The sequence below is a fragment of the Coregonus lavaretus genome (genome assembly GCF_964263955.1).
Source record: "Coregonus lavaretus genome assembly, chromosome: 31".
In the NCBI taxonomy this organism is placed as follows: domain Eukaryota; kingdom Metazoa; phylum Chordata; class Actinopteri; order Salmoniformes; family Salmonidae; genus Coregonus; species Coregonus lavaretus.
This window is the reverse complement of record NC_140018.1, coordinates 36,589,990-36,716,257: the sequence shown is the minus strand read 5'-3', so window position 1 is coordinate 36,716,257 and position 126,268 is coordinate 36,589,990. Positions and strand designations below refer to the sequence as shown.

Below are 126,268 nucleotides of genomic sequence, written 5' to 3'. Positions count from 1 at the left end.
AATATGGGGAAAAATGTACAAAATTATTTTTATATCTTCAACATAGAAATGCTACCAAAAGTAATTTACTGAAACTGGTTAAAAATGACGGAGTCGCTCATGATTCACCAAATTATATTTTGAAGGAGGAAGCAAAGTACTTTAAGCATATGTTTTAGTTTCAGTTCTTATTCATTCTAATCAGACAGTTTTTTTTTTTTTACATGGGACGATACATTGAAGATAATACAGTGGGGGAAAAAGAATTTAGTCAGCCACCAATTGTGCAAGTTCTCCCACTTAAAAAGATGAGAGAGGCCTGTAATTTTCATCATAGGTACACGTCAACTATGACAGACAAATTGAGAATTTTTTTTCCAGAAAATCACATTGTAGGATTTTTAATGAATTTATTTGCAAATTATGGTGGAAAATAAGTATTTGGTCACCTACAAACAAGCAAGATTTCTGGCTCTCACAGACCTGTAACTTCTTCTTTAAGAGGCTCCTCTGTCCTCCACTCGTTACCTGTATTAATGGCACCTGTTTGAACTTGTTATCAGTATAAAATACACCTGTCCACAACCTCAAACAGTCACACTCCAAACTCCACTATGGCCAAGACCAAAGAGCTGTCAAAGGACACCAGAAACAAAAGTGTACACCTTCCCCAGGCTGGGAAGACTGAATCCGCAATAGGTACGCAGCTTGGTTTGAAGAAATCAACTGTGGGAGCAATTATTAAGAAATGGAAGACATACAAGACCACTGATAATCTCCCTCGATCTGGGCCTCCACGCAAGATCTCACCCCGTGGGGTCAAAATGATCACAAGAACGGTGAGCAAAAATCCCAGAACCACACGGGGGGACCTAGTGAATGACCTGCAGAGAGCTGGGACCAAAGTAACAAAGCCTACCATCAGTAACACACTACGCCGCCAGGGACTCAAATCCTGCAGTGCCAGACGTGTCCCCCTGCTTAAGCCAGTACATGTCCAGGCCCGTCTGAAGTTTGCTAGAGTGCATTTGGATGATCCAGAAGAGGATTGGGAGAATGTCATATGGTCAGATGAAACCAAAATAGAACTTTTTGGTAAAAACTCAACTCGTTGTGTTTGGAGGACAAAGAATGCTGAGTTTCATCCAAAGAACACCATACCTACTGTGAAGCATGGGGGTGGAAACATCATGCTTTGGGGCTGCTTTTCTGCAAAGGGACCAGGACGACTGATCCGTGTAAAGGAAAGAATGAATGGGGCCATGTATCGTGAGATTTTGAGTGAAAACCTCCTTCCATCAACAAAGGCATTGAAGATGAAACGTGGCTGGGTCTTTCAGCATGACAATGATCCCAAACACACCGCCCGGGCAACGAAGGAGTGGCTTCGTAAGAAGCATTTCAAGGTCCTGGAGTGGCCTAGCCAGTCTCCAGATCTCAACCCCATAGAAAATCTTTGGAGGGAGTTGAAAGTCTGTGTGCCCAGCGACAGCCCCAAAACATCACTGCTCTAGAGGAGATCTGCATGGAGGAAGGGGCCAAAATACCAGCAACAGTGTGTGAAAACCTTGTGAAGACTTACAGAAAACGTTTGACCTATATCATTGCCAACAAAGGGTATATAACAAAGTATTGAGAAACTTTTGTTATTGACCAAATACTTATTTTCCACCATCATTTGCAAATAAATTCGTTAAAAATCCTACAATGTGATTTTCTGGAATTTTCTTTCTCATTTTGTCTGTCATAGTTGACGTGTACCTATGATGAAAATTACAGGCCTCTCTCATCTTTTTAAGTGGGAGAACTTGCACTATTGGTGACTGACTAAATACTTTTTCCCCCCACTGTATAAGGCAAGTACAGGAAACAATAGAACACTATGAAAAAGCTGGGAAACCAGGCCTGCTATTCATAGCAGACTTTGAAAAGGCATTTGATAAAGTACGACTGGAGTTTATATATAAATGCCTGGAGCATTTCAATTTTGGAGAATCTCTTATAAAATGGGTTAAAATCATGTATAGTAACCCTAGGTGTAAAATAGTAAATAATGGCTATTTCTCAGAAAGTTTTAAACTGTCAAGAGGAGTAAAACAAGGTTGTCCACTATCGGCATATCTATTTATTATGGCCATCGAAATGTTAGCTATTAAAATCAGATCTAACAATAATATCAAGGGATTAGAAATCCAGGGCTTAAAAACAAAGGTGTCATTGTACTCTGATGATTCATGTTTTCTTTTAAATCCACAACTTGAATCCCTCCACAGCCTCAGAGGATCTAGATACATTTTCTAACCTCTCTGGATTACAACCAAATTATGATACATTTACTATATTACGTATTGGATCACTAAAAAAAATTAAATTTTACATTACCATGTAGTTTACCAATAAAATTGTCTGATGGTGATGTGGATATACTCGGAATACATATCCCAAATGAAATAAATGATCTCACTCCAATACATTTCAATAGAAAGTTAGCAAAAATATAAGATCTTGCTACCATGGAAAGGTAAATACTTGTCTTTTTGTGGAAAAATCACCCTGATTAACTTTTTAGTATTATCCTAGTTTACCTATTTGCTTATGGTCTTGCCTACGCCTAGCGAACAGTTTTTTAAATTATATGAGAAAAAAATATTCAATTTTATTTGGAACGGCAAGCCAGACAAAATTAAACAGGCCTATTTATATAATGAATATGAATTCGGAGGACAGAAATTATTAAATATTAAAGCATTAGACCTATCACTAAAAGTTTCAGTCATACAAAAGTTATACTTAAATCCGAACTGGTTCTCTAGCAAATTAGTAAAATTGTCTCACCCCATGTTCAAGAATGGCCTTTTCCCCTTTATTCAGATTACAATCTCTCACTTTCAGTTATTTGAAAAGGAAATAATCTCCCAAATATCACTATTTCTAAAACAAGCCATAGAAAGTTGGTTGCAATTTCAATTTAATCCTCCAGAAACGACAGAACAAATAATGCAACAAATATTGTGGTTAAACTCAAATATACTAATTGATCAAAAGTTGCAACTTCCTTGATGCTTTGTGGAACTTCCTGAGTAATTGATAATTTAATTCTCCCCGAAATCTTCTTGTAAGATCTTCTTCTGTGCTGACTGAACACGTTTGTCAAAGTGGAAATTGAGTCCTCGCATGTAGCTGTGGATGCCCCAAAAGTCAGTCCATGTTTCAGTGCAGGAAGCATGGTCGGCAAAGCGGATAGAAGCCCAGAGAATCATTGCAGGATATCAAGTGGGGTCCATTTGTTCTCATTTGAGCCAGAGCGGGCGATTTCAGTTTGCAAAAACTGTCGAGCGACACTAAGTGAAGCTGGTGGTTGAAACAATGAACATATGGCACTTCTGTTTACTCTGTCCTGCAATATTTTCTGCATGCCTCCCTTTTTACCTGACATGACACTAGCGCCGTCATAACATTGACTAAGTATATTTTCTGTGCCAAGGCCAACTTTTGTTAGCTCAGTAAGAACAAGGTTTGTAAGTGATAAAGCGCCACAGTATTTTGTAGTTGCCATTGGCAGCAACCGATCATACACGTTATTGTTTTCATCCAGGTAACGAGTGACAATGGATATATTTTCACAGTAGGATCCTTGGTCCCATCTACCTTCAGTGTGTACCAAGAGTCTCGAATTTCTATAACTATTTCCTCAGTGACAATCTCACTCATGAGCGCTATGATTTCATTTTTAATGTTGAGTGACGTGTTTGTCGCATTGTGGGGTATGGTGCTAAACACCTTGGCAAGTTCCTTTTCTTTTCAGAGAGTATATTCCATCATAGACAGAACAGGTCCACTGCCACCCTCCCCTTGACTATCCTGTTGCTGGTTTGAAACAGGGTCCACAATCGGCAACAAATACATGCGATTTCTTGCCAGCAGCCCATCATTAACAAATGTTGACACCGATGTTCCCATAGCACTTCAAAGTAGTTTTTCTTTCCACAGTGCAGTGCATTTCAAATGCTCTTTACTTGATGCGTGCCTAGCAAATCCTCTGGTAATATCAATAGTATTCTTCCAGTTAGAATACCCAGCTTGGGTGAAGGCCTTGTCTGCGTTAGCATTGGACCCAACACAGAACTTCCGACATGGGAAACAAAATGCAGCAAACGTGTATTCCAGCCACTCACTTCCTATGAACCAGTTTATATTCTAGGCTAACCTGGGCTGGCTCCTCTGTTCCAAGATCATCAGGAACAGTCATAGGTGGAGGCGGCTGTGGAGCCATTATCCTGGCAGCGCTTTGGAAAGTGGGTGGGCTCTGCACGCGGAGCTAGCTGGAGCTCGGCAGCATCGTCACTGCTGGCCTTGGCGGCGGCCTCGGTGGTTTGATGCGGCAGCTTCTCATCGCTCTCCTTCTCCTTTGTTTGGGTACTTTGGCGAAGCCAATTTCTGATATCTATCGTGGCAGATTAGCTGGTTTGAACTAGCTAAATAGGCTAATGCTAATAACACTAATGCTTTTTACAGCTAGCTAGCTAAGAGTGAAGCAGCTTCAACTGTAAACTAATAAATCAGAATCAAATATTACAGGCGGAGACGTATCGTGTTATGCACTTAGCCTAACACAGAGATGAGAAGCGTTTTTTCCCGCTATTTATGGAAACCCAAAGGAGTCATACCTAACCACCCAGTGGCTTTCCATAGCCCCTCTACATACAGTGGCGCGCCCTGTCCATTGTGCTGACAGCGCAGCGGAGATACAGATGTTTTTGCGCCAACTTGTCATTCAATCATTTTAACGTTTTAGCTATTTTTATATAGGAACATAAAACTAAAACTGAGGGGGCTAAAGTTTGAACTGAGGGGGTTAAGCCCACTTTAGCCCCCTCATGGAGCCGGGCCCATATGGTGCACAGGGACCTGTTTTGCTGTGCTTGTAGTAATGTGGAGCTTACAAGCATTATGCCAGGCTTTTTTGGGGCACTGCATTTTTGTTTGCATTTCCAGGTCTTGTGCTTGAGGAGGGGACAATGCAATTAACTCATATAAATGCCTTAGGGGAGAGTGTGGTAAGTTGAGGCATTTTTTACATTCAGCATCACTCCATCAAGGGATATATAGTATTATTTTTTAACAAAGATATCTACATATATTTCAGGATGTTGTGTATCCCTAGAAATCATCAGAATTCATGTAAACATTGCAGTTTTGAAAACATAGCTTGTCCAAAAAAAGTGGTTTCTTGGCACAATTTACCCCGGGTATGGAGTAAGTTGAGCAGCGGGACAGGGTAAATTAAAGCCACCTACAAATTTCTGTACTGAATAAAATATTACCACTACCTTTTTAAAACCATGTCTATCTTGATTTCCCAACCACATTTACACAATCACAATCGCTTTTATGTCTTTTAGGCATTTAAAGCATATTTTAACACAGGCTTAACACCTAACAAACACTTTGTACTTTTTCTTAACACAGGCCATGCCCTGTTGTTACTTCATATCGCAGCGACAATGCCTTGCATAACACCTGGGGAGAAAACACTTCAATTTGCTCAACTTGCCATTGGCTCAACCATTTGCTCAACTTATCCCAAGGCAAACATTTTGACTATAATAATAATAATATGCCATTTAGCAGACGCTTTTATCCAAAGCGACTTACAGTCATGCGTGCATACATTTTTGTGTATGGGTGGTCCCGGGGATCGAACCCACTACCTTGGCGTTATAAGCGTCGTGCTCTACCAGCTGAGCTACAGAGGACCACAAATAAATGTTGGACTATATTAGACCACACTACAAGGATACACTTTCATGCTAGTTTTAGAACCTCATATTGAAATGTATAGAGACCCTACCTGATGTAGAAAACAATCTTAAAAGTATCTACTCTACTACTAGATACAAGCATGCATGAAACCTCTAACACAATACATTTATTTGACTTGGTGAAAATACACTGCTCAAAAAAATTAAGGGAACACTTAAACAACAAAATGTAACTCCAAGTCAATCACACTTCTGTGAAATCAAACTGTCCACTTAGGAAGCAACACTGATTGACAATACATTTCACATGCTGTTGTGCAAATGGAATAGACAACAGGTGGAAATATAGGCAATTAGCAAGACACCCCCAATAAAGAAGTGGTTCTGCAGGTGGTGACCACAGACCACTTCTCAGTTCCTATGCTTCCTGGCTGATGTTTTGGTCACTTTTGAATGCTGGCAGTGCTTTCACTCTAGTGGTAGCATGAGACGGAGTCTACAACCCACACAAGTGGCTCTGGTAGTGCAGCTCATCCAGGATGGCACATCAATGCGAGCTGTGGCAAGAAGGTTTGCTGTGTCTGTCAGCGTAGTGTCCAGAGCATGGAGGCGCTACCAGGAGACAGGCCAGTACATCAGGAGACGTGGAGGAGGCCGTAGGAGGGCAACAACCCAGCAGCAGGACCGCTACCTCCGCCTTTGTGCAATGAGGAGCAGGAGGAGCACTGCCAGAGCCCTGCAAAATGACCTCCAGCAGGCCACAAATGTGCATGTGTCTGCTCAAACGGTCAGAAACAGACTCCATGAGGGTGGTATGAGGGCCCGACATCCACAGGTGGGGGTTGTGCTTACAGCCCAACACCGTGCAGGACGTTTGGCATTTGCCAGAGAACACCAAGATTGGCAAATTCGTCACTGGCGCTCTGTGCTCTTCACAGATGAAAGCAGGTTCACACTGAGCACATGTGATAGACGTAACAGAGTCTGGAGACGCCGTGGAGAACGTTCTGCTGCCTGCAACATCCTCCAGCATGACCGGTTTGGCGGTGGTTCAGTCATGGTGTGGGGTGGCATTTCTTTGGGGGGCCGCACAGCCCTCCATGTGCTCGCCAGAGGTAGCCTGACTGCCATTAGGTACCGAGATGAGATCCTCAGACCCCTTGTGAGACCATATGCTGGTGCGGTTGGCCCTGGGTTCCTCATAATGCAAGACAATGCTAGACCTCATGTGGCTGGAGTGTGTCAGCAGTTCCTGCAAGAGGAAGGCATTGATGCTATGGACCGCCCGTTCCCCAGACCTGAATCCAATTGAGCACATCTGGGACATCATGTCTCGCTCCATCCACCAACGCCACGTTGCACCACAGACTGTCCAGGAGTTGGCGGATGCTTTAGTCCAGGTCTGGGAGGAGATCCCTCAGGAGACCATCCGCCACCTCATCAGGAGCATTCCCCGGCGTTGTAGGGAGGTCATACAGGCACATGGAGGCCACACACACTACTGAGCCTCATTTTGACTTGTTTTAAGGACATTACATCAAAGTTGGATCAGCCTGTAGTGTGGTTTTCCACTAATTTGGAGGGTGACTCCAAATCCAGACCTCCATGGGTTGATAAATTTGATTTCCATTGATCATTTTTGTTTGATTTTGTTGTCAGCACATTCAACTATGTAAAGAAAAAAGTATTTAATAAGATTTCATTCATTCAGATCTAGGATGTGTTATTTTAGTGTTCCCTTTATTTTTTTGAGCAGTGTATTTTTTTTGGACAGAACTTGCTTACCACTTTTTCCATGTGGTTTCTTCCTTCACATAGTCTATGAATTGATGACCAGTTCCTAAATATTTGGTCAAAGTATTAATTTTGTGTATGGTTTCCTAGAAACATTTTTTGCAGGTCAGTGTGGAGACATGCTCACTGTGGGGTAGGGACAATGGGGATGTTCTGCTGCCTGCACCTGGCTCTGGTTCCATCCCACTGGGCACACAATTAAATTACGCTGAACCAACGGGGAATAGATGTTGAATTGACGTCTGTGCCCAGTGGGATCTCACTGCCCTGCTCTCCCTTACAGCAATTGGGGGCTGGAATCTCTGATTCTGATGCTGTGTCTGTTTCACTGCTGTCACACAGAGCACTGACGGAAGGGATAACTCCCTAACAAAAATGCTAAACCTGTCTTACAAACACAGTCTTGCACTACATTGCTGATTGTGATTTAATGTGTTTTTCACAATGATGTTTGATTCTGATTACAAGAGTATGATTTTGTCATATAACACAGGGCAGAAGAGTGAAGAACAGAAGGTACATGGTCTACTCAGATGGGCGTAGTATAGGATTCTTTATAAAGGCATCATGAGTTGAAGGTCCAATTGTACAGAGATTTTGCCATAGCCCATGCCAAAAGTTCTAAATAAATAGTTGATGGATTTGTAGAGGGGATGATGCAGATCAATTACAATTGAGTAGACAATTTTGACCTACAACTGAACAGCAATGGCTGGTATTGTAATACAGTCGTGGTAAAAAGTTTTGAGAATGACACAAGTATTGGTCTTCACAAGGTTCGCTGCTTCAGTGTTATGAGATATTTTTGTCAGATGTTTCTATGGTATACTGAAGTATAATTACAAGCATTCCATAAGTGTCAACGGCTTTTATTGACATTTACATTAAGTTTATGCAAAGAGTCAATATTTGCAGTGTTGACCCTTCTTTTTCAAGACCTCTGCAATCCGCCCTGGCATGCTGTCAATTAACATCTGGGCCACATCCTGACTGATGGCAGCCCATTCTTGCATAATCAATGCTTGGAGTTTTGTCAGAATGTGTGGGTTTTTGTTTGTCCACCTGCCTCTTGAGGATCGACCACAAGTTCTCAATGGGATTAAGGTCTGGGGAGTTTCCTGGCCATGGACCCAAAATTTAGATGTTTTTGTTTTGTTCCCCGAGCCACTTAGTTATCACTTTTGCCTTAAGACAAGGTGCTCCATCATTCTGGAAAAGGCATTGGTCGTCACCAAAATGTTCTTGGATGGTTGGGAGAAGTTGCTCTCGGAGGATGTGTTGGTACCATCCTTTATTCATTGCTGTGTTCTTAGGCAAAATTGTGAGTGAGCCCACTCCCTTGGCTGAGAAGCAACCCCACACATTAATGGCCTCAGGATGCTTTACTGTTGGCATGACTGATGGTAGCGCTCACCTTGTCTTCTCCGGACAAGGTGTTTTCCGGATGCCCCAAACAATCGGAAACGGGATTCATCAGGAAAATTACTTTACCCCAGTCCTCAGCAGTCCAATCCCTGTACCTTTTGAAGAATATCAGTCTGTCCCTGATGTTTTTCCTGGAGAGAAGTGGCTTCTTTGCTGCCCTTCTTGACACCAGGCCATCCTCCAAAAGTCTTCGCCTCACTGTGCGTGCAGATACACTCACATCTGCCTGCTGCCATTCCTGAGCAAGCTCTGCACTGGTGGTGCCCCGATCCCGCAGCTGAATCTACTTTAGGAGACGGTCCTGGCGCTTGCTGGACTTTCTTGGGCGCCCTGACGCCTTCTTCACAACAATTGAACCTCTCTCCTTGAAGTTCTTGATGATCCGATAAATGGTTGATTTAGGTGCAATCTTACTAGCAGCAATATCCTTGCCTGTGAAGCCCTTTTTGTGCAAAGCAATGATGACGGCACGTGTTTCCTTCCAGGTAACCATGGTTAACAGAGGAAGAACAATGATTTCAAGTACCACCCTCCTTTTAAAGCTTCCAGTCTGTTATTCTAACTCAATCAGCATGACAGAGTGATCTCCAGCCTTGTCCTCGTCAACACTGTGTGTTAACGAGAGAATCACTGACATGATGGCAGCTGGTCCTTTTGTGGCAGGGCTGAAATGCAGTGGAAATGTTTATTTTTATTTTTTATTCCTGGGTGTAATAACATTGCCTTTCAACTAGATACGCCAAGATAATTTTTCCTATAGGGTCCGGTAACCCTGGCCCGACTTTTGTGCAGATAGCGCCGTTTCTCCCCCTCAGATAGCCCCAGAAAATATATGTTTGACATTATCAGTTAGACGTTTGTTGACGGAAGTAAAGTGAGTTTCAGCTAGAATGTTTGTTGACGGAAGTTAAGGGAGGTCCCGCTTTCCCAAAATTCAAAATGACTCATGTTATTGTTTTGACCGTTAAACTATGTATACACTCCCCTCCATATGTATTTGGACAGTGAAGCAACGTTTTTCTATTTTAGATTCTAGATAGAATGTTTCATATTAGGCAACAGTACATAATGTAAGATTTTTGGGGGGGTATTTTCATACATATCTGTTTTAACATTTAGAAATCAAAAGCATTTTATGTATCTATTCCCCCCATTTGAAAAAGCCATAAGTATTCTGACAAATCAAATCAAATCAAATTGTATTGGCCACATGCGCCGAATACAACAGGTGCAGACATTACAGTGAAATACTTACTTACAGCCCTTAACCAACAGTGCATTTATTTTTAATAAAAAAGTAAAATAAAACAACAACAAAAAAGTGTTGAGAAAAAAAGAGCAGAAGTAAAATAAAATAACAGTAGAGAGGCTATATATACAGGGGGGTACCGGTGCAGAGTCAATGTGCGGGGGCACCGGCTAGTTGAGGTAGTTGAAGTAATATGTACATGTGGGTAGAGTTAAAGTGACTATGCATAAATCATTAACAGAGTAGCAGCAGTGTAAAAAGATGGGGTGGGGGGTGGGGGTGGGGGGCAGTGCAAATAGTCCGGGTAGCCATGATTAGCTGTTCAGGAGTCTTATGGCTTGGGGGTAGAAGCTGTGGGAAGTCTTTTGGACCTAGACTTGGCACTCCGGTACCGCTTGCCGTGCGGTAGCAGAGAGAACAGTCTATGACTTGGGTGTCTGGAGTCTTTGACAATTGTTTGGGCTTTCCTCTGACACTGCCTAGGATATAGGTCCTGGATGGCAGGAAGCTTGGCCCCAGTGATGTACTGGGCCGTACGCACAACCCTCTGTAGTGCCTTGCGGTCGGAGGCCGAGCAGTTGCCATACCAGGCGGTGATGCAACCAGTCAGGATGCTCTCGATGGTGCAGCTGTATAATATTTTGAGGATCTGAGGACCCATGCCAAATCTTTTCAGTATCCTGAGGGGGAATAGGCTTGTTAAAGTGAATACTTGTTAAAGTAGTCAAAAGTTTTGTATTTGGTCCCATATTCCTTGCACGCACTGACTACATAAATTATGGGTTATGTTTTGCCAAGTAGGAACTGAATGGTGAATAATGTCTTGTGCCATTTTAGAGTAATTTATTTAATTGTAATTGTAATTTATTTATATATCTGAACACTTCTACATTCATGTGAATCCTACCATGATTATGGATAATCATGAATTAATTGTGAATAATGATGAGTGAGAAGGTTACAGAGGCACTAAGATCATATTCCCCCAAAAATGCTATTCTCCCCTGTTATTGGTGATTTATCTACATATCTTTTTTTTTCTTCCTTTTTTTTTTTTTTTTAGCAGACTTACAGGAGCAATTAGGGTTAAGTGCCTTGCTTAAGGGCACATCGACAGATTTTTCACCTAGTCGGCTCGGGGATAAGAACCAGCGACCTTTCGGTTACTGGCACAACGCTCTTACCCACTAAGCTACCTGCCGCCCTATCATGCCATTATCAGGATTAATTTAGAAGCATTCAGAAAGTGAGTACATTCTTTCCTTGCTTCATATGAAACATTTTATATCAAATCCAAAATGCTGGAGTAAAGATTAACATTTTAAATATTAGCCTCACTGTCCAAATACATATGGAGGGAGTGTAGACGAAGAGCTCCAGAAACTGCTTCTCCAAAAGAAATCCCTAATCACAAACTGCTGAGTTGGCCCGCATATGAGCCCAGCTTCATCCCTGCAACTCAAGATAACATATTTAAACAGTGGACACAGAGAGGCATCACATCACTTTATACAATTATAAGGAATGGGGATCTAGAGAGCTTCCATTACCTAAGTAAAAAAAAAAATACATGGCTTGGATAAACATGATTTACAGGAACCTGCAAGTTTGACACTACTTTTTAAAATAAATACAAGTGATTGACCCTCGAGCACCTCAGAAATTGAACCAAGTATTCACTAATGCATACAACTTGGGTATCCTCAAAGAAACACTCTACAAACTGGATTAAAAATAAATGGGAGGAGGAACTTAACATTGAAATAACTGATGAAACATGGTTGAACATATTTACGACACAATTAAGCTCTACTAACTCAAGGTCTTGGAGAGAATTCTGTTGGAAGAATGTTATACGTTTCTTCATAACACCTAAACTGAAATCATAACAGACTGGCTCCCAACAGCCTTGTTGGAGAGAATGTGGGTGTGGTGAGTGATTTAGAAGGAGTCAGGCGCAGGTGGGTAAATCACAGAATGCATCAAACACTCCAGTGCGGAAATGCGTCGCACTGGAAAACAACACACAGGTGAATATCCCGGCGATACAAAATACAAAGAGCTCCACCGAGCTGATCTAACCTCCACAATAAACAATCACATACAAAGACAAGGGGGCAGAGGGAACACTTATACAGGTACTGATGAGGGGATGTGAACCAGGTGTGTGTAATAAACAAGACAAAACAAATGGAATGATGAGATGAAGAGCGGCAGTGGCTAGAAAGCCGGTGACGACGAATGCCGAAACCTGCCCCCCCCCCCCTTGATGCGCAGCTCCAGCAGCGTGCCAACACCGGCCTCGGGGACGGCCAGGAGGATGCGGAGCAGGGCGAGCCGGATGGCAACGGTGGAAATCCCGCAACAGGGAGGGATCGAGGATATCCCTCGCCGGGACCCAGCACCGCTCCTCTGGACCGTACCCCCCCCCCCCCCCACTCCATGAGGTACTGAAGGCCCCCCACCTGACCCTAGAATCCAGGATGGAACGGACGGAGTACGCCGGGGCCCCCTCGATGTCCAGAGGGGGTGGAGGGACCTCCCGCACCTCAGATTCCTGGGGCGGACCAGCCACCACCGGCCTGAGGGAGTAGTAACCTATAGGTAACCTTGTTTATTCTCCTCAGGACTTTGAACGGCCCCACAAACCACGGGCTCAGCTTCCAGCAGGGCAGGGGCAGATTCCAGGTCGAGAGCCAGACCCGATCACCCGGTACAAAGACCGGGGCCTCACTGCGGTGGCAGTCAGCGTTGGCCTTCTGGCGATGTACAGCGTGCTGGAGGTGGATGTGAGCAGCTTTCCACATCTCCTTCATGCGCCGAAACCAGTCATCCACCGCAGAGGCTTCGGTCTGGCTCTGATGCCACGGTGCCAGAACCGGCTGATAACGTAAAACACATAGAAATGGCGATAGGTTAGTGGAGGAGGGGCGGAGAGAGATCTGGGCATATTCGGCCCATGGCAAGAACACCGACCACTCCCCCGGCCGGTCCTGGCAGTAGGACCGCAGGAACCTACCCACATCCTGATTCACCCATTCCACCTGCCCTTTAGACTCGGGGTGAAACCCAGAGGTCAGGCTGTCCGAGACCCCCAGACGTTCCATGAACGCCTTCCAGACCCTGGATGTAAACTGGGAACCCTGGTCAGACACTATGTCCTCTGGCACCCCGTAGTGCCGGAAGACATGCGTAAACAGGGCCTCCGCAGTCTGCAGGGCCATGGGGAGACCTGGCAGAGGAAGGAGGCGGCAGGCTTTCGAAAAGCGGTCCACAACGACCAGGATGGTGGTGTTACCCTGAGAGAGGGGAAGATCAGTGAGAAAGTCAATACACAAGTGGGACCATGGCCGTTGTGGAACTGGTAAGGGATGTATCTTACCTGCTGGGAGGTGGCTAGGTGCCTTACTCTGGGCGCACACCAAGCAGGAGGAGACATACACCCTCACATCCTTTGCCAAGGTAGGCCACCAGTACTGTCCGGTCAGGCAGCGCACTGTACGGCCGATACCTGGGTGACCAGAGGAGGGGGACGTGTGTGCCCAATAGATCAGACGGTCACGGACAAGAGACGGCACGTACCGCAGCCCAGCTGGGCAGTGAGGTGGAGATGGCTCTGTGCATAATGTCCGCTCTATGTCTGTGTCCACCGCCCATACCACCGGCGCCACATTGCAGGAGGTTGGGTGTATAGGGGTGTTATCCATGGGCCTCTCCTCTGTGTAGTACAGCCATGATAGTGCGTCTGCCTTCATGTTCTTTGTACCCGGTATGTAGGACAGTGTAAAATCAAACCGGGTGAAGAACAGGGCCCACCTGGCCTGGCGAGGGTTCAGCCTCCTCGCTGCCCGGATGTACTCCAGGTTACGGTGGTCAGTCCAGACGAGGAAAGGGTGTTTCGCCCCCTCGAGCCAGTGCCTCCACGCGGTCAGGGCTCTGACAACAGCCAACAGCTCCCGATCACCAACGTTGTAGTTCTGATCCACCGGGCTGAGCTTCTTGGAGAAGAAGGCACAGGGGCAGAGCTTGGGTGGCGTGCCCGAGCGTTGAGATAGGACAGAGCTATCCCTACCTCGGACACATCCACCTCCACTACGAACGGTACTGATGGATCGGGATGGACCAGTACCGGGTCTGAGTTGAACAGAGCCCACAGGTTACTGAAAGCCCTGTCAGCCTCAGCAGACCAGCGGCGCCGGGACGGCCCACCCTTCAACAGAGAGGTGATGGGAGCTGCGACCTTGCCAAAGCCCCGGATAAACCTCCAATAGTAGTTGGCAAAGCCAATAAAGCGCTGCACCTCCTTTACCGTGGTTGGAGTCGGGCCAATTACGCACGGCTGAAATGCGATCTCCCTCCATCTCCACACCGGAGGTGGTGATGCGGTATCCGAGGAAGGAGACGGACTTTTGGAAGAACAATCACTTTTCTGCCTTGGCATAAAGGTCATGTTCCAACAGTCGGCCCAGCACTTTGTAAACCAGAGACACATGCTAGGCGCGTGTAGCTGAATACACCAGAATGTCATCGATGTAGACCACTACACCGCGACCAAGCATGTCCCGAAACACCTTGTTCACAAAGGACTGGAAGACTGATGGAGCATTCATCAAACCGTACGGCATCACCAGGTATTCGTAATGCCCTGTGGTTGTGCTGAATGCTGTCTTCCACTCGTCCCCCTCTCGGACACACACCAGGTTGTACGCACTCCAGAGATATAATTTTGTGAAGAAGCGCGCCCCATGCATTGACTCGAAACAGATGGAATGAGGGGTAGAGGACAACTATAACGAATTGTCCCCTTGTTAAGTGCTCGGTAATCAATGCAAGGGCGCAGACCTCTGTCTTTCTTCTCCACAAAAAAGAAACTTGAGGAGGTGGGCCAAGTGGAGGGACGTATGAACCCCTGGCACAGGGACTCGGAGATGTACGCTACCGTTCAAAAGTTTGGGGTCACTTAGAAATTTCATTTTTTTCAAAAGAAAAACTATTTTGTCCATTAAAATAACATCAAATTGATCACAAATAGAGTGTAGACATTGTTAATGTTGTAAATGGCTATTGTAGCTGGAAACGGCTGATTTTTAATGGAATATCTACATAGGCGTACAGAGGCCCATTATCAGCAACCATCAATCCTGTGTTCCAATGGCACGTTGTATTTACTAATCCAAGTTTCATTTTAAAAGTTTCCCTTTTGCAATTATGTTAGCACAGCTGAAAACTGTTGTGCTGATTAAATAAGCAATAAAACTGGCCTTCTTGAGACTAGTTGAGCATCTAGCGCATCAGCAATTGTGGATTCGATTACAGGCTCAAAATGGCCAGAAACAAATAACTTTCTTCTGAAACTCGACAGTCTATTCTTTTTCTGAGAAATGAAGGCTATTCCATGCGAGAAATTGGCAAGAAACTGAAGATCTCGTACAACGCTGTGTACTACTCCCTTCACAGAACGGGGGGGGGGGGTTATGACCCCTCGCACCAAATGGTTTGGAGCAACTAACTCCTGGTTGTTCCATAGTATTGGCGATCTGAACGTTTCTGTGTTTCAGGGACAGATTGCCGCCCAAAACTCTAAATGACCAAAGGTGGACACTGGAACAGTATATGTCAACATCCAAATGTTGGAAGTGATGAGAGGGGGAATTTGGAAAATGAATGTATATTTTGTGATGTCATTAAAACTTTTATAAAAACATTATAACGAAAACATTGTAACTTGAGGAGCTTTCATACTGTGCATTTCAAGTTTGCATCCATTACAACGTGTAGGAAATATCCAGGAGAAAGATAATATTTTTATAACGATAGTAAGATGATTTTGGTTCTTTAACGAAATCATAGTGTTCAGAATACTTTGCCCAGTAACTAGCCACGCCCACGGGAGCTCAGAAAGAGTTTCCGCATGACGTAAACATCCTCTTTACCAGAGTGTATAAAAGATTGAGTTAAGAATTAACAAAGACGGACCTCAAGCTGCAGCGAGGTCCATATTGGTCTCGACCCTGAAAATCAACACGAGGTGAAGACGACAAAGTTGCCTCCACTAACAATCAATGTTACGGCTGAGAAGTGGTTCTAAGTACTGTATCTAAGGAGGTGAATTTAAGTGGGACCATCCTGTTACTCTCTTCAAACCATCGTCTACTACACTGGATCATCGACACTGCTGATTAGCCGTCCTCAGAAGACCACTTCCAGAACGTGAATGTAAACAGACAACTAAGAAGAAGGACATTGTGACCTCTTGTGGACAATCAGGGCCTTAAATCTAAGGCCTATCCAAAAGAGAAGGCCCAATTGACCCCTTTCCACAAAGGCCTGGGTCCAACAGAGATACACGATGAAGACCTTCAACACATAAATACATGCATTACTTCTTACCAAACGGGCGGCAGTTCAGGGCAAGGTATTAGGATTACTGTGAGCGTAGTTCCATGTGTATCCAAGTGTTCTCTCTCTCTCTCTTTAACTCGCCATCTGTTGTAACAAGTGTCATATTGTGTTAGTCCGCTAGGGACCCGTTTTCATTGTATTAAGTTCTAATCCCTAACCTATACGTGTATGTGTTTGTATCTTGTGTTAGCATTTTAATTAGTTAGTAAATAAATACTTAAATCAATTTGTGTAGTACGGAATGATCAGTAAGACCCGGGTTCGTGCATACTTAAAGAGTCTACGACTTTCAGAATGAGACTGATATGAGGTAAATGATTAATAAATTACTGTTAAATGATAAGAGATATCTTTAGAGTTAATTTGGGAAACGGTAACTCGTTAAACAACTTTTCCCGTGGTGCCCCAAATTCTTAATGAGTTAATTGTTACATGATTAATTTAATCTAGTAACAATTAAACCTAGTAGGTAATTATTCAATAGATAATAGTCATCACAATAATGAAAGTCACGTCATGACAACTGTCAACTGTGGGACCTTATATAGACAGGTGTGTGCCTTTCCAAATCGTGTTCAATCAATTGAATTTACCACAGGTGGACTTCAATGAAGTTGTAGAAACATCTCAGGGATGATCAATGGGAACAGCCCCCGTGCGAGGAGTCTATTATAGAACTAGGCCTTACTATTGAATTCAGTCTATAGGAATTGTGGCGCAAGATACGTTATACACCAATAGCGCTGTAGGCAGGATTGTTGTTGAGAGTGGTGTGTGTGTGGTCCCTTTTCATCCATATACTAGTAGGGAGAGATTGACTCCGGTGTTGTATATCTGACAAAAAGTCAGTGTGTAGGGGATTTACTGAATGCTTCGAGTTAGGACATATGAGCCAGCCAATGTACAGTGGGGACAACAAGTATTTGATAGACTACCGATTTTGCAGGTTTTCCTACTTACAAAGCACGTAGAGGTCTGTACTTTTTATCATAGGTACATTTCAACTGTGAGAGGCGGAATCTAAAACAAAAATCCAGAAAATCACATTGTATGATTTTTAAGTAATTCATTTGCATTTTATTGCATGACATAAGTATTTGATACATCAGAAAAGCAGAACTTAATATTTGGTACAGAAACCTTTGTTTGCAATTACAGAGATCATATATTTCCTGTAGGTCTTGACCAGGTTTGCACACACTGCAGTAGGGATTTTGGCCCACTCCTCCATACAGACCTTCTCCAGATCCTTCAGGTTTCGGGGCTGTCGCTGGGCAATACGGACTTTCAGCTCCCTCCAAAGATTTTCTATTGGGTTCCAGTCTGGAGACTGGCTAGGCCACTCCAGGACCTTGAGATGCTTCTTACGGAGCCACTCCTTAGTTGCCCTGGCTGTGTGTTTCAGGTCGTTGTCATGCTGGAAGAACAAGCCACGACCCATCTTCAATGCTCTTACTGAGGGAAGGAGGTTGTTGGCCAAAATCTTGCGATACATGGCCCTATCCATCCTCCCCACAATACGGTGGAGTCGTCCTGTCCCCTTTGCAGAAAAGCATCCCAAAGAATGATGTTTCCACCTCCATGCTTCACGGTTGGGATGGTGTTCTTGGGGTTGTACTCATCCTTCTTCTTCCTCCAAACACGGCGAGTGGAGTTTAGACCAAAAAGCTATATTTTTGTCTCATCAGACCACATGACCTTCTCCCATTCCTCCTCTGGATCATCCAGATGGTCATTGGCAAACTTCAGACGGGCCTGGACATGCGCTGGCTTGAGCAGGGGGACCTTGCGTGCGCTGCAGGATTTTAATCCATGACGGCGTAGTGTGTTACTAATGGTTTTCTTTGAGACTGTGGTCCCAGCTCTCTTCAGGTCATTGACCAGGTCCTGCCGTGTAGTTCTGGGTTGATCCCTCACCTTCCTCATGATCATTGATGCCCCACAAGGTGAGATCTTGCATGGAGCCCCAGACCGAGGGTGATTGACCGTCATCTTGAACTTCTTCCATTTTCTAATAATTGCGCCAACAGATGTTGCCTTCTCACCAAGCTGCTTGCCTATTGTCCTGTAGCCCATCCCAGCCTTGTGCAGGTCTACAATTTTATCCCTGATGTCCTTACACAGCTCTCTGGTCTTGGCCATTGTGGAGAGGTTGGAGTCTGTTTGATTGAGTGTGTGGACAGGTGTCTTTTATACAGGTAACAAGTTCAAACAGGTGCAGTTAATTCAGGTAATGAGTGGAGAACAGGAGGGCTTCTTAAAGAGAAACTAACAGGTCTGTGAGAGCCGGAATTCTTACTGGTTGGTAGGTGATCAAATACTTATGTCATGCAATAAAATGCAAATTAATTACTTAAAAATCATACAATGTGATTTTCTGGATTTTTGTTTTAGATTCCGTCTCTCACAGTTGAAGTGTACCTATGATAAAAATGACAGACCTCTACATGCTTTGTAAGTAGGAAAACCTGCAAAATCGGCAGTGTATCAAATACTTGTTCTCCCCACTGTATGTATCAAGAGAAATAGACAAAGTTGGGCCAAACGTGGTGCTATTTCTGTCTCTCGCGTTTAAGGAGCAAGTAGACTCGGTCAGTATTAATTTCTTGAGCTAGGACATATGGGCCGGTCAATGAAAGACATTTGGGAAGATATAGTTGTTTGCCGAAGCAAAGTATTATCTCTCTGTCTATCGCGCTTCAGTAGCGTGAGTAAGACCAACAGAAAAAACATTTATTTTATGTTTCCGCATGTTCCAGTAAAACATTGCTAGCAAAATAATCGCCAAAAGGGTTAACGTAAGACGTAATTAATAAACCCCTTCCCTTGTTAAAGGGGACCCTGTGTGTGCATGGAAATTAGATTCCCTGTACAAGTAGGGTAACTTTGCACTAGATGCTAAGCTAACGAAGGGAGAGCAGCCATTTTTGTTTTTCCCTTTGTTCTAACGGAAGTTCCGCCCCTCGGGACTCCCGTTTGATTTCAGCTTTCTGCGATCAGCGACCTCTAGTGGTGAAGAATTGCCTGTAATTGTTTTTGAAACAATTCTCTTAACCCACTGTTACAACGGGTTACACTGTATGATATCCATCCAATCTCAACTGGTTGGATATCATTGTCTCATTCGATTTAACCGGGAAGGTGAATCGCCAAAAAAAAACATTTTTCAGGGTTGGTCATTTGGATAAGGTCCAAATGTATTTGTTCAACCCAATGAGACATTTTAAACTTTCTCCACATTAACCTAGATACAGCAATGCTTTTCAGATTAATTCAAGTTTAATTCCCAGATAGTGATCAATCATACCTGTATAGGCTATCATTGATTAATCAATTGAATTTGCTTTTGCAAGCTCATTGGGCCAACTCCAACAGTACTGGTCCAGTATTGACGGAAGTCCCGCCTTCACAGGATTCCCATGTGGTTTCAGCCCTTAGGAAAAAGGACCCTGGTGGTGAATGTATACTCACATTTGAACTACTGGTTACACATAGGATATCCAGCAAATCTCAAATGATTGGATATCATTGTCACATTCAATTTAATAAGTTAAATTGCCGAACATACCTTTTCAGGTTGATAATTTGGATAAGATCCAGATTGATTTGGTTCAACAAAGGAGACAATTTAAACTTTTCCATATTCACCAAGATACAACAATGCTATCAGGTTAATTAAAGTTTAATTCCCAGATAGCCTATACAGGTATGATTAATCAATAACATTGATTAATCAATTAAAATTGCTTTTGCAAGTTCGTTGAAAGCCAACTCCCACATTACTGATCCAGTATTGATGATTCATTGACTTCTATAAACCGAATAAAATTGTTTTTCCAGCTTCCAACGACTCAAAACCCAAAATTGTACATAAGTTAAAAAAACTAATAATCATCAAAATGAGCAAGCTATCAGAGGGGGTGCCATCCATTCCCCCGCTAATAAGTGAACCCTCACCCACAGAAAGATTGATCGCTGACCTCAGCAGCGATGCAAATCCAAACTATGCCGAAGGGTTGAGAATGTTAGATCACAATGCCATAAGCGAAAAAACTGCAGAAATTGCGACCGACGCCCTCCAAAATAGGCCGGCCGGCACAGGCCTTGTATAGGTGTAGAGAACCAGGAAGCTAATGACAAAAGCAAGATACTGCTAGCCGAGGAGCTGCATTTGAGAGCATCTGGCAAAAACGTATGACGACAAACGAGAACAAACTCTTGAACAAAATCGTCTGCTACAGGAACAACTCCATTTAGCCAAGACTAAATATGACGAAGTCCACGCAAAACTAGATCAATTTGACAACCAACTTTAAACCAGGGATGAGCAACATGATACCATGCAAGCAGTGTTGAATGACACCACTCAAAGCAATAAGGTTCTAGTCCAAAAGCTGCAAACCACAGATGATCAGTTAAAGAACACAATGTCCAAGTTGGATGAATAAACAGCGGATCTCATTGAAGTCACTGATCAAATGAATGATGAGAAAACCCAGGTGAGGAAGGTGGAAAAATTGAACTCTAACTAAGCTGAGGAAATCTCATCACTGAATCTCTCGCTACAGACTCAAACCTCTCCCTGCAAACCATGACAGATAAGTATGAGGCCGAATGGAGCAAGTGCGACACTCACATGTCTAAAATAAGTACTCTAAGCGCTCAAGTGGACTCTGCTATGCAGCAGAATACCACCCTTAGGTACCATCTGGAAGAACTCCGAACCAGTCACACGCTGCAGCATGACTACCCAGCCAAACAACCAAGCTCGCAACTAGAGTTTGGTACACAAAGGAGTGAAGAAGAAAGAAGGTTTCAGCCTTTACCTTTCTCAGGTGTCCCTCAGTCTTTTCCTCTTGGCCGTTTGGCACAGAGTAATATGGCGCCTCCTCGCCAACCAGACCAAGGCTCGGTTTCTCTTCTTGGCCTTTCGGCCAATTCTTAACCACAGAATGATGCAAAACCTCCCCGCACACTAGGCACGGAACGCCTTGATAAGATCATCAAGACCTTCTGCACCTTTGACCCCGCCCCAGGGAAGCCGAACGACACTGAGACGTTCCTAGCAGACCAAGAGGACGCGTTGGATGGCTACCCGAACGCTACGGATACTGACCGGCTTTACCTGTTGAAGCGAACGTGGAATAGATACGTGACTAGGTTCATCCGCCTACAACAAGATTCCGTGCAAAATGACTACACAAAACACTGCCGCAGCTTTAACAATAGAAGAATTCAGTGGTTCTGTGACTCGCAAACACGACAGCACGCTGGCTAACACTGTCAAACAAGCGCGAAGCGAACACCCACAAGCATACTATCATAGGCTCCGTTCAGCTTACTTTGGCCTACTCACTGAAATAGGATTGGAAGAGCTACTACCATTCAAACAAATGTTTCTGTCAAACATGTATCCCACCTTAATTAACTACTTGGGCCCTACAGCCGACATAGGTTTGCCAATCTCAGAACTTAGAGAACTTGCAAGCAAAGCCTTTGAGGCATCAAAAGTGAGCCGCTCTAAGAGCCCTGACGTCTCGGTTTTCAATATTGAGCAGGAGCACTCACTCCAGTTAAAGGGTGTGGAATCAAGGATAAGTGATGACATGAGTGATGACACACAAAAATGGTACCTACAATGAAACAACCAAACCAATAACCTTAGCGGTAAAACTAACTATACCGAACGTTCCCAACCAAACCGGTATCGTAACGATCAACATGGCCGCCACATGGCCACCCACATGGTACAAGAGTAGTAAGGGTGACAAAGGGTTCAATGAACACCGAAGCATACACCAAGGTAAGCAGCATTGCAATGGTTGATTCCTTTCCCATTCCGATAGAGGACCCACTGGGTCACGAAGGTGGGTTATCTGTCTTGGAAATCGACACGGATAACCCACGGCTCCGTTCTTCCAACCCAACCCACTTTGTTGGGGATATGCCCAGAAAAAACAACTGGAACAGGCCATACCTCAAAGCAGTCTTAGAGGACTGTTTGACATGTGATGGACTGATAGGTTAGACTATTTCCCTCATATCTCAAACTTTGCTGGATGAACTCAAAAGGGCAGTGGACCCTGTGTACGTGACTAGCATTGACACCAAACAGATGCTGATTGGGATAGATTTAATTGACCGTTTGGTACCGCTGATGGTTGGAAAACCAACCAAGTCTGGTCACAAATAACTATCCCATCTCCGTTGACCCCACCGCCTTCGTCGAAGAATACATGCAATACATTATGCAACGACGAGGGTTTGGCGTCATCAACTGACGTATCCCCGGTGAACTTGGTCATGAGTCCGCCATTTGTGGCAAATGATCGGGTGACAAGTTCAACTTGGAATTTAACCGAACATGGGGTTTTCCTGTGTGGCTTGGGTGAATCACCAGCCGACACATACCGCCCTCCACTGATAGGTGGCGTTTGCCTATACGGCACAATGATTGAGAATGCCACGCTGGCAACCTGGTCGGAAAAATCTGCAATCAGTTTGGAAATGTTCAACGACATTTCGAAAGCGGCTCACTGCCACACCCTTGTTCCGAAAACATTCAGACATTCAGACTTCCTTGAAAGACTGCTTTGTGCAGCACCCTGCCTGGTCTACCCCAACAAAGACAAGGCGTTCATTTTGGAAGTAGGTTACTCAGAGCACTGCTTTAGTGCTGGGTTGTACCAAAAATACGACCAAGACAGACGTGTGGTTGCTTACGCGAGCAAAACACTTAACCCTGCTGAACACAAGTACTCAGACCGTGAAAAAGCGTTCCTGTCGACAGTCTGGCCGGTCAAGCACTTCACCTGTTATGTCGGCGGACAAAAGGTGATCATAGAAACATGTCACCAGCCGATGACTTTTCTGAAAAGCCAAAGAATCCGTGAGGGTGCTGTATACAACAGCAGGATAGCGGCTTGGCTCATGATGCTGCAGAGCCATGATGTGGTTGTCAACTATGAAAAACCTGCCTTTGGGTGGGGCTTTGGCGGTGTGTCAACGCTCCGTTTGACGTAGCTCTGCCGTCGAAAATATCACTACTTCGAAGAGAACATGTGTCTTTACATGCCGATGGCATTTGTGGATAGCTGTTCTTACCGTCAGCTAGACCACTTGCAAGCTGGTGTGGGATTAGTATGGCCCAACGACATTCCGTGCAAACTGCTTCAATTTCAGCTAGGCAACAAGACCAGCCAGTTCGCAGAAGTAGCTGGCATACTTATCACACTGCGGTAAAACATGACTTGTCAGAACTGGCAATCTGCACCGACTCAAACTATGCCAGACTCACCTTCTTATCCCACTTGCCGTTTTGGAAACAAAAGCACATGACTACTTCAAGTGGCAAAGAAGTGAAAAACTAAGAGCTCATTCTAGCCTGCGATGACCTCATAACCAAACACGACATACAGGTGTATTGGAAGAAAGTCAAGGCACACTCCAAATCACCTGGTCGTGACAAACTTGGCAATGACCATGATGACAGCATGGCGAAATCTGGGCAAATTCACGGCACCCCTTGGGTGTTCGATGCTCGGGACGCAATGATCACCGAGGCGCCCATGGTGTCTGCGGTAACGCGTAGCCATATAGCACCGCGGGAATCATCGTCGCACGAACATAATGTGTTGCTAACTCATTCATTCTGGAATAGTGACCTGGTAGCAATGTAACACCAAGATGAGTCCCTCGCCACTTTGATGGCTTTCTTGTCTGATCCTGTCAATCACCCAGAATCCAAGCTGGCTTTGAAAGCCTCACACGACTTGCGTTCGCTGTATGCAACTAAACAGCACCTCACACTTGTAGATAACCTACTGGTTTATGTTTCAGAAACCAATGCCACACAAAGGTGGGTGGTTCCTAAAACACAGAGGGGGATAATGATAGCTCATGCCCACGATGAGCCATGTGGGGGCCATAGAAGGGTCAAGGCTACATTTGAAACATTGCGACAGGTGGCCCAACTCTTTACCAGAGTGTATAAAATATTGATTTAAGAATTAACAAAGATGGACCTCAACCTGCAGCGAGGTTCATATTGGTCCCGACCCTGAAAAGCAACTCGAGGTGAAGACGACAAAGTTGCCTCCACTAACAATCAATGTTACGGCTGAGTAGCTGTTCTAAGTACTGTGTCTAAGAAGGTGAATTTAAGTGGGATCATCCTGTTACTCTCTTCAAACCATCATCTACTACACTGCTCTCATCACCCCACAGGGGATCATCGACACGGCTTAGCCGTCCTCAGAAGACCACTTCCAGAACGTGAATGTAAACTTTTGGACAATCAGAGCCTTACATCTAAGTCCCATCCGAAAGAGAAGGCCCAATTGACCCCTTTCCACGAAGGCCTGGGTCCAACAGAGATACACGACATAGACCTTCAACACATAAATACATGCATTACTTCTTACCAAACAGGCGGCAGTTCGGGGCAAGGTATTAGGAATACTGTGAGCGTAGTTCCATGTGTATCCAAGTGTTCTCTCTCTCTCTCTCTCTTTAACTCGCCATCTGTTATAACAAGTGTCATATTGTGTTAGTCCGCTAGGGACCCGTTTTCATTGTATTAAGTTCTAACCCCTAACCTATACGTGTATGTGTTTGTATCTTGTGTTAGCATTTTAATTAGTTAGTAAATAAATACTTAAATCAATTTGTGTAGTACGGAATGATCAGTAAGACCCGGGTTCGTGCAGACTTTCAGAATGAGACTGATATGAGGTAAATGATTAATAAATGACTGTTTAATGATAAGAGATATCTAGATATCTTTAGAGTTAATTCGGGAAACGTTAACTCGTTAAACAACTTTTCCAGTGTTGCACAAAATTCCTAATTAGTTAATTATTACATGATTAATTTAATCTAGTAACAATTAAACCTAGTAGGTAATTATTCAATAAATGTACATTTACATTTACGTCATTTAGCAGACGCTCTTACCCAGAGCGACGTACAAATTGGTGCATTCACCATATAGCCAGTGGGATAACCACTTTACAATATGTATATATTTTTTTTAATTGTTTTTCTTTCTTTGTGGTGGGGTAAGGGGGGTAGAAGGATTACTTTATCCTATCCCAGGTATTCCTTAAAGAGGTGAGTTTCAAGTGTCTCCGGAAGGTGGTGAGTGACTCCGCTGTCCTGGCGTCGTGAGGGAGCTTGTTCCACCATTGGGGTGCCAGAGCAGCGAACAGTTTTGACTGGGCTGAGCGGGAACTGTGCTTCCACAGAGGTAGGGGGGCCAGCAGACCAGAGGTGGATGAACGCAATGCCCTCGTTTGGGTGTAGGGACTGATGAGAGCCTGAAGGTACGGAGGTGCCGTTCCCCTCACAGCTCCGTAGGCAAGCACCATGGTCTTGTAGCAGATGCGAGCTTCAACTGGAAGCCAGTGGAGTGTGCGGAGGAGCGTGGTGACGTGAGAGAACTTGGGAAGGTTGAACACCAGACGGGCTGCGGCATTCTGGATGAGTTGTAGGGGTTTAATGGCACAGGCAGGGAGCCCAGCCAACAGCGAGTTGCAGTTATCCAGACGGGAGATGACAAGTGCCTGGATTAGGACCTGTGCCGCTTCCTGTGTAAGGCAGGGTGGTACTCTCCGAATGTTGTAGAGCATGAACCTACAGGATCGGGTCACCGCCTTGATGTTAGCGGAGAACGACAGGGTGTTGTCCAGGGTCACGCCAAGGCTCTTTGCACTCTGGAGGACACAACGGAGTTGTCAACCGTGATGGCAAGATCATGGAACGGGCAGTCCTTCCCCGGGAGGAAGAGCAGCTCCGTCTTGCCGAGGTTCAGCATCCACACTGATATGTCTGCCAGACATGCAGAGATGCGATTCGCCACCTGGTTATCAGAAGGGGGAAAGGAGAAGATTAGTTGTGTGTCGTCTGCGTAGCAATGATAGGAGTGGCCATGTGAGGATATAACAGAGCCAAGTGACTTGGTGTATAGCGAGAATAGGAGAGGGCCTAGAACTGAGCCCTGGGGGACACCAGTGGTGAGGGGGGGGGGGGATTCAGCAGGGAGGAGAAGGTGGCAAAGAGCTTCCTAGGGTTAGAGGCAGATGCTTGGAATTTAGAGTGGTAGAAAGTGGCTTGAGCAGCAGAAACAGAGGAAGAAAATGTAGAGAGGAGGGAGTGAAAAGATGCCAGGTCTGCAGGGAGTCTAGTTTTCCTCCATTTCCCTTCGGCGCCCGGAGCCCTGTTCTGTGAGCTCGCAATGAGTCGTCAAGCCACGGAGCAGGAGGGGAGGACCGAGCCGGCCTGGAGGATAGGGGACATAGAGAGTCAAAGGATGCAGAAAGGGAGGAGAGGAGGGTTGAAGATGCAGAATCAGGAGATTGGAGGGAGAAGGATTGAGCAGAGGGAAGAGATGATAGGATGGAAGAGGAGAGAGTAGCGGGAGAGAGAGAGCGAAGGTTGCGACGGCGCATTACCATCTGAGTAGGGGCAGAGTGAGTAGTGTTGGAGTAGAGCGAGAGAGAAAAGGATACAATGTAGTGGTCGTAGACATGGAGGGGAGTTGCAGTGAGATTAGTAGAAGAACAGCATCTAGTAAAGATGAGGTCAAGCGCCTTGTGAGTAAGGGGGGACAGTGAGAGGGTGAGGTCAAAAGAGGAGAGGAGTGGAAAGAAGGAGGCAGAGAGAAATGAGTCAAAGGTAGATGTAGAGAGGTTAAAGTCACCCAGAACTGTGAGGGGTGAGCCATACTCAGGAAAGGAACTTATCAAGGCGTCAAGCTCATTGATGAACTCTCCAAGGGAACCTGGAGGGCGATAAATGACAAGGATGTTAAGCTTGAATGGGCTAGTGACTGTGACAGCATGGAATTCAAATGAGGAGATAGACAGATGGGTCAGGGGAAAAAGAGAGAATGTCCACTTGGGAGAGATGAGGATTCCTGTGCCACCACCCCGCTGACCAGATGCTCTCGGGTTATGCGAGAACACATGGTCAGACGAGGAGAGAGCAGTAGGAGTAGCTGTGTTTTTAGTGGTAATCCATGTTTCCGTCAGCGCCAAGAAGTCGAGGGACTGGAGGGTATCATAGGCTGAGATTAACTCTGCCTTGTTGGCCGCAGAACGGCAGTTCCAGAGGCTGCCGGAGACCTGGAACTCCACGTGGGTCGTGCGTGCAGGGACACCAGGTTAGAGAGGCAGCAGCCACGCGGTGTGAGGCGTTTGTATAGCCTGTGCGGAGAGGAGAGAGGCATAGTTGACATGCTACAGAAAATGGCTACAATAATGCAAAGGAGATCGGAAAGAAATGAACTACACATCTGGGAAAGCGAGAGAGCGGGGCCTCCCTCACTTACGTTTCACTGAAACACCCAAATATAACTCTCCCAACTTCCACCTCAGAAACTATAATTGTTGTAAACTACAGCGGTTCAATGTTTTCTAGGAATAGACTAACTTAGTTTATTCAGCTAGCTAACTTGGTACAGTATTCTTCAGTGAAAACCGTCCAGGGCACCTAGTCCTATGACACCACAGCCAACTAGCATGCCAGCCTCCAACAACACGGTTTAGCACCAATATTCGGCCACAACAAACCACCAGTGTGTCAACTCGCCAAGCAGATCATTCGTGTCCGTGTCTAACATTGTGGGTTAGTCCCGACAGCTTGAGCGAGTCCGTCGTCAACTTATTCAGCCAGTTAGTTAGCTAGAATAGTTAGCATACTAGCTAGCCATTGCTTTCTGCCAACGAAAAAAACCCTCCACCCACGGCACGAACACACAGAGAGAGCCAAGCTAACGTTAACTTGTCACCCATGTCCCGAATTCCCTTGAACGACTCTGGCTACCAGTATGTATAAACAAAACACAAATGTAGGTTATAACTTACCCCTAGCAGCTACTGTTAGCTAGCCAAGTGCAAAGCTAGCCACTGAATCGACTCAGCCAGTTCGCGTCTGTTCGCTAGGTCGTTCCAGCTATTGTTTAGTTAGCTATCCAGGTAGCAACAAGCTAGCTACATTTCGAGCACAGTAGCTACTTACTACCTAACATTAACGCTTCAGACAATGAGGTAGAAAAACAGCTGAATGGTAGGCATTATTGTATGTAATTATTGTGGGCAGCTAGCTGGCGTAATTACAGGCACTCTTAAGCGTGAAACAACTATCCACAGTTGCTAATAGTTACCAGTAGCTACCTGCTAGCTAGTCCAGGTAGTGGATTAGCTGGCCTCGTGCTTCACCGGGCTCAGTTGAATACAATACTTACCTACAATAATTACATACAATAACCCACGATAACTACCTACAATACCTAACTACAATATAACTACATAGTTTAAGCTTTGCTCGACACCATATAAGCCATATAAGCCAAGCTTACCTCCCGCCAGAGAGAGACACAACCTCACCCGACGACGACGACGATAGTCATCACAATAATATCTAATAACTGTCAACTGTGGGACCTTATATAGACAAGTGTGTGCCTTTCCAAATCGTGTCCAATCAATTGAATTTACCACAGGTGGACTTCAATCAAGTTGTAGAAACATCTCAGGGATGATCAATTGAAACAGGATGCAGCTGAGCTATATATTTGAGTCTCATAGCAAAGGGTCTGAATACTTACGTAAATAAGGTATTTCTGTTTTATAAAATCAAATAAATCCCTGATCACGCTTGTAGGCGATGTCATGGCAACATTAGCTAACTAAGCTCATGCGCAGAAACACGTCATTGAGTCTAATGGTCATGTCGCTCTGAACTGCACATTTGCAGTCCGTCAAATCAAAAGGCACTTCTTCGATATAAAGTCGTTTTTTATGAAAATGAAAACGTGTCAGTTTGTCACTTTCACAAGTTTGTAGTAATGACATGTTCAGCTACTTTAGACATTAGCTCAAATCTAGGTGGTGCCTTTAGATTTTGAGAAACTAAAAGAAGATTTTTGTAACTTCTCCCATTGACTTTCGAAACCCCAAACCTGGTCTGTTGTGTGCCACGTCATCGATTGTATCACCAACTGACAGATTGCTAAAACATATGATGTGGTTAGCTGATACTTAAAATACCTATCCAAGTGTTGTAAGATCTGGCATGCGTCAGCAACGCCTGGCAGAGGAATGCACCCTTAATTATTATCTGTGTAATTATGGAGCCATTTTAAAGTGGTCCATTTTCTTCTTCTTTTGTGTTTGAAAAAAGCATAAAGATAATATTGGTGATTTACTGCCACCTGCAGTCCTGAACAAAATATTTTGTGTCATTCATGTAGTGTCCACTAGATGCCGGTGATATAGCTTAAAGCCATTTACAAACCATAGGCAACTGAATTGAAAGAAGGCGGCAATGCTCGCCATACTCTGGCTCAACATAAACAATGTAAAATAGGCTACTAAAATCATTCCAATCCCACATAAAAGGCAAATGCAGTTTAGCGGTAGTAGAGAGCATGTTTAAGGACCATGCGGACGCCTGGGGTTTATTGGATTGGAAAGTGCGACTTTCTCGCAAAGCGGTGCAGAGTTGGAGGATGAATGCAGATGGCTATGTAACTGCTGTTTGACTTGACAGGAAACTAAACTAGAGTTTTTAATCCCAGTGCTGAGCTAGTGCATAGCAGCTAATTGCTGTATGACTTGTTTGTAGAATGTTAAGTCCCCTATTGACTGAGGTGAATGAAGCTACAGCAGCCAAGGTGATAATAGCTGGAGTCAATTTGGCTTGTTTTTGCTGTTTACCAAATAGCATTTTAGAGTTTTTAAATTGTGTAGAAATGCAGTAAATGAGCTGCAGCTTTTTTTATAATTGGAGGGGGAAAAAGGAGGGGGCCACCCAGATAGCATATGAATACGTCATAATCCATGGCAAAATATGTGGAATTGCAGGAAATTAGCTTTAAAACTGAAACATTTTCTCTCATCCTCATGACAAAATGTGTAGAATAGCATGATAAAACTGCAAAAGGTTCTCTCTGCCCCATGGTAAAATGTGTTGAATTGCAGGAAGCTAGCTGTTTTCTTTTATGGGGGGTTGTGGGGCCCTCTGGACGTAGGTGCCCCGGGGCCCCAATTCTGGCCCCGATCAAAAGGCTACATGAAGACACATTGGAAAACATAGGATGACATTCAGCAGAAAATATACAAGGTGTGTATTTCGTCTCTGTTGATAGTGTTGATAGAGTGATTTTCCTTCTCTTTTAGTATACTATACACGTGTTATCATATAGTGACTAGCGTCACTCCACCCTTACGGGTGGTAAATCATTTAAAATTAATAATTTGATTGCAACTCCCCTCGTCAAAATTATATGAGTCGGCCATGAATAGAGTGCATTTAATGTCCTTCAGACATTGTGTGTAAATTTGGATAAAACACAAAATGTAACAGTTGGATCTACGCTCTTAACCACGTTAGAAATTCCAATAGGAGTGCGTTTTCATTAAAATCATGGCATTTCACGTCATGTTTGTCCAACTTCTAGGAAGATTTTAACGCACTGAACCCCACGATTTCCCCAAGTTTTCACCATCATTGTAATGCCCTAGTTATTTTGTTCCTTTAGAAAGTAATTTCTGGTTTTTCCACCTCTCCATAAAAAAAATGCTAGAAGCCATGCCATGACTGAGAGTTCTCGTGGGTGTGCTTTGATGAGTTTAAAGTAGGTGTGTAATACTGCATTCATGACATGTCCGAACTAGGACATTTTGAATTTTCCGACTTGGAAACTCGTTGTAGAAAGTTGTTACCTGAGTTTCCCACATTGACAGTATCAGAATCAACCAATAGGAAGCTCTACGCAAATAACTTACTTTAATTTTAACTCGTAGGTTCCAAGTTTCTGACTTGTCATGAATGCAGCATCATGAATGCCACATTAAGCTAATGGCCTACCTTTGTGTGTTCTGCATTTCCTCCTTTCTAGAATATCTTTAATGACAGTTGTGTTTATGATGCTAACGTTAGCTCACAAATGTGAAGATGTTTGAGTTGAAAAAGAAACCCAACAAGCCATTTATAGAGAACAAGTCTCTTTCTTACATCCTAACATTGGTGATGATGTATTGTAGGCTAGCTATGTCTCGTTCACAAGTCCTGTTGCGCTGCATGCTAATGACTCAATTGGGTAGAAACCAGGGGTTGGAACCAAAATTATTTTCTAATCGTTTAGTTCTGAACAGAACCATAATTTTTTTCATTCCGTTACACCGTTACGACCAGCAAAATTAAGTTCTGAACCGGTAAAATAAAATAAAAACCAGTTTATATCGTTGCTTTCTGTTCCTTTGAAAATTTAGCTCAACATTAAATTACTCCACCAATCAGTGCGGATATAGCAGCTTGCTGTGGAGCGGGTAAGCGATTTAATCTGTATAGGAAAGTCGTTAAGAGCAAATTGTATTTTAGAGTAACAGCATGGTTTAATCATAATGAAAGACAAACACAAACACTGTGCTGCCAGTCACAGTGTAGGGTGCGAGATGCAACTTAAATTAAGGGTGAGGAGAGAGGATGGAGGAAGAGGGACTTTACAAAATTACAATTGGTTCAGAACAGGGCAGCACGGCTGACCCTTAAAGGTACATGTGGCGCTAACATTAATGATATGCATGTCAATCTCTCATGGCTCAAAGTGGAGGAGAGATTGACTTCATCACTACTTGTTTTTGTAAGAAGTGTTGACAAACTGAATGCACTGAGCTGTCTGTTTAAACTACTAGCACACAGCTCGGACACCCATGCATACCCCACAAGACATGCCACCAGAGGTCTCTTCACAACACTCAAGTCCAAAACAGACTATGGGAGGCGCACAGTACTATATACTCTATTCCACATCAGGTAACGGATGCAAGCAGTAGAATCAGATGTAAAAAACAGATAAAAATACACCTTATGAAACAGCGGGACTATGAAGAGACACACACAAAGGTACAGACACGCATATGCACACAAGCGCTGTCACGCGTGCTGTAGGTGGGTGTAGTGGTGGAATCAAACGCAGGACACCGAAGTATAGTCCAACAGACTTTAGTAACTCTCCAACAAGGAAAAATACGAGAACACTTGCCCGAAGGCGATAATACGCACGAAGGCGAACAAAACAAATGTGCACTACACAGGTGCGTAAACACTCCACGCAGTGGAGGGAAGCTCAACCGAGCGAAATAGCGAAAATCAGCCCTACACACGACAGACCAAAAACAATAACACACAACACCTGACAAACACAACGAGAACTAAATAGGACACTAATGACACTAAATGAAAACAGGTGTGACAACAATCAGACAAAAGCAAATGAACATGAAACATACAACGGTGACAGCTAGTATTCCGGAGACAACGAACGCCGAAGCCTGCCCGAACAAGGGAGAGAGGCAGCCTCGGCCGAAACCGTGACAGTACCCCCCCCTTGACGCGCGGCTCCAGACGTGCGCCAACTCCGGCCTCGGGGACGACCCGGAGGACGCGGAGCAGGGTGCGTCGGGTGCCCCCGATGGAATTCCGTCAGGAGAGACGGGTCCAAAATGTCTCTCCTCGGCACCCAGCACCGCTCCTCCGGACCGTACCCCTCCCACTCCACTAGATACTGGAGACCCCCCATCCGACGTCTCGAATCCAAGATGGACCTCACGGAGTACGCCGGTGCCCCCTCGATGTCCAATGGGGGCGGAGGAGTCTCCCTGATCTCACTTTCTTGGAGTGGGCCAGCTACCACCGGCCTGAGAAGGGACACATGGAACGAGGGGTTAATACTCTTATATTCAACAGGTAGCTGTAATTTATAACACACCTCGTTCAACCTTCCCAGGACTTTAAATGGCCCTACAAACCGCCGACCCAGTTTCCGACAGGGCAGGCGGAGGGGCAGGTTCCTGGTAGAGAGCCAGACTCGATCACCAGGTGCGTACACCGGTCCCTCACTGCGGTGGAGATCGGCGCTCGCCTTATGACGTCGGAGGGCCCGCTGCAGGTGGACGTGTGCAGCGTTCCATGTCTCCTCCGAGCGCCTCGCCCACTCATCCACCGCAGGAGCCTCGATCTGGCTCTGCTGCCAGGGTGCCAGAACCGGCTGGTAACCTAACACACATTGGAAAGGGGTTAGGTTAGTGGAGGAATGGCGTAGGGAATTCTGGGCCATTTCGGCCCAGGGAACGTACCTTGCCCACTCCTCCGGCCGGTCCTGGCAGTATGTTCTAAGAAACCTGCCCACATCCTGGTTTACACGTTCCACCTGCCCATTACTCTCCGGGTGGTAACCCGAGGTGAGGCTCACCGAGACCCCCAACCGCTCCATAAAGGCCCTCCAGACTCTGGAGGTAAATTGGGGACCTCGATCAGACACAATATCCTCGGGTACCCCGTAGTGCCGGAACACATGGGTGAATAGGGCTTCGGCAGTTTGCAGGGCGGTAGGAAGGCCCGGCATGGGGAGTAAACGACAGGCCTTAGAAAACCGGTCCACAACGACCAGTATAGTGGTATTCCCCTGTGAAGGAGGAAGGTCAGTAAGGAAATCCACCGAGAGGTGGGACCATGGTCGTTGTGGCACGGGCAGGGGTAGTAACTTACCCCTAGGCAGATGTCTAGGCGCCTTACACTGGGCGCACACCGAGCAGGAGGAAACATATACCCTCACATCCCTTGCCAACGTGGGCCACCAGTACTTGGCACTAAGACAGTGCACTGTCCGGCCGATACCCGGATGTCCAGAGGAGGGTGACGTGTGAGCCCAATAGATCAATCGATCCCGAACCTCGAGCGGAACGTACTTCCGACCCTCCGGGCACTGTGGTGGACTAGGGTCGGTGCGTAACGCCCGCTCGAGCTCAGCATCGACCTCCCACACTACCGGTGCCACCAGACACGACTCCGGCAGTATGGGAGTGGGCTCCACGGACCTCTCCTCCGTGTCATGCCGCCGAGACAGCGCATCTGCCTTACCGTTCTGGGACCCAGGGATGTACGTGATCTTAAACGTAAACCGGGTCAAAAACATATTCCATCCAGCCTGCCGAGGGTTTAGCCTCCTCGCTGCCCGGATGTACTCCAGGTTACGGTGGTCCGTCAAAATGAGGAAAGGGTGTTGAGCCCCCTCAAGCCAGTGCCTCCACACCTTTAGGGCCTGTACCACGGCTAACAGCTCCCTGTCCCCTACGTCATAGTTTCGCTCCGCCGGACTGAGCTTCTTGGAATAAAAAGCACAGGGGCGGAGTTTAGGTGGCGCGCCTGATCGTTGTGAAAGCACGGCTCCTATACCGGCCTCAGACGCGTCCACCTCTACCTGAAATGGTAAAGAGGGATCCGGATGCGCCAGCACTGGAGCCGAGGTAAACAGGTCCTTCAGCCTCCCAAATGCCCTGTCCGCCTCGGCTGACCACTGCAGACGCACCGGGCCCCCCTTCAAGAGAGACGTGATGGGAGCTGCCACCTGTCCAAAACCCCGGATAAACCTCCGGTAGTAATTCGCAAACCCCAAAAACTGCTGCACCTCCTTCACAGTGGTTGGTGTTTGCCAATTACGCACGGCTGACACCCGGTCTACCTCCATCTTCACCCCTGACGCAGACAACTGATACCCCAAAAAGGAGACCGACTCCTGGAAAAACAGACACTTCTCTGCCTTAACATACAGGTCGTGCTCCACCAGCCTCCGCAACACTCTGCGCACCAGGGCCACATGCTCGACACGGGTAGGCGAGTACACGAGAATGTCATCTATGTACACCATGACCCCCTGCCCCTGCATGTCCCTGAAGATCTCATCCACGAATGATTGGAAAACTGACGGAGCGTTCATCAACCCGTATGGCATGACAAGATACTCGTAATGGCCCGAGGTGGTACTAAAGGCTGTCTTCCATTCATCGCCCTCCCTGATGCGCACCAAGTTGTACGCGCTCCTGAGATCTAATTTAGTGAAGAAACGCGCCCCATGCAAGGACTCAGTCATGGTCGCAATCAGCGGGAGTGGATAACTGTACTTCACCGTGATCTGATTGATACCACGGTAATCGATGCACGGGCGCAAACCACCATCCTTCTTCTTCACAAAAAAGAAACTCGAGGACGCAGGGGAAGTGGAAGGCCGTATGTATCCTTGTCGCAGAGATTCGTCTATGTAAGTCTCCATAGCTTTCTTCTCCTCCTGAGACAGAGGATACACATGGCTCCGTGGGAGCGCAGCTCCTGCCTGGAGGTCTATCGCACAATCTCCCTGCCTATGGGGCGGCAACTGCGTTGCCCTCGACTTACTAAACGCAATTGCCAAATCCCCATACTCAGGGGGAACGTGCAATGCGGGCACCTGGTTTGGACTCTCCACCGAGGTAGCCCCTACGGAAACGCCTAAACATCTACCCACACACTGGGCAGACCACTCCATCAGAGCCCTCTCCTGCCACGAAATAGATGGGTTATGGGTACTCAACCAGGGCATGCCCAGCACCACCGGATACGCAGGAGAGTCAATCAGAAATAGCTGAATCATCTCCTGATGACCCCCCTGCGCACACATCCTAAGTGGCGCAGTGACCTCCCTGATCAAGCCTGCACCCAACGGACGGCTATCTAGGGCATGAACGGGGAAAGGGACATCAACAGGAAGAAGGGGAATCCCTAAAGCTAAACAAAATTTCTTATCAATAAAATTCCCAGCCGCGCCTGAATCTACCAGCGCCTTATGCTGGGAATGAGGTGCTACCTGTGGAAAACTCACAGGCAAACAGAAATGTGCAATAGAGTGCTCTGGGTGAGTGGGGCGCCTACTCACCTGGAAGGAATCCCCAGTGCGGGACCCGTCGTCCTCTCCCCGAGGAGGCCATCCCCAGCACCTAGCCGCGGTGTGTCCTCCCCGACCACAGTTGGTGCAGGGGATGGACCCCCTAGTAAGCCGACCCCTCCTCTCTCTAGCGCCAGCACCCCCGAGCTCCATGGGACACGGCTCGGAGGCGCTGGAGGGTGAAATGGACGGACCCCCCTCGGAACGTCCGCGGGTAGCTAGTAGGTTATCCAGCCTGATGGACATGTCGACCAACTGGTCGAACGAGAGGCTGGTGTCCCTACAAGCCAGCTCCTGACGGACGTCCTCTCGTAGACTACATCTGTAGTGATCGACGAGAGCCCGATCATTCCACCCTGCATCTGCCGCTAGAGTACGGAATTCGAGGGCGAACTCTTGCGCACTCCTCCTCCCCTGCCGGAGGAAGACCAGACGCTCCCCCGCCGCTTTCCCCTCCGGGGGATGGTCAAACACCGCCCTGAAGCGGCGGGAGAACTCGTCGTACGTGATGGTGTCCGCGTCGATCCTCCTCCACTCCGCGTTGGCCCATTCCAATGCCTTCCTGGAAAGGCAGGAGATCAGGGCGGACACGCTCTCATGTCCCGAGGGCGCCGGGTGCACGGTGGCCAGGTACAGCTCCACCTGGAGAAGGAATCCCTGACACCCGGCCGCGGTTCCATCGTAGGCCCTCGGGAGCGAGAGTCGGACTCCTCGGGGTTCCGGTGCTGGAATGGGCGGACTGGCCGATGGTGCTGGCAGGGAGGGTGGCGGTGGAGGCGTTCCCCAGCCTTGAATGGTGGTGATCACCTCCTGCAGTGCGGTCCCCATCTGCAGGATCTGGTCCCGTTGTTCCCGAACCTGGTTCTCCAGCGTCGTCTGGGCTGCTGCGGCTCCTGCTGATTCCATTTAAAGGTGTGTTATACTGTCACGCGTGCTGTAGGTGGGTGTAGTGGTGGAATCAAACGCAGGACACTGAAGTATAGTCCAACAGACTTTAGTAACTCTCCAACAAGGAAAAATACGAGAACACTTGCCCGAAGGCGATAATACGCACGAAGGCGAACAAAACAAATGCGCACTACACAGGTGCGCTCGGTTGAGGGAAGCTCAACCGAGCGAAATAGCGAAAATCAGCCCTACACACGACAGACCAAAAACAATAACACACAACACCTGACAAACACAACGAGAACTAAATAGGACACTAATGACACTAAATGAAAACAGGTGTGACAACAATCAGACAAAAGCAAATGAACATGAAACATACAACGGTGGCAGCTAGTATTCCGGAGACAACGAACGCCGAAGCCTGCCCGAACAAGGGAGAGAGGCAGCCTCGGCCGAAACCGTGACAAGCGCTAGCATACGCACTCTACACACACGTACATTGTAATATTGTTGTATGATGGTATTATACATTTTGTATTGTAGATATGTAGTGGTGTAATAATGTTATATGATGTACTGTTTTATCTTTTGTGCCTTAATGTGTTTTGACCCCAGGAAGACTAACTACTGCCTTGGCAGCAGCTAATGGGGAAACCTAATAAATACAAATACAAATGATCTCTCGGGAAATATGGGTGTTTGGAAAATGCTCCAGAGGTGAAAATATTAGCGGCATGTCCAGAGACCGAAAAACTGAACAGATAAATATGTGTCATTCCACGAATAGAGTGCCTTTTGGCTAGTTTAATTAAGTCAAAAATAATAATTTCACTTATTTTTAACATTCTGTCATAAAGAGCACATGTTCAACTTTATATCAAACATGTTTTCCCATCTCAAGAGGTTAAATTAAGAAAAATTACTATAAAAGTGACAATTAAAGTGTGGATGATTTAATCTTAAAATCAGCCATTACTCCCCTTGTGAAGGGGAATGGACGCATGTTGTGTAACAGGTAGGGGCAATTGAATGCAAGCTTAACAAAAAACTTACTTGTCAGACCTGATTTCAAAATACTATTTCAAATATCTCAATTACTTTCAGAAACATTTGAAGTAAGTATTCAGATATCTTTTTATTTGAAAAGACATGAGTAGTTGAACATGTTAATGTATTTGGAAATACACTTGGAAAGGATTTGAAAAATTAAAATACACTGACTCAAATACACTCTCATGCGTTTACCCAGGTATTTGAAAATCCTGTTAAATACAATTTGGTCGACTATTTGCTTTTACAAATAACCATTCAAATACTCAAATAAAAGTACTTTTTCTATACCAGATACTCTTTATACATATGTATTTGAACCCAGGAACTATCTATGGGTAACAGGGTTGACATGTTATGCTCGACACACTCAGTTTTCCACCACAAAACACCAGAAAATTACCAAAAAGAGCAGCTCACCTGCTTTTACACTACGATTTGACTATTAGATGTTTAATGTTTCCTTTGAAAAGAAATATATTTAAAAAGGAATAGTTTTACCATATTAAAACGAGAGTTCCGTTCACATTACAGGGTTGACCTTAAAGAGCAACTGCCCCTAAAAACCAACTTCTCATTTTGTGGCATCGATATAAGTCAGAAACATTCATTCTACTGTCAAAATTGACCACAACGTGTAAATAGGAAAATGTTGGTAATAATGTCAGTCTCGCCCAAAACAGAGTTTGGTGAGACTTGTGGTCGTGACTGCATCACAACGTAAATCAAGGTTGGGTTTGTTTCAATCCTGCCCACATGCTCACAGGTGGCAGCACACAAGTAATCATCAATTTGTGCAGCTGCAAGAGACCCATTCGTAATGCCCATGGTACATTTGGGTTGACTTCGGATATCCCTATGTTGCTAGTTAGGGACAATTGGTAAATTACACTAGCTCCAAATTTCAATGACTTAAAAACCTCAAACCAACTATAAATTGTAGAAATTCAAATATTGAAAGCATTTAATGAGAAAACTAAAAGGTGTGCAACATGAAAATATAGTCTCATTTACATTGTGTAATTTATTGACAGTCCCTAACTAGCCCCGGAGAAAGGCTATCCAAAGTCAAACCAATTTTGCCACGGTTGCACACCAGCTGACTGAAGCTTATTGGCTAAATAATTTGGCTAACTCTTCCCACCTGCGAACACACACAAGAGACAACAACATCAAACCACACCCCAAAACCAACACATATTTGAATTTACTCATGGCTGCTAGCATTTCTTAATAAACCAAATCAGGAAGTGCAGTCGCCCTTTAAAAGAAAACGAACTTCTCTGGGTGACAACGGCCTATGTGGCCTCGATAGTAGTCAGACACATCTATTGTCGTGCCATAATTGACTTAAAAGTGTGAGTAGGATAATTTTTGTCATTAAGTCAGTATCTTCAAAGAATTGTGTGGATTAAGTATTTCCGTATCGTTATATTAAAACCTTTTGCCCAGCTCTGCTCTTAAATGGAGCATTAGTGATGTCGGACTGCCAGATGGTGAAGTGTGATTCATCACTCCAGAGAACACATTCCCACTGCTCCAGTGTCCAATGGCGGCAAGCTTTAAACCACTCCAGCTGACGCCTGGCATTGTGCATGGTAATCTTAGGCTTGAGTGTGGCTGCTCGGCCATGGAAACCCATTTCCTGAAGCTCCAGACGAACAGTTATTGTGCTGACGTTGCTTCCAGAGGCAGTTTGGAACTCGGTAGTGAGTGTTGCAACTGAGGACAGACGATTTTTACGCGCTACGCGCTTCAGCACTCGCTGGTCCTGTTCTGTGAGCTTGTGTGGCCTACCACTTTGCGGCTGAGCCATTGTTGCTCCTAGACGTGTCCACTTCACAATAACAGCACACACAGTTGACTAGGGCAGGTCTAGCAGGGCAGAAATGTGACGAACTGACTTGTTGGAAAGGTGGCATCCTATGACGGTGCCATGTTGAAAGTCACTGAGCTCTTCACTAAGGCCATTCTACTGCCAATGTTTGTCTATGGAGATTGCATGGCTTTGTGCTCGATTGTATACATCTGTCAGCAACGGGTGTGGCTGAAATAGCCGAATCCACTAATTTGAAGGGGTGTCCACAAACTTTGGTTATTTATATATATATATATATATATATACAGTACCAGTCAAAAGTTTGGACACACCTACTCATTCCAGGGTTTTCTTTATTTTTACTATTTTCTACATTGTAGAATAATTGTGAAGACATCAAAACTATGAAATAACACACATGGAATCATGTAGTAACCAAAACAGTGTTAAACAAATCAAAATATATTTTAGATTTTAGATTCTTCAAAGTAGCCACCCTTTGCCTTGATGACAGCTTTGCACACTCTTGGCATTCTCTCAACCAGCTCAATGAGGAAGGCTTTTCCAACAGTCTTGAAGGAGTTCCCACATATGCTGAGCACTTGTTGGCTGCTTTTCCTTCACTCTGCGGTCCAACTCATCCCAAACCATCGTGAGGTTGGTTGATTGTGGAGGCCAGGTCATCTGATGCAGTACTCCATCAATCTCCCTCTTTGTCAAATAGCCCTAACACAGCCTGGAGGTGTTTTTTGGGTCATTGTACTGTTGAAAAACAAATTATAGTTCCACTAAGCGCAGACCAGATGGGATGGCGTATCGCTGCAGAATGCTGTGGTAGCCATGCTGGTTAAGTGTGCCTTGAATTCTAAATAAATCACAGACAGTGTCACCAGCAAAGCACCCCTACACCATCACACCTCCTCCTCCATGCTTCACAGTGGGAACCACACATGCGGAGATCATCCGGTCACCTACTCTACATCTCACAAAGACACGGTGGTTGGAACCAGAAATCTCAAATTTGGACTCATCAGACCAAAGGACAGATTTCCACCGGTCTAATGTCCATTGCTCGTGTTTCTTGGCCCAAGCAAGTCTCTTCTTCTAATTGGTGTCCTTTAGTAGTGGTTTCTTTGCAGCAATTCGACCATGAAGGCCTGATTCACGTAGTCTCCTCTGAAGAGTTGATGTTGAGATGTCTGTTACTTGAACTCTGTAGAATTTATTTGGGTTGCAATCTGAGGTGCAGTTAATTGCCGATTTCTGAGGCTGATAACTCTAATGAATTTATCCTCTGCAGCAGAGGTAGCTCTGGGTCTTCCTTTCCTGTGGCGGTCCTCATGAGAGCCAGTTTCATCATAGCGCTTGATGGTTTTTGCGACTGAACTTGAAGAAACTTTCAAAGCTCTTGAAATTTTCCGGATTGACTGACCTTCATGTCTTAAAGTAATGATGGATTGTCATTTCTCTTTGCTTATTTGAGCTGTTCTTGCCATAATATGGACTTTTACCAAATAGTTTCATGTTTCATGTCTTCACTGTTATTCTACAATGTAGAAAATAGTAAAACACTTGAATGAGTAGGTGTGTCCAAACTTTTGACTGTTACTGTGTATATATATACAGTGGGGAGAACAAGTATTTGATACACTGCCGATTTTGCAGGTTTTCCTACTTACAAAGCATGTAGAGGTCTGTAATTTTTATCATAGGTACACTTCAACTGTGAGAAACGGAATCTAAAACAAAAATCCAGAAAATCACATTGTATGATTTTTAAGTAATTAATTTGCATTTTATTGCATGACATAAGTATTTGATCACCTACCAACCAGTAAGAATTCCGCATCTCACAGACCTGTTAGTTTTTCTTTATGAAGCCCTCCTGTTCTCCACTCATTACCTGTATTAACGGCACCTGTTTGAACTCATTACCTGTATAAAAGACACCTGTCCACACACTCAATCAAACAGACTCCAACCTCTCCACAATGGCCAAGACCAGAGAGCTGTGTAAGGACATCAGGGATAAAATTGTAGACCTGCACAAGGCTGGGATGGGCTACAGGACAATAGGTAAGCAGCTTGGTGAGAAGGCAACAACTGTTGGCGCAATTATTAGAAAATGGAAGAAGTTCAAGATGATGGTCAATCACCCTCGGTCTGGGGCTCCATGCAAGATCTCACCTCGTGGGGCATCAATGATCATGAGGAAGGTGAGGGATCAGCCCAGAACTACACGGCAGGACCTGGTCAATGACCTGAAGAGAGCTGGGACCACAGTCTCAAAGAAAACCATTAGTAACACACTACGCCGTCATGGATTAAAATCCTGCAGCGCACGCAAGGTCCCCCTGCTCAAGCCAGCTAATGTCCAGGCCCGTCTGAAATTTGCCAATGACCATCTGGATGATCCAGAGGAGGAATGGGAGAAGGTCATGTGGTCTGATGAGACAAAAATAGAGCTTTTTGGTCTAAACTCCACTCGCCGTGTTTGGAGGAAGAAGAAGGATGAGTACAACCCCAAGAACACCATCCCAACCATAAAGCATGGAGGTGGAAACATCATTCTTTGGGGATGCTTTTCTGCAAAGGGGACAGGACGACTGCACCGTATTGAGGGGAGGATGGATGGGGCCATGTATTGCGAGATCTTGGCCAACAACCTCCTGCCCTCAGTAAGAGCATTGAAGATGGGTCGTGGCTGGGTCTTCCAGCATGACAACGACCCGAAACACACAGCCAGGGCAACTAAGGAGTGGCTCCGTAAGAAGCATCTCAAGGTCGTGGAGTGGCCTAGCCAGTCTCCAGACCTGAACCCAATAGAACATCTTTGGAGGGAGCTGAAAGTCCGTATTGCCCAGCGACAGCCCCGAAACCTGAAGGATCTGGAGAAGGTCTGTATGGAGGAGTGGGCCAAAATCCCTGCTGCAGTGTGTGCAAACCTGGTCAAGACCTACAGGAAACGTATGATCTCTGTAATTGCAAACAAAGGTTTCTGTACCAAATATTAAGTTCTGCTTTTCTGATGTATCAAATACTTATGTCATGCAATAAAATGCAAATTAATTACTTAAAAATCATACAATGTAATTTTTTGGATTTTTGTTTTAGATTCCGTCTCTCACAGTTGAAGTGTACCTATGATACAAATTACAGACCTCTACATGCTTTGTAAGTAGGAAAACCTGCAAAATCGGCAGTGTATCAAATACTTGTTCTCCCCACTGTATATATGTTATATATACAATAATACTTATGATTAGATGCATGCAGATCACAATTGAGAAGGGTTTGACTTTAAGTTGCTCGTCTGTGGGAAAAAAACTGGAAAGAAGAAAATCAGGTGTGTCTACTGCCAGGCAGGGAAGTTGCTTATACTATCAACATGTTGGAAAATACAAAACAGTTTTGCGGCCCTATCTACGCTGCATGGTTTTTACCATTTATGAGACATTATGTCTTACTGACTGTTATCATGTGGCACTTTATAGTAGTTACTTTGCTCAAATAATTCAACACATTTGTCAACTTGCTAATACATAATAGTATTCTATCATGTGCAGTGTTACAGTACGTGCTTTGGTCAAAGGTAGTGCACTATAGTGTAGGGTGTAGGGTATCAAGAGAGATATCTCTTGAACCTCGAGGTCTGCTCTGAGTCTGACAGAGATCGAGCAGGTATTCTTGAGAATAAGGGCGAGCAAACAATATCATAGATTCTTTCAAGAGTTTGCTCCACTTCTGTTTGCTTTAGGTCTTGATCTGATTTTTCCCTCCACTTTTCTTATTTTTCTTCTCCTTTCCTCTTTTTCCTCTCTTGTTACTCCAGCTGGTCTGCATGGAGAGCAGAGGGTGATCCAGATGCTGGTGTCCAACCTGAGGTCCTCTCCTGCACCGCTGCCTTACTGGGACTCTGGACCACTTCAACCATCTCTACCATCACAGGTTTCTCCAGGTGCACAGGCTTGCCACGGCCACACCATCCCGCCGCTATTCCATCCCAGCGGCTCACGTGGAGAACATCTCGCCACCTGCTAATAGGCCTCCACCACCTGCAGCAATGGCTCTGGATGCAGCTGAGACACAGGGTGAGTCCTTGTCCCCTCCTAATTAATTTAATTATAATTATTTAGCCAGGATAGTCCACTCAGGAAAATACTTGCTACTGTTTACCAGGGAGTCCTCCTCCGTCTCCTCTGGTGACTCCAGCCCACTATGAGAGGATCGAGCTGGCAGAGCTCAGGAACTGGGTCGGCCCAGAAGGGGAAGAGGAAGGCCTGGGAGCTACTCAGTACTGCACGCTCTCACCAAGAGGTCTCTTGAGGATAGAAGTTGAGGACTTTTAGTACTGCACATAATATTGATAAATATAAAGTAGATGATGACATAGATGATGATATGTATATTTAGATATATCATTTCAATAAAAAGTAATTAATTTGCAACTATCAAACTGTCTACTGGTCATTCATTACAGTATGAACTATAAAATGATTGTGACAAACACAACACAGCTCACCTAATGGTAGTTTTTACAAACAGTACAGCACCACCCTCACCCAAGAGGCCTATGATACATGAGTCTACAATCTTATGATATTATAAATAGTATTGGAATATTTAGTAATCATTGTAAAACAGTGTGGATTTGTTATTTGCATATGTTTGAGGTCCCAAAGAAGGCTATGATAACTGGGGAATACCAAAATAAACCGAAGGCAGACCCAGGTAAAACCAGGGTCATATTCATTAGGGTCGACCGTAGCCAAATATTTTGCAAAGGAAAACAAGAGTTTCTTATTGGAGAAGTTCACATTCCTTCCCTGTTTCAGTATGCTTTCTTATGTTTGGTACATAATGAACACTACCCAGGGTTATTAGTCTGGGCCATATGTATCAAGATTCTCAGAGTATCAGTGCTGATTTAGGATCTGTTTAGCCTTTTAGATCACAATGAATAATATTACATGGACAGGGGGACCTGATCCTAGATCAGGCGTCTGCTAAATGGCATATTATTTATTTATTTATTATCAGCACTCCTACTCTGAGACCCTTGATACATACAGCCTCTCTTGTATTTGGGGTTAAACATTTCACTGTTCCTGATCATTCACAAGGGGGCAGCCTCCACTACGAATTGAAAGTGTCTGTCTGTACATGAGATATGGGCTTCATTTCCATAGTCTAAAGTGTCTTCATCTCTTAATCTCATGTACACTGAATCTGACATGAAAAAACTGGACAGGTGGAAGCAAATGTCTAGTAGAACTCTACCGTAATGATTTTACCTAGTCTGTGTTTTCACATCAGTGCAGATGAAGGAGATGAGGAGAGAAGAAGGAAGCCATTTTGGAAAATGGCCGATAGGGAGCAATCTATTATGACTTCTGTCTGACAAAGATTAGTTCTGATATATTTGGCTTCAAAACTTTCTAGTTTCAATTAGTTTAATGCTCTTCCAGTATTATCTGTACATCTACGTTTTTAACATTTTGTGTTTGAAAATGAAGAAATTCCAATCAACATTTTGGTCAATAGACCCTTCATTCATTAAACCCTGAAGAAGATCTGAGGGCGTATTCATTACGCCGATTCTGTTGCAAAATGTTTCTTAAACGGAAGCAAACAGAACAAAACGGGGAGGAACATACATGAATTTGTTCAATAGAAACTTTAGTTTTCATTGCAAATGCAACTGTTTGGACTAATGATTACACCCCTGTTGACTGAAATGTTGGTTGGCGTTTACTCCTTTTCAAATGTAAAATGTGCAAAACATTATGATGGTCACCTATGCTGCATCTATATCAATATCGTCTTAGTCAAAACACCACCAACATCACAACCCTGGATGGTCATGAAATTGTTGTACTTACCAAAGAGATGGGATATAATGTTTCACTCACCGTTCTGTATTTTACACCCATATATTTTCTCTGTCATGAATATGCATTTAAGTACAGTGGCTTGGGAAAGTATTCACCCCCTTTGGCATTTTTCCTATTTTGTTGCTTTACAACCTGGAATTAAAATTGATTTTTGGGGGGTTTGTATCATTTGATTTACACAACATGCCTACCACTTAGAAGATGCGAAATATTTTTTATTGTGAAACAAACAAGAAATAAGACAAAAAAACAGAACACTTGAGCGTGCATAACTATTCACACCCCCAAAGTCAATACTTTGTAGAGCCACCTTTTGCAGCAATTACAGCTGCAAGTCTCTTGGGGAATGTCTCTATAAGCTTGGCACATCTAGCCACTGGGATTTTTGCCCATTCTTCAAGGCAAAACTGCTCTAGCTCCTTCAAGTTGGATGGGTTCCGCTGGTGTACAGCAATCTTTAAGTCATACCACAGATTCTCAATTGGATTGAGGTCTGGGCTTTGACTAGGCCATTCCAATACATTTAAATGTTTCCCCTTAAACCACTCGAGTGTTGCTTTAGCAGTATGCTTAGGGTCATTGTCCTGCTGGAAGGTGAACCTCCGTCCCAGTCTCAAATCTCTGGAAGAGTGAAAAAGGTTTCCCTCAAGAATTTCCCTGTATTTAGCGCCATCCATGATTCCTTCAATTCTGACCACATGCCTTTTGGCGTACACCAAATATGTTTTCTTTAAGCAATGGCTTTTATAGCCTTGTATACCTCAAGTGTTTTATCAATATATTTTATTTTTAGGGGTTTTTAACCATGATTTGAATAAATGTAAGGACGTGTTGTAATGTTTTTGTGATGGATAAAATTGTAATGTTAAAAAGGTTTAGAATGTGATCCCTTTTTTAAACTTATAGCCTTGTATACCTCACGTGTTTTATCCCCATAATGTGAAATTGGCTTTCAGCTTCACAATTTTCAAACACAATTAACATGTCACGCCCTGACTCTGGGGACTCGTATTTGTTGAGTCAGGGTGTGTATTTTCTGTGTGGTTATGTTCTATGTTGTATTTTCTAGGTTTAGATCTAGATCGTCTAGATCTATGTTGGCCGGTGTGGTTCCCAATCAGAGGCAGCAGTCGCTCGTTGTCTCTGATTGGGGACCATACTTAGGTAGCCTATTGGCACTAGTGAGTTGTGGGATCTTGTTCCGTGTAGGTATGTTTTGTGTTCTACCTTGGACTTCACGTTTCGTTTGTTTATTGTTTTGTCGGTTGTTTATTCTGTTCAAATAAACATGTACGCATATCACGCTGCGCCTTGGTCTGACCCGTCGATGAACGAACGTGACATAACATTTCATGACAGGTATAACAACCTACAGTATATCCATGCATAGCCTACAACACAGAGTTACAAAAAGGCAGGATGAAAACGTTATGGCAAATATAAGCAATTATTACCATATGATGATGATATTCTACATTTACATTTTAGTCATTTAGCAGACGCTCTTATCCAGAGCGACATACAGTTAGTGAGTGCATACATTTTCATACTGTTACTACATTTCCAATATTCTATTGGTGATATGGGAGAGAAAAAACCTACTCTTTCCATGACATAGACAGACCAGGTGAATCCAGGTGAAAGCTATTATCCCTTATTGATGTCACTTGTTAAATCCACTTTAATCAGTGTAGATGAAGGGGAGGAGACAGGTTAAAGAAGGATATTGAAGCCTTGAGACAGTTGATACATGGATTGTGTATGTGTGCCATTCAGAGGGTGAATGGGCAAGACAAAATATTTAAGTGCCTTTGAACGGGGTATGGTAGTAAGTGCCAGGCACACCGGTTTGTGTCAAGAACTGCAACGCTGCTGGGTTTTTCACGCTCAACAGGTTCCCGTGTGATATGAGGTTTTTATAGTGTTATGGGAAACCGTGTGTATCAAGAGTGGTCCACTACCCAAAGGACATCCAGCCAACTTGACACAACTGTGGGAAGCATTGGAGTCAGCATCCCTGTGGAACGCTTTCGACACCTTGTAGAATCCATGCCCCGACAAACTGAGGCTGTTCTGAGGGCAAAAGGGGGACAACTCAATATTAGGAAGGTGTTCCTAATGTTTCGTACACTTAGTGTACACTTTTTTCTATTCAGATTAGATTTTCTGTTCAGAGTAATTTAGCCTATCACTCCTATTTAGCATATTAAATTACCATTGTAATTGCGCAAACATTGATGTCAGACATGCACCTACCCCAATGCTCTGTTGCTGATGACTGGGATGAATGCAGGAGCAGATTTCAGGAACAGGACAAGACACCCTCTTTTTGACTAATGACTGATATAAGGGCATGTACGTGATAGGCCTATCTGGCTTATATGAATATGATGGTCTAATGTTTCTTGACAGTGTCATAAAGTTTATTTTCTTAGTTCAACTAAAGTGTCACAGGATGGTCATAATGCTTTGTGACAGTGTCATAAAGTGTATTTTCTTAGTCCAAGTAAAGTGACACAGGATGGCCATTATGCTTCATGAAGGTTATTTAAAATATGATGAAAATTAACTTGACTGTAAATAATGAATTACAACAACAACAAAGGATTTAAGAAACAAACTATCAAACAAAAGGAAACTTCTTGGCAAGGAAAAAAATTATTTGAAAAATGTAGGTTTTGACACTCTTATGCAGGTGTCATAACTAGCCATAGAATAACATAATATATGTCACAACAGGTGTAAATATATGGATCATGACCATATTATGACAGGTTATGACAAGTTATGTCAGCTGTTATGACATATTATGACATGTTATGACCGTGTCATAATTTGTTATAACACTGGGTGTCAAGTAGTGTCATAAACAACACTGAAATTAATATTTTCAGCAATCTTAGCCTATATTTGTGTAGTCCAAACCTCAGACTTTCAGTAGACCAAGTATTATTTTGTATTTTAAAATGCTAATATGAGACAATACTTCTCTGTGAGTATGCTAATTAATGATTGGCATAAATAAAAATATGTAGGCCTAGTAGAACACATGGCCTGAGGTGCCCATTTGAAACCATTGTGTTTTTTGGGAGAAACACATGGATGTGAAACCATATGGCAGTCTCAATATTTGTCCATCGTTTGTCCACAGTAATAATTCATTATTTTTACAAAAAGGTATTTACCACGGTACACCTTAGTTTTGGAAAAAATTGGGGAATAAAAGTTAGTGTGTACAATTAAGTTAATTATGTTATATCATGTAAAATCATTCCAATATGTAGATCAACAGACAGTTTATCTAAACGGAATTTAATACAATCAATATAGGTATTACAAATATAATGCAAAACAATAGAGGCAATTGAACATATAAACATATGTATTCATATACATTGAGTGTATTAAACATTAGGAACAACTCCCTGATCTTGAGCTGCACCCCTGTTTGCCCTCAGAACAGCCTCAATTCGTCCGGGCATGGACTCTACAAGGTGTCGAAAGCATTCCACATGTTGACTCCAATGCTTCCCACAGTTGTGTCAAGTTGGCTGGATGTTCTTTGGGTGGTGGACTATTCTTGATACACACAGGAAACTGTTGAGTGTGAAAAAGCTAGCAGCGTTGCAGTTCTTGCCCATGTCTCATTTGTCTCAAGGCTTAAAAATCCTTCTTTAACTTGTCTCCTCCCCTTCATCTACACTGATTGAAGTGGATTTGACAAGTGACATCAATAAGGGATCATAGCTTTCACCTGGATTCACCTGGTCAGTCTATGTCATGGAAATGTGGAAATGTTTTGTACACTCAGTATATATTCAAAGTTTAAAAAAACTCCATAAAAGACTTTAGCAAAATGGCAGTTTTTTAAATGGTAACTTCTTGATTTAAAAATGTAAATTGGTAACAAAAACTATTAGATAAATGACAAGGTTATACAAATAAACAAACATAAAAACATGGTTCAATTCACTTTTTCATGAAACATATGCTTAACCTTTTCAGTAGGTTACTGGAAAGTGACAAACAAGTTTGAAATAATTTATGAACATAATACGATTTCGAACCGATTCTGAATGTAAATTGTCTCAAGAATACATTTTCTGAACCCATGTTCATTTGAAAAACGGGACTACTGTCTCTTAAATGGAGGACCGTTGTAACAGTTCGCCACCACAAGATGACGCATGTGATCTCAGTAGACTATAGCCCACACACGTTAGAAACAGACTTTATTGTGATATCCTTCTTGATTCATAAATGGTTAAAGAAATACACAAAAGTTTTACAATTAACTTAAAAGATATAATAATACAATACAAAATAATGTTAAATAGTCTACTCTTATGTACCAGTGTGCGCGCTTGTCTTGGAACCGATGGCACAGTGGTGTGGAGGGAGGTTGCGATGGTAAAGCATAGTGCAATTTGAGATGAGTGACAGATTCGCATGAAGAAATTTTCAAATAAAATATTCAATTCACCCGGTCCTTTGTTGTATCTAAAACAAAGGATGGTTCCAATACCAAGACATGTTCAAGAAATGGAACAATGTATCGGTCAATCACGGACAAAAGGTAAGACAGGGCACGCCACCCAATAACCCATGGCAAACATGTAAAAATGCATTGTGTTTGTCACCGACAAGTGAACATTGAAGTTGTCAGCTATAGGAGAGGCTGCAATTTATCGAGACTTAATTGAACATGGGAAATAATCTTAAAAACAAATTTAGAAAAGCATGTCACTATATGGACTAGATGGAAAATGGTCTATATAGGACTAAAAACAGCTTGCAAAGAAATTGCGCTAGGCCTCCCTTACGAAAAAAGATTGCAGTCAGAGTGCAATAGTATAACAATAGTTAGAATGCAGTATAGCTGCAGTATTCTGCAAATACTTCCTCCAAAATAACACATTTTTTACTGCAGTAATTTTGCAGTGTAACTGCAGTTACAGTGCAGTATAACTGCATTTCAACTGCAGAACACTGCAGTTATTCTGCAATCACTGCGTCCAAAATACCACAGTCAACGGCAGTTACTGCACTTTTACTGCAGTTTCAAAACTGCTATCTTTTTTTGTAAGGGCTATAACCGCCTACACTACACCACAACTGTCTTAGCTTCAGTAGAAGTGGGTGGGTAAAATCACTGGGGAAGCCAATGTGTTGTGATAATTGCATTGTTTGCTCTTTAACCTGTTAGTTTATATGCCTTGCGACCTTGATATATAGGCCTAAGGCCGAGACAAGAAGACACAGTGGCAGAATAAACTCAACCACACCTTTTTTTCATCACAAAACCGGAAAGCAAACTCTTTCTGGTGAAGTCAACAAAGCATATTGCATGTAACAAACAGTTACATGACCTACAGCATGGTCAAGCAAGTTAATGTTTCCGACATTTTCGGACTACTAAACAACTACTGATTTAGAACCACAGAGAGTTACCGCAAGTCACAATGAAAACAGGAGCTGCCTCCATTATTCCAGCACCATTTCATCATAATCAAATCACCTATGCTTAGTCTAATACAGTGACAACTAAAAGATGGCAAAAACAATTTAGTCCAATCAACTTAAGCTAAATATGATCTGGCTGTGTTCTAATTTCTGTGTGTGCGTGTGTGGAAGTAGAAAAACATGTTGACTTAAAAAATGCCAATGCCATCCTCCTCTCTTTCATGTTGACAAACCGGTCTATGACTCTGTCATACAGTACATGCTTTTATTTATTTTTTGACCTAGGCTACCTGGCTAAAACGCTTGCTCGCTAGCCTAACTTCCTTTCATGGGCAACAATGTACCAGACCAGCCAGTTAACATTAGCCTACTACATCTACATATTGAACTTACATCATTGGCTAGTACAGAGAATTAAGTAAAACCACAAGTCTAAATCACTATCTCCATCCATGGCTAATTTAGGAAAGGGCCAATTTTAGCTAGCTAGCCATCGGAGGACAACAACACAACAATTCAAGTTTTTTTCTGTCAATGACGTTTTGGCTCTCGATGTGACGTGATTGGAGTGAAGCCAAATCCAAACTGGCTTCCCTTGACACTTTTTTTTTGGTGCACCAGGACCATTCACAGTTTAGCTCACACAGTTTAGCTCAACTCTGATTGGCTATTATTTTATACTTTTTTTTATCAAGGGAGGCCAAATGCTCGCTGGCTTCCCTTGCATTCAAAAATATGGGTGGCAACAATGTCATACTCTTTTTGACCAGACAGCATCAGATAGATAGCCTACACATACAGAGACAGAGGGGCGCTGTTTCACTCGCTCGGATGCTTTCTCCAGTGAGATACATTCAGCCTCTTGCAAATTTAAGGAAAATTATGAAACACAGAGACAAAAGATAAATTATAGTATATATTTTTCTTGGTCCATTTTTGGGGGAAGCCTGGCTTCCCTTAGCATCCATTAATATGATTAAATCACATACCTTTACATAGTCCAACAATGTTTGTCAAAGTGCTTAGAGTGAAGAGCATTTGATAGTTTGCGCCATAACAAATTAGTTGGATGGGCATTTGATTTCCATAGGCGGGCCCGTTTTTTCACAGGACCTCCTATGTGTGCACACGCTTGCATGCATTTTTTAAATGGGTGTAATAATAAAGATCATAGGCAGTTCATGAGTTTCATGTTTGGGGAAGCTTACATTTTATCCTACCAGTTATACCGATCTGCGTGCAAATTATGAATATTTATATATGCACATTTTCATAGAACAGTTTCATTTCAATAATAACGTTTTTGTTTCTTAAACTCATTATCACGTGGTTAATCATAAAAATCTGAAGTAAAATGATACAAATCTAAAAGTTAAAATTCAACTATGGCTAGAGCACTAGCCTCTGCCATATGGACACATTGATAAACTGTGATGCATTGGCGGCTAAAGAAATTAGAACATAGAACTCAGAGATAGCCTATAGGCCGATGCAGCAGTAGGCCTATAACTTCCATCATCAACTAAGTAAAATACATAGGCCTAAAGCCGACAAAATAAAAACTGTAGAAAATATCCTGATGAAAATTCTGGTTCTTTCAAACACATTCATCTCTCTTCTCCGCCTGTCTGCCTCCCTTTCTATCTGTCTTGACTTGAGCTATTGCTAGTGAAGTTCAACTTTGTATCACATTATCACAGGGTCCGGCCAGAAGCAGTCACTTGCAACATTGTATCAACTAGCCTATTTCGGGCCCTCAAAGTTTATTGCGCCAGTGAGCTCGGGACAGAAAGCTGTTTTGTATGATGTTTCCACTGGATACAGTATATGGGATCATCAGATCATGATATTTTGCTCTTTCACACCCAGGCTTGGTGATTATTGAGGCAGGGCGTGTTGGAAAGATTTTTCAAATACTATCATTCCCAATGGATGTTAAAACAACTGACTTTGTTGACTTGTGTGAAGGGAAGAAAAAATGAGTGGTGTACGTGGTTAGTTAAGAAATAACTGGAGACGCACCATATCTTCGCCACACCCCCCTCCCCTTCTTGATGCAACATTTTAAATTATACTCAAGACATTATTTTCACACATATTTTAGACGCTTTTCACTGACAGCCGCAACTCAATCAGCTAGAGCTATTGCCATGCGCACTACCTAAATTGCGGGCTTCCCAAACACACTTCTTATTTGAAACAATCCACAGCTATTTTTTAAAAAGAATGGTGAAGTATTTTGAATTATTTTATTTAGACAGGAGTAATTATATAATTTTGGCTAAACTTAATTTACTTTATGGCAATCCAGCATCCTAACAGTGCACTGTGTACCCACCATCCTTTCCAATTCACAAGAGGCTGAAACCAGAGATCTGTATATAATGACAAGATGCTCATGGCTCCGCCCTAACAATGGGAGTCATTGTCCCAAAGGCGGGAAGGCAGGCAACGGCTTAGGTCTGCATATTATTCCCATAGAAACGCATTGGGCTTATACTAGACAGATTTTGGTGAGAGTGAGCCCTCTTGCTTCGCCTCTTCCTCTCTGCTGAAACTGCAGTATGTCGCCAGAGAAAGCATCCGAGCGAGCGAAACAGCGCCCCTCTATATGTAGCCCATGTATCTGATGCTGTCTGGACAGAAATAGTATGACATGCCATACTCTTTTGGTCCAGACAGCATCAGATACATGGTCTCCACATACTTAGACAGAGGGGTGCTGTTTTGCTCGGATGCTTTAACCTTTTGACACGTACCAACACACGGGTGTGATCATTCTACAGTGGTCCCTGCAGCGTACGCTCAAACCGGTGTGATTAGAATGCTTATTTCGAACGTCCAGTTTCAATTGACTCAACAGTCAGCGTTTGTGCTGGCAACACTTTTTTTCACATAAACATTTTGCACAAACACAGTCCTTACAACATTACGTCCTGAATGTGACCAGTTTATTTTTGGATGCAATGTTCAGACATTCACAGAAGTGGCGATAGCATAACACAATCATCCAAACCGGAAAATGTAGACTACATTAGCTCTAGTGCTAACTGAGGAAAGATTGACCAAACACAAGTGGTCATATTTATCTAACTCTCGGCTGACAGAAACCATAATATGAATTAGCTAATAGAAATGGCAATGTACAATTCATCACATCGCGGATTAGCTCACCATTGATCAAAATAATTGAGTAAAACACTTTCTAAAAATTGTTTTTTTCGGGTGAACCAAAGATAAGAATAAGAGCACCTCCTCCCAGCTGCCCACTGCACTGAGGCTAGGAAACACTATCACCACCAATAAATCTACAATAATCGAGAATTTCAACAAGCATTTTGCTACGGCTGGCCATGAGTTCCACCTGCGTTACCCCGGCCACCAGCTCTGCACCCTCCGCTGCAACTTGCCCAGGCCATGAGTTCCACCTGCGTTACCCTGGCCCTTCATTGGACACTGTGTTAACAAACCTCCAAACGAGCTTCACTGCCATACAACACTCCTTCAGTAGCCTCCAACTGCTCTTAAACACTAGTAAAACTAAATGCATGCTCTTCAATCGAACGCTGCTGGTACCCGCCCACCCGACTAGAATCACTACTCTCGACGGGTCTGACCTAGAGTATGTGGACAACTACAAATACCTAGGTGTCTGGTTAGACTGTAAACTCTCCTTCCAGACTCACATTAAGAATCTCCAATCCAAAGTTAAATCCAGAATCGGCTTCCTATTTCGCAACAAAGCCTCCTTCACTCATGCTGCCAAACATGCCCTCGTAAAACTAACTATCCTACCGATCCTTGACTTTGGCGATGTCATTTATAAAATAGCCTCCAACACTCTACTCAGCAAATTGGATGTAGTCTATCACAGTGCCATCCATTTTGTCTCCAAAGCCCCATACACTACCCACCACTGTGACCTGTACGCTCTTGTTGGCTGGTCCTCATTACATGTTCGTCGTCAAACCCACTGGCTCCAGGCCATCTATAAATCACTGCTAGGCAAATCCCCGCCTTATCTTAGCTCATTGGTCACCATAGCAACACCCACCCGTAGTATGCGCTCCAGCAGGTATATCTCACTGGTCATCCCCAAAGCCAACATCTCCTTTGGCCGCCATTCCTTCCAGTTCTCTGCTGCCAATGACTGGAACGAATTGCAAAAATCTCTGAAGCTGGAGACTGAATCTTATCTCCCTTACTAACTTTAAGCATCAGTTGTCAGAGCCCCTTACCGATCACTGCACCTGTACACAGCCCATCTGAAATTAACCCACCCATCCCTATATTGTTATTTATTTTGCTAATTTGCACCCCAGTATCTCTATTTGCACATAATCTCTTGCACATCTATCATTCCAGTGTTAATACTAATTGTAATTATTTTGCACTATAGCCTATTTATTGCCTTACCTCCATAACTTGCTACATTTGCACACACTGTATATATATTTTCTGTTGAATTTTTTGACTTTATGTTTTGTTTTACCCCATATGTAACTCTGTGTTGTTGTTTTTATTCGCACTGCTTTGCTTTATCTTGGCCAGGTCACAGTTGTAAATGAGAACTTGTTCTAAACTGGCTTACCTGGTTAAATAAAAGGTGAAATAAAATTAAAAAGAAGAGGAGACGAGATGAGTTTGGTCTGTATGCAGTATGCATGTGGAACGGGGTGTGTCATCTACCATCATTCACTTCCCTTCATTAACTTCCGGAAGTTTACTCAAAAGATGAGTGAACCATCCCTCACCCCATTTTGTTATAACATCTTTGGTCTGAGATGTTTACATGACACCCAGAATGCATTGTATAATGTCAACAAACATGGCGCCACACATAGCTGGCAAATAGCTTAGCATTAGCTCATCATAATCAGTACAACCTTCAAAAAACTATTTTACACCCATCATATTTGTCCACTACAATCCATGCAAGAATCGAAATACATGATTTGTCACCAGTACTTGAAAACATAAATAAAACAGTAAATACATTATGCTCCATACATACATACGGTATTCTACAGTAGAAACTACGACTTTGTCACGCCCTGGCTCTGGGGAGTCTTTATGTTTATTGTTTAGTTTTCTATGTTGTTGTTTCTAGATCTTGTATATCTATGTTGGCCAGGGTGGTTCCCAATCAGAGACAGCTGTAGCTCATTGTCTCTGATTGGGGACCATACTTAGGCAGCCTTTTGGCACTAGTTTATTGTGGGATTTTGTTCCATAAGGTTTGTTTTGGATTAACCTAGGACTTCACGTATCGTTTGGTTTATTGTTTTGTTCGTGTGTGTACATAATAAAAGATGTACGCTTATCACGCTGCGCCTTGGTCCGTCACTTCTTGTAATGATCGTGACAGACTTCTATGTGAATTAATGAGGAGGAGGAACACACCTCAATTTAAACTGCTATTAGAAAATAAAACTTGTTATAAAATAATTTTAAATTGACATGTTGAAATATAGCCTATAGATAATTAGCAGGCAGTGCAGGTTAACTGGTTTGAAGGCAGCGCCGGTTAACTGTCAAGTTGCGTAACAATCACATTTTGGAACTGTGAGCGTATTCTGACATCAAGCATATAAACATTTAAAAAAACTCATGCTGGAGCAACTGTTAGAGATATTTGGAACTCATGCGTGAAAAGGTTAACTGAGATTGAAGCGTCTTTCTGTCGGCGTGGTCTCGGTCAAATAAATGATCAATATTTCAATATTTTATTTGGACAGGCAAGGAGGTAGGGTGGGCCAGGCCCCCGAAGGGCCGCCCATAACGCCAGCCCTGGTTTATGTAAGTATGTAATGCAAAAACACAATAAGATACTGAAAAAACTGTTGGTCACTAAATCCGGCGAGAATTAGGACCATGGAAAAACAGCTAGCTGGAGCTTGTCTGAGCGGTTGACTGGATATGCCCTCACCGCTATATACTTAATGCTGATTGGTTTTGGTTCTGCCCACTATAGTGCTGTCCAGTCAGAACATGATGTTGAGGCCCATACTGGACACTTGGTCACCACCCGACAAACAGACACTGACACAGCTGATTCCAGTAGAAGTTCTTCATATTGCAGTGGTTCTAAAAGGGGAGGAACGATACAATCATTAGGATCCACGTATACGAGACAAAGAAATAAATACACATGCAATACAATAAGCCAAGGAGAAAACTGTGACGTAATATAAACATGAATGAATGCAACGGTACACATCATTAAGAATCTACAGCCATAGAGAAAGAGGAGGCCTAAGGTAATGGCGCTTTATGGCTCTTTTTATGGCCTGACAGATCTTATCTGAAGGCTACTGCACATGTGCCAGTGCTCAGAAAGGACTAGAACATTCTGGAAACTCGTAGAATCTGTATAATGGCATCAGCTACTACAACAGTTTCATATGGGGCTATACATATTGCAGCTATTAACATACATTTAATATAAACATTGCTAATACACATAATGAGCAGACTAGTTGCACTCAAACACACTTGTGGCAATGAATAACAATATTCCAGAGCTAGCATTTAGCTAAGAGCTAGCAAACGTCACTGCAAACGTCTTATTTATGAAGATACATTACATGGTAAAGTAACCAACACTCACTTAGATTACACCCATTATATAGCATTTCCAACACTCACTTATCAATGGACGCACAACACCTCAGTTAGGAAACAGCATGTCTATAGTCTGTCAGCAACACAACACTTGCTTCTTCTCAAGACAGCAGATGCCATGCACTAACGTGAAGCGATAGGAGGCTGAGCCCTGGAGTGCGTCCAAGTGCCCTGATTGGTTGGAATGACTGGAAGCTTGAAGGGTGATTGACAGGGCTGCAGGCCAATCAGGTTGAAAGGGATGGCCTTTTTTACAGCAGACCCTGGATTTCTGGTGGAAATCCACACATCTTTAAAGGCCTCAGTGGGGGGTTTAGTCCTGAAGGGCCTAGTCCTACCTGGCAGGACAGGCAGGTAAGAGAGGCAGAGCAGTGAAGGGACCAGACGAGGTGGGGTCCAGTCCTAGTGTGAATCTGGCCGAACTAGAGGGGCAGTTGATTACTAAGGTCTCTTTAGAGGACCATGGAGTTCAGGAGGATGCCGGCTCAAGGGCACAAAATGGCCTTAGGGGCCGCCCGTGAGGGCGGTGCAAAGGGACACAGAAGCAGTCTTTGGCCGCCCCATGGAACGCCACAAGGGTGGAGGACGATCCTCTAACTCAGCTGGTACAGAGCCGCTGGAGGCTGGCCACAGATGAAGGAGGTGGCTTGCCTACTGCAGCGGAGAAATGTGACATGCCGGCCACAACTGTTGTTGGCAGCTCACTGGCTGCTGCTGGGGTTGGTGACTCTCTCACCACTGCTGAAGGCAATGGCTTCCATGGTGGACAGGTGGTGACAACTGGACGAGGCTCATCAGGGATCTGAAAGCGGGACAGGCTGGGCCCCAGAGACGTGCGAGTGCCGGAGGGTCTTCCATTGGAGGTGGCGGGCGGCCCCCCAGAACTGGAGACAGCAGGTCAGGGGGCTGAGAGCCTAGCAGGGCAGGAAACTCGGGCTCTGACAGGGCAGGGGACTTGGCACCTACTACTAAGACTGAGGACTGCAAGCCAGGTATGGCGGGAGGCTGCAAACCTAGCTGAGCAGGGAACTTGTAGCCTAGCGTTAGGACAGGCGACTGGGTGCTAGCAAAGGCTGGGGACTGCGAACTGGCTAGGGGCAGGGACTGCAGACCTAGACGAGCAGCTCACTCTGAGCCTAGCTGAACAGGAGACCCAGGGCCTGGAACTAGTGCAGGAGGTTTGGTGTGTAACACTAAAGGAGCTGACTGCTGACCAACTGAGGCTGGGGGCTGCTGACCAAATGAGGGCAGAGCCTGCAGACCTAGTAAATTTTTTTTACAAATAGGCCTACCTAACGCAACAATGTTGTAATGTTCGTAAGAGGGGATATGCATCTTTCAAAGGATTTGCCATGGATATTTGCTAAATTAAGAACTGCAACAGGTGCGTCTTTCTCATCAATATCACTGTTCAGCGTTTACTCCTGTATCAACAGGGTGTTATTCCCTTTATAATGGGAGTTGAGACATACAGTTTACAGCATTAGAAAGCTAAAATTCACACTATAGCAGTAAGCAACAACTAAAAAAACAACGAAATAGACGAGATGCATCTGTTATTCCAAAACTGCAGCTTGTGGTTGGAACACATATTTCCCTACTTTAAACAACCAGTCCATTTTGAATTTGTGATAAAATTGTCGTGATTTGGCAAGGAATGTAGCTTGTCTACAGTTTTGTTTGTGTGTCCTATCAGTTAGAAACGTTTCTATAGACAGTCATTTCTGTAGGCCTAATGGGAGCTTTTCTTCGCAGCAAGCGTGTGTGTAGAGGGAGCGGTTGGTATGAAATTAAGTGAGAGACGGAGGGAAAAGAGAATGCAGGAAGAAGAACTGAGATCACTTGGCTAGGTTACTTTTTTGTTGTGAGACGCTAATGCATATAACAAGTGGAAGGAACACTAGAGTCAACATGAATTTACTTTTGTCTTCGGGACAAAATTTCACCTTCCCGTTTGGGCAGATTCCAGATGCCTAAGCCTACTGTATGACTGTGGTAGAACTTCATTGCCCCCTAGTGGTCATACCACACAATCAGATTTCACGTGGAAGTTTATGAAATTTTCTTATAGTTTTAGTGGAAAACCAATAAAAAATATGGCAGTTTAAACATTAAGGACATTTTTATTTTGTCACATCCCTACAGGACAGTCATTTTGCCCAGCCTATTGTGTTCTAGCATTGCATGCTTATATGGACAAAAACTAGCCTTAACCTGACCTAGACCCCAAAAGAGTAGTAAGTGAAAAATATGTAAGGAAACCTCAAGAATGTTTCAATGCCTGTGTTTTTGTATGTTGATTGTATTTGTCTGTATGCTGAACTAAAGGTCTATTTATATTGGAGCATGCAGGACAAAGTACCCTCGCTTATATGTTAATTAGACTTTGGAGCAGTCTGACTTCAAGTTGGAAGCCTCTTTAAACAATTACCCCAGTGAATCTTGAATCCTTATCTCCGACCTGCTAGCACACTACGATTGTGTGCAACACTGGGGTCATTTATTGTATGGGTATCAATTACTCGTTGGCCTGTACAGTGACAATTCTGAGGTGTCGGGAGCTGGTTCTTCCATTCTGACAAGGATCTGTTTAAATTTAGTTCGAGAATTCCCTACAGAGATACAGCACCGCAGATATTGAGATGAGCTCAACGCAAGACTTTCCTCTCACACCGTCACACAGAGTATCTGCACATGCGTACGGGACCAACACAGAGCAGAAATGTAGTCTCACGCTTCAACGCTCGTATATGCTGACCACACCGCTCGCGTTACGTGCGTGAGTGTTGCAAAATACATGTACACATACATGTTATTCAATCATTGCATCCAAACTGCTTGCGCTCGTCAACGAGCGTCTGCGTAGCCAGTCGCTAAAATAGAACTAGGTTCTATTTGTGACGCGTGATGCGCTGCATGTCCCGCCTCTCCCATCTCCTCATTGGTTTTTAGGAGCATATACCCACGTGGTTGATTGAAAGATTAACTGAGGTCCACCCTACAGTCCAGTTGGTGGTAATGCACCTTAAAGTTGGTTGCCAACCACAATATAAAGTCCATAGAAGAAGAAGACTGAAGGAGGAGAGATTACTAGAAACTAACTCGGTTTACCCTTTTATCTGTGGATTAATTGTCTGAGTAGAGGACCTTGAGCATTTCAGGTAAAATTAACAACCCAATGTTTATATCCCAGAACAAATTCGCTAGCAATAGCAAGCTAGCTAGCTAAATTGCCATGAATGTTGAATGGTTTTTGACCTGTCCCCAAATTAATATAGTTGGTTCAGAGTTCGTTTTGATATTTGGACCAGTGTGTCCTGATCGCATCTGGTGTGGATGGACAAAATCAACATGCGCGCGATGGCGCACGCGGGCGCACGCGCGCGTCCGGTCTAGTCAGCATGTTAGTTGTTGTGGAAATTGAGCACCACTATGTTTACTTTGTGCATGCAACGTCTACCTTTAAACAAACTTGTTTTAAATGACTGGAGCATTCATAAAGCCTCCATAAGTACTACATAGATGCTTCTTACATCTTTCAAGCAAATTCATACATGAATGGTGATATAAAGGTCCTCACATCTTGTGCTTTGACAAATGCTTTGGGCGGATGGGTGGGCGTAACCCTCAAGTCTCCTGGGTAGGGTTGTTGAGTGAGTGTTTTCTAAGTTAGGGCCATATTATAATTGAGCAATATAGGCTATAACCTACTTATGATTACTGATTATAACAAACAATAAAGAAAATGTAAATGAATTAAATTAAATGGGTGTCAATTTGCGTAAACCGTTTTGCATGTCCCTCCATTCCAAGCTCTACGCGACCCTCTCTTTTTTCATGACAAAAGAGTAGAAGTCTATTTGTTATCTAAAAACAACCACAGTAGCATATAGCCTATGTTTTGAGAAATCCAAATGAATTAGGCTACTGTTTTTCTTTCGTCCTCATAAATATGAGGTAGTGTATAAAATTAGAAAACACAAGGCTAATTATAAATGTATTAGGCTCACTAGAAAATATTTGTAAGAATATAGATCACTCTTACACTGTCTGTCAATAATCCGTCTTTCCTCGGTGACAAATCCTGACAAACCTATGGCTTGTCCCGCACACAGGTCCGCTTATGTTACAGTGTCATTATAAAATATTCAGCGGTGGAAAATCTGCTTATATCCGCCCGGTGAATAATCTACCACCAACTGCCTGATAAACAGAATGACTTTGTAAATATGCCGGTAATGGTAGTCGACTTGCGTGCTTGAACTCAGTCCATTTATTTTCGTCTGTATCTGCAGTGCGCGTGTGACTTTGACAGTTGTATTAGTTCACACTACAATACAATCAAGTAGACACGACATTCGATCATAACGACGGATTAATTTGTTGGTTATCTCCACCCACAGCAGCAGGTCTGAGAACAGAGAAGGACGAGGATGACAATGGCTCTACCGTCGCTCATAGGTTAGTGAAGGATCTTTCGGGCTATACATTTGTAGAACAATGCTTGGCTAGATGTATCCGCAGCATAAGGAAGGATTGCAACAGTTGGGTATAGCCAATTATCAGACTCTCAATGCTGTCGATATTGTCACCATTTGGAAATGGCATTCCATTGTCCTCTATCGCAATAAGTTCGCCTATAGGCTACTTCACATTTTACTTCTTGTTTAAGTGAACTAGAAAACAGGATGCATTATTGGGTAGGCCTATATCAAATAGTCTATGTATTAGGCCTATATTTTAAAATCAAACTATGTTCCGGTTCAACCCAGTTTAAAAACCTTAGCATTCATTCGGCTTATTTGTTAGGTTCCCGAATGAATGAACAAATATGAAAATGAAACAAGACAACACAATTTAGCCTATTTCTAAACAAACGCGACCATAGAAAAAACATCTTAATGACTTACATTTCGCCACTAAAATGACGAGAATTCGTGAAGAAACAAGGCGCTATTCTTAGTTGTCCTATGCCGGTTGTTGGTGTATTGCTTGGCTTTGTGAGCAATTTGCGTCTTTATTGCCGGGGCAGAGAAGGCGCATCTCACACATGCTACCCTCTGACGTCACTGATGTGTCATTCAGATATTTGTAGACTTTGTGTTCTCATTTTGTATTCAAATGTTTTATATTTCTAAAACACATAGCAGCATATGTCGTTTAATGAAAAACATTAAATCAACAAATCAGATCAACGGAAAAATTATTGTTCTAGTTCACACCACTTTCTGGAAAGGATTTGTCAATGAGGGTTTTTCCGATATCTTTTGAAAATATTTTGGGCGTTAGCCATGTTTATCTTTTAAATCCTTTGCATAAGTATCCCGATTTGTTTATTATGTAGGCCTACGTGGATTTGAATTGTTTATGCCTACAATTTAATAATTTATTCAAAGATAATTTGTTTAAATTATAGTCTTAAACCCCATTACAGGAAATAGTTAGGCCACATTTGATTGCATTTCAAATAAATAACTCTTATTAGATCGAAAAGTGCTTTTAAAACCATTTTATTTCATCTAGATAGCCAGGGTTGCTTTGTTGGTATGCTCAAACAAAGACATCCACATGTCCAATTATGGGCATTTTACAATCCTTATACTTTACATTTTCGTTTATTATAAATGTCTCTTAACGAAGTAAATAACGAAGTAATTTTCTTACACGAAATCAAGTAAAAATGTGCATACAATTGATTTCAATGTTTCCCTAGTAGACAAAAGGAAAGTACACCGTGATTGAAATAAACTCATTATTAGCTGGTTTGTCCAAAACACATTAAATGAATAAATAAACAAAAAACATTTACCTTTTTGCTTGTAAAATGCTGTTAGACTCCCCAACACACATTTCCTTTCCAACAGCATGGCCTGGCCTGACCCATGGCTATGCCAACAATGTTTAGTCTTTCCTAGCAGTGGATATAAAAAAGTGAGGGGTTGCTGGCTGGAATGCATGAGTTAAAACGTCGACATAAACTCCCCACACTAAAAGAAAGGAGAAAATAAGAGACGAACTGAATGAGTACTTTGAACTCTATTGACAGAAATGCAGGGTAGAGAGGAGGCAAACTTCCTTTCGGGAGCTTGGTTGGTGAGGTGTGGGGGTTGGGCGGGGTTGGCTAGGGTGAAGGAGTCCACCAAATCTGTGGTTGGTATGTTAATATTGAAAAAGCTCTGGAATCTCGATATGGGAATGTTTATGTCCGTGAAAGTGGCATTAAGGTGTATTATGAGGATCTGATCATGTTTGATCAGTTGGTTTGGTCTTAGGCTAATCAATTATTGAGGTTACGTTCTTATTTTCCAGTTGACTTAATTAGTTTACTCTCTTATTAATCACTGCATGTGTTTATGTTCATAAGTCTTTATTAAGAGGTTAGAATCAGAATCAACTTTATTCGCTAATAACATTTAAATGTAGCCTACTAGGAATTTGACCTGGTGAAATGGTGCTGACAACAATAAGAATATACATACAGAATATAGACAAAATCATTTACACATATTCTACAGATTACATTTCGACTTTTTTATACAGCATCATAACTTTTATAATTTTGGCCTTAGCAGGGAATGTGAAACATACAGAATCAGAATGTTGTTATTGTTGCCTTCAAATGATAGCCTAAAATTCATTCCGAGTAGTCCTATTAGCCTACGCTTGTGGGTGATTACTGACGCATTTCCCATGAGGATTTACCCCAGTGTTTCACCCAAAAGGCTCAAACTTTTCTGTTTACATCTACACGGGCCCGCACCCGTGTCTCACGGTGCCATGACCTCCTTCCTCTAACTTGGAACCATTGCAAGGCCATGGGTACTTTTCAGCTTTCATTTACATAACAATGGCCAACTGTGAACTTCACCACTTCGCAAATCAACAGTCTTGAATGATGCAGATGTTGTTGATTCTGATCGCCACAAATCTTTAGTGTCACACTCCTGATGGAAACACAATAACACTAGAGCTTACATTATTATAAAACACTGGCCGCCCACTGGTGTTGGGGTAAGTCTCATTGGAAAAGCTCCAAACATAGCTCTGTTTGGTCAGAAAACCCCTTCTCAGGATATGAGTGAGTCGATAACATCTGACACCGGTGGCCGGCCCTGTGACCCAAACCATAATTTCTGTGGCCACTGTGGAGGCCTCCTCACCGCATCTTCAAAAAGAGAATTTGCGCGGGGGTTGGGCTGGGCTGGCCTTTGTTGGGGGTATGGGTTAAACTCATGAATTCCGGAGGGTGGGCTCTTTGGGGTTGCTTTGCTGCTGGGTGGGGGGATGGGTTGTTGTTGATTAATTCCTTCCCAGCGCGTTTTTCCACTTTGACAGTTTTGCGACTGAATATTGACAAAGAGCTGATCAATTGATAGAGTCCGCTTGAGAAACATCAGACTCATGTTTCCAACCATATTCTCGTAGGCATAACCTACTGTCCGGTGTCTATGCGAATAGCCGCGGGAAGTAGTTTGGAGGTGGGTCCCTGCGATTTTTTGCAGAATTTATTTGCACTTTCTGAAGAGGTCTATATTGGTCAGCTAATACAGGATTCGTAAAGGCCCAGTGCACCCCTTTTGTGATAAAAAAAAAAAAAACGACATGTATTTGAGTGTTTACCAGCATTTGTAAATTGAGTCTGATAATTATCTGTACAAAACGGTTAATCTGATAATACTTGTGGAATATACAAATACTTGCTTGATATATGTTTTCCAGTTTCTTTAAATACTTTGCAAATGCAACTTATTTCTATGTGAAAACTGAACTGGTCTATTCATTCCTTTTCCGTTTTAGTAGACGCTCGTATCCAGAGCAATTTACAGTAATGAGTGCATACATTTTGATACTTTTTCGTACTGGTCCCCCGTGGGAATCGAACCCACATGGGAATCATCACATCACATCATCAATGTGCATTGTTTTTCTTCATGGTGATGGAAAGTCTACAGGTACAAACCTAGATGAGCCTACAATACAGTAATGCATATTTACATGTAAGGATGGCAAATTAATACTGCACAAAAAGTGATTGTTTTCCATGTTATTTGATTAAGAAAAATATTGAATTTGATGTGGATGGTTTTGTCTTTGCCCATAATCCAGCACCCCTACCTCCTGGAGGTATGTCTGTGCATATGTTGTCCATTGTTTGATTTTTTTCTGAATGTTAAGTTCTGAAGGATCACACATTCTACCCACTCCTCCATTTTATCAATGGAAATCTTTGCAGTGTATCAGGCCTTTATAACCATATGTATACCACTTAAGGTTAACCAAATAAATCATAGGCCTATACGTGACTTTCAATGTATCTTCCATTTTGTATTATAGATTTGCAATTGAAGTCATAGCCTAAAACTAGGCCTCCTTCACTTGTTTGCATGTTTGTGTTGTACTACTTACCCTCATTCCATATTGCCGGACTGTGTCCTGGTTTCCCCCATTGGAGCATAATAGCTTATGCAAGAGAATGAGGAATAGGGGGCTGGTCATGTGAACATATAATATAATATGCCATTTAGCAGACGCTTTTATCCAAAGCGACTTACAGTCATGCGTGCATACATTTTTGTGTATGGGTGGTGCCGGGGATCGAACCCACTACCTTGGCGTTACAAGCGCCGTGCTCTACCAGCTGAGCTACAGAGGACCACATGCACTCAATGTAGGCCTACATAAGTTAAATGCATATGGAACATTCTATTTACTCAAAAGCTTCATGAATAAAATCTTTAGGTTATTATTTGGCGATATATTTAACGAATGAATTGAACATTTGTGTACATGCAGCAATGAATATATGTCCAACAAACAAACGTAATCTATCAATCCAAATAAACACCTCAATTCCCAATCTCAAAACGATTAGGCCTATTTTACCACATGTAGCCCACTGAATCGAGCTCAGAAACGTAGGAAAAATTTAATAATGTAGTCCTATAAAATAAGCAGAACAACAGGTGTAATATTTACTGCACCAGATGTTTGTTTGCGTTAATTTATATTTCCAATTTAGTGCATTTAGCTGATGTTATTCAAATATTACATTTTAGAAATGGTTGATTTGGCTATTAGAATTTGTATAGAGGAGTTGAAAACAAGGCTGACCATTGCAAAGTAGACTACCTACTGCCTTTCACACGCCTCTCGACCGAAGTTGTTACATTTTTAGCAATATAACGGGCATGTAGCCTAGTCCTTCCTTTTATAAAAGTGTGTTATTGTGAGGACACGACTGACCACTGGGACCTTCTAATCGGTTCCGAGTCCGTTTCCCTCGCTGCACTCTTTCCTCGCTGCACTCCCCTCCCTCGATCCGTAGTGAAATTAGCAGCAAGAAAGCATGTCATTGACAAAGTCACGTGTCTAGTACGGGCAGAGGCACAGCCAGCAAGCGAGCGGATGAGAAAAGGAACGAGAGAGAGTGCAAGCGCTCGAAGTTGAGTGAGTGTGGAAGGGATTGAAGTAGAGAGACATGATAAAATATCAAGAGGGAAAGCACGCACTACCATGCGAGCTAAATTTGTGACCGCTGGAATAGAGGATGTCAGATTAATGGTGACTATCATAACCCGTTTTCGCAGAGGAAGCTTTTCGATTGGGACTTTGGAAGAGAGGGTCCGCGGGGAAACATGGCCGAAGGTTATTCTGCAATTATTTTCTATTTTTTTGCGCTTACTTTTTCTTCTGATGATATTGAGGGGATCTGCGAAGGACTATTGGTATAGATCCTATATGTTATGTACCGCCCACGATTATTTCCATGTGAAAATATACCTTGGGATCTTGTTGGAGCTGTTTGTCAACGGTAAAGAGCGTATTCTGCCCAACAGAGGTTTGCATGGGGAACCATGTGTGTAGCCTACACCTGCCCTTTGAGTTTCATACAATGCTGGTTAAGCGTGGTAGATGCACGCAAATATGCTCCAGAAGTAAAAAAAAAAAAAACTGTGAGCATCCATTTGCAAAGGCAAACCGATCAATTGCAAATCGCTGTGCGCTATGTAGAAGCCCCAGAAGTAGCCTATGTTACACCGCTTTGCGTTATGTTCGAATCACTCTACCATGCGCCAGTTCACGCTTAGGTGATCTCGGAAATCGTTTTGCAGGGAGAATTCGAGCAAAGATGAACATCACACATCGTCCAGTGATGGGGATTCCCCATCGCTTAGGCTATGGAGTTTATCAACCAACGGTGCTCCATAAAAGTTGTGTATAGGCAACTACTAGGCCTACTATACGCGCGCACGGCTATAGGGTAAATAGCCTACCTAGGCCACTTCTACACCTCAATGTCAATACATACTGTATTTAGCTAACTACTTTCATTTGCCTTTTAGGAGGGGCGGTTAAAGGTGAGGACACGACTGCTTTAACCGCCAAGTCGGCGGAGCAGGAAGAGCGAATTCTGCCCCAGCCTCTGTCGGGAGCAGGCCACTGCAAGTGGTTCAATGTTCGAATGGGGTTCGGATTTATATCAATGACCAGCAGCGAGGGGAGCCCCGTAGATCTCCCTCTGGACGTATTTGTCCACCAAGTAAGTTCCCCCGAACGAGAACAAGCTTCCACGTTGATGTTGTGCTGCTATGGGCTTGGGTTGTGGGCATTGGGCATCTCCCTCATTGGCGCAATCTTCCACCCCATAGACTACGTTATAGCCTACTCCACCTTGTTAATGAGAAGCAATATTTCAGTAGGCTAGGTCAAACAGCATGGGCCCATCGTTTCTAAAAGAGTAATGACTGGCTTTTAATTCTACAACATCGTTGTATTAACCTGTGTCCATGCTTGGCAATAACATCACGTGTTATTGCGAAATAGTGTCACTTTCTTAGGCCAGTGTTGGTTGCAACATTTGTGTCACTTAATGATGGTGATATTGTAACAGTTTGTTCAAGTGTGTTACTTTGTATCATCATGACGTTTCCCTAGGATGTATATGGCACACAAAACATGCTGTGGGTTTCCTTAAAGTGACACGATCCCCCCCTCACTTCCCCTTGAACTGCGCGGAGGGAGAACACTAGTAGGACACAGTTTGTAGTTTTTCTAGTGCCTCATCATGGACAGGGAGATTATGTTTGATGGCCCACCAAATCGGAAAACGTGCTAAAAGACTTTGAGTAACTAGCCTACTAGAAATATAAATAAATAGAATGGAACAGAAAGAAACATCATACTCAGTCTAGAAACGATGTGTTTGTTTTTGTTGACAGTAAGTGCAAAACACTGTCATTTGAGTGCTCGTACAATTGCTTCGTTGAAAGTTATAACATGGATAGTTTGGGTGTGTAGATTTTCATTCGAGTTCATATTCATACCTATATTTTAAACGTATTCTGTTGCCGTTAAATAGCCTTTTTACGGTCCAATAAAGTCGTTTTTAAAGACTCAAGAGGATGAACGAGAGGTGATGAGGAGTAGTCATTTTCACCATCTTATTTTCCCACCCTGTTTGGCGGTGGAGGTGCTTTTATTGTGGTCTCACGGAAAGTTATTTTATTGAACTGGGAGAGAACATTCTGGTTCAAAGATGTAAGCGCCTAGCACCGCCCCAACCGAAGTCTTGAAAACATCTGTCAAACACGAGTGAGTAACAAGGCAGTTTACAGTGATGAAATGCGCTGCTTAAAGCTGCAGCTGTAGCTGCTACTGTTGAGGTCTAGTGGTGAATGTGGGTGAACATGTTTTCTTTTTGTTGGGTTTTCTACACCCATTTACATTTGAGTCATTTAGCAGACGCTCTTATCCAGAGCGACTTACAGGAGCAATTAGGGTTAAGTGCCTTGCTCAAGGGCACATCGACAGATTGTTCACCTAGTCGGCTCGGACCAACGATCTTTCGGTTACTGGCCCAACACTCTTAACCGCTAGGCTACCTGCTGAAACACCATTGTGATCTCCTTGCCTGGCTACCCATCCACATTGCTCCGGCCAACTGACGTTTCTTCTCCACGATGAGTCTGGATTAGCCTCCCTCCCCATCATCACTAACTTTTTCATGTGGACACAATATATGCTATGAAAAATTAACTCCCAAGTCTTAAGATGTATTTCAGTATTTGCATACTAGTTAAGTTCTTGGTTCAATGATCAATTATTTATATTGGCCCCCTAATCATATTCAAATGATTATAGCGCCATGCCGGCATATAGTATTTTATTTTAATGTACTGTGTGTTCGTGTGTCCTGTTCTGGTGGTGTTTTAGCAGAAACAATTATGTTAAGAAACAACTGATAAACATAACTTGCAGCACAGGAGAAGATTATACACCCTGTTGTTCATGCAGTGTACTATATTTTCCTTTGCAGAGGAAATCCAAATGAGCAGAATAGGTCGAAAATCCTAATCAATCATAGTCATTAGTGGATGTGTGAGATGTACATACTTTAGCCTTGCAAGCTTCCTCCCTGCCAAAGATGTCTGCTTAGAGAGAGAGCCTTGCTGAAGTCAAATAAACATTGTCTGGCGTCTGAGTTTCTTAGCCTGGGCCTGAGCACAGAATTAAATAGAATACCATTGGCCTATTAATAGGACTATGCATTATAGGCTCTTGTATCTCTATGGTACAGATTCCTATTAAGACATTTCTTAAACATTTTCATGATCTCAATGTAGAGGAATACACACATTCATAAAATAATAATAATAATTGTTATAATGTTGATTAACCCCTTCATAATTCTATTGAGCCATTTCTTATAAACGTTCATGATTTTAGAAGAATAGGCTACTTATTTTCATAAGATAGTAATAACAATCATTATGTTTATAATTATGTTAAATCCTGCAGAATTCTATTGTCTTTTGTTAGAAATCTGCATGATCTCAAAGTAATAGCAATCATTATAACGCTGATAATGATAATAATCCATTAATTTCTTATAAACGTGTATGATCTCAATTTAGAGGAATACACACATTCATAAGATATAATTCTAGGAGTCTTATAAACGTTCATGATACAATTTTAGAGGAATACACATGTGCACATTCATAATGTAGGAATAACTACAGTAATAATGTTGATGATGATGATAATCACTCAGTGTAGTTTTTCAAATGTAAATCATGCCCAATTTGCTCACGAACTACCAATGAAATAGTCAATTCAGTAGAGATGTGCATCTTCTCTTTCATTTACATTTTAGTCATTTACTTTCAAGATGATTCAACACAAATCTAGATACATGGGCTCTGATACTATACACAGGAACGATACGTTTTAGTTTCAAATGATTAGGTTCGAGACTATTCGATGCACTAACATTTGTTGCATAAACACATTCATTTTCCATTCTAAATTAAAATCTGCTGCTGATGGAGGTCATGAGCTGGGCCTCTCTGAGCTGGATCGGTCTGAGCTGACTTCTGTCTGTGTGGAGATGTGTGTGTGTGTGTGTGTAAATTATGTGTATGTACTATGTAGGCACCTGAGCTGAGCTATAAGGGAGACTAGGCAATGTAGCCAGTTTTTTGTCTCCCCACTTTGGTTCTGAAATCACCATCACCCACTAATTAACTTGTCATTTTTTCAGATTAAGTGTTTGACTAGTAATGTATCAATATTTATCTTTTACAAATTAGCTATGACATAGCCAATGAATATATAGCACTACTTTGGATTTCACCCCCATCTCAAAATCGAATGGTTTTGACCATTTGGAAGTTTTTACGAAGAGATCTTCTCTTCTTCTCTTGCTTCGGCCATGCAGTGCGCCTCACAAAAGTGATTGCTCATTATGAAATGATCAACTTTACCCTGTATATCTAAAAATAACCATATACACTGATTTGTTTAAAACAAAACTACCAAAACTATTGCTGATGGTGAACCTGAACAATCAAAATAAAATCTATTATTAGCCTTGTTTAGCAGGTATAGCCAGATGAGTTGTGTCTCCGGTAGCTTACTTCTATTCCAGTAAAACACAATGTACAACATCACTCAACTAATAAAGCCTAATTTCATGCAAGCCATTCATGCAAGCTGAAGGTGCCTGAAGGTGCCTCGCAGATGTGCAAGATCCGGAACCTCACTGTGGTCAGTGTACGAAACAACTATATTACTGAAAATATTATTGATGGGACAATTCTTTCATTTGAAATGCATAAAAACCTATCTAGAGTTTAGAACGTAACCGTGTTGTAGGGTTGATTGGGGGGCCATGTATGTTTGTTTTTCACTTGCAGACATGCCTGATTTGAGATCAGTTATATGACGTAGCCTCAAAGGTTGGAGAGATGACACACACACACACTTACTTTCCTGTTATGGGGGATTTCTGTTGCTTGCTGCTTGGGATGATTGTACCACTTGTAAGTATTTTCTCCAAGGATAAAGACACATTTTGTCCCATGGAAAAATTAGCATTTTAGTGCAAGATTCAGATTGGGCTCCAGTTTGTGACAATGTGTGATAATTTACTATGCATGCAGGGATTATTGAGATAAGGAGAGGGGGAGGAGAAAGAGAGAGAAAATGAGAGGTAGATTAAAGAGGGAGGTTAGGAAAGAAGAGAGAGAACAGGGAAAGAGAGAATGGTGGAAGAGAGGTGAATGGGAGGACAGGAGTAACATGCTGACCACACCGCTCGTGCGTGCATCCGTGTGTGCATGTTGATTTTGTCCACCCACACTAGACGCGATCAGGACACGCAGGTTGAAATATCAAAATGAACTCTGAGCCAACCATATTCATTTGGGGACATGTCGAAAGCATTAAACATTTATGGCAATTTAGCTATCTAGCGTGCTGTTGCTAGCTAACTTGTCCTGGGATATAAACATTGGGTTATTATTTTACCTGAAATGCACAATGTCCTCTACTCCGACAATTAATTTATTTATTTTGGGCTCCCGAGTGGCGCAGTGGTCTAAGGCACTGCATCTCAGTGCTTGAGGCGTTACTACAGACCCCCTGGTTCAATTCCAGGCTGTATCACAACCAGCCGTGATTGGGAGTCCCATAGGGCGGTGCACAATTGGCCCAGTGTTGTCCGGGTTTGGCCGTCATTGTAAATAAGAATTTGTTCTTAACTGACTTGCCTAGTTAAATAAAGGTAAAATAAAAATCCACAGATAAAAGGGTAAACCGAGTTCGTTTCTAGTAATCTTTCCTTCTTCTACTTTGGACTTTATATGGCGGTTGGCAACCAACTTTAAGGTGCATTACCACAACCAACTGGACTGGAGTGTGGACCTCAGTTTATCTTTCAATCACCCACGTGGGTATATGCTACTAAAAACCAATGAGGAGATGGGCGAGGCGGGACTTGCTGCGCGTCAAGAGTCACAAATAGAACCAAGTTCTATTTTAGCGCCTGGCTACGCAGACGCTTGTTGACGCAAGCGAGCAGTGTGGGTGCAATGATCGAATAACATGTATGTGTACATTTATTTTGAAAAGCTCGAGCACGTGACACGGGCGGTGTGGTCAGCATGTAAGAAAGTTAGTGAGAGGGAGGGAGAGAGAGAGGAGGGGTTATGCAGAAGAGGGAAAGAGGACGGGTTGGAGAAGAAAATAATGGAGGGGGCAAGAGAAGGAAGAGCGGGGAGAGGGACGGAGGGGTGGGGAAAAAGAAAACAGGAGAGTGGTAGGAAATAAAGGAGTGATGGGGAAGTAGAGTAGAAGAGGGAGGTAGGGAGGAAGAGAGAGAGAGAAGGAGCGCCGGTAGACAGACTGACAGACCGGTAGACAGACTGACAGACCGGTAGACAGACTGACAGACCGGTAGACAGACTGACAGGTAGACAGACTGACCGGTAGACAGACTGACAGACAGGTAGACATACTGACCGGTAGACAGACTGACAGGTAGACAGACTGAAAGACCAGTAGACAGACAGACAGACAGACTGTATGTAACAGAGATATATCATCTACACATCATGTATGACCAGTATGAAAATGTATGCACTCACTAACTGTAAGTCACTCTGGATAAGAGCGTCTGCTAAATGGCTAAAAAGTAAATGTAAATGTAAATGAGAGCGAGAGAGAGAAGGAGCGAGAGAGTGGTAGAGAGAGAGGGGGAGAGAGATAAGACAGAGGAGGAGAGCGAGAGAGAGGAAGAGAGGAGGATATAAGAGGTAGAAAAGGAAGAAAAGCGAGAGAGGTGGTAGAGAGGTAGAGAATAAGAAACATAAAGGTACAGAAGAGAAGAGAGAGGGAGAAAAGAGAGAAAGAGCTTGAGATAAGGAAAGAGACAAAAAGGGAGATAGCGAGAGAGGTATAGAGAAAGAGCGAGAGGGAGGTAGAGAAGAAGAAAGAGAGGGAGACGTAGAGCGAAGGAGACCGAGGATGTAGAGGGAGAGAGAAAAAATGAGAGGGAGAAAGAAAAAATGAGCGGGTCCCATCTTCACCCCAGAGAAATCTTCCTGAGGGGGCCAGACATCAGGGGGGTTCCCGTCCGATCACTTCCAGTGTGTGTGTGTGTGTCTGTGTGTGTGTGCATGCTGCTCCATCAGCTAATACTCTATCAGGGAACTGCACACTCCTACACAGCCATCTGCAAGCATTTATGTGTGTGTTTGTTTTGCTTCTGTGTAGGAACACTTGTCACCAAGTGTTTATGACCACTACTACTACCTTGTGCCAGCGGCGCACCCGCACTATGACACCTTTTTATCATGTTTGTTTGTTTATTTCACTAGTGATGATTTATGATGAATTACATTCATGCATTTCCTCTTTTGGAGATTTAATGTAGGCCTATTCTGTGTGTGTGTTGCTTGAGCACCTCACATTTTCATGCTTGTTTAGCTGAACCTGGTGTGTGGTGTGTCTTTTCGCTTCGGGGTGGATGTGGGGTTTGCCCCATCCTCAGGCATTTTTTTGTTTGTTGGAGGAATTTCTTTAAAGATGAAAAATGGAAGGGGCTGGATTTGCTGTTCTCCCTCTGCTAGTGATCAAGTCTGAAAACGTTAAACATTGTGTGCTGCTGCACTGGCCTTATCCCTCCATCAGAAACCTCAGAGTGTGTGTGTGTGTTTGCACGAGTGCATGTCTTTTTCAGTTGCTTTTTTCTGTTCTTGCCACCAGGTCCACTCCGTAATAATATCTGAGCACTTGGAGATTTTTGGTTCTGTGTGTATGCATGCATGTGTGTGTGTTTGGCGTAGCCAAGGTCAAAGTGGGCCCACAGCCCCACCTCCCCCTTTTTACTCCAACGCTTCAAAAAACGAAGAAGAAGAAGAAAGCGGTCATGTGACTTTCGCTTGGGTCGTCGTCCATATATGGGGAATGTGATTGGTAATTTGAAAGGTAGATTGTGTGAGTTAAAGTAGAAGTGGTGCTAGAAATGATTGTTTCTATTGACATGACAAACAGGAACATTGTAGAATAGACCGATTCCAGTTTTGGTGGGTGATCTGTGTTCTTGGTATTGTCTAGAACTCATAGAGATGCACAACAAATGGTTTGGTTTTGGCATTGCTTCTGAAGAAGCTTGGTGGGTTTGAATGCATTTTTTTATGTAACTGTTTTGTGTGTTTCTGTGAAATTGTCTGAAGTGAAGTGTTTTATTTCAGGAACATTTATTTCATCTCTTCAGTTTATGTTTTTTTTTTGTCATTTAGCAGACGCTCTTATCCAGAGCGACTTACAGTTAGTGAGTGCATACATTTTTCATACAGGCCCCCCGTGGGAATTGAACCCACAACCCTGGCGTTGCAAGCGCCATGCTCTACCAACTGAGCTACAGGAGGCGTTTGCTTCTGGATAAGGTCTTTTTTTTCAGCCTTTATTTAGACAGTATATAATACAATTTGTTCTCAATTACCTAAGACCCTGGATCAAATACTCTTCACAAAATAGACCATCTTGGTTTGGTTGATTTGTCATTGTCAAGTTCCATTTCCCTTGATGTTTAAATTATTCATGTTTTTTTTATTTATTTTTTTTGATAGAGTTTTTAATGGAAGGAAAGTGGCGCAACAAACTGTTAAGACCATTACATTTCCCACCTTAGTTAGCAAGTAGCAACACAGTAGCCTATGGATCTTGTTTGAGACATTTCCCCATATTTTTAATGTCAATCGTTTGTTTACAGGATAACATTATGATATAAGTTATTGGTAGCATGTATTTATAATGAGTTTTGATCATACATTTACTTGTTGTTGAACCTGAGTACGAAATGCTGTTTTAATGCAACCAAATTAGCATTTCACTAACATTTAACTAGCATTCACCTAGCATTTAGCTAGTATTTACCTAGCAACTAGCAAGTATTGACCACAAATCTTTATGATTATGATCTCAACTCATCTGGAGGAAATAAGGCAGACTTGTTTTGTTTTGTAGATACAGAACAAATATGGAAACAAATGATGTACCCAAAGGGCTATAGATAATTACTGATTAATATAAAACATAGAGGAAAAACACAACTTTTATAATTGTTTGTAGAATGATCAAACCAGTAAATGTTCAATAGTTGGTCTGAAATGTCATATGACAATAGGCAACTTGTTTCTAAAACCATCCCTGAAATTATTAGTCTTGCCATTCAAATCCAGGCACTGTCTAAAGCAGGGGTGTCAAACATATGGGTGGTTTGAGTGAAATGAATAAAAATAATAACAATAATAGTAATAATAAGAGCAACCTACAGTATATATATATATATATATATATATATATATATATATATATATATATATATATATTTATTGATTTATTTTGGGTGGGGGGGGGAAACAAACTCAATATACTTTAAACTGTGTAGAAATTATAATGGACCTACATCCATACAGTTTCTTGACTTGTGTCCAGCTCGCTAATGATCACTGAAATGAAATCTAGACAGTCAGGGAGCATAGAAAATTCTAAAAAACGATGGATAGAGGACTATCTTTTGCTAATTTTGATGGTGAGGAAATATTTTTTTAAATCACTGCGGCCCCCCGGACCTCATTGAAGACCGAATGCGGCCCCCCGGGCAAAATGAGTTTGACACCCCTGGTCTAAAGTGTGTTTTATGAATCCAGCAGTAGGTTTCAATTCTGGTTACTTTAAAGTTTAATTGTGAACATTGATCCATCTTAGTTGATATACCGATGGTATTGAGCTTTGTTTTATGAAGACAAAGTGTAGTCAATGAAACAAAATATTGTCTTAATTTAAAGGAGAGCTACAGGTACCATGTTGGCAATAATTTGTACGTTTCTGAAGAATACGGTTTAGAAATATCTGAGCAGCAGTTTGTATATATACGCAAGGTAGCCAGGCCGGCTAATCGTTATGAAAGAGCAACCTTTTAGCGGCAAACAATGTTTAAAAACATATTTTAATTTGGGTAATTGTATTCCTTTACTATTATAGATCTATCCTTATCTTGACATTTAGCATGATTCTTAAGTGAAATGCCACTTGTATTAGATTTGATTTGTAAGTACGTTTAGATCAGGGTCATGTTCATTAGGCACCACACCGAAGAAAACTGACTGAAACACGGAGCGACTACCTGGACTTTCATTTTCAATTGCAAAACGTTTTCCATTGCATGCTATAATAAACACGACCTAGCAGTAGGCTTTATCATGCTCCTGTTTGCTTTTGTTACAAGTGAGAAACAAAAAAGATATATGTCGACCTGTGTTTATTTTTTCTTATCAGTGCTTATTTAAAAAAAAAAAATCTGGGCTTCTATTTCTCCAGCTCCATCCGTTAGCTTTACAGGATGGAGCTGTTTTTGCTGTTTCGCTGTTTTTGAACAGTGGGCGATTAAATGACAATTGAGAAGAACCGAAACAAATACAACTCTATTTTCAATGCTGGCCTGTGCTTTTTGCCATTATTTTACATTAGTCTCCCATTTTCAGTGAAGTGAATTCAGATTGTCGCCCTACTACTACTATTGTGTTCCTTCTCCCCAGCCACCTAACCTAGGTTAATTTCCTTCCTTTCTGATAAACCCATAGCAGAATGATCTAGTGCCCACCAACTCCCTCTGATCAAATATTGGTCCGGTCCATAATCAGCACTGTTGTTAGTTTGGGCAGGGGGGAAACGGGAACACTCTTTAGTGTTTGATTGGGGGTTGGGTAGAGGTCAGGGGTTAGGGGCTGTAATGAAAACGTGCAGAGGAGGGCGAGGGGTGTCAGTGCAGTGAGATTTTGGCTTTGTTGTTGGTTCACTCTGGTGTTTTATTTCCCTCTTCTTCTTTGGTTTATATGCATCCTGTTGGGTCACATCCATCTGTGACGATCGGGGCCAGCTTTGTCCACTTAGCATTTCCTGTGTGTAAAAAGCTACTTAATGGCACTGCACCACATGGTCGTCACCCATCCCCTTCTCCTCCTAGCCCTCCTCCACCTCCCCTACACACACACACACACACACACACACACACACACACACACACACACACACACACACACACACACACACACACACACACACACACAGACACAGACACAGACACACAGACACACAGACACACAGAGAAAGACACACACACAGACAAAGACACACACACACACACACACACACACACACACACACACACACACACACACACACACACACACACACTGAATGTAGGCTTATAAGCATAGTAAGGAAATAAACACATAAATTATCAGGATTTGGTCTGAGAGTGTTTATCAATGTGTGTATGATCTGTTGCTGAGTGATGTTTTTGTTTATCAATTTTTTCATCATTCGTTTACCAGGTACGTTGGCAGAGAACACGTTCTCTTTTACAGAAACCTGGGGAGAAAGTTAGTGGAGGGAAGAAGATAACTATTTCATTTGAATGTGAAGCTGGATATATTACATGGGAAGGTCTCAGGACAGACAGGCAGTTGGGAGGAGTGTGGGGGATTGATTGGTTGCTGTGCTCTCTGCCTCCCTCCCTGTCAGTGGGTCCTCTCTCTGTGAGGGGGTTTCTGCCCCTGGCCCTGACCCAGGGATTTCTGGAGCTGACCTGCCGGGCTCCTAATCAAATGGGTTTTTTGTTCCTGGTCGTTCCTCGTCTCTCCTAGGCATGGCCTGATCAGGAGTTGCTCCTCCATTGGAGCTGAATAGAATGCGCTGGCGGCATTTCCACGGGCTCACACCCTCCCTGTCCCCCCCACCCCCCATCTCTCTCTTTATCTCCTCCCCTTCTCCCTCTCGTGCACACCCCCACCTTGCTCCAGGCCTCTAGTCCATTTTGTTCTCTCTCTCTATCTCTCTCTCTCACTCAACTATTACCGCCCCAACAGATCCATAGACGATGCAATCTCAATTGCACTCCACACTGCACTCACCCACCTAGATGAGAGGAATACCGATGTGAGAATGCTGTTCATTGATTACAGCTCAGTGTTCAACACCATAGTCCCCTCCAAGTTCTTCACCAAGTTTGGGACCCTGGGACTAAATAGCTCCCTCTACAGCTGGATCCTGGAGTTCCTGATGGGCCGACCCCAGGACTTGAGGGTTGGCAACGTAACCTCCGCCATGCAGGCTCCTTAACAAGGAGGCCCCTCGGGGGTGTGTGCTTAGTCCCCCCATGTACTCCCTGATCACCAGCGACAATGACACAGCCTATAGGGTGGAGGTCAGTGACCTGGCAGTGTGGTGCCAGGACAACAACCTCTCCCTCAACGTCAGTAAGACCAAAGAGGTAATCATGGACTACAGGAAACGGAAGGGGCGAGCACGCCCCCATCCACATCGACAGGGCTGTGGTGGAGCGGGTCAAGAGCTTCAACTTCCTCGGTGTCCAAATCACTAAGGACTTAAAATGGTCCACACAATGCACACAGTCGTGAAGAAGGCCCTCAAATTCTCAAAAAGTTATACACCTGCATCATTGAGAGCATCTTGACTAGCTGCATCACTGCTTGGTATGGCAACTGCTCTGCCCTCGATCGCATGGCGCTACAGAGGGTGGTGCAGACAGCCCAGTACATCACCCGGGCCGAGCTCCCTGCCATCCAGGACCTCTATATCAGGCGGTGTGACTCCAGCCACCCAAGCTATAGACTGTTCTCTCTGCTTCTGCACGGCAAGCGGTACCGGAGCATCAAGTCTGACACCAACAGGCTCCTGAACAGCTTCTATTCCCAAGCCATTAGACTGCAAAAGAGCTAACAAAATGGCTACACAGACTATCATTGACCCTTTTTTATTTTTGCACTGACTCTATGCACAATCACAGGACTCTACACACTCACTCATACACGCTCACACACACACTACAACACACATACACACTCACATACAATCATCATATAAGCTGCTGCTACTCTGTTTATCATATATCTTCATGCCTAGTCACCTCACCCGTATACATACAGTATCTACCCCTACCACTCCAGTATCCCTGTGGTCCTCTGTAGCTCAACTGGTAGAGCACGGCGCTTGAAACGCCAAGGTAGTGGGTTCGAGCCCCGGGACCACCCATACACAAAATGTATGCATGCATGACTGTAAGTCGCTTTGGATAAAAGCGTCTGCTAAATGGCATATTATTATTACATTATAAATATGGTATTGGCACTAACCATGGAACTGACCCTGTATATAGTTTACGTACTTTTTTGTGTTCTTATTTTTATTTCTTGTGTTTCTGTTCTACTTTACTTTATTTTATAGTATTACTGATATTAATTAATGCATTGGTGGGAAAGAGCTTGCAAGAAAGGCATGTATTTCCCTGTGCTTGTGCACGTGACAATAAAACTTTAAACTCTGTCTGTTCCGTCCTTCTCTCTTGCCCCCCCCCCTTCTCTCTCTCTCTCTCACCGACAGACAGACTGTCTGTCTCTGTTCACTCCTCTCTCTCTCTGTTCACTCCCCTCTCTCTCTCTTTCTCTCTCTCTCTCTCGCTCTCTCTCTATTCATTCCTCTCTCGCTGTCTCATTCAATTCAAAGGGCTTTATTGGCATGGGAAACATTTACATTGCCAAAGTTAATTAAATAGAAAATGAATAAACTGATAAATATGGGCTTTATTTACAATGCTGTTTGTGCTTCACTGGTTGCTCTTTTCTTGTGGCAACAGGTCACGCATCTTGCTGCTGTGATGGCACACTGGTGTTTCACCTAATAGATATGGGAGTTTATCAAAATTGGATTTGTTTTCTAATTCTTTGTGGGTCTGTGTAATCTGAGGGAAATATGTGTCTCTGAGGGAACATGCCCCTATCCACATCAACGGGACTGCTGTAGCGAGAGTCACGAGTTTTAAGTTCCTAGGCATCCCCATCACGAGGACTTGTCATAGACCAACAACATCACCACTCTTGTCAAGACGGTGCAACAGCATCTCTACTTCCTAAGGCTGCTGAAGAAATTCGGCAAGCCACCCAGGGTCCTCTCCAAAACTACCGCTGCATCGAGAGCATCCTGACCGGTTTCATCACTGCCAGGTATGGGAATTGCTCCGTCCACGACCGCAAGGGCCTCCAGCGGGTGGTGAAGATGGCAGATTACATCACTGGGACTGTGCTCCCACCCATCCAGGACATCTACTCGAAACGGTGCCTGAGGAAGGCCACAGCATCATTAAGGACCTCACACACCCCAGCCACAAGCTGTTCTCTCCCTTACCATTACGTAGACGGTATGGAAGCATGATATCTTGAACTGGACTGACTACCTGCTCTGATTCTCCGCACCTTAGCACACATGCACTCACTCATGCACACACCCACACAGACACAGACACACAGACACACACACATTCTCTAGTCTGATGAAACCAAGATTGAACTCTTTGGCCTGAATGCCAAGCATCACGTCTGGAGGAAACCTGGCACCATCCCTACGGTGAAGCATGGTGGTGGCAGCATCATGCTGTGGGGATGTTTTTCAGTGGCAGGGACTGGGAGACTAGTCAGGATCGGGGGAAAGATGAACGGAGTAAAGTACAGAGAGATCCTTGATGAAAACCTGCTCCAGAGTGCTCAGGACCTCCGACTGGGGCGAAGCTTCACCTTCCAACAGGACAACAACCCTAACCACACAGCCAAGACAAGGCAGGAGTGGCTTCGGGACAAGTCTCTGAATGTCCTTGAGTGGCCCAGCCAGAGCCCGGACTTGAACCCGATCAAACATCTCTGGAGAGACCTGAAAATAGCTGTGCAGTGACGCTCCCCATCCAACCTGACAGCGCTTGAGAGGATCTGCAGAGAAGAATGGGAGAAACTCCCCAACTACAGGGGTGCCAAGCTTGTAGCATCATACCCAAGAAGACTTGAGGCTGTAATCGCTGCCAAAGGTGCTTAAACAAAGTACTGAGTAAAGGGTCTGAATACTTATGTAAATGTCATATTTCATAATTTTTTTAAATATATGAATTTGCAACAACAACAAAAACGTTTTTTCTTTGTCATTATGGGGTATTGTGTGTAGATTGATGAGGGAAAAAAACAATTTAATCAATTTTAGAAGAAGGCTGTAACGTAACAAAATGTGGAAAAAGTCAAGGGGTCTGAATACTTTCCGAATTAACTGTACATTCATGCTACACATATCACAACTGCTGCTACCCGACTCTTATTATACTGCTCAATTTATACACTTGCGGTGGCCTCTCGCAATAGGAAGGCTATGCTCATAGTCAAAGCGTTCCTTAATTGTGGGTCAGTCACAGTGGTCAGGTATTCCGCCACTGTGGACTCTCTGTTTAGGGCCAAATAACATTCCATTTTGCTCAGTTTTTTGGTTAATTCTTTCTAATGTGTCAAGTAATTATCTTTTGGTCTGCTCATGATTTGGTTGGGTCTAATTGTGTTGCTGTCCTGGGGCTCTGTGGGGTCTGTTTGTGTTTGTGAACAGAGCCCCACGACCAGCTTGCTTAGGGGACTCTTCTCCAGGTTCATCTCTCTGTAGGTGATGGCTTTGTTATGGAAGGTTTGGGAATCGCTTCCTTTTAGGTGGTTGTAGAATTTAACGTCTCTTTTCTGGATTTTTATAATTTGTGTGCATCGTCCTAATTCTGCACTGCATGCATTATTTGGTGTTTTATGTTTTCTTGCTCCCTCTCTCGCTTTCTCTTTCTCTTTCTTACCTTGCCCTCCTGACCTCTGTGTGTAAACTGAAACCAGGCAGGACACCCGCCAGGACGCTTGAGAGGAGGGTATTTTACACACACACACTCACACGCACAGACACAAACACACAGACATGCATGCTCACACAGACATGCATGCGCGTACATACGTATGCATGCAAACACACATGGATGCATGCACACACACACACACACACACACACACACACACACACACACACACACACACACACACACACACACTTCCACATCTGGCATAACATGCATTCCTTTGTCCGTAATCTATTTTTTTAGGGAATAAATAAATTACATTTCTCTGATTAAATTCATAATGCTCGTGGGGTGGGGTGCCGAGTGCAAACACTGAACTTTGACCTGGAAACATGAGCTGTTTTCATGGACTGATGACAGGAGAGGAAGAAGAACCATTGATTGGCTGAGTCAGAGGATCAATGACTAGTCATGAATATGCCTTTAAATAAATTGGTGTCACATGGAGAGGAGCAGTTCTGCTGATTTCTAGTTCCACAATATTTTAAATACCCTTAATTTTCAGAATTTGTGTATTAGTTTGTTTGGATGCTCTTATGATTTTTATTTTTATTTTTTTTACTGACTTGCTACAAATGGTTGTATCATTTGCAACTTGTATGCACAATCATTAAAAGTCCAATGAAGCTGTTTTTATCTCAATATCAAATAATTTCTGGGTAATAATTAAGTACCTTCTTGTGTTGTTTTCAATTAAGATGGTCAAAAAGAAACAAAAACAGCTTCTTAGCAAAGAGCAATTTCTCAAGCAAGAATTTTGCTAGGACTGTCTGGGAGTGGTCTGAGTAAGGAGGGGAAAACTCTTATTGGCAGAGAGGTTTGGAACTCTCTTTCTTATTGGTCTAATTTACCGCCAAGTGATGTCACCAGGCAAGCCAAAACTCCATCCCACCACAACAGTGCAACTCAATATTAGGAAGGTGTTCTTCATGTTTTGTACACTTAGTGTATAGAAACAGTAAAATCATGTTTTTGACTGCGCTGGGCCTTTATGTTGAGTAAGACACCAGCCTTTTCTTCCATGATCTATCCTTTTCTCTCCCCATCCCTCTCATCCCTTGTTGTGAGTGTGTGCCCTGTTGAATAGAGGCGTAGAATTGCTGTCTGTTTCATTCCATCCCAATCCCTAATCCTTTCATTTTCCTCATGGAAGATCCCAAACTAAAACATCCAAAATGGCCTCCCTCCTTCAGCTAGCTGGAGTGAGCTCAGCGAATCACCTACTGCTAGCTAGCTAGCTGGAGGAAGGGAATTAATGAGGGAAGGGAATAACGAACAAATGAATACATTGTGTGGAATATATGATTGAAAGCCTAAGAGTGGTTTAAATTACATTTTTAGTCATTTAGCAGAAGCTCAATGAGAGGAATGCTTAGATTCCCCTGGCTTTCGTTGTTTTGTAATTTCCCTACTAATAAGAGTTATAGTTGTGCTTTTCATGATGAGGTTGGGAGTGGGTGTCTTTATTGTATGATAATAAAAAAGAAAAATTATAAAGTCACATGTAGCGTGAAATCTCTGGATTATTTTGAATTGGTATGATTGGCTTCAGATATAGTTTGTAGTTTACAGTACTTTAAGTAAAATATTGATTTATTTCCCTAATTAAAATGCAAATCAATTTATAACATTTTTGACATGCGTTTTCTGAATTTTTGTGTTGTTATTCTGTCTCTCACTGTTCAAATAAACCTACCAAATAAACCTACCAAATGGAAGAAACACAAAATAACTGTCAATCTCCCTCGGCCTGGGGCTCCATGCAAGATCTCACCTTGTGGAGTTGCAATGATCATGAGAATGGTGAGGAATCAGCCTAGAACTACACGGGAGGATCTTGTCAATGATCTCAAGGCAGCTGGGACCATAGTCACCAAGAAAACAATTGGTAACACACTACGCCGTGGACTGAAATCCTGCAGCGCCCGCAAGGTCCCCCTGTCAAGAAAGCACATATACAGGGCCGTCTGAACTTTGCCAATGAGCATCTGAATGATTCAGAGGAGAACTGGGTGAAAGTGTTGTGGTCAGATGAGACCAAAATCGAGCTCTTTGGCATCAACTCAACTCGCCGTGTTTGGAGGAGGAGGAATGCTGCCTATGACCCCAAGAACACCATCCCCACCGTCAAACATGGAGGTGTAAACATTATGCTTTGGGGGTGTTTTTCTGCTAAGGGGACAGGACAACTTAACCACATCAAAGGGACGATGGACGGGGCCATGTACCGTCAAATCTTGGGTGAGAACCTCCTTCCCTCAGCCAGGGTATTGAAAATGGGTCGTGGATGGGTATTCCAGCATGACAATGACCCAAAACACACGGCCAAGGCAACAAAGGAGTGGCTCAAGAAGAAGCACATTAAGGTCCTGGAGTGGCCTAGCTAGTCTCCAGACCTTAATCCCATAGAAAATCTGTGGAGGGAGCTGAAGGTTCGAGTTGCCAAACGTCAGCCTCAAAACCTTAATGACTTGGAGAAGATCTGCAAAGAGGAGTGGAACAAAATCCCTCCTGAGATGTGTGCAAACCTGGTGGCCAACTACAAGAAATGTCTGACCTCTGTGATTGCCAACAAGGGTTTTGCCACCAAGTACTAAGTCATGTTTTGCAAAGGGGTCAAATACTTATTTCCTTCATTAAAATGCAAATCAATTGATAACATTTTTGACATGCGTTTTTCTGGATTTTTTTGTTGTTATTCTGTCTCTCACTGTTCAAATAAACCTACCATTAAAATTATAGACTGATAATTTCTTTGTCAGTGGGCAAACGTACAAAATCAGAAGGGGATCAAATACTTTTTTCCCTCACTGTATGTAAGTGCATGGCATATTTAAAAGCAAACTTTATGAATTAGAATGAATTAAATCTTTGCTAGTTTAGAGATCTGAAGAATAGAATCTTCTTCGTTAGGGTAGTTAAGTGTTTGGACCCCACTTTTTGCCCCTCCTACTTGTACAATGTCTTTGGTTAAGGGAAATTGTTGTCTTTACTTCAAGCAATGAATTAAATGTATAAGATTACTGTAGTGATTTTGAATAACTGCTAAAAATATCGTCAAGACATACAGTCGTGGTCAAAAGTTTTGAGAATGACACAAGTATTGGTCTTCACAAAGTTTGCTGCTTTTTGTGTTTTTAGATATTTTTGTCAGATGTTACTATGGTATACTGAAGTATAATTACAAGCATTCCATAAGTGCCAAAGGCTTTTATTGACAATTACATTAAGTTTATGCAAAGAGTCAATATTTGCAGTGTTGACCCTTCTTTATCAAGACCTCTGCAATCCGCCCTGGCATGCTGTCAATTAACTTCTGGGCCACATCCTGACTGATGGCAGCCCATTCTTGAATAATCAATGCTTGGAGTTTGTCAGAATTTGTGGGTTTTTGTTTGTCCACCCGCCTCTTGAGGGTTGACCACAAGTTCTCAAATGGGATTAAGGTCTTGGGAGTTTCCTGGCCATGGATCGAAAATGTCAATGTTTTGTTCCCTGAGCCACTTAGTTATCACTTTTGCCTTATGGCAAGGTGCTCCATCATGCTGGAAAAGGCATTGTTCGTCACCAAACTCTTCTTGGATGGTTGGGAGAAGTTGCTCTCGGAGGATGTTTTGGTACCATTCATTATTCATAGCTGTGTTCTTAGGCAAAATTGTGAGTGAGCCCACTCCCTTGGCTGAGAAGCAACCCCACACATGAATGGTCTCAGGATGCTTTACTGTTGGCATGACTGATGGTAGCGCTCACCTTGTCTTCTCCGGACAAGGTGTTTTCCGGATGCCCCAAACAATCGGAAAGGGGATTCATCAGAGAAAATGACTTTACCCCAGTCCTCAGCAGTCCAATCCCTGTACCTTTTGCAGAATATCAGTCTGTCCCTGATGTTTTTCCTGGAGAGAAGTGGCTTCCTCGCTGCCCTTCTTGACACCAGGCCATCCCCCAAAAGTATTTGCCTCAATGTGCATGCAGATGCACTCACACCTGCCTGCTGCCATTCCTGAGCAAGCTCTGCACTGGTGGTGCCCCGATTCCGCAGCTGAATCAACTTTAGGAGACAGTCCTAGCGCTTGCTGGACTTTCTTGGGCGCCCTGATCCCTTCTTCACAACAATTGACCCTCTCTCCTTGAAGTTCTTGACGATCCGATAAATGGTTGATTTAGGTGCAATCTTACTAGCAGCAATATCCTTGCCTGTGAAGCCCTTTTTGTGCAAAGCAATGATGACGGCATATGTTTCCTTGCAGTTAACCATGGTTAACAGAGGAAGAACAATGATTTCAAGCACCACCCTCCTTTTAAAGCTTCCAGTCTGTTATTCTAACTCAATCAGCATGACAGAGTGATCTCCAGCCTTGTCCTCATCAACACTATCACCTGTGTTAACGAGAGAATCACTGACTTGATGTCATCTGGTCCTTTTGTGGCAGGGCTGAAATGCAGTGGAAATGTTTTTTGGGGATTAAGTTCATTTTCATGGCAAAGAGGGACTTTGCAATTAATTGCAATTCATCTGATCACTCTTCATAACTTTCTGGATTATTTGCAAATTGCCATCCTAAAAACTGAGGCAGCAGACTTTGTGAAAATTAATATTTGTGTCATTCTCAAAGCCTTTGACCACGACTGTCACGCCCTGGCTCTGGGGACACTGTTATGTTGAGCCAGGGTGTGTAAATCTATGGGTTTTGTTTCTATGGGTGTTTATTTCTATGTTGGCCAGAGTGACTCCCAATCAGAGGCAACGAGTGTCAGCTGTCGTGGGTTGTCTCTGGTTGGGAGCCATATTTAACTGTCTGTTTTTCATTCGGGTTTGTGGGATTTTGTTCGTGTTTGGTTGTGTATTGACCGTCGACTGTCACGTCGTTGTTTTGTTGTTTTGATCGGGTGATCATTCTAATAAATAATATGTTCACATTCAACGCTGCGCCTTGGTCCTCCTCCTCATTGGTAGACGATCGTGACAACGACTGTACAGTACCAGTCAAAAGTTTGGACACACCTACACATTCCAGGGTTTTTCTTTATTTTTTACTATTTTCTACATTGTAGAATAATAGTGAAGACATCAAAACTATGAAATAACACATATTGTAGTAACCAGAAAAGTGTTAAACAAATCAAAATATATTTTATATTTGAGATTCATCAAAGTAGCCACCCTTTGCCTTGATAACAGCTTTGCACTCTCCTGGCATTCTCTCAACCAGCTTCATGAGGTAGTCACCAAGAATGCATTTCAATTAACAGGTGTGCCTTCTTAAAAGTTAACTTGTGGAATTTCTTTCCTTTTTAATGTGTTTGAGCCAATCAGCTGTGTTGTGACAAGGTAGGGTTGGTATACAGAAGATAGCCCTATTTGGGAAAAGACAAAGTCCATATTATGGCAAGAACAGCTCAAATAAGCAAATAGAAATGACAGTCCATCATTACTTGAAGACATGAAGGTCAGTCAATACGGAACATTTCAAGAACTGAAAGTTTCTTCAAGTGCAGTCGCAAAAACCATCAAGCACTATGATGAAACTGGCTCTTATGAGGAACGCCACAGGAAAGGAACACCCAGAGTTACCTCTCAGATTGCAGTCCAAGTCAATACTTCACAGAGTTCAAGTAACAGACACATCTCAACATCAACTGTTCAGAGAAGACTGCGTGAATCAGGCCTTCATGGTCGAATTGCTGCAAAGAAACCACTACTAAAGGACACCAATAATAAGAAGAGATTTGCTTGGGCCAAGAAACATGAGCATTGGACATTAGACCAGTGGAAATCTGTCCTTTGGTCTGATGAGTCCAAATGTGAGATTTTTGGTTTCAACCGCCGTGTCTTTTTGAGACGCAGAGTAGGTGAACGGAGGATCTCCGCATGTAACTGTAAAGCTTGGAGGAGGAGGTGTGATGGTGTGGGGGTGCTTTGCTGGTGACACTGTCTGTGATTTATTTAGAATTTTTCACCACAGAGAAACAAATGCAATGTTTGCACTGTTGTAAATGACTTAGTAAATCTAACCGAAACAGTATCCTTTCTACCTGACTGTATTCTGTTTATACAATAATTCAGCCTTCTTTCTTCTCTCTTTCTTTCTGTCACTCAATGTCCACATTGCTCTCTTCCATGTTTTCACTTTTCTCTGTGTACTGCTGACTTTCCTTCCTCCATTTTGATATCCTCTCTATTGTGTGACTCTCCATTCTTGCTCTTCCCTCGTGTCTTCTGTTCTCTCTCGCTCTCTCTCCCTCTCCCGTGCTCTCTCTCTCTCTCTCTGTGTCTGTCTCTCGCTCTTCATTCCCTCCATCTATCTCGTTTGGCAACAAGCTTGTTTGAATAGCTTTTTATAGGCCTGCATACTGTTGGCTTGCTCTCACACTCCTTCAACTGTATTTATGCATGTCATGGTGTGTGGGTGTGCGTTTGTTTCCCTCTGCTAAGTTTGGTTACAATTTGTCTAATCTTAAAAAATACAAGCTTCCGATTTTCCGATTGAATAAAATTTTTCGTAAAATATTTGACGAACATTGACTATGACAGGAATGAAATAGTAAATTGACATTCTAAAGGTTTGCTCTGAGTAAGGCATATCTATATGCCAATCCAAAAAGCATTCATTGTAACAGAGCAGCGATTTTTAAAAGGGGTTGTCTGGATCTAATTATAATTACATGGTAATAGTTCAATGTCTTTTAAAAGGTGGTCTTCTGTAATTCAAATTACATGGTTAATGGGCAGCATTTCTTAAAGGGGGTGGTCTGTTTATATTTTCCTCCACAGAGTAAGCTGGTGATGGAGGGCTTCCGCAGCCTGAAGGAGGGTGAGAAGGTGGAGTTCACCTTTAAGAAGTCCTCCAAGGGCCTGGAGTCCCTGCGGGTGACGGGGCCGGGCGGGGGACCGTGCGCGGGCAGTGAGAGGAGACCCAAAGGGAAGGCCACGCCCCAGAAGAACCGCAAACTAAAGGGTGACCGGTGAGTACAAGAGCAAAGCATGCTGGGAAGGATCTGATTGACAGGAAGTCAAATGTGGATGGGGCTTTGCTGTAGTAGGCACAGGTGTTTAAAATGACACGGACAAAATGGTTGTTGCTGGAAACTAAAGTTAAAGTAACATTGGACGAAATAAAGAACTAAAAAGGCTAAGATGATTCTAAATATCAATTTTCATTTGTGAACATTTAAAACGTAATTGGTTGATTTACTCGTAGAGGAGAACACGATGGTGGTCTCCTCTACGACCCCCACAAGTGTCAGGAGACTCATCTGAAGTTTGTACTGTCGATGTGTCAACTTCTGTTTGTAGCGTCCGAACCGTGTAGGCTACAAACTAATGTGACCCCACGGTGGAAAGGGGAGATTCTCACGAACACGAAGGTGTTCTCCGTTTCTCTCTACGACCTCCATAAATATCACGGGAATCGTCTGAAGGTAACCGGTACCGGTTAAAAAAAACTAAAGGAAATATGATGCCAGTTTTGTGTGTACCCAAAAAAAGGGGTAAATATGTGTAAAAAAAATAAATATGTATATATTTCCTGAGCTTTCTTATATTTCCTAGATATAGGACAGACACTTCAACACCATGTTTCTTACACTTTATTTTTTGACTGTCCTTGTGCCATTTATGAATGTGTTATTCAATATGTTTCTATTGGCTATAGTAGTAAAGTAAGTTGTTTTATGTAAAAAAAAATATATACAGTGGGGAAAAAAAGTATTTAGTCAGCCACCAATTGTGCAAGTTCTCCCACTTAAAAAGATGAGAGAGGCCTGTAATTTTCATCATAGGTACACGTCAACTATGACAGACAAATTGAGAAGAAAAAGAATCCAGAAAATCACATTGTAGGATTTTTAATGAATTTATTTGCAAATTATGGTGGAAAATAAGTATTTGGTCACCTACAAACAAGCAAGATTTCTGGCTCTCACAGACCTGTAACTTCTTCTTTAAGAGGCTCCTCTGTCCTCCACTCGTTACCTGTATTAATGGAACCTGTTTGAACTTGTTATCAGTATAAAAGACACCTGTCCACAACCTCAAACAGTCACACTCCAAACTCCACTATGGCCAAGACCAAAGAGCTGTCAAAGGACACCAGAAACAAAATTGTAGACCTGCACCAGGCTGGGAAGACTGAATCTGCAATAGGTAAGCAGCTTGGTTTGAAGAAATCAACTGTGGGAGCAATTATTAGGAAATGGAAGACATACAAGACCACTGATAATCTCCCTCGATCTGGGGCTCCACGCAAGATCTCACCCCGTGGGGTCAAAATGATCACAAGAACGGTGAGCAAAAATCCCAGAACCACACGGGGGGACCTAATGAATGACCTGCAGAGAGCTGGGACCAAAGTAACAAAGCCTACCATCAGTAACACACTACGCCGCCAGGGACTCAAATCCTGCAGTTTATTTCACCTTTATTTAACCAGGTAAGCCAGTTGAGAACAGGTTCTCATTTACAACTGCGACCTGGCCAAGATAAAGCAAAGTAGTGCAATAAAAACAACACAGAGTTACATATGGGGTAAAAAACATAAAGTCAGAAATACAACAGAAAATATATATACAGTGTGTGCAAATGTAGCAAGTTATGGAGGTAAGGCAATAAATAGGCTATAGTGCAGAATAATTACAATATTATTAACACTGGAATGCTAGATGTGCAAGAGATTATGTGCAAATAGAGATACTGGGGTGCAAAAGAGCAAAATAAATAACAATATAGGGATGAGGTAGTTGGGTGGGCTAATTTCAGATGGGCTGTGTACAGGTGCAGTGATCGGTAAGGTGCTCTGACAACTGATGCTTAAAGTTATTGAGGGAGATAAGAGTCTCCAGCTTCAGAGATTTTTGCAATTCGTTCCAGTCATTGGCAGCAGAGAACTGGAAGGAATGGCGGCCAAAGGAGGTGTTGGCTTTGGGAATGACCAGTGAGATATACCTGCTGGAGCGCAGACTACGGGTGGGTGCTGCTATGGTGACCAATGAGCTAAGATAAGGCGGGGATTTGCCTAGCAGTGATTTATAGATGGCCTGGAGCCAGTGGGTTTGACGACGAACATGTAGTGAGGACCAGCCAACAAGAGCGTACAGGTCACAGTGGTGGGTAGTGTATGGGGCTTTGGAGACAAAACGGATGGCACTGTGATAGACTACATCCAATTTGCTGAGTAGAGTGTTGGAGGCTATTTTGTAAATGACATCGCCGAAGTCAAGGATCGGTAGGATAGTCAGTTTTACGAGGGCATGTTTGGCAGCATGAGTGAAGGAGGCTTTGTTGCGAAATAGGAAGCCGATTCTAGATTTAACTTTGGATTAGAGATTCTTTATGTGAGTCTGGAAGTTGAGTTTACAGTCTAACCAGACACCTAGGTATTTGTAGTTGTCCACATACTCTAGGTCAGACCCGTCTAGAGTGGTGATTCTAGTCGGGTGGGCGGGTGCCAGCAGCGTTCGATTGAAAAGCATGCATTTAGTTTTACTAGTGTTTAAGAGCAGTTGGAGGCTACTGAACGATTGTTGTATGGCATTGAAGCTCGTTTGGAGGTTTGTTAACACAGTGTCCAATGAAGGGCCAGATGTATACAAAATGGTGTCGTCTGCGTAGAGGTGGATCTGAGAGTCACCAGCAGCAAGAGCGACATCATTGATATACACGGAGAAAAGTGTCGGCCCAAGAATTGAACCCTGTGGCACCCCCATAGAGACTGCCATAGGTCCAGACAACAGGCCCTCCGATTTGACACACTGAACTCTATCTGAGAAGTAGTTGGTGAACCAGGCGAGGCAGTCATTTGAGAAACCAAGGCTATTTAGTCTGCCAATAAGAATGCGGTGGTTGACAGAGTCGAAAGCCTTGGCCAGGTCGATGAAGACGGCTGCACAGTACTGTCTATTATCAATCGCGGTTATAATATCGTTTAGGACCTTGAGCGTGGCTGAAGTGCACCCGTGACCAGCTCGGAAACCGGATTGCATAGCGGAGAAGGTACGGTGGTATTCGAAATGGTCGATGATCTGTTTGTTAACTTGGCTTTCGAATACTTTCGAAAGGCAGGGCAGGATGGTTATAGGTCTGTAGCAATTTGGATCTAGAGTGTCACCCCCTTTGAAGAGGGGGATGACCGCGGCAGCTTTCCAATCTCTGGGGATCTCAGACGTTATGAAAGAGAGGTTGAACAGACTAGTAATAGGGGTTGCGACAATTTCGGCGGCTAGTTTTAGAAAGAAAGGGTCAAGATTGTCTAGCCCAGCTGATTTGTAGGGGTCCAGATTTTGCAGCGCTTTCAAAACATCAGCTGTCTGAATTTGTGTGAAGGAGAAGCGGGGGGGGGGCATGGGCAAGTTGCAGCAGAGGGTGCAGAGTTGGTGGCCGGGTTAGTGGTAGCCAGATGGAAAGCATGGCCAGCTGTAGCAAAATGCTTGTTGAAATTCTCGATTATTGTAGATTTATCGGTGGTGATAGTGTTTCCTAGCCTCAGTGCAGTGGGCAGCTGGGAGGAAGTGCTCTTATTCTCCATGGACTTTACAGTGTCCCAAAAGTTTTTGGAGTTAGTGCTACAGGATGCAAATTTCTGTTTGAAAAAGTTAGCCTTTGCTTTCCTGACTGCTTGTGTATATTGGTTCCTAACTTCCCTGAAAAGTTGCATATCGCGGGGGCTATTTGATGCTAATGCTGTACGCCACAGGATGTTTTTGTGCTGGTCAAGGGCAGTCAAGTCTGAGGAGAACCAGGGGCTATATCGGTTCTTAGTTCTGTATTTTTTGAATGGGGCATGTTTATTTAAGATTGAGAGGAAATTACTTTTAAGGAACAACCAGGCATCCTCTACTGACGGAATGAGATCTATATCCATCCATGATACCTGGGCCAGGTCAATTAGGAAGGCCTCCTCGCTAAAGTGTTTTAGGGAGCGTTTGACAGTGATGAGGGGTGGTCGTTTGAAAGGTGCCAGACGTGTCCCCCTGCTTAAGCCAGTACATGTCCAGGCCCGTCTGAAGTTTGCTAGAATGCATTTGGCTGATCCAGAAGAGGATTGGGAGAATGTCATATGGTCCGATGAAACCAAAATAGAACTTTTTGGTAAAAACTCAACTCGTCGTGTTTGGAGGACAAAGAATGCTGAGTTGCATCCAAAGAACACCATACCTACTGTGAAGCATGGGGGTGGAAACATCATGCTTTGGGGCTATTTTTCTGCAAAGGGACCAGGACGACTGATCCGTGTAAAGGAAAGAATGAATGGGGCCATGTATCGTGAGATTTTGAGTGAAAACCTCCTTCCATTAGCAAGGGCATGGAAGATGAAACGTGGCTGGGTCTTTCAGCATGACAATGATCCCAAACACACCGCCCAGGCAACGAAGGAGTGGCTTCGTAAGAAGCATTTCAAGGTCCTGGAGTGGCCTAGCCAGTCTCCAGATCTCAACCCCATAGAAAATCTTTGGAGGGAGTTGAAAGTCTGTGTTGCCCAGCGACAGCCCCAAAACATCACTGCTCTAGAGGAGATCTGCATGGAGGAATGGGCCAAAATACCAGCAACAGTGTGTGAAAACCTTGTGAAGACTTACAGAAAACGTTTGACCTGTGTCATTGCCAACAAAGGGTATATAACAAAGTATTGAGAAACTTTTGTTATTGACCAAATACTTATTTTCCACCATAATTTGCAAATAAATTCATAAAAAAATCCTACAATGTGATTTTCTGGAATATTTTCCTGATTTTGTCTGTCATAGTTGACGTGTACCTATGATGAAAATTACAGGCCTCTCTCATCTTTTTAAGTGGGAGAACTTGCACAATTGGTGGCTGACTAAATACTTGTCCCCCCCACTGTACCTAAAGGGGTCCTAAAATTTTTAATCAAATAGCTAAATGATCCATAGTATGACCATCTTAAAACAATTCCATAGGTCAGCTTACAACCTCCCATAGTTGTCGGAGAGGAAGGAAACCGCTCAAGGATTTCACCGTGAGGCCCATGGTGACTTTAAAACAGTTACAGAGTTTAATGGGTGTACTAACCTAATCAACAGAGTGAAAAGAAGGAAGCCTGTACAGAAAAAAAATATTCCAAAACATGCATCCTGTTTGCAACAAGGCACTAAAGTAAAACTGCCAAAGAATTGGCAAATAAATTAACTTTATGTCCTGAGTACAAAGTGTTATGTTTGGGGCAAATCCAACACAACAAATCACTGAGTACCACTCTTCATATTTTCAAGCATGGTGGTGGCGGCATCATATTATGGGTATGCTTGCCATCGGCAAGAACTAGGGAGTTTTTTATAATAAAAATAAACGGAATGGTGCTAAGCACAGGCAAAATCCAAGAGGAAAATCTGGTTCAGTCTGCTTTCCAACAGACACTGGGAGACAAATTCACCTTTCAGCAGGACAATAAACCTAAAACACAAGGCCAAATGTGTACAAAACATTAAGAACCCCTTCCTAATATTCAGTTGCACAAGTGACCTCAATAAGGGATCATAGCTTTCACCTGGTCAGTCTATGTCATGGAAAGAGCAGGTGTTCTTAATGTTTGTACACTGTGTACACTGGATTTGCTTACCAAGATGACATTGAATGTTCCTGAATGGCCTAGTTAGAGTTTTGACTTCAATCGGCTTGAAAATCTATGGCTGTCTAGCAATGATCAACAGCCAATATATCAGAGTTTGAACAATTTTTTAAAGAATAATGTGCAAATATTGTACAATCCATGTCTGCAAAGCACTTAGAGACTTACCGAGAAAGACTCACTGCTGTAATCGCTGCCAAAGGTGATTCTAAGATGGATTGACTCAGGGGTGTGAATACTAATGTAAGTGAGATATTTCAATTAACAAACATTTCTAAAAACATGTTTTCACTTTGTCATTATGGATTCTTGTGTATAAATAATACATAGATGGGTGAGAAAAAAAATGATTGAATCAATTTTGAATTCAGGCTGTAACACAACAAAATAAGTCAAGTGGTAAGACTACTTTCTGAAGGCAATGTTTCTGTCTTCATCATCAGTTGGATATTTCTCAGGGGGCCTATATTGTGTATTCAAACCTAGATCTAAGTACGACGGTTGCTATGGTTATTCTGCTCGACGATCATGCATTGAATAGGGCACTTTGCCCGCTATTTCACAGCTATTTAAATTCAATTTGTCAGCTTCCACATTATAGACCATCTTAAACGTGTGCCTGGGTAAGTTTGTGTGAATCTCAATGAATTTTACTGCAACCATTTTGATAGGGGGTGTTTTGTCAGAGGAAGGCCCATAAAATTGTCAAAGACTCCAGCCACCCAATCCATACACTGTTCTCTCTGCTACCGCATGGCAAGCGGTACCAGTGCACCAAGTCTGGAACCAACAGGACCCTGAACAGCTTCTACCCCCAAGCCATAAGACTGCTAAACAAGACTGCTAAATAGCTAATCAAATGGCTAGCCGGACCACCTGCAATGACCCTAACTGTCTTGCACTGACTATGCACACACACTAGACTTTACACACATACTCACACATACTGACACCACACACACACACACACACACACACACACACACACACACACACACACACACACACACACTTTCATACTTTCACAATCACCACATTATCTGCTGCTACTGTCTTATCTATCCTGTTGCCTACTCACTTTACCCCTACCTCAATTACTTCGTACCCCTGCATATCGACTCAGTACTGGTACTCCCTCTATCAGTGGCGTAGCGCAGTTTTGGGGGGCCCTGCCGCGAGGTCCAAGCAAAGGCCCCTCCCGAACCCCAAAAAGTTTTATAGCTAATCTCATGCTATTTTACACATTTTGCCATGTGGCTGACAGAAAATACTGCTGTTTTAGAGCTCAGGGATTCTTGAAAGACAATCAACTTTTTTCCCACAAATATTTGTCTTAATATTAACATTTTAAATATACACTACCGTTCAAAAGTTTGGAGTCACTTAGAAATGTCCTTGTTTTCGAAAGAAAATCAATTTTTTTGTCCATTAAAATAACATCAAATTGATCAGAAATACAGTGTAGACATTGTTAATGTTGTAAATGGCTATTGTAGCTGTAAACGGCTGATTTGTAATGGAATATCTACATAAGCGTACGGAGGCCCATTATCAGCAACCATCAGTCCTGTGTTCCAATGGCACATTGTGTTTGCTAATCCAAGTTTATCATTTTAAAAGGCCAGAATAGAAAGAGGAGTGGGATGCCCAGGTCTGTTTCTCAAACTAGACACTAATGTATTTGTCCTCTTGCTCAGTTGTGCACAGGGGCCTCCCACTCCTCTTTCTATTCTGGTTAGAGCCAGTTTGCGCTGTTCTGTGAAGGGAGTAGTACACAGCGTTGTACGAGATCTTCAGTTTCTTGGCAATTTCTCGCATGGAATAGCCTTCATTTCACAGAACAAGAATACCCTTGTTGAACAGTAGTGTGTATTTTGATAGACCAATCACCTCCTATTTGTATTTATTTTTCATAAAATGCAACTTACTGGATTTTTTTCAACTCCGCGAAGCATTATTATCCAACAAGTGTTTAAAAGCCTTGGTTGTTTAATTGTAACATTAGATTATTCAGATCTCCAAATGTAATTTGTTTTGTTTAATAGCACTATTAAATGCTCCATGGCTAATTTCGTTAGCATTTTGGCATGCTTTTCTAGATTTAGAACATAGATCAACATTTTTAAAGCAAATATTATCCCTTAGGTCTAGCACAGCAAGTACGTCAATTGTTTAAGCATATTTTGAAGAACAGTGATTAAGGGGGTTAGCCATCAGTGACAGAGTTGACAAGCCACTGATGGAGTTGACAACAGATATTCAAAACTGACATACTCTCTGCCTCTAAAAATAAGTTTATTTGTAAAATATGGAAAATGATTCATTTGAAAATCCCCAATTAAAACATAACCATTCTATCAAATCTTTCAGCACTCTGGCGGAGTTGACGTTAGACAAAAATCTGGTGGAGTTTATGTTTTACGGAGTTGAGAGAAATGGTATACACTGTAGCAATTTCGTTTTTCCTGACTCTAAAACCTAATTAAATGTACGATTTTTTAAAACCAAAATTCATATTCTATTTTAATCTGTCAGGGAGATGGAGTTGACAGTTTATAGTTGTGACCATGGTGATTGCAATATTGTTTGTTTAAATCTATCAAAAGTAGACAACTTTACAGAGCATGACATGTATAAGGTCCTTATGGTATAGCTGACCCTGCTAATTCCTGATTCATTTAGGATTTTAGACAAATCTGACGGAGTTTACCAAATCTCCAGACACATCTTTTAGGAATCAAAGTTTTGAAATAAATATTATTTAAAGTAATAGAGGGCTATTGCAAGAAACTACATACGTAAAGTGTTTTAGTTAATATCCATTATTCCAGGCATAGAGCTGACATGGACATTAATATTGAAAGTATTTAGAAAATTCCCAAAACAAATCTTTTTCCTTATAAAATTCCCCGAAATGTAACTTTTATGCTCAAATAATGCAACAAAATTCATTTTTTTCAACTGTAAAAGAAAAAGTTTCCCTGCTGGACAAGGATTGTCACGAATTTCAAGAATCCCTGAGCTAATTTCCTGCTATTCTACACATTTTGTCATGAGGCTGAGAGAAAATGTTGCAGTTATAAAGCTAATTTCCTGTAAATCTAAAGATTTAGTCTTCATATGCTATCTGGAGGGCCTGACCTCATGTCACTATTTCTATTATTATTTAAATTGGTTATCTTTAACTCTGCATTGTTGGAAAATGACCCAGAAGTAAGCATTTTCACTGTTAGTCTACGCCTGTTGTTTACGAAGCATGTGACAAATACAATTTGATTTGTTTTGACTATATCTGAAGACTAAATACAGTATGTAGTGTTGGAATGCCCTATTACGAGCGCATGACACACAAGAAGCAGTAGTGATCGTTAAATGTGAGCTCTTTCCCGACGTTAGCATTTGTATAGTCCCCAAGGCTTATTTACATTTTACATTTTAGTCATTTAGCAGACGCTCTTATCCAGAGCGACTTACAGTTAGTGAGTGCATACATATTATTATTATTATATATATATATTTTTTAATACTTCTATGGAACTCCCTGAAATAGCTTGATGGTTGCTGTATCCGTGTCCTCCCTCCCTCCCTCCCTCCTCTTCTACTGAGAGAACATGCAGTTCCTCCTCTCCATGTGTCTGTACACCTGGTGCTGCAGTGAACACAGAGAGCCATATAGAGCTATATCTGGCTCCATCGTAGGAGGCGACTTCACATAGCTACAGTTGAAGTCGGAAGTTTACATACACTTAGGTTGGAGTCATTAAAACTTGTTTTTCAACCACTCCACACATTTCTTGTTAACAAACTATAATTTTGGCAAGTCAGTTAGGACATCTACTTTGTGTACAGTGAGGGAAAAAAGTATTTGATCCCCTGCTGTTTTGTACGTTTGCCCACTGACAAAGAAATGATCAGTCTATAATTTTAATGGTAGGTTTATTTGAACAGTGAGAGACAGAATAACAACAAAAACATCCAGAAAAACGCATGTCAAAAATGTTATAAATTGATTTGCATTTTAATGAGGGAAATAAGTATTTGACCCCCTCTCAATCAGAAAGATTTCTGGCTCCCAGGTGTATTTTATACAGTTAACGAGCTGAGATTAGGAGCACACTCTTAAAGGGAGTGCTCCTAATCTCAGTTTGTTACCTGTATAAAATACACCTGTCCACAGAAGCAATCAATCAATCAGATTCCAAACTCTCCACCATGGCCAAGACCAAAGAGCTCTCCAAGGATGTCAGGGACAAGATTGTAGACCTACACAAGGCTGGAATGGGCTACAAGACCATCGCCAAGCAGCTTGGTGAGAAGGTGACAACAGTTGGTGCGATTATTCGCAAATGGAAGAAACACAAAATAACTGTCAATCTCCCTCGGCCTGGGGCTCCATGCAAGATCTCACCTTGTGGAGTTGCAATGATCATGAGAACGGTGAGGAATCAGGCCAGAATTACAAGGGAGGATCTTGTCAATGATCTCAAGGCAGCTGGGACCATAGTCACCAAGAAAACAATTGGTAACACACTACGCCGTGAAGGACTGAAATCCTGCAGCGCCCGCAAGGTCCTCTCCTCAAGAAAGCACATATACAGGGCTGTTTGAAGTTTGCCAATGAACATCTGAATGATTCAGAGGAGAACTGGGTGAAAGTGTTGTGGTCAGATGAGACCAAAATCGAGCTCTTTGGCATCAACTCAACTCGCCGTGTTTGGTGGAGGAGGAATGCTGCCTATGACCCCAAGAACACCATCCCCACCGTCAAACATGGAGGTGTAAACATTATGCTTTGGGGGTGTTTTTCTGCTAAGGGGACAGGACAACTTCACCGCATCAAAGGGACGATGGACGGGGCCATGTACCGTCAATTCTTGGGTGAGAACCTCCTTCCCTCAGCCAGGGCATTGAAAATGGGTCGTGGATGGGTATTCCAGCATGACAATGACCCAAAACACACGGCCAAGGCAACAAAGGAGTGGCTCAAGAAGAAGCACATTAAGGTCCTGGAGTGGCCTAGCCAGTCTCCAGACCTTAATCCCATAGAAAATATGTGGAGGGAGCTGAAGGTTCGAGTTGCCAAAACGTCAGCCTCGAAACCTTAATGACTTGGAGAAGAGAATATCTGCAAAGAGGAGTGGAACAAAATCCCTCCTGAGATGTTTGCAAACCTGGTGGCCAACTACAAGAAACGTCTGACCTCTGTGATTGCCAACAAGGGTTTTGCCACCAAGTACAAAGTCATGTTATGCAGAGGGGTCAAATACTTATTTCCCTCATTAAAATGCAAATCAATTGATAACATTTTGACATGCGTTTTTCTTGATTTTTGTTGTTGTTATTCTGTCTCTCACTGTTCAAATAAACCTACTGTCACGGTTTCGGCCGAGGCTGCCTCTCTCCCTTGTTCGGGCAGGTTTCGGCGTTCGTCGTCTCCGGAATTCTAGCTGCCACCGTTGCATGTTCCATGTTTCCTGTTTGATTAGTTTTGTCTGTTAGCCACACCTGTCTTGTGTTATGTCTCATTAAGCACCCTATTTAGTTTCCTTGTTGTTAGTGTAGTGTTGTGTGTAATTGTTTCGTGTCAGGTGTTTGTGCGTTACCCGTGTTTCGGTACGCCAGTTACGATTTAACTTCCTCCTCGGTTGAGGAGAGTTTTTGCGCCCTGTGTTTGTGCGCTCGTTTTGACGCCTGTGTGCGTCTGTTGGCCTCTGGCCGTTTTTGGATTATTTTGCACTCGCTAGTAAAGTCTTGTTGGACTGTACATCTGCTTCTGCGCCTGATTCCACACCTCACCATTTCTAACACCGTGACAGAATTACACACCTTGACATGGAATCAGCAGGAGCCGAAGCAGCCCCGACGAGACTGGAGGTCCAGGTTCGGGAACAACAGGACCAGATACAGCAGATGGGGACCGCCCTGCAGGAGGTGATCACCACGCTCCGAGGCTGGGGAGCGCCTCCACCACCTCCCTCCCTGCCAGCACCATCGGCCAGTCCGCCCATTCCAGCGCCAGAACCCCGAGGAATCCGACTCTCTCTCCCGAGGGCCTACGACGGAACCGCGGCTGGGTGTCAGGGATTCCTCCTCCAGGTGGAGCTGTACCTGGCCACCGTACACCCGGCACCCTCGGGGCATGAGAGCGTGTCCGCCCTGATCTCCTGCCTGTCCGGGAAGGCGTTGGAATGGGCCAACGCGGAGTGGAGGAAGATCGACGCCGAGACTATCACCTACAACGAGTTCTCCCGCCGCTTCAGGGCGGTGTTTGACAATCCCCCGGAGGGGAAAGCGGCGGGGGAGCGTCTGGTCTTCCTCCGGCAGGGGAGGAGGAGTGCCCAAGAATTCGCTCTCGAATTCCGTACTCTAGCGGCAGATGCAGGGTGGAATGAGCGGGCCCTCGTCGATCTATACAGATGTAGCCTACGAGAGGACGTCCGTCGGGAGCTGGCTTGTAGGGACACCAGTCTCTCTTTCGACCAGCTGGTCGACATGTCCATCAGGCTGGATAACCTATTGGCCACCCGCGGACGTCCTGAGGGGGGTCCGTCCATTTCACCCTCCAGCGCCTCCGAGCCGTGTCCTATGGAGCTCGGGGGCGCTGGCGCTAGAGAGAGGAGGAGTCGGTTGGTTAGGGGGTCCATCCACTGCACCAACTGTGGTCGGGGAGGACACACCGCGGCTAGGTGCTGGGGATGGCCTCCTAGGGAGGATGACGACAGGTCCCGCACTGGGGATTCCCTCCAGGTGAGTAGGCGCCCCACTCACCCAGAGCTCACTGTTGCCCATTTTTGGATGCCTGTGCGTTTTCCACAGGTAGCACCTCATTCCCAGCATAAGGCGCTGGTAGATTCAGGCGCGGCTGGGAATTTTATTGATAAAAAGTTTTGTTTAGCGTTAGGGATTCCCCTTATTTCTGTTGATGTTCCTTTCCCCGTTCATGCCCTAGATAGTCGTCCGTTGGGTACGGGCTTAATCAGGGAGGTCACGGCGCCACTTAGGATGTGTGCGCAGGGGGATCATCAGGAGATGATTCAGCTGTTCCTGATTGACTCTCCTGCGTATCCGGTGGTGCTGGGCATGCCCTGGTTGAGTACCCATAACCCAGCTATTTCGTGGCAGGAGAGGGCTCTGATGGAGTGGTCTGCTCAGTGTGTGGGTAGATGTTTGGGCGTTTCCGTAGGGGCTACCTCGGTGGAGAGTCCAAACCAGGTGCCCGCATTGCACGTTCCCCCTGAGTATGGGGATTTGGCTATTGCGTTTAGTAAGGCGAGGGCGACGCGGTTGCCACCCCATAGGCAGGGAGATTGTGCGATAGACCTCCAGGCAGGAGCTGCGCTCCCACGGAGCCACGTGTATCCTCTGTCTCAGGAGGAGAAGAAAGCTATGGAGATTTACATAGACGAATCTCTGAGACAAGGATACATACGGCCTTCCACTTCCCCTGCGTCCTCGAGTTTCTTTTTTGTGAAGAAAAAGGATGGTGGTTTGCGCCCGTGCATCGATTACCGTGGTCTCAATCAGATTACGGTGAAGTACAGTTATCCACTCCCGCTGATTGCGACCATGACTGAGTCGTTGCATGGGGCGCGTTTCTTCACTAAATTAGATCTCAGGAGCGCGTACAACTTGGTGCGCATCAGGGAGGGTGATGAATGGAAGACAGCCTTTAGTACCACCTCGGGCCATTACGAGTATCTGGTCATGCCATACGGGTTGATGAACGCTCCGTCAGTTTTCCAATCATTCGTGGATGAGATCTTCAGGGACATGCAGGGGCAGGGGGTGGTTGTGTACATTGATGACATTCTCGTGTACTCGCCTACCCGTGTCGAGCATGTGGCCCTGGTGCGTAGAGTGTTGCGGAGGCTGGTGGAGCACGACCTGTATGTGAAGGCAGAGAAGTGTCTGTTTTTCCAGGAGTCGGTCTCCTTTTTGGGTTATCAGTTGTCTGCGTCAGGGGTGAAGATGGAGGTAGACCGGGTGTCGGCCGTGCGTAATTGGCAAACACCAACCACTGTGAAGGAGGTGCAGCAGTTTTTGGGGTTTGCAAATTACTACAGGAGGTTTATCCGGGGTTTTGGACAGGTGGCAGCTCCCATCACGTCTCTTTTGAAGGGGGGTCCGGTGCGTCTGCAGTGGTCGGCCGAGGCGGACAGGGCGTTTGGGAGGCTGAAGGACCTGTTTACCTCGGCCCCGGTGCTGGCGCATACGGATCCCTCTTTGCCGTTCCAGGTAGAGGTGGACGCGTCAGAGGCCGGTTTAGGAGCCGTGCTTTCACAACGGTCTGGCGCGCCACCTAAACTCCGCCCCTGTGCTTTTTATTCTAAGAAGCTCAGTCCGGCGGAGCGGAACTATGACGTAGGGGACAGGGAGCTGTTAGCCGTGGTACAGGCTCTAAAGGTGTGGAGGCACTGGCTTGAGGGGGCTCAACACCCTTTCCTCATTTTGACGGACCACCGTAACCTGGAGTACATCCGGGCGGCGAGGAGGCTGAACCCTCGCCAGGCAAGATGGAGTATGTTCTTGACCAGGTTCACTTTTAAGATCACGTACATCCCTGGGTCACAGAATGGTAAGGCAGATGCGCTGTCTCGGCGGTATGACACGGAGGAGAGGTCCGTGGAGCCCACTCCCATACTGCCTGAGTCGTGTCTGGTGGCACCGGTAGTGTGGGAGGTCGATGCTGAACTCGAGCGGGCGTTACGCACCGACCCTAGTCCACCACAGTGCCCGGAGGGTCGGAAGTACGTTCCGCTCGAGGTTCGGGATCGATTGATCTATTGGGCTCACACGTCACCCTCCTCTGGACATCCGGGTATCGGCCGGACAGTGCACTGTCTTAGTGCCAAGTACTGGTGGCCCACGTTGGCAAGGGATGTGAGGGTTTATGTTTCCTCCTGCTCGGTGTGCGCCCAGTGTAAGGCGCCTAGACATCTGCCTAGGGGTAAGTTGCTACCCCTGCCCGTTCCACAACGACCATGGTCCCACCTCTCTGTGGACTTTATAACAGACCTTCCCCTCTCCCAAGGGAATACTACCATCCTGGTCGTTGTGGACCGGTTCTCTAAGGCCTGTCGTTTGCTCCCCATGCCGGGTCTTCATACTGCCCTACAAACTGCCGAGGCACTGTTCACCCATGTGTTCCGGCACTACGGGGTACCCGAGGACATTGTGGCTGATCGGGGTCCCCAATTCACCTCCAGAGTCTGGAGAGCGTTTATGGAGCGGTTGGGGGTCTCGGTGAGCCTCACCTCGGGGTACCACCCGGAGAGTAATGGGCAGGTGGAACGCGTAAACCAGGATGTGGGTAGGTTTCTCAGAACATACTGCCAGGACCGGCCGGAGGAGTGGTCAAGGTACGTTCCCTGGGCCGAGATGGCCCAGAATTCCCTACGCCATTCCTCCACTAACCTAACTCCATTTCAATGTGTGTTAGGTTACCAGCCGGTTCTGGCACCCTGGCAGCAGAGCCAGATCGAGGCTCCTGCGGTGGATGAGTGGGCGCGGCGCTCGGAGGAGACTTGGAACGCTGCACACGTCCACCTGCAGCGGGCCCTCCGACGTCAGAAGGCGAGCGCTGATCTCCACCGCAGTGAGGGACCGGTGTACGCACCTGGTGATCGAGTCTGGCTCTCTACCAGAAACCTGCCCCTCCGCCTGCCCTGTCGGAAACTGGGTCGGCGGTTTTTAGGGCCATTTAAAGTCCTGAGAAGGTTGAACGAGGTATGTTATAGATTACAGCTACCTGTGGAGTATAAGTGTATTAACCCCTCGTTCCATGTGTCCCTTCTCAGGCCGGTGGTAGCGGGCCCGCTCCAAGAAAATGAGATAGGGGAGACTCCCCCGCCCCCATTGGACATCGAGGGGGCACCGGCGTACTCCGTGAGGTCCATCTTGGATTCGAGACGTCGGATGGGGGGTCTTCAGTATCTAGTGGAGTGGGAGGGGTACGGTCCGGAGGAGCGGTGCTGGGTGCCGAGGAGAGACATTTTGGACCCGTCGCTCCTGACGGAATTCCATCGGGGGTATCCGACGCGCCCTGCTCCACGTCCTCCGGGTCGTCCCCGAGGCCGGAGTCGGCGCACGTCTGGAGCCGCGCGTCAAGGGGGGGGTACTGTCACGGTTTCGGCCGAGGCTGCCTCTCTCCCTTGTTCGGGCAGGTTTCGGCGTTCGTCGTCTCCGGAATTCTAGCTGCCACCGTTGCATGTTCCATGTTTCCTGTTTGATTAGTTTTGTCTGTTAGCCACACCTGTCTTGTGTTATGTCTCATTAAGCACCCTATTTAGTTTCCTTGTTGTTAGTGTAGTGTTGTGTGTAATTGTTTCGTGTCAGGTGTTTGTGCGTTACCCGTGTTTTGGTACGCCAGTTACGATTTAACTTCCTCCTCGGTTGAGGAGAGTTTTTGCGCCCTGTGTTTGTGCGCTCGTTTTGACGCCTGTGTGCGTCTGTTGGCCTCTGGCCGTTTTTGGATTATTTTGCACTCGCTAGTAAAGTCTTGTTGGACTGTACATCTGCTTCTGCGCCTGATTCCACACCTCACCATTTCTAACACCGTGACACCTACCATTAAAATTATAGACTGATCATTTCTTTGTCAGTGGGCAAACGTACAAAATCAGCAGGCGATCAAATACTTTTTTTCCCTCACTGTATGACACAAGTAATTTTTCCAACAATTGTTTACAGACAGATTATTTCACTTATCATTTACTGTATCACAATTCCAGTGGGTCAGAAGTTTACATACACTAAGTTGACTGTGCCTTTAAACAGTTTGGAAAATTCCAGAAAATGATGTCATGGCTTTAGAAGCTTCTGATAGGCTAATTGACATAATTTGAGTCAATTGGAGGTGTACCTGTGGATGTATTTCAAGGCCTACCTTCAAACTCAGTGCTTCTTTGCTTGACATCATGGAAAAATCAAAAGAAATCAGCCAAGACCTCAGAAAAAAAATTGTAGACCTCCACAAGTCTGGTTCATCCTTGGGAGCAATTTCCAAATGCCTGAAGTTACCTCGTTCATCTGTACAAACAATAGTACGCAAGTATAAACACCATGCATACCGCTCAGGAAGGAGACACGTTCTGTCTCCTAGAGATGAACGTACTTTGGTGCGAAAAGTGCGAATCAATCCCAGAACAACAGAAAAGGACCTTGGAAACAGGTACAAAAGTATCTATATCCACAGTAAAACGAGTCCTATATCGACATAACCTGAAAGGCCGCTCAGCAAGGACGAAGCCAGTGCTCCAAAACCGCCATAGAAAAGCCAGACTACGGTTCGCAACTGCACATGGGGACAAAGATCGTACTTTTTGGAGAAATGTCCTCTGGTCTGATGAAACAAAAATAGAACTGTTTGGCCATAATGACAATCGTTATGTTTGGAGGAAAAAGGGGGTCGCTTGCAAGCCGAACAACACCATCCCAACCGTGAAGCACGGGGGTGGCAGCATCATGCTGTGGGGGTGCTTTGCTGCAGGAGGGACTGGTGCACTTCACAAAATAGATGGCATCATGAGGAAGGAAAATCAGGAAGTTAAAGCTTGGTCGCAAATGGGTCTTCCAAATGGACAATGACCCCAAGCATACTTGCAAAGTTGTGGCAAAATGGCTTAAGGACAACAAAGTCAAGGTATTGGAGTGGCCATCACAAAGCCCTGACCTCAATCCTATAGAACATTTGTGGGCAGAACTGAAAAAGCGTGTGGAGCCAGGAGGCCTACAAACCTGACTCAGTTACACCAGCTCTGTCAGGAGGAATGGGCCAACATTCACCCAACTTATTGTGGGAAGCTTGTGGAAGGCTACCCGAAACGTTTGACCCAAGTTAAACAATTTAAAGGCAATGCTACCAAATACCAATTGAACGTATGTAAACTTCTGACCCACTGGGAATGTGATGAAAGAAATAAAAGCGGAAATAAATCATTCTCTCTACTATTATTCTGACATTTCACATTCTCAAAATAAAAAATAAAGTGGTGATCCTAACTGACCTAAGACGGGGAATTTTGTAAAACTGAGTTTAAATGTATTTGGCTAAGGTGGAAGTAAACTTCCGACTTCAACTGTACATTAAAGCTGCAATCTGGAGTTTGTGTATTCATCCCCAACGGCAGCCCCGACACCACTTGCAGGGCTGGAGAAATGTAAGGCATTTCTAAGTTATTCTTCAACAATCAATGGGTATAGGGCAGTCTATCATGGAATGACCATTGAACAGCAGGAAATCTTGCAGATTATGCCTTTTAAAAACTCGTCTTCCATCTTATAACTGGTAGAACAACTATAATAACAAATAGAATATCTTCTGTTCTAGATTTAATTTCTTTCAAAAAATAAAACACCATATTAAATAACAGAAGAATATCTAAAATGTTCCTTATGCAAAACCATATCTGAGACTCAGAGCATACAAAATAATTTTACAATTAAACTGTTTTCAAATGTAATTCGATACATATCAGGGTTAATTTGCTCATCTATGGCCATAATATTGGGTGAAATTACATTCATTAGACCTATGATTCATTATTCATTACAGCTACATAATTTAATGTATTAAATGAATAGTTTAGTTCCAAAACGACATAAAAAACACTTTGAAGCTAATTTCTGAAGCTTCTATACTGCAATATACACTGAGTGTAATAGACAATAAGAACACCTTCCTAATATTGAGAATGGTCTCCCCCCCTGGCTGGATGTCCTTTGGGTGGTGGACCATTCTTGATACACACAGGAAACTGTTGAGCGTGAAAAACCCAGCAGCATTGCAGTTTTTGACACAAACCGGTGCGACTGGCACCTACTACCATACCCCGTTCAAAGACACATAAATATTTTGTCTTGCCCATTCCCCTCTGAATGGCACACATACACAATCCATGTCTCAATTGTCTCAGGCTTAAAAATATCATTTTTTAACCTGTCTCCTCCCATTCATCTACACTGATTTGAAGTGGATTTAACAAATTACATTAATAGGGGATCATAGCATTCACCTGATCAGTCTATGTCATGGAAAGAGCAGGTGCTCTCAATGTTTTGTGCACTCAGTGTTGTCTGCACACCATAGAAATACAATGGATTTTACACAGCATACTACAATTCCCAGAGTACATTTCAACTCCCAGCGTGCAATGCTCCGCCCAGGGCTGCTGGCTGGCTACTAATAAAATTATAATGCTGAAATATACGTTCATGTCATTGTCACTCAAAAATAATTCGAATTTAGTTGCTAATAGAATAACGCTACAAAGCAAATGTAATGTGTAAAATCGTTTTTTTATGTTGTTTCGGAAGTAAACCTCCCTTGCACTGCTTTGTAACACCTTTTGCATAGTTGTTTCAGTGGGCTGGTCCTCATCATCTGCTCTATAAGCAAAGTATTCTTATAGTTCGCTTCTGGAGCCAGTTTTGTCAACAAGCTGCTGGAGTGGAGGTATGATGTTTTCGTTAGAAGAAGCCATGCTGACGGCATTTTCTCTCTCCTCTCTTGCTTCTCAAAAGTGGCTGGCACTGTGTCAGCTGCATGTGCAAGCGCAAGTAGCCTGGCTAGCTAACTACTGCCACCTTGAGAAGATTCAGACCAATTACTAGACAGACTCGATCATCTCAGTCCGTATATGACGTGAGACACATTTGACAAAAGTACCGAAAGTACTAGTACCAAACCGTTTTTCATGTTCTAGTATCAAAAAAGGACAGAGGTTTTGGTATACCGTGCAACACTACAGTAGATGTGAGAGCTATGCCTGCATAGACCAAATCACTGTGTCATTGCTATGTTATTCTGGCTATCCAACCCCCCTCTTACTCCCCCTTATCTGCCAAAAGGGTTCCCTGGTTGTTTTACACAAGTGAATAATTCAGTGTAGTTGGGATAATTGGACTACTTTGTGGTTGGTTAGCTCCATGGCATTCGGATTGTGCTTCGGATAGGAAGCTGTGTTGGTAGGGAGGTGGCAGGTACTTGAGCCTGATTAAACCTCTTGGTTCTGTGTTCCCGTTCCATATAAGGGGCCACAGTGCTGCGCTGCTGAAGCCGTTAAGGCGTCCACATACAATTGTTTGGTTTGCTCCTAGCAGAACTCGGCTAGGCGAAGCAAACGTCTGTGCTCGCATACTCCCTGAAGCAGGGGTTATCAAAGTGGGTTCTAGTTTGGTAGAGGTCCTGCAGGGGGTCCGCAGCCAGATAAAAAAATATAAAAAAGTTTAATCTGGCCAAGGGATCCGTGGAATAAGTTTAGACGGTGTAATACAAAACAATACAATGTAATATTATTAATTTACAATTTATGTTCTTAACCCTGGGCAACATGGGCCTTGGAAGCTCACAGGGATATTGGTATCCACAGTACTCCACCAATTATACATTTTTCAACTCGATACTTCTTGTATTCCCCAAAAATGCACTGTAATTTAAAGTAACTGTCCAGTAAAAATCTCACTTTTAAAAAGTTCACATTCCGTTAGCTCATACCCAAATAATAATGTTGACTCATCCTATACTTGTATTTGTGGCCAAAGCATAAATTGGGGGAAAAAAAAACACATTAAAAAAATCACCTCAAACAGCTTATCAGATGACCGTTTTCAAAAATGCTTGCTATTTCTTCATTGGCCAATCAGCGGTCTACTTGCATTAATATTTTTTGTGACCGGTATTTGCCCACACCATTCTGTTGTTGGGCTACGCCCATACCACTCCAACACAGAAAAGCTGCTTTGTAACATGCTTAATATAAATGTTTTGGAAGGAAAACTATTTAACTCATATTGTAATTCATTATTGGTCATATTTCATAGAAATCTGGAAACACTGGACAGTTACCTTAAGCTTTAAAAAGGCAAGGTTTTCTCTCTGCCTCATGGCAAAATGTGTATAATTACAGGAAATTAGCTTGAAAACGGCAAAATTCTCTCCAATGCCAAGAGGTGGGCCTTTAAATTGTTCCTTCCCAATGCCCGAGACTTGGTTCGGCCATGCACTGCCGAAGTCATGGTAAACTCCTTGTATGCTATTATTTTATATCTCACTCAAGTTGTGTTGTGATTATGAGGGGGTCCCTGATGAATTTGCTATCACAAAAGGGATCCCTGGCCCCAAATAGTTTGAAAACCCCAGCCCTAAAGACCTTCGCTTGAAAAATTAGAATAAAGCGACAATATTACTGTTGTTTGGCCCTCTTGAGCCACCATAGCAACAACATAGCCAGAAACACTTCCTTAAAATAGTCCAAGATAAGATAAATCAAGAAATCTGTATTACATTTTTACATTTTTGCTTAGGAGATCTTAGTTGTGCAATTTTACAACTAACTAAGATGTTTGGGGCAGTATTTCTCAAGTGAAATAAATTGCATGAAAATTAGTCATCTCTCATTGAATGACAACAAACACTTCATTGAAGAATGCTGTCCATAGTTCCCACTTCCACTAGGAGTAGTACTGTTGACCAATCACCGACGAAGGGGCGTAGACTTCAGCTACTGAACTTCGACTTTCCTCAATATTTTTGTGTGTGTGCACAACAGCCCAAAAAAAACCCTGCCAAACACCAAAACAAACAAAAACATCACAAAATGTTGTCATAATATATGCGCAAACTGTTTAGACTGGGAAGCATGCGACAGGCTTTACGCTACTCTTCCCCCTGCTGGCCAGAGCTATAACTACTACCATACTTGAACACAGTGTAGAAGTGCTGCATTCCAATATTCTATATATTATATACACTACATGACCAAAAGTATGTGGACACCTGCTCGTCGAACATCTCATTCCAAAATCATGGGCATTAATATGGAGTTGGTTCCCCCTTTGCTGCTATGACAGCCTCCATCTCCTGGGAAGGCTTTCCACTAGATGTTGGAACATTGGTGCAGGGACTTGCTTCCTTTCAGCCACAAGAGCATTAGTGTTGTCGGGCACAGATGTTGGGCGATTCGGCCTGGCTCGCAGTCTGCGTTCCAATTCATCCCAAAGGTGTTCGATGGGGTTGAGGTCAGGGCTCTGTGCAGATCAGTTAAGTTCTTCCACACCGATCTCGACAAACCATTTCTGTATGGACCTCACTTTGTGCATGGGGGCATTGTCATGCTGAAACAGGAAAGGTTGTTCCCCAAACTGTTGCCACAAAGTTGGAAGCACAAAATCGTCTAGAATGTCATTGTATGCTGTAACGTTAAGATTTCCCTTCACTGGAACTAATGGGCCTAGCCCGAACCATGAAAAATTGCCCCAGACCATTATTCCTCCTCCACCAAATTTAACAGTTCGCACTATGCATTGGGGCAGGTAGCATTCTCCTGACATCCGCCAAACCCAGAAATGGGGAAGCACGATTCATCACTCCAGCGAATGCATTTCTACTGCTCCAGAGTACAATGGCGGCAAGCTTTACACCACTCCAGCCGACGCTTGGCATTGCGCATGGTGATCTTAGGCTTGTGTGCGGCTGCTCGGGCATGAAAACCCATTTTATGAAGCTCTTGACGAGCTTGTGCTGTTCTTGTGCTGACTTTCCTTCCAGAGGCAGTTTGGAACTCGGTAGTGAGTGTTGCAACAGAGGATAGATGATTTTTACACGCTACACGCTTCAGCACTCGGTGGTCCCGTTCTGTGAGCTTGTATGGCCTACTACTTTGTGGCTGAGCCGTTGTTGCTCCTAGACGTTTCCACTTCACAATAACAGCACTTACGGTTGACCGGGGCAGCTCTAGCAGGGAAGAAAGTTGACGAACTGACTTGTTGGAAAGGTGGCATCCTATGACGGTGCCACGTTGAAAGTCACTGAGCTCTTCAGTAAGGCCATTTTACTGCCAACGTTTGGCTATGGAGATTGCATGGCTGTGTGCTCGATTTTATACAGCTATCAGCAACGGATGTGGCTGATATAGCCAAATCTACTAATTTGAAGGCGTGTACACATACTTTTGTATATATAGTGTATATTCTGGGGCAAGAGAGCTAAAAAGTATAATATTAGGGGTTTGGGAAATGCTGAGAAGTACTTTTTGCTGTTTTTCCTTAACCAAATTAATATTGACTCAAACTAAAGGAATATTTTACCTCTCAATCCATCTTAATCAAGACAGTAAACCAGAGTTAAGAGTAGGTCTAAATTACCTCTCAGCAATTGAGTTAGTCACATAGGATTTAATGGTCCTGTTTCAGCCAATGATGTACAGTATATAAACACTAGATTGCTGATGCTATCTATTGGCCAATGAGATACTTTGAAGCCACCGCAGAATAAGTAGCCCTCCATAGAAATTAATGGAATTCTACAGTATTTAAATTCAATGTTTCAAGGACAAAATTCCATGTAATTAATTTTTATTTTGTTGTTGTAGTGGGGACAGCAAAATAAATAATACTGTTTTTATGTATTGTTTTATTACTGTCTGCCCCAGGACCATGGTGAAACCAAAACAATAACTAAGGTGCTGGGGCCGAAAGTAATACTAATGACAGAGCACACAACATAAGCAGTGGGGTGGCAGTGGGTAGCAGATTCCTGCTTTAAGGTGTTTGTAATAGAATACACGTGACAAAAATGTATGTAGACGTTAATAAATGCATTTCTATTGCTTCATTTCAATGATTAATGGTAAAATAATAATTTTAGCAGAACCATTTTCCCTTGTAAATTTGAAGAAAATTTAAAATGGACTATGACATAAAGCATATTAGTGAGTCGAGTCACGAGTCCCTTGGTAGTGCTAAAAGCTGCGGTCCAACAATTTTTAAATCTAAATTCTGTTACATTGTTGCACATTGTAAGGATAACTAGATAATACAGCTCTCTAACATTTGCTGTTGTAGCTAGTATGTTAAATTATGAAACAAAGAGAGATTTCTGGACAAAAAGTCGCTACCAGTCGAGTCAAAGTCCCCACTGGTCGAGTCATGGAAATCTTGACTCGAGTCCAAGTCAAGTCCCAGTCCTGGACTCGAGTACTACAACTGAAGCATATTCATTGAAATATAAACTGAGTCTTTTCTCAACACGTATACGTGTTAATTTAAAGTATTCATCAGTGTTAACTTTCAGAGGAAAATTTACACTGGCACATTTGTTGTGTAACCAGGAATTTATAACAGAATAAAAGGCGAATATGACACCCAACAAATGCTTTATCGTAGCAGCAATCCCTGGGAGGAATATTGGAATATTGCGGATGATGTGTCTGCGCTTTTCTGAGGACGCAAGGACAAATGAGGCAGTCTACTATGCTAACGGAATTCTACAACCAGCCTCCCCTATGACCAAGTATTACCGTGGTAACCACCACAAGCTCCTTAGTGACCCACAACGTCCCAGTGAAGTGTGTTTGCACCATTTCTTAGCTCGGTAGGAGCACATGAAGTTCATCAAAATATCGAGGGGACGGAATCTTCTTGCTCAAGTTAACAAAATGTCTGAACCGAGGCCAACTCCTGTTTAAGTCTGTTTGGTAATTGAATTGGATGTGGAGTTTGAGTTACGTAATGGCGATTTTAGTTATAGCATTTCCTTTTTCAATTCATTTTTTCTCCAGCAGTTCGATTGGAATTGAAATATACTTGACCGTTGCTCGGCACAATGTTTTTATTGTGGTTACGTGACAACGAGTGTGTGTGTGAATATGAGTGAGTGTGAGCGAGAGAGAGATAGAGTATGTTTTCAACGAGGATGTGCGGTTCATCTCAACATCCTCATTAAGTGCAGCTTTCTTCAAAACAATTCTGCTCCTGTGCTCTTTATTTGTTATTGAGCGAGGTTTGTCTTATAGCAGTGATCTTAGAGATGCACCAAGCCTAGCTTATAGTGCTCACCATCGATTGTGTCTGTCTGAGAATCAATGCAATAGAATGCCAGCCATTGTTTTTTCAAGCTTTCCAAGCCATTACATCTTTCAATACAATGCACTGTGTTCCATACAAGATTGAGGAAGCTCTCTATATGAGGAATGTATTGAGGGTGGTGTGGTTTGGTTGTGCTTTAAATTAAACATAACTTTTAAGCGTTTTGCATCATTTGTTGATGATTTTTGATGTACTAAAAGCGCTCTATATCTTGAAAACTTGACTGCTAACATGTAACATTTCATGGGATTGTATGAACAGTGGACAAATGAACAAAACACTTACGTTTTTGAGGACTTTTTACAGTATATCACCCTTTATGTAGCACTTCGTTTATGATTTCTAAAGCATCTATGTTGTGCTTATGAATACTTTTTTTCATAAAACCTATATATGTTTGTTGCCAGGAGAACGCTAAAGTGGGACCCCCCCCCCCCCCCCCGAAAAAGAACTGGCCTCCTGTAGCTCAGTTGGTAGAGCAACGCCAGGGTTGTGGGTTCGATTCCCACGGGGGACCAGTAAAAAAAATGTAGGCACTCACTAAAACTGTAAGTTGCTCTGGATAAGAGCGTCTGCGAAATGACTCAAATGTAAAACATTTTTTTATTTCTGGCATGTATTGGTTTCTCCAATGATTTGTTTAAATCCTGTATAGATAAAACTCTACTGGGTAGTGATGGAATCGTTGCTCACATTTCAAAAGGACTTATGGCCTTTGTTATACTCCCATCTAGTGGAGGAAGGTGCATTTCTACAGAAAAAGGGAATCCCGGACAAGCCCCCAATAATCTTCACATCAGCGGATAGGCTTGGTTGATATCAGTACATTGCTTTTATTCTTTTGAATAAGAGTTTACATAAAACTGACTGGTATAATGCATTAATAAATGATATAAGCTTGTATGAGCCTTTATAATGTCTAATTAGGCTTTTAATATGTCGTCTTTCTATGACACATTTTCAACTGACTCAAAGTGGATGATGTTTGGACCAGATTTCTATGTGAGGATAAATGCTGATGACAATAATTACAATGCATTATAACGCCATTGTAATGCTTTATACCTGTTGACTTTATTAAAGTATTATCCAATTGTTGATTCATCCTTATTTGAGTCATTGAATATTGTTTCGATACAAGTAGCAAATGGGTGCCGTTTTCTGTCCTTTACCTGTTCCTTCTTCTCTCCCTCCTCTCCATCCTTCTTTCTCTCCATTCCACTCCTACTGTCCTCTCTCCAGCTGTTATAACTGTGGAGGTCTGGACCACCACGCCAAGGAGTGTGGCCTGCCCCCCCAGCCAAAGAAATGCCACTACTGCCAGAGCATCATGCACATGGTGGCCCAATGTCCCCAAAAGGCGCTGGCACCCCCCACTGGCTCTCAGGACCACCTGTACCCCTCTCACTCGGCCCACCTGTACCCCCCCGACGAGGAGGCGCGCTCGGGCTCATCCCCCCTCGAGGGCCCCTCGTCCTCCCCGGAAGAGCCACCCCAGTCGCACCGCGGCGGCCCCCAGAGGTGGAGGAAATAGGCAGGGAGAGGTGTACCCTGACCCCTGACTCCCCTCACCTAAGGAACCCCCTAAATCCCACCCCTAATCTACCTCACACTCGTGAAAAAAATGGGAGGTCTATTTTTTGGGGGACCAGCGAAGCTATGGCAACAATTGCCAGGGTACGGACGTGTGTGAATGTGTGTGACTGATTGACTGGCTGTCGTCCAGTGGCAGCTATGGCAAACATTGCTGGGCATACGGACTCGTGAATGACTGTGTGTCTGTGTGTGACTTCTCAATCAGTGCAGCTCAAGAGACGAAATGGTCTAAAAGAGAAACAAGGTTGACTGTGAATCTGGGTTGGATGACTGGTGTCATCCGTAACACTTTGAGTGGTAGTTTCTGAATAGGACTTGGTTTCCTTTTAGATTTTGGTCCACCTGTTTCATATTCATATTATATCATTATTCTAAACGTCATGATGCCTCTTTTTTGGCATTAAGACTTTAAAAAAAGGCCTTGATGTAGGCCAGTGTTTACTAATCCTGCATATTTTTGTTTTTCCCCTAGCACTAACACACTTAAATTAAACTCATCGCCAAGTCTTTGATTATTTACAATCAGGTGTGTTAGTGATAAGGCAAAAACTAAAGACATCATTGCAACCAGGTTTCTGCTGGGAAAAGTAGCCTAACTGTCACTCCTGAACCACAGAAGATGAGCTTTTCTAGTTCAGTGGTACTAACAATTGACTGCAGAGTGCTAGTGGGGGAATGGTATCGAATCCAGGCATGTGTGCATTCTTGCTTGTCTGTGAGAGACGTTGTTCCTTTCCTAAAACATAACAATGGCAGACGAGAAGTTTGATCCAGGCTTTGAGATTGGGGCCAACCTCTAGTCGACTTGATATTAACAATTCTGTTTCATGTAATCCTAGATAGATATGCCTTAGATAAGGTGTTGTAGCACTCGAGACTTTGCCTGGCTACCCAGACTCCTTGCTCCGGCCAAACGCTAAGCCACGCTTACAGACGTTAGTTTCTTCTCCGCAATGAGTCTGGATCTGAGTACCTCCCCGACCCTTCACCGAATGCGAACACATTTGAGGCCGTCTGATTGGCCCAGAAACCGATGGGTTGGGCCAGAGCCAGAACAAACGTGGGTAAAGCGGCGGTTAGAAAATGTGTCATTGGCTTTGATACTCTGATTGGTTAGAGACGATCCAATCACTGTTGACTTTGTTTTGTACAATGCCCCTCGTGTCCCTCGTCACCACAAACTACTTAAATGATGGCAGACTAAAGTATGTAGTGAACGAGAGAGTAGCAGAAGAATTTAGTGTGAGTTGTTAGGCTACTTTAGTCCGTTCTCAAGACCATATATTGAGTGTCTCGGTCTTGTCTCGGTCTCGGATACATTTTTACTCTGTCTTGACTGTCTCGACTCAGTCTCGCACAATGAGGACTCGTAATTTCTTGCCGAGACCAGCGGAGTAAAAACAAATAATCATTATCAGCCCCCTTTCAGTCAACGCATAAAACCGCTTCACCAGGCCAAATATCCACACTCCTTTTATGACACATTTCATACTTACTCATAACAATACTGTCCTTTACTACAGTGCATTCGGAAAGTATTCAGACCCCTTGATTTTTTCCACATTTTGTTATGTTACAGCCTTATTCTAAAATCAATCAAATAATTTTTTCCCCTCATCAATCTACACATAATACCCCATAATGACAAAGTGAAAATAGGTTTTTAGAAATTTTAGAAAATGAATGTTGTGAGCTCTTTTTTATGGGGGCTATCTTACACAATTTCAATCATGGTCTTTAATTGGACTCTCATTGTTCTGGTCTCGGTCTTGACTCGGACTCGCCCCCCTCCCGGTCTTGGTTTTGACTCGGTCTCACAACACTGCTTAGATAAGAAACCATATTATTTTAAGTTCCAAAACATTGAAAAAATGCCATTATTTAATTGGACTTCTACTATCTAGATTTGGGTTGTTGACTAATTAGTTGAAGATAGTGTCACAGTTTATGAAGTCACGATATAAGTAATTAATATATGTATGAAAGAATAGCATATTATAAAACAATTATTAACTTTAAGTATATAAGAAATTATTGTGCGTAGGATTCTTTATTGTCAAGCACCATCACACCTCTCTCCCTTTTACCTGTGTGACATCACACATTTTACCTGTTCAATCAATGCCCCTCCCCCTTTAAAATATAAAGTAATTTTCTACATTCATGTCACTCTTTATTTCTATCAGTCCATCACACTTTCATCATCCCTCTGTCTGCATTATCAAATATATCTGATCACTCTCTTATCACTCTACCTCTCTCTATCTTTCTATATGTCCCTCTTCTCCTTTCCGATCAAATGCCTAGGGCCTGGAGTCTGCCTGACTTATATAGGTAACACTCTGACCCCTAGTCATAGGCCTAGTATTAGTCAAATCACATACCCTCTACACCTGTCTGATGTCATACCTTTCTAACCCCATATACTCACCCCTGTCCCTCTCCCATCTATGCCTGTGATACCACCTGTTACCCCTCAAAACGGGATCCCAAAACACTGCTGCTCGTGTTTCAAATAGTCCAGAGATGTATTAAGAGCGGGAAAAAAAAGGTAGGGAGAAAAAAAAGTGCTGCTTTTCGTATGACTTGAATCCTCTGCGAGTTTCCAGTAGCGCTTATACTAATGAAACATGACAACACTTCTCTGACCATATTGAATGTGAAAATAACTTATCTGAAGTGGCTCTCCTCACAAAAGTTAATGTGGGTTACTTTGGAATCGTATCTTCTTAATGTGCTGACAAATCAAATGACTTTGTATGACGATGTCAAACTAGCTTGTGTTTTCTAAAGCTCTAAAACAAATTACGTAGACAACCAACAGTTTTTGGTATACATTTCTATAAAAGAGTTTGGCTTTATTTGAAGGCATTTTAATAGTAGGACTTGTTGCTTTACTGTTCCTGCTCCTTTGGAATTTCAAGGGACTGTTGCTGAATGTTCAACACTGAGGTTGTTTATGCACAGCTTTTTGAATGTGTGATGTGCATCGAATTGAATCCAATAAGTGGACAACGACAGAGAGGGAAAAAAAGAGAATGGCCAAACCACACAACGAGCACAGCCCAAGCCCAAGCGAGCTGGATCATATGACATTTTTGTACTATGTATTTGATTTTGTTTTACCCACAATTCCTCTCAGGATGATAAACTGTTCTCAGGGAATTAACCAAAAAAATTATATTTTATTATTTTGGGAATCATCCACCGACTGCTTGATGAACTCTGAACAGCAATGTTTAAAGGTTCTGTACCTCTTCATGTACTGATATTAGTAACTAACTACCTCTTGAGTTATACATAGTTGTGCATTTTCTTCTTCTTATGTTTTGTTTTGATTGATCTTGTATGATTAACTGTAGGACTGTGTTGTGCTGAGGCTTTGTGTGTTTTTGAAGGGCCCTTTTTGTTGCCACAGTTTCCCTGGTCTTACTTCCCAGATTTTGATAAGTTTATTTTTATTTTTTGTTTATTTTCTTACTACAATACTCTTTTCCCCCCTTTTTTTTCTTCCAACAAAAGCCTACCTCATTTCCTCTGTTTCTTCCCGCCCCCAGCCCCGGCCCCTCCTACCCCCTCTGCGCAGTTGTTTGTTACAAGCCTCCGCTGTTGGCACAGTAGTCGCAATGCAGTTTCAATCAATCACATCGCTGAAATGGCAGATCAGTTGTGACCGCAACGCCTCTTTTCCAATCAAAGCCTGTTTAAGGTTTTACTTCGGTTTTGAAATGGGAGTGTTAATCTCCACAAGGGTGAACTTTGTTTGTCTGCCAGCTAAGTGTGTGTGTGTGTGTGTGTGTGTGTGTTTGTGTGCTTTTCCAGCATATGTAGGCCTCCGTTTTGGGCTAGCTACAGTACTGTATATAGGCATGTCGTTGGTCATGTGTTTGTACATATGTTTTCTCCTAACCTCATTTGAAAAGGAATTGACTTTGTTGTATTTCATAATACTTACAACAACAAAAAAATCTCATTGTAACCACTTGATAATGACAGCCATGAGGTGGACACAAATTGGATTGTACTGTGTATATGCACAAGAAGATAGTGCCTATATATGTTTTGTCTGTGTAGTCCCATAGTATTACCAAATAACTCTTTTTCTCTCTTTGGGCTCCTCAGTAAGTGACCTAAATATCAAGCATTTTGACAACTTCCGAAAATGACAAGTTGTGTTGTCTCGAGACGATTGGTTCTTGTTTTTGTGAACTACACTAAGTAGTAATGAGTGGCATTAATAATACTTAACAAGACATTAGTAGATTTGAGTACTAATAGTGACCTTGCATATGTTGAGATCCTTCAAAAATGCTATATGAATATTGTTATTATTTTTTGACTGAAAAGCTCTACTGATTTTTTTTGGGGGGGGAGAAGGCTGCAGTATTCCAGTACAAGCTCACCTCATAGTATTCTTTGCAGTTTGCAGTACATGAGCGACTAGTTTACACTGGAATATGAACAAAAAGTACCACCATTACAGATAATATAAGAATAATAATTATTATTATTAATGATTAGCTTTTAAATTTTAATTTAGCTTTATATGTTCATTCGATTCATTGTAAGTACTTATTTTCTTATCTTTCTATCCTGGTCAGTATTTAACTGTCAGATAGGGAATTATGTGAAGACTCAACTGAGAACACCTCTCATTGGCTCTGTTCCAATACACATTACTAGCACACTACTTTGAATACATGCTGAATATGCATAGAAAGTGGATGCGCATCACAATAGTCAAATGTAAACACAAATGGAGACACTGTGTCATTTTTGGAGGGATATTTGTGACACAAAAGCGTTACGGTAGCTAGTAAAAGAGTATAGGAGCGGTTGCTAACTAACTATAAATAACTTTAGCTAGCTTGCCAACTTGGCTAATTGTAAGGCGAAACAATTCATTTATTTAAAGTTCGTTAGCTACCGCACTGCTTTTTGTGAACAAACGTAATGCTGCCTCCAGAACTGATGAGGTGTCACCGCTAATGTTTTACTTTTGATGTTTGTGATGTCTCCACTTTCCAAATGCATACATGGCCAATAAATTGCTTCATACTAAGTGGTATGCTGGTGTGGACATTCGAACAGAGCCTCAGTCTCAGTGAATGTAAAATAATATGGTCTCTCTAAATTGGTTGTGTTCAGATGAAGTTTATGTTGGTGGCTGAGCCACCATCTGATTATGTACTTGTTTAATAGGCTGCATTGAATCTGTGAGAATGTTTCACACTCTCATGTATGGCATAGGTGATTCCCAACATTACTGGCAGCTGCCAAACCAGGTTGACACTTGACTGACACGCACTAGAGCAGGGGTAGACAACTAGATTCAGCCGCGGGCCGATTTTTGTCGGAGTGAATGGTCTGGGGGCCGGAACATCATTATAATAATGTGTACACTGCAAATTGACCCCAACTAAGTCCAGTAAGTGATTGTATTTGAAAATAACAATAATTTCATACCTTGATTACGTTGAGACACAATCACATCTTTTTTTATTCATGGGAATACTTGCGAAGAGAATTCATCAACTAAACTTATTTAATCTGAATTCATGATTTTCTTTTTACCAAAACCTTAATATTTATTTTTTATAAATACTTTAGGGGGCCCAAATAAATCACTCGCGGGCCAGTTTTAGCCTGCGGACTGCCTGTTGCCGACCCCTGCACTAGTGAGTAGAGACTTAAGTCAACATCGACACGTTATTGCAGGTTCATAGGGTCCTATGATCCCATTCAAGACCAAACCAGTTTGAACAATGTATACTGAATGTACCAGTTCTGTTTTGTGTTGTTTTAACAGCCTTATCTGAACCAAAACCACTGCTTTCAAATCTGAGTTTCAGGCCTCAGTCCCTCAAGGTGTTTATCTCAAATGATTATTTTACTGGTGATGTCCCCCTTTTCCTTTTTGATTTCGTCAAAGGTTTAAGACTTTTACTTTTACCCTCTGAGGGGTTGGGTTAAATGCGGAGACACATTTTGGCTGAATGCATTCAGTTGTGCAACTGACTAGGTATCCCCTTTCCCCTTTCCTTTAAGATAGCCTAGGAGAGGAAGATTCATTCCAAATCTACTCCTTGCCCCTAATCCTTAGGCACTTCTAGTATAATTTTATAGATTGATATTTGGTAACATTTCCACCTAGCTAATCTAAAGGTAAAATGAAAAAGATTACCATAGTGCTTCCACCTATTCCAATTGTCTATCCAATTCTCTCAAATCTACAGGAGTACATAGGGTGTAGGGGCTAGGGTCGATTTGTAATTCAGCATTAGACTGGTTGACATCCAGTATTGGGAGTCAGTTCTAGAGATCTATAAACCCTTCCGGAACAAGACTGAACCCTAAAGTGATGCTAAAGAGGTGGGAACTAAAGTTAAGCATACAGTGCCCTCTAGTGGGTGAATTAGGAAATTACCAAATATGATTGACGTTCACATACCTCAAATGCCACGGTGGCTGCTCTATTCTTTGCCTTTTATGGAGACAATGTATTTTCTGGGAACATTAATCATATTAAAATTGTGTTTTTACTCATCCTTTTATTAACCTCACGTTTCTCATGTTGGAATGATTCATTTTTTCACGTTTTTTCTTCACCCTTAGTGGTTAAAGGGGTGTGTATTCTCACCCCTGTCCCCTCGCTTGTGTAAGTTGAGAACCCAAGCAATGATTGCTTTAATCGATACAAAACCATTATTTGATGTACATATCACTCATTATTATAGCCTCAATATAAGCATACTGCCTTTATTTAAAAAAAATGTGAATCTTGAATTTGTTTATGTCTTAATTGTTTTACTTGACTGGAAATAAACCTATTATATTGGCATTAAACTCAGTTGTGGGTGTGTTTTGACAATGAAACACAGGCTTGTTACATGTCTGTAACAAACCTGTGTTCATATCTTGTCAGGTGAATGCTGAATCCCAAACTGACCTATAAGAACTACCTGTACAGTGTTAGCTGACGTTAGCGTAGCTACAGTAATGTAGTGGTGAAAACATATGTGGATAAACACTGATAGCCGTTCACGGTGAGTAAAGTAACGCACCCTATACTTTCATTGCATTTTTTCCACCAAAGGTGGGAAGGTGCAAAATATAAAAAACGTGATTTATAAACTCAAAACTATAATTTCCAAAACAATATCTTACCTTGTTCAGTCACACTGCACGTTGGTGGCAAGATAGCATGTAGAAAGAACTAAAGAAAAAGCTAGCTTCAATTAACATTTTGGTGCTAGCTGTAAGAAAACTCTTTCTGGCAGTTCTGACCTCTGTCAGCTGCCAGGTGGAAAACATATTTAAAGTTCATTGTATTAATATTTAATCAAATAAAATGCCATTGTCCATGTGAAAGCTTCATTGATCGTGAGACACCTTCTCCTTTATCTCTTGCAAAGGTCAGCTGTCTGGTCAGCCAGTTGGAGGTTGGGCTTAAGGGAACATTTCAAATTGTGATTGGTAGCTCAGCGTGTGCCGAAAAAGTAATTCAGCTCAGCTGGTTCGATCAGCTTGCCATGTTTTGGCTTTCAGGGACAGCACAAGTATGAATATGTTAAAACCTGTTATAAAGGGTTCTACGCTTGTCTCCTTTCATATCAAATGGCAGGTGAAGATATAAAAAGAATACAAACAATATCTATCTATGCATAATGAAGTAAACGCGCAAGAGACTCCCACATAACTCTGTAATTCTTTGCTTTTTCAGGTTATGAATACATTTCTTTCAGGTTTTTAAATATATTGCATATATGTTTTCTTTTCAAAAATATGTCTATACATGATTTGTTCTTATCACACACACACAACGCCCATTCTGTCATTCTGCTGTTCCTGCACTAGAGGGTAAGAGAGTGCCGTTGTGACATTCTCTTCCTCACTCTGAAGGACACAGCAGCCAAGACAAATGAATCACCCAAACACATCTGTGACTCACTAGATGCTATTGTTTCTTTATAGAGTCGTTTCTATTCCCCAGCCTATGGTCTATGGTCTGCTTTTATTTAATAGTTGCTTTTTTCTCTTGTCCTCAGCTGTGTCCCAAATGGCACCCTATTCCCTATATAGTGCACTACTTTTGACCAGAGCCCTAATGGGGGAATAAGGGGGCCATTTGGGATGAAACATTCTGGGTACTGTAAGGATAGCCTATATAAAAGCAAAGCAGCATTGTTGTTAACTGTTTCCTTGCCTATACACGTCTAACCAAGGTTAGACATTTTACTGTGGAGAATTAGAGGTAGATGGTGACAGTGAAAGAGACAGGAGGGGAGAGGAGAAAGAGAGAAAGAGGGAAAGAGAGGGAGAGGCAGGACACAGGAGTAGATACATGTCTCTGGGCCCATGTTGTGCTCATACAGTGCGTTATCAGTGTCAGAGGCAATACGTGGGCCACTTGGTCTGAGGGGGGAGACTAGAGGAGGGATGAGGAGATGAGAGGAGCAGATTACTTCATTCTCTCTCTCTCATAGCGCTATCCCTCATTCCTAAGCAGCATGTTGACCTTTGTAGTCACGCCTGCAGACTGCATGTTTTAACCTTTGCAGTGAGGTACCCGGAGCCCGCACACAGGGAATACAAGATAAATCGCAAGCACTGACTGTTCCAAGACGGGCTAAAAGCAGCACACAAGCACACATTCACACACACAGCTATGTATCAGCGACCTCACCTCATACTTGCAGCCACGACAGCATGCTGGGCTATTATTTTTAGAAGTCCACCTTGAATAATATATTCGTCATTAGTCTCCACTTTGAATAATTGTAGTAATCCATGTCCATGTCTTATTTTTTATCCGAACAGAAAGGTTATTAAGGAGTCATTTCTGGACTATTTCGATATGAAAACCCAGGCTCAGAAAGGAAAGAAAGACCCATTTGTATCCACGCTTACTCTCCCATTAGAATCCATGTTGAAAGAAGGATCAAAGAGGCAGATGAAAAGAGAAGAGGATCTATATCTTCTCTCCATTTGGCTCCCTCTGAGTGGAGGGAAATGACTTTAAAGTCGAGGACAGGATGAAAGAGTGGAGCGTTGGCTAGGCCTAATAAATTCCTCTAACACTGGGATAGATGGAATAGTGTGTGTGTGTGTGTGTGTGTGTGTGTGTGGGGGGGGGGGGGGGGGGGGGGGGGGCATTGGCTAAGGTATACTCTTAGAAAACAGGGTTCCCAAAGGGTTCTTTGGCTGTCCCCCAAAGGGTTCTTTGGCTGTCCCCAACCCTTTTTGGTTCCATGTATAACTATTTTGGGTTCCAGTTAGAACCCTCTGGGGAAAGGATTTTACAAGGAACCCAATAAGGTTCTACCTGGAACTAAAAAGGGTTTTTCAAAGGGTTCTCCTATGGGGACAGCTGAAGAACCCTTTTAGGTTCTAGATAGCACCTTTTTTTCTAAGAGTGTACAGTTCATAAAGAGTCCCCAAAAAGTTGACACAATGCACCCCTTGCATCTTGTATGTACTTATACTTACAAATAACAATGTAAGCATGTAATGTACTGCCTACTGCCTGTATTGCTCAGTTGGTAATAGAGTTTGACGCCAGTTAACTCACGTAAGGCTGTCAAACATGTCCAATAACCATCCAGTTGTCCATGTTTCATAAGCCAATCATGTTTAGCTTCTGCTTCTTTGAAAGGAGGAGCCCCCCAAATAGAACTACAGTGTTAGTCACATGTTGTCAACATGTGGTCAACCCTCCATCTGGAGAGCTCCTGGGTGTGCAGGCTTGGCTTTTTCAACATTACAACCAAATACTTTTGTCTTTATAAAATGATTCCCTCATTCAATAAATCAGGGATCACATGGATAAGGTAGAATACTTCAAAGCAAGGTGGTAGGCCGTCATCCTTTTGGTAGGCTGTCATTGTAAATAAGAATTTGTTCTTAACTGACTTGCCTAGTTAAATAAAGGTTAAATAAAAAAGGTATCTAACTAGACATGTTTTTATAAAAGGTTCAAATATTCATGTTTTGGGGGAGATCTATGCAGAGCAAGTTATTTATCAATTAGGCTATTCTTAG

At 43.2% G+C, this 126,268-nt stretch overlaps 1 protein-coding gene across 1 annotated transcript; it reads left to right on the top strand.

Moving 5' to 3' along the window:
• Positions 1–21,202: 21,202 nt before the first annotated feature.
• LOC311107188 (uncharacterized protein) lies at positions 21,203–116,165 on the top strand (the record flags this gene model as incomplete). Its single annotated transcript, XM_084149677.1, has 7 exons — positions 21,203–21,395; positions 21,591–21,750; positions 44,082–44,224; positions 44,346–44,450; positions 68,458–68,654; positions 89,956–90,146; positions 115,874–116,165. 7 exons carry the CDS (start codon positions 21,203–21,205, stop codon positions 116,163–116,165), a joined length of 1,281 nt encoding a protein of 426 aa, XP_084005803.1.
• Between the last annotated feature and the right edge of the window lie 10,103 nt (positions 116,166–126,268).